The sequence below is a fragment of the Patella vulgata genome, chromosome 5, assembly GCF_932274485.2.
Source record: "Patella vulgata chromosome 5, xgPatVulg1.2, whole genome shotgun sequence".
In the NCBI taxonomy this organism is placed as follows: domain Eukaryota; kingdom Metazoa; phylum Mollusca; class Gastropoda; family Patellidae; genus Patella; species Patella vulgata.
In genome coordinates this window covers 190868-335046 of record NC_065883.2, presented here as the reverse complement: position 1 = coordinate 335046, position 144179 = coordinate 190868, and the positions used below count along the sequence as shown (strand labels likewise).

General features: G+C 35.6%; 6 protein-coding genes and 1 long non-coding RNA gene across 13 annotated transcripts; 3 read left to right on the top strand and 4 right to left on the bottom strand.

Annotated features, from left to right (window-relative positions):
* Window positions 1-5730: 5730 nt before the first annotated feature.
* Window positions 5731-9869, bottom strand: LOC126821665 (pentatricopeptide repeat-containing protein 1, mitochondrial). Its single transcript, XM_050550137.2, has one exon. The coding sequence runs from the start codon at window positions 9670-9672 to the stop codon at window positions 7294-7296; it is 2379 nt and encodes a 792-aa protein (XP_050406094.1). The 5' UTR covers window positions 9673-9869; the 3' UTR covers window positions 5731-7293.
* A 62-nt stretch (window positions 9870-9931) lies between these two features.
* Window positions 9932-17371, top strand: LOC126821668 (uncharacterized). Of its 3 annotated transcripts, none has more exons than XM_050550141.2 (5): window positions 9932-10086; window positions 11840-12290; window positions 13324-13900; window positions 14855-15079; window positions 15788-17371. In XM_050550141.2, the coding sequence occupies exons 2-5, from the start codon at window positions 11868-11870 to the stop codon at window positions 15997-15999; spliced, it is 1437 nt and encodes a 478-aa protein (XP_050406098.1). In that variant the 5' UTR covers window positions 9932-10086; window positions 11840-11867; the 3' UTR covers window positions 16000-17371. The 3 variants fall into 3 exon arrangements, with proteins under 3 accessions (XP_050406098.1, XP_050406099.1, XP_050406097.1); XM_050550140.2 differs by lacking the exon at window positions 9932-10086 and adding an exon at window positions 10138-10361; XM_050550142.2 differs by lacking the exon at window positions 11840-12290 and having other exon boundaries at window positions 9936-10086.
* Window positions 17372-23871: 6500 nt separating this feature from the next.
* Window positions 23872-52298, bottom strand: LOC126821663 (glycogen phosphorylase, muscle form). The gene is made up of 18 exons (XM_050550135.2): window positions 51914-52298; window positions 43100-43201; window positions 41961-42143; window positions 40972-41103; window positions 39705-39816; window positions 38474-38556; window positions 36850-36993; window positions 36323-36415; window positions 35647-35793; window positions 32913-33076; window positions 32177-32291; window positions 31312-31413; window positions 29882-30088; window positions 29022-29243; window positions 27856-27983; window positions 26784-26918; window positions 26233-26299; window positions 23872-25364 (listed from the first exon to the last, which is right to left on the bottom strand). Exons 1-18 carry the CDS (start codon window positions 52157-52159, stop codon window positions 25200-25202), a joined length of 2547 nt encoding a protein of 848 aa, XP_050406092.1. The 5' UTR covers window positions 52160-52298; the 3' UTR covers window positions 23872-25199.
* Window positions 52299-53459: 1161 nt separating this feature from the next.
* Window positions 53460-56232, top strand: LOC126821672 (uncharacterized). Its single transcript, XR_007680436.1, has 2 exons — window positions 53460-53690; window positions 55906-56232. It is a non-coding gene; the product is annotated as an uncharacterized LOC126821672 (long non-coding RNA).
* A 988-nt stretch (window positions 56233-57220) lies between these two features.
* Window positions 57221-125489, bottom strand: LOC126821662 (uncharacterized). Of its 5 annotated transcripts, XM_050550129.2 has the most exons (29): window positions 125051-125489; window positions 117221-117306; window positions 107899-108139; window positions 106293-106421; window positions 105640-105746; window positions 104785-104871; window positions 103691-103741; window positions 102775-102902; window positions 102046-102143; window positions 101027-101142; window positions 99939-100045; window positions 96605-96688; window positions 96418-96507; window positions 95742-95877; window positions 94682-94767; window positions 88993-89034; window positions 85487-85538; window positions 84383-84445; window positions 79828-79967; window positions 77273-77359; window positions 75927-76010; window positions 75017-75094; window positions 73849-74102; window positions 73368-73414; window positions 71474-71494; window positions 66264-66372; window positions 65009-65105; window positions 64027-64138; window positions 57221-63044 (listed from the first exon to the last, which is right to left on the bottom strand). In XM_050550129.2, the coding sequence occupies exons 1-29, from the start codon at window positions 125371-125373 to the stop codon at window positions 62899-62901; spliced, it is 3201 nt and encodes a 1066-aa protein (XP_050406086.1). In that variant the 5' UTR covers window positions 125374-125489; the 3' UTR covers window positions 57221-62898. The 5 variants fall into 5 exon arrangements, with proteins under 5 accessions (XP_050406086.1, XP_055957357.1, XP_055957359.1 ...); XM_056101382.1 differs by lacking the exon at window positions 71474-71494; XM_056101384.1 differs by lacking the exon at window positions 75017-75094.
* A 357-nt stretch (window positions 125490-125846) lies between these two features.
* Window positions 125847-138798, top strand: LOC126821677 (nucleolar and spindle-associated protein 1). The gene is made up of 10 exons (XM_050550148.2): window positions 125847-126013; window positions 127209-127325; window positions 127819-127929; window positions 131301-131744; window positions 132483-132693; window positions 133591-133701; window positions 133965-134137; window positions 135057-135615; window positions 135923-136136; window positions 136764-138798. Exons 1-10 carry the CDS (start codon window positions 125930-125932, stop codon window positions 136846-136848), a joined length of 2109 nt encoding a protein of 702 aa, XP_050406105.1. The 5' UTR covers window positions 125847-125929; the 3' UTR covers window positions 136849-138798.
* On the bottom strand, window positions 136706-143444 carry LOC126821676 (exocyst complex component 4). The gene has a single exon (XM_050550146.2). The coding sequence runs from the start codon at window positions 143437-143439 to the stop codon at window positions 140659-140661; it is 2781 nt and encodes a 926-aa protein (XP_050406103.1). The 5' UTR covers window positions 143440-143444; the 3' UTR covers window positions 136706-140658.
* Window positions 143445-144179: the final 735 nt, after the last annotated feature.

The following is a 144179-nucleotide window of genomic DNA, read 5'->3' as shown; positions in this document are numbered from 1 at the left end:
AATGAAATGGGTTTAACGTCCTACTTTTCTGCTCTTACTGGGCTAATAAAGACGGGCATATGCCATACAGTATGCTATGAGAGAAATTTTGCCCGGACAGCGGCTCTACGGCCTACTCTTATATCGAATTCCAACTGTCAAGGGTTCTTTTACATGCATTCCAATGTATACACGGGACCTTGGTTTCTCGTCGCCTGACGAAGGACTGGACAGCTGTCCTTGTCAGGCCCCCTATCCTGCACCACTGACAAGGGGAAGCCACATCTAAAAATCTCGAACTTTCTCGGCCAATGCAGGAATCGAACACTCAACCTCCAGGCGAACAGGCCAGCGTCTTACCCACTTAGCCACTGTGGCTCCCTCCACTCGATACAAACTTGGTCATTTCGGGACTAACATACGGTTCGATTTTATTTCAATAATTTGCTTGCGTGTACGGGTCTTTAGCAGTGGGAGGAAACCGTAGAAAACACATGAGGTTGGGCAGACGAAATATTGAAATAAAAGTAGGCAGCTCTTCCATCTTTAAACAAGTATCCATGTTTTCTATATTTCAGGATGCCGTATCCAATACCAAATATGTCTCATCCTTCGTTTTCAAATATTCCTTCAAGTTCTGGTATCCAGGCAACAACATCACAACAATCCTCAACACAACAATCGTCAACAACAGATGATGATGATTACGATACGTGATACGATTAAATAACCAAATTAGGAATATTTTTAATTTTCAATTCAAGTCTTTTGTTTTAAATTTGATAACGATAGAATCAAGGGAAACGACAGTTCACTTAGTTATTATAGACAAAGAGTATGGCTTTACCTCAACTTGACATAAACTAGGAAACCAGGGAAAACCCATGAGGTTTGACATGCGATCCTACTCCTTGTCATGTACAAGCAGGGAATTGAAACCACGCCACTCGACTCAATGACAGACCTTATGATACAACGCACACGCTAACCATTCGGCTATTCAACCCCCACTTGGTTAGTATGGCTTTACGTCAACTTGACATAGGGAAAACCCATGAGTTTTGATATGCGAGGTTGAATCGAAACCATGCGCCTCTTGACAGACCTTATAATCCAAAGACAGAGATTCATTCTCATAGTTGTGTGTGCAGAATGTGTTGGAATAGGTGGCTCACAATGTCTGTCACAGTTAATTAAAAACACAACACAGTTTATATGGAAATACAATCACTGGTTTATACACATATGGTACGACGTTTCGACAAGTATTCTCTTATCGTTATCAAGCACAACGATAAGAGAATACTTGTCGAAACGTCGTGCTATGCCTTTACATCCCACTTCTACCTCGTTGCCAGTGGCAACCTTTGATAAAACTGTCCTGTCTATTTCCAATACAGGCATAAAAGTATCCGTGTATCAGAAATGAACAGTACGCTTTCCAGAAAGAGCACTGTTCATTTCCGACAAACAAACACTTTTATACAAGCATTGAAAATAAGCAGGATGAAAACAAACGCCTAGAAAGTCATAAATTTTATTACAAATAAATTTCAACGGACGAACCATCCACCGATGCACACTACACCAGGATTTACCCAAGTTGTGCAGTGTCCTTTACATTGCGTTTAATATAATTGCAATCCTCTACGCCAGGGACAAGTTGTTTTGACGATGTGGTTGGCTCTATGTTCACTGACTTCGCCAAAACAACTTCGTCTTTCAATACGGAGTGCAGTCTAAAGAAAAAGATGTGACTGTTTTATGCTCAGGGTAACGCAGCAAGACGCACGTGTAAATACTACTCAGGTCATTTCTCCACTGCAAAATCAGTCTACCACGAAACATAACGTGAGGCACAGAAAGGGATAAATGAAAGAGCAGAAAGTATTTGTCACATTTCGCTTGACACGACTCGATAATAAATACTATTTTTCACATTTCGCTTCACAATACTCGATAGAAATGTGATGTAAGTGACTTATTAGCAGAAAGTATTTGTCACATTTCGCTTGACACGACTCGATAATAAATACTATTTTTCACATTTCGCTTCACAATACTCGATAGAAATGTGATGTAAGTGACTTATTAGCACCTTTCCTCGGTTGGGCCCCTCGACCAAAACTTTTCTGATCTTCACCAATACACCGAGGAAAGTGTGCTAATAACTACTACATAAACCAGTGATTGTATTTCCATATAAACTGTGTCTGTGTTGTGTTTTTAATGTGTTCAACCGCTAAATGCCACTCAAGGATTACAGTTAATTAACGTTGAGGACTGTCGTTTCTAGGGTTAGGATAAGGGTTAGCCCTGGCTCACAATATCTGTGACTGTTAATTAACGTTGAGGACTGTCGTTTCTAGGGTTAGGATTAACCCTGACTGACTTTGTCTGTCACAGTTAATTAACGTTGAGGACTGTCGTTTCTCTCAATTTTTTATCGTTATTACTGTTTTACTTGTTTTAAGAAAGAAGAATTTTGTTATTATGAATGCAATTTATATAACCAAATACATTTCATATTTGAGGCTGCTCAAATTCAAGGAAGGATAGAAATGTTGTTTTTAATCGCATCAGTGGTCTAGATACCAGAATCAGTCTACTGTTCACAATGGCGATTGTTAGTCCGGAATGTCCAGAATCAGTGTACCATTCACAGTGGCGATGATTGATTGTCAGTCCGGAACGTCCAGACCGTTCACAATGGCGACGATTGGATCGTCAGTCCGGAACGTCCAGAATGGATAGAATTGTAATCGAGTGGGGTGTCACAGATCTTGACAACGGAGGTGGTGTGAGTAGAATAGCCATGTAATTAAACACAACGAATATGTTTCAGCTGTCCTGGTTGGTCGAGATCCCACTCTTAACTCGATTTAGGGGATTTAGCGAAATCAATTCCATAATGTTAATTGTATATCCCCATTAACTGTATTGCATGTGCAGTGAACAAGAGTTAGGCCACAGCAATTGGATTTTCTTCTTCTTCAGGAATCCCTGTTAAAATTTTACTTCTTATTTCCTTGGGAAAACCGAAAGTACAAAAGCTTTTAAACAAAATACATGTATCACATGATTTAATTGGCTGTTTATTTATCAAAACCACGAAGAACGGAGAATTAACTTGAGTTGGTCCTGGGGTTCAGATTTAGTTCATTTGTTAGAATAATTTGATTACAGATTCTGAAATAACCCCCCCCCCCTTCTTTAAAGAGGAGCTCAGTTGATCCATCCATACATAGATGATAATTTGGATGTTTTACAAAGCTCTACCAGTTTTCCCCACTTGATTGACCTTTGACATTGTGACATGTAAACTTGACCTTTGACATTGTGACATGTAAACTTGACCTTTGACATTGTGACATACAAACTTGACCTTTGACATTATGACATACAAACTTGACCTTTGACATTGTGACATACAAACATGTATAACGTTAACTGGCAACCTACATCGATACTGATTCACTTTTTTTCGTAGAATTTTTCACCCTAAGTGTATGTATCTTTTATATTTGTTATTGTATTTGATATTTTGTTAGATATGAAAAGAATTTAAGGAAGTTGTTTTTAGTTTTGAAATGTTATCATTTTAATTCATGTTTGTTTATTTTTTACTTTCTACGTTTTGCTGATAAATCAATACTTAAATTTAGTAAGAAATTTAATAACGGCTGTATTCTTTAATTTTTACTTTCTACATTTTGCTGATAAATTACTACTTAAATTCTATATCTCACATTCTTCGTTTATTTTTTACTTTCTACGTTTTGCTGATAAAACTACTTCCTAAATTGAGTTAGAAAAATACGGTCGCATTTTTCGTTTATTGGACAGCAATCAAATACTGACAGATGATGGCCGATCTGGAAATAAGGATATATAGTTTTACTTCTGATGAAATGTCATGATCCTGTTAAAGTGTATTTGACCACATAAACCGTGTGCTGAACATATATTAAAAATATCCATGAAATTTAACAACCCTGTTGAAGTATATTGAACCGTTTTAAAAATATTCATTAAAACACAGAAAAAATACAAATTTGTGCCAGACAAAATGGCAGACATCAGACGGTGTGTGTCACAATAATCTCTGTGACAGGTGTCTCATTTCCTGACTTTGGATTGTAAAAAAAAAAGAACCATAACTCTTGAGGCGTAACCAATCGAAATGTGCCACATTCTTTTAAGACAGATTGATTAATGACAATTTGTAAATGACATCGAGAACATGGGGTAGGTAAGAATGTGTGTACGTAAATAAAATACCTCTTTATTACCATGGTGATGTTACTCTATTATTATTATAGCATATTTATAGTGCGCCCTTTCATATAACATGTTCAGAGGCACTTTACAAAGTGACAATGTAAATCATACATAAACAATAAGATTATGGACATGTTAACAATTGTATACTGAGTCAGTTAAAAGCCTGATTAAATAAATGTGTTCTCTATGAATCATATAACTTACGTCCTGTTTTAAAAAAGTGTGAAACTTTTGAAAACCTGGGGCATCATTAATGAAACTTTTAACTATAATATTTTAGTCATTTTATTGGCAGGAAGTTAAAATCTTGTACAAGTATTAATCAATGAAAATATTGTAGTTTATTTTTTCATGAATTAAGGGTCCTGATAGTTGGGTTGTCGTCTGTTTCTGAGAGATGTTGGGTTGTCGTCTGTTTCTGAGAGATGTTGGGGTTTTAGGGTTCAAGTTAAACCTGTTTATTATTAATCATATGTTTAGTAGTCCTGAAACCTTATTTAAAAAAACATCAACTAAAATATTCTTAAGGATTCAGAATTTTCATTGGCCAAATGTTAAAACTTCAAATACAGTTCTTAGTAAATGAAAAAGGCTGCACCCTTAAAATGTTATAGTTTATGTTTTGTGAATGAGGCTCTTGTAGTTTAATAATAAAATGTCCAATCTAGTTATATTCTAATTAAACCAAAAAAGGATGCTTTCACTCACACAAAATGAATGCTTTAATTACTTGTATTACTTCTAATTAAAACATAAGCATTGCTAGCTCTATTTTAAAAACAAGTTAAAGTCAACTGGGTAATTGTGACTACCAGGGTAGATTATCCAGTCACTAATAACTGTGTGCAGATTTATAAACAGGCCCTAGGCCTAAGTCTCAACCCAAATAAAGATTTTATTATTAAGTCAATTCTTGACATAACACAGGCTAGGTCTAGGGCTGATGATATTCACTACCCTGCTTCCAATTCCTAGAAAGTCTTCTATACCCTGAAGCTATATCTGTTAATTAAATTGTTCATGTATCTCATTCTCTGTTTACCAAGGGACTGTAATCCACTGGTTACATGTAGGATTGAGACCACTATAAGTTAAGCTTGTTCATTCTCTGTTTACCAAGGGACTGTAATCCACTGGTTACTTGTAGGATTGAGACCACTATAAGTTAAGCTTGTTTATTTTTAGTTTACCAAGGGACTGTAATCCACTGGTTACATGTAGGATTGAGACCACTATAAGTTAAACTTGTTCATTCTTAGTTTACCAAGGGACTGTAATCCACTGGTTACATGTAGGATTGAGACCACTATAAGTTAAACTGTTTACCAAGGGACTGAAATCCACTGGTTACATGTAGGATTGAGACCACTATAAGTTAAGCTGTCAGAATGTATTTATAGAATACTGTATATATATAAAGATCCTACAAGTTGTTATAATTTGTTTGTATTTTAAATAAATACAGAATCAAAGTGTTCACTGTTTTATTTATCATTTAAATACAGGTCGAGAAATAATAATAAGTTTTACTCGATAAAATGTATGGCATGATTACTAGTAGTACGCTACCTGGACTTATTTTATAAATAAAATAAAACCAAGTACGAACAATCCAAACCATAAGACAGAATTCGAAGTCCTAAAAAACGTTATAGGCAAAATAGTGTATTCAAGCAAAATAGTGTAATCAGCAAATGGACTGCTCCTCGTGTATAAAATACATGACAAACAGGTGTCCGGAAGAGTAAGCTTACCCTGCCTGGCGCCACACCCGCAATAGCTGCATCCAAACTATTAGGCGAAATATCATTAGACACTGATAAAACGGTCAAATTTGTGTCTGACTGGCAATAAAATGATTGTTCCTGACACAGCTTAATCTGATTAAAATACACATCTATATTTCGTTTTGTTTTTTATACTTTCGATGGACTACACTACATGAAGATCTGACGAGTTATAGTGGGAGTTCATGTCAGGGGTCAAACGAGTGGCATTTGATCCTATGATGTCAGACATTAATCAATCAGCGTTGACATTTCTTGTTGTTTACCCACAGTTCCGTGCACCAAAAGCTCACCGTAACAGACCGTTTCATTGGCTAATCCCTCACATCAGCCAGAACAAGTCAATGATAACAACTTTTCCAGATCCTAGTGTAGTAAAGACAAGTACAACAAAATTTTGAACTATAAAAAACGAAACGAAATAGGATCTGTGTTTTAATCAGATTGGACACAGCTTCCATTTGTTCCTGACAATGTCTGCGACAGGTGCGCCATTTCCAGGCTTGATAATCATACATGTTGGCAGGAGTGTAGCCAGGTAGGCGGGCAATATGTCTCTACTTACATTTTAATCTTGAATAGACCCCATCCCCCCCTAATATAACAAACTTACAGGATAAATATGAAAAAGTATTTGTTATAAATATGACCAACAGATAAATACAATAATAGATAATTAAAAATGTTTTAATAAAGAGTCTTTTAACCTGAGATGTTATGAAGGATGAATAAACCCCCTCTCATTTCAACCCAAGTCTGTTTGTCTACTGTTGTTGTGCAGAGATCTTTAAATATCTATTAATGTCTGCTCTTTTCACTGGCGCCATCCTTTGATCGAGCAGCTACAGATCTACTGGCTTAACCAGCTAGGGGGTGGGATGGCTGAATGGATTGAACCCGCACGTCGTATCATAAGGTCTGTCATTGAGTCAACTGGCATGGTTTTGATTCCTTGGTTGTACGTGACCTCGTGGGTTTTCTCCGGGTACTCCATTATCAACCCACTGCTAAAGACCCCTACGCGCAAGCGAATTATTGAAATAAAATTAAATCATATGTTAAAAGTCCCGAAATGACCTATTTTGTGTCGAGTGGACGTTAAACCCCACCTTTTTATTTCTCTTAACCAAGCACTGCTACTCTTTAAGGGAGTGTTGCTGCCGTCACCCCCCCCCCCACCAACTTTGTTTCCTAAAGACAATAATGTTACAAGTCTCTTGGCAATATAAGCCCATATTTAGTTCTAGACTTCATCAAATCCCGAAACTTGACATCTTTTTAGCCATGAAGTATAATAAACAATAAACTTATTGATGCCCCCAGTTAAAAACGACAAACTCTGTTTCTCTCTTCGACCAGATTCCATTTCCACTATCAGATTTTTACCTCTTTTCACATCCCTTTCGATATGTTGTAATAAATGACTGTCCGGCTGTAGGTTTAAATTCTCCATCCTGTTAATAAGATCGAGTTTATAATAGAAATTAACTCCACTACATCGCATCAAAGATGTGAATATTTTTCGACTCGGCTGACCCCCGATATCTTCAATTGTTTTTAACAACTGCAACCCATCTGCCTGTTTCCGACACGTTATAGCTATAATTTCAAATGTTTCCATATTTGGTTGTAAATTGTGACTGGTCATTTTTCGTAACATGATCTTGGCTCCGTCAAAATCTTTCCTCAGACATCTTTTTCTCATTAAGGTGTTGTAAAATTCTTGATCAGGATGAACGCCATAATTTTCCATAATCATCAACAAGCGATCTTCTTCTTCCAGTGTCTGAAACGTGTTGTCTAACAACAACGCAAATGTTTTTATATCCGGTTTAGCGCCACTATTTACCATATGATCCAAGAAATTCTCTCTTCCTCCAATCAATGCCATGCGATTTGCCCTCTCACTGAAATCAACGTTGGATAATAGATTAAAATCAACACGATGAACCATAAAATTCGTCGGCAAAGTTCTCAATGAATTCTCCGACATATTTCTTACTGTTTCCTTATCTGATTCTTCTTTATTTTTCATGGATGTAGAATTCTCTGATGTGTTTTGGAAAGTTTGACTGTCTTCTACAGTACTCACTAGATTCCACGAGGTACCGGTTTCTGTGATGTGTGGATAATCTTTCATACTCCCTGCTTCTATTTGAGTAAAATCGTGTCCAACACCACAATCTCGGATAACTCGTAGTAAAAGATTATAAATTGGTAGATCAGGCTGGACTCCATGTTGAATCATCATCTGCCAAACCTCCGACGCCAACTTCACGCCATTTTCTTTCTCAGAGATGCAAGCCATTAACAAAGAACTGATACATCTCTGGTCTAAAGGATAACGTTCCGCTATTTCATCCATTACTGCAAAGGCTGCCGGCAAATCACCACAAAACCCATAGGCCTTTATCATCGCTCGCCCCGTTATTAAATTAGGGTGCCAATCACTCTCCTTCATCAGTTCATGTAAATTTTTAGCTCGTTGTAAGCCATCTTGTTTCGACGGTGAATTTGCACAAGCGTTGAATAAAGCTGTATAGGTGACGGCATCTGGTACCAGACCCATTTTCTTCATTTTATTAAAAACTTTAAAAGCTTTTTTCGTTTCTCCATTTCTTGCCAAAACTCCCATTAAAACAGAAAAGTTGTAGTTCGTAGGTTTGACACGATCTCGTTTCAACATCCAATCCTCCAGAACAGCAATCGCCTCATCGATTTTCCCCTGTTTTCCAAGCTTTTCAATTTGTCGACCGTACCAATAGGGAACGTTTCGTCTGTCGTCAGATGACAGACGCACATGTGGCTTATCATTTCTTAATTCTTCAAATTCATCCACACTGTTCAACTCAATCTCTTCATTTTCTTCATTGAGTGTCCCAAATTTATTTTTCAAATTTATGCTGTCCTTTTGATTGGTAAATTTGTTAAATTGTTCATGAATATTTGTTTCATTAAAACTGTCCAAGTTGATGTCTTGAATATTGTCACCATCTTCATTGATTCCTCGAAATCTATTGCCGAATCTCATGTTGTTTTGTGGCGTTGTAAAATTCCTAATTCCTTTATCATCTTTATTATGACGTTGATAATTAGAATCATAGTAATGTTCTCTTTTGTTCTTTTTTAATTGTCGATCATGGGTTTGGCGATGATTTCCAAATTCATCTCCATCATTATCCAATTCGATAGAATTTTTATGCTCATGTTCTAGGCCTATTTCTCTTTGAATTTGATTTCGAAATCGTCGATGTAATATTTTATTATCGAAAGTTTGTCTGTTGCCAGAGCCGAATTCATCGTCGTTAGAATATAATTTCACATTTCTAAATTCTCTATTATTTTCTTCTTCATCAGCTGTTAATGTACGATTGTGTAACTTGTGAAACAGTGGTCTGGTACCTGAAGGACTTTTGTCTTCAAAATCCGAGCTTTGACTTTGGGGTAAACCTGGGGTTTCTTCTGTGCTATGGTTTCTTGATGTTGATAAGGAATAAATTGGTTTATGATGGATATTACAACCTTTGGATAATGTCCACACACATCTTGTCTGTAACTGGTTCAGCAATTTTAACCCCTGGGTCAAGGCTTTCATACACATGTAAGAATGAATATTTGCCATCGGACTACTCCAGAGAAAACACGAGCCGCTGGTGGTTGTATTCTTTTGTAATTCTAGACTGCCAATGGGTGATCATCGAGTCTAATTTGCCTTTATGAATCTAAACGATTGCTAATTATAACTTGATAGAACATTTTAAAAGTAATATCTGAGAAGAAGATTAATTTTTATCTCTCTATTTACACATAGATATTGCAAGTTTCCCAAATTGAAACGTTTCAATAAGTCACGTGGCCAAGACGAAAATGGATAGTCAAGAATGCGCAAAAGAATACATCCAATTTGCGAAAACGAAAGTGCAAGTACATTTGATGAAAGAGGGAGACACGGAGAATCAGAAAATTAGTAATTTTATGGTGGATCTCTGGTGTAGAAATGTTAAATCATCACTGTTAAACAAAAAGGGTGGATGATGTAAGGAATATTATAAGGTCCATGGGAATGTCAGCAAAGATAGTTTAGCTACTTTCGATTTATTTTTCTACTTACGGTTTCGAATTTCGAGGAAGTATTAAAATAAATATAAAAATTTGATAACGTATTAGCCAGACAGATGACATTCGAAGCTAGCTGTGTACAGAGGACGTTAAAAATACCTCCCATACTTTTGGTGTAGACTTCCATGTTAATTATTTATTCATTATCAATAGGCCTAAGAATTATTTTTTAAAGGGTAGCCAACAGATCAGGTAAAATATTAATTCTCTGTTGTGTCAAGTCCTAAACAGGACTTTTTAAAAATTGCTTCTAAATTTTTACCGCAATATAATACACTGACATTGATATCGCTGAACATACTGTTACGGTAGGCCTACAGGTAGGTTCTAGCCTGTAGCTTAGGCCTACCAATTAAGAAGTGACTTTCACAGTGTTTTTTTTTTTCAAGAGAGAGAGAAATGGGGTTTAACATCCACTCAACACAAACTAGCTCATTTCGAGACGAACACATGGTTCATTTTTATTTCAATAATTCGCTTGCGCGTAGGGGTCTTTAGCAATGGGAGGAAATCCGAGGACCCGGAGAAAACCCACAAGGTTGGACAAGCAACCCTACTCCTTGTCATGTACAACTGGGGAATCGAAACCACGCCAGTTGACTCAATGATACAGGGCGCGTGAACCATTCGGCCATCCAACCCCACGTTTTTTTTCAAAGGATAATAAATATTGATAATATTGGTGAAATTTGTGGTACTATAGATTGGAATATTAGTCTTGAAGATTCGTGTTTCAATTTGGAACACAATGTTCAAAAGGTGTTCATTGGAATATAGATATTACGTCAACAGCATTAGTTCAACCAGATGCCCTGCCATCATCCAAATTAAATATTAAGTTAATCACACGAGTAGATGCCCTGTCACCATGACTCATGTAGATGCCCTGTCATTGATGGCCCATATTAAATATGAAGTTAATCAGCCTAGTTGCATCAGATGCCCTGTCACCATATAGAATGCTCACAAGTTGAAACAGATGTCTTTTTACCATAATCCAAGTTACCCACAGAGTTGAAGAACATGAAGGGATGGCCTATATTAAATATTAAGTTAATCAGACTAATTCAACCAGATGACCCGATCACCATGGCCCATATTAATTATTATGCTAACTACCTAGATTGAACCAGATGCCCCTATCACCAGATGCTCCTATCACTGTGGTCCATATTGATGATTAAGTCCCAGTCATCATGGTCTATGTTAAATTAACCATGCAAGACTTACCAGATACCCTTTTTGTCACTGTGGATGAAATTGAGGATATACAGGCAAGGGTGATATGATTCCATAATTTGGATTTGTATAAAATTCTTGCAGCTTTGTTCTAGAAGTTATAGAATTTTGAACTGTTCTAGAGAGAGGGAGAGATGGGGTTTAACTTCTACTCAACACAAACTAGGTCATTTTGGGCTTAATATATGTTTCAATTTTACTTCAATAATTTGCTTGCGCTTAGGGGTCTTTCGGCCATCCAACACCCACCCCCCCAACCCCGAACTATTCTATTTTTACCAGGTTATGAACCTCATTCTTAGCATTCAGATTAGTTCGTCAGCATTTCATTTTATTTTATTCCTGGTTAGTTTGTCAGTATTTTACAGACACGAAGAAGGAGAGAACTGGTATTGAATGTATTAATGATACAATTTCTCCTTGTATTTCAGTTAATTATATTCATCTATCTCCTTGTGAATGTCTTTTATAAGGAAAAAAGTAATGCCTCTCTTTACTAACTCGAAAGAGACTCCGGCAGATTCCAACACCAATTTACATCATAACATTGGAGCAATACAAAAATATGATCACGGAACAGGAAAAGGACGGGACTATAGAAAAATTGGAGAAGATGAATCAAAAAAGTTTGGAAATAATCCGAGGTATAGAGTTGCTCATTCTACACAGAATTCTGCACATGGATATAATCGTTCGGACAAAGATAGAACTGATTCCAAACATGGGAGTCATCTTGAAAGAGAGGATCGGAAACTGTGGAACACATATGGTAAGAAAGATGAACACAAACAATTAAATCAAACAGGTGGACTGAAAAATGAAAACAATGCACAAGGTTTATCTGATACAGAGTCAGTAGAAAGTCTTATACAATATTTACAGGTAAGTTGGAAAAAACAATTTAATTAAAGATACATTATGGGAGATTATATAAAGAACTGGCAGTTCTCACTATAATTGTTAAAAACTAGATAGTGTAAAGGGTATTTGCTGAAAATTTTATTCAAATTGATCCACTCTGAACCGAGAATTTAGCTATTGAATTTTCGGCCTAGCCTCGATGATTATTACTAAAGTCGGTAGGATTAAAAACATAGTCTTGATTATCCATTTCATGATTTAATCTTGAATGAAAGTTGAGCAGCAAATCGAATCCCAATCCAGTAAATATCGCAGGCTAGCAATGACATCGAGAGTTGATTATAGTGTGAATAAGTTAATTAATGTCTAATTAATAGTTTATATAACATTTCAGGCCTAAAGAAAGACAGATTTACCTCTTGCATAATGTATGTTTAAGCAAGCAAACTTTTTCTTGAACCACAAATTGAATGCATACACTTCGTAATCATGTTCTTCTTGAGGGTGATGCATTTTAAAAAATCCTGTGGTCTGCCAATTTGAGTACAATCGGCACAATTTCGAATCCCCGGTTGTACGTGACAATGGGAGGGGGGTCGCCTGTCCAACCTCATGGGTTTTCTCCGGGTCCTCCGGTTTCCTCCCACTGCTAAAGACCCCTATGCGCAAGCGAATTATTGAAATAAAATTAAAACCACATGTTAGTCCCGAAATGACCTAGTTTGTGTCGAGAGTGGACGTTAAACCCCATCTCTCTCTCTCTCTCTTTCTCTCTCTCTCTCTCTCTCTCTCTCTCTCTCTCTTTCTCTCTCTCTCTCTCTCACAATCGGCACAAAAGCATCAACTAAGATTTTTGATGTAGGTTTATAGTTACATGGCCATACCTGGTCTACAGATCTGTCAGGCTTTAACTTTTAGACTTCATCTTTTGTTTTAGAAAATCCATGTAGCCTAAATATTTATTTTAATGGAGTCTTCTTTAATTTCTATATGGACTGGAAAATACGTTTTTTCATTGATAAAGATTTTCCATTCATTTATTATTTTTTTGAAGGAATCAAGAATAGATTCAGCTCTCTCGGAAATTGGTCAAGTTTTAGAAAAACAGCAGCTGCTGATTAACAAATTAATGAATGAAAGGGAAATGATTGCTAAGAGAAGTGATGAAAATATCTCAAGAGAAAGTCAAACAGAGCGTTCGAAGAACAATGATGGCAGACATAAAGAGAGAAAACTATCGATGAATTACGATAAAGAAACCCAGACGGATGAAAGAAAGTCATGTGAATTACGTGATAGAGAAACTCAAACTATCAGACGGTTGGTCTATAGTCAACGAACGCAAACAGATGATGAAAATCAAACAAATGATGAAAGTGGCTCAAAAGAAAATAAGTGGGGTGTATGGACCTACTTATTTCCACCAACTGGACAAACGAAGAAAGATGAAGAAAGTCAAACAGAGTATTTGTGTCATTTAGATGAAATAGTAAGACCGTGTGATATTCGATGGCTTCAAGAGGAGTATTTACATGCTCAAGGTGAAATAGAGCGTTTAAAAGTAGAATTATTGAGAAGTGTGAACACATCAGAATTATCTCAACAGCCAGCTCCACCAATTATAAGAAAAGGTGATTATCTTTAGGTGACATTTAGCGATTGAAGAACAAATTAAATAGAACACAATCTGGATTGGAAATCAATAACTGTTTTTAATCTACTACCACAACGTTTTGACAAGTAACCTCTTATCGCAAAAATCAAGCGATAATGATATAAACATACACGTTGTATGGTCCTGCTAATAGAATAAACAACTTATTGATATCCCATAAAAATTGTGTTCTGTTTAAGAAAAGGTGAAGTTTTAGGATTTCATACATTGATTAGATATCTTAGCAGTTATATTTTAGTCTTAAAATAATTAGAATCATAGTAATGTTCTCTTTTGTTCTTTTTTAATTGTCGATCATGGGTTTGGCGATGATTTCCAAATTCATCTCCATCATTATCCAATTCGATAGAATTTTTATGCTCATGTTCTAGGCCTATTTCTCTTTGAATTTGATTTCGAAATCGTCGATGTAATATTTTATTATCGAAAGTTTGTCTGCTGCCAGAGCCGAATTCATCGTCGTTAGAATATAATTTCACATTTCTAAATTCTCTATTATTTTCTTCTTCATCAGCTGTTAATGTACGATTGTGTAACTTGTGAAACAGTGGTCTGGTACCTGAAGGACTTTTAGGATTTCATACATTGATTAGATATCTTAGCAGTTATATTTTAGTCTTAAAATAATGTTTGTATCATGGTGACATGAGCTCTAGAAATTCCTGCAAATTAACTCCTGGAAGAATTCAGAGATCAAATTCTGGAAATCAAATTCTTTGAAGAATCTGGAGATATAATTCCTTGAAGAATAGATTTGCAAGTCAAATTCCTTGAAGACAGCAGATTCTTCTAGAAGTTTAATGTGCAGATCAAGTTTTGGAAGAATCTGACTATTAAATTCCTGGAAGAATCAGCCGATTGTAGGTGTCCAATGTAAAATTACAACAGGAATAATTTGTTTATTTTACAGTTGGTGTTGAGATATATAATCCTGGTCAAGCAACAGATATTGTTCAATTGATGGAAGAATCTTTAAAAAGAGATTTACAGTCCAGATTATCTGCCCATAACGTGAAAATAGAATTTAACACAACGTCTGGAGGAGGTGGAAAACTGAGTGCACCGGCGATTGTCCTGTGTCCAAACTTTTCCAGGCTCGGTACAGACGTCAATTCGGCTTTTTCTGGTTTACAAGGTATAATTAGTTCTCAAATTTTGGGGTAAAAGGTATCTGGGATGGATCTAATGATTTACAAAGGTATCAAGGGATGGACCTGATGATTTACAAAGGTATCGGGGATGGACCTAATATCTAACTTGAACAGCTATAGATATCATTTGATTATCAGTTCATGTTTTGTTTATGTTAGTGCAAGGATGAACTTCAAGTCTAACAAGTTTTAAATATTGCTGTTTTTAGTGTCTTGTTTATGTTAGTGCAAGGATGAACTGCAAGTCTAACAGGTTTTCATCATTGCAATTTTTACTGTCTTGTAAATGCGTGTATTAACAATAAAAGAATAAAAATGTGACATTTATAAACTGCTCGGGTGAATTAGCTACTGTAGGCATTTGTTTTGTTACCTGGCAAGCTATGTTTCAGTTAACCTTCTGGAAGTAAGCAATTGAACCATTCAACGATTTCAGCTGGTGTGCTCAGTAGTTTCATTCTAGTACTATTTAATTTGGGATTAAATCAGAGGACATGAGATAGAGAAATGGGGTTTAACGTCCACTCGACACAAACTAGTTCATTTCGGGACTGATACATGGTTCAATTTTATTTCAATAATTGGCTTGCGCATAGGGGTCTTTAGCAGTGGGAGGAAACCGGAGGACCCGGAGAAAACCCACGAGGTTGGACAGCAGAGGACATGAGCTTGTTTTTTTATTGTTTTTTCAGATAGTGGCGATGGAACAGTCCTGTTGGTGGTTTATTATAAAGAAGAACATAATCTACCCAAAGTAAAAAGTGAGCAGATTTTATCGCAGTTCAATCGTTTAGGGGCCATATTAGATATGGGTTTTACTAAAGACAGGGGATTTTATCCTACCAATATAAATCATCAGTCTTTTGAATGTTTGGTTCATTTTGTACTGAAGTACGTCATATAAACATCATACCGGTATATATATATATATATATATATATAAACACCATTGCCCAGGGTCGTAAATAGCCAAATAACAAATGATAATATATGTTAAGAATGTTGGCTTTTAATTGGCTAAGAATGTTGGCTAAGATTTGAATCTGGGCTCTATTTTATGTAATACTGTAAATAAAGTGAATAGATTATTAATGCGATTGTTTGAAAAATTCTGTTAACTCAAAAACAATCAAACAAATGGTGACTGTTGACTTCAGAAATATCGTGCAATGTATTGATATACAGTAAGTATATGTGATATACCCCTGGTACAGTCCTAATAACTATGTGATTTACCCTGGTGTATTGTTACAGACCCAGTAACTATACGAGTATATGTGATATACCACGGTATATACCCTGGTGTATTGTTACAGGCCCAGTAACTATATGAGTATATGTGATATACCACAGTATATATCCCTGGTGTATTGTTACAGGCCCAGTAACTATGTGATATACCCTGGATATACTCAGTATACTGTAAATATGGGATATACCAGTATTTTTTAGGGACTGATAAATAATCGTTGATTTAGCTTTTTGTACATTGCAACAGATTCAATATGACAATCGGTGACTTTCAAGTGTTTTAACCATTGTCAAACTGATAAATAATCCAATTTTAATAGTATTGTAATTTATAACGGATTTAAAATCCTCCAAACGATGATCTGTGTCTTAAACGATACATTGATTGGTCATAACTTCTCTGAACATGTAGCCTAATTTATTTAGTTCTTCCAGAACAGGAATGTAACAACTGATGTTTTATTTAAAGTTACAATTTCATATTTTCTAAGAAAGTCAAAACATAATTATTTCTTTGTCTTTTGCTCAATAGGTTGTTAACTCACTATTATACGATCATAGGTGTCATTCTCACACTTAAAACTCATTTACACCAGAAATAATAACTCAATTACCTCCCTTGTTTTCTATTCTCCACTCAGTAGCTATCTTCAAACGTTTGAATTTGAAGAAGAAAATGATATTTTTGCCAATTTCTCAACTGGCAATAGTGAATTATAGGATTAATAGGATTGTTCTTTAACAAGGTAGGACTGTTTATGGATACCATTTATTTTAAGGCTTTATTTTAATAAATTTTAAAAATATGAAATTGCAACTTTAAGAGGTAAATCGGCCTACTGCATGTCTTCACATTTATCTTAAAATTGATAGAAATGGAAGTTGTTGTTGTTAGTTAGTTGTATTTTACGTCCGCTTCCACCGAGGTGATATCGCAGACAAAAGAAATAGAAGACAATAAATGTATATTTATCTATTGTGACCTTTATATCTGTCTAGAAGACAATAAATATATATTTTTCTGTTATTTTATCATTTGTTATGATTCACTGTTTAAATGTGAAATAAAATTACTGAGATGCAGTAGTGTTTTAATATCAGATAACAGTGTTCAATCAGGGAAATGACACCATGATAGTGACGCTACGATACCAGTGTTCAATCAGGGAAATCACACCTTGATAGTAATGCTACGATACCAGTGTTCAATCAGGGAAATCACACCTTGATAGTGACACTACGATACCAGTGTTCAATCAGAGAAATCACACCTTGATAGTGACGCTACGATACCAGTGTTCAATCAGAGAAATCACACCTTGATATTGACACTAGCACGCACTACAGCCTTCTCTTCTTTTAATGACTAGATCCTTTTTCTTGCCAGACCCTCTGTCTTCCCTAACGATGGTACCAAGGACCTTGTTGTTAGTGAGCCAATGTGTGAAATGAAATAAGTATATTTTTATACCCCCTATCAAGATTTATATAATCATGGTGTTTGGTCAGCTCAGACTAGGTCATTCTGAGACCAACATATTGGATATAGGAATTGGAAAGAGTCTAGCAAAAATTAATTCAAATATTTTGGTACATTATCGTTCCTCCCCCCACCTTTTCCGAAGAAAGCAGGTGTTTATTATATTGGGTCTGTCCATCTGTCTGTCACTTTTTGGAACACAATAACTCTCCTTCTAATTTAGGTAGAATGTTCAAACTTGGTGTTGGTGTCACTTTGACAGAGTTCCATCATGCGCATTTTCCACTAAGGCCAAACAATTTGATTGGTTGATGAACATGATAACTTTGATTCTAATATGGTGAGAGGGATGAAACTCTGAATATAGATTCATTATATCAATACCTTGACTAAGATCGATGGTGAAAATTTTCTGCTTAGGCTAAGGAACGATAAGCAATTTGATTGGTCAAAACTTTGAAACATAACAACTCTGCTTTTAATTTTAGACTAAGTATAGTTAAAATACAGATGTGACATCATCCTTTGATGTTGGTGTATCATTATTTCAAATAATTGTACGGGCAATGTGACAAGTGTAACTAGTTAAAATATTGAATCTGAGTGACGTATTTCATTGCAAAGCATGTGCAAATGTCTGTATTTTAAGTTGTTTAATGATGAATGTGCAATTCCTTTATATGTGTCATCTACATGTACATGTCTTTATTTTGGGAAAACGATGGGGGACTGTTAATTGGCTTGTATTCATAGGCGTACGCGCTTGATGACAGTTAGGGGGGCAGAACCCGAAATAATTTTGGGTTTACGGACAGCGGTGCCGGTCTTCCTCGAGAGGCGAAGAAGCAAAGCTTACCTTGTATGGACCCCCGCACTCCCACACCCACCCTCCAATGGAAATTTTGGAATATTTGACGGCTGCAAACATGTTTTCCTGCTACTTCAGCCCGTGAACAAAGCCACTTCAAATTTGGTCTAATATAGTAGCCTAACTTAGGTGTCTGACTCAAATTCCAATCAATCGTTTACAATCCACGAAAAGTTAACTGCCGCAAACGCATTTTCCTGCTATTCCAGCCTGTGAATACGGCAACTTCAATTTGGTCCAATATAGCCTACCTGGCTGACCCGAATTCCAAACAACCAATCAATCGCCGCGGGGTATGGGGGATACACCCTCCCGGAGAAATTTTTGAAAATTTAACCAGCGCAAATGCGTTTTCTGCTATTCTAGCCCATGTAAGCAACTCCAAAAGTATCCAATGGTTTTGTAACCGAAATACCATTCTGAATTCAAATCATCCAATCAGACTGTTGCAGCTGCATTCACAAATAATAATCGATGCCCGAAAAATGTCGCACAAAGTAGAGTGGCTCCAGACAAAATGTTTTAATCCATAGTCAACAAATTCGTGATATTCAATAACAACAAAGCAAAACTAGAAATGCCTGAAAAATTTCGGGTTTATAGACAGCGGCGCCGGTTTTCTTTGAGAGGTGAAGAAGCGGAGCTGACCTTGTATGGACCCCCCAAGAAAATTTTGGATTATTTGACGGCCGCAAAGCGTTTTACTGCTATTCCAGCCCGTAAAATTAGTGTATTATTAGATTTCGAGCACTTTATTTTGCCAAGTAGACGAAAGAAAATTTTTTTTTTCACTTTACCCGTCTGCCCGAAAAGTCAGCTTGCCCGAAAGTTAGGGGGGGGGGGGCAGCTGCCCCTCCCTGCCCCATGGCTCGTACGCCTATGCTTGTATTAATAATAGAGGTCTTTAGCAGCGGGAGGAAACATGGGAATCCCCGTAAGGTCACAAACAAGCTTGGGATCGAAGTCCAGCGCTGATCCCTTACAACATCTTAAAAATCTCTGAAGACATGTACTTGATTCAGTTTGATTTCCAATTAACCCTTTAGGACTTGCTACACGTAAATACTGACTACTCCAGTACAACCCTAGACACATCACAACAGCTGTTTCTTAGACCACCTGAATATCTTTTTGACCATTTACTAGTTTGTGTGAACGTGACACCTGGGCACGTGACGAGGGGGTTTGGGGCACTGTAAGGAGCCCTAGTTAGTGCTAAAGGATTAATGATGTTACAATTTGTCACAGAATCTTTGTTAATGGTTTAAGGACTTTGTGTGCATGTTACAATTTGTCACGGTGGCTAAGTGGGTAAGACGCTGGCTCTCTAGCCTGGAGGTCGAGTGTTCAATCCCTACATTGGCCGAAAAAGTTGGAATTCGATATAAGGGTAGGCGATAGTGCCACTGTCCGGGCAAAATTTCCCTCGTAGCACACTGTATGGCGTATGCCCGTCTTCATTAGCCCAGTTCGGAGCAAAACAGTAGGACGTTAAACCCCATTTCATTTCATTTCACAATTTGTCATCTTTAATGTTCATTTTGATCCAATATGGTATATCTATCTACCCATAGCAAGATGATCATCTTTCCTATTAATAGAACTCCAGCGTGGGAAACACTACTTTAGACTAGTAGGTCAACACTTACTTTAAACAAAGTGAGAGAGAGAAATGTGGTTTAACGTCCACTCGGCACAAACTAGGTCATTTCGGGACTAACATGTTGTTTAATTTTATTTCAATAATTCGCTTGCGCATTGGGGTCTTTAGCAGTGGGAGGAAACCGGAGAAAACCCACGAGGTTGGACAGGCGACCCTACTCCTTGTCACGTACAACCGGGGATTCGAAACCACGCCAGTCAACTCAATGACAGACTTTATGATACAGCGTGCACATGCTAACCATTCAGCCATCCAACCCCCTAGTTTAAACAAACGCTGGTTGATATTTTATAAGGTTTAATTGACGCTGGGTAAGTTTTACAAGTAGATAAAGTTATATTAACACCAATAAACATATTATATACCGATACGAACATTATATTAACATCCCAATAATAATACACACTACTGACTATATACCACTAGAATTACACATCACAACATGGCTCCTACTCTTTACTCTTAAACATATTTATATCTCATACATCACACTCTAATCTCTCTCTACTATTACATCCACACAGCTTAAAACATGTGGATATCAGCTTAAAACATGTGGATATCAGCTTAAAACATGTGGATATCAGCTTAAAACATGTGGATATCAGCTTAAAACATGTGAATATTCCAAATCAACTAAACTAATTATTGAATTCTTGAGAGGTATTTAGCAATTGACTTATAATACTTGCTTGACAACAACTCATAAAATCTTGTTGAAGTGTAATAACCATAAACATAACTATTTTTTTCTTGGATAATGGCCCGTCTTCATTAGCCCAGTTCGGAGCAGAACAGTAGGATGTTAAACCCCATTTTTTTTCATATCATTTCTTGGAAAATGGAATCAAATATCGTGGCAAACTGGGTTACCATAACCAATTATCCCAAATCATGAATTGATATTATCTCTGGATAGTTGACTTGAAATATCATTTTGAATGCGAGAGAGAAAGAAATGGGGTTTAACGTCCACTCACTCGACACAAACTAGGTCATTTTGGGACTAACACATGGTTCAATTTTATTTCAATAATTCGCTTGCACATAGGGGTCTTTAGCAGTTGGAGGAAACCGGAGGACCCGGAGAAAACCCACGAGGTTGGACAGGCAACCCTACTCCTTGTCACGTACAACTGGGGAATCGAAACCACGCCAGTTGACTCAATGACAGACCTCAAGATACAGCGCGCACATGCTCACCATTCGGCAATCCTGCCCCCCGTTTTGAATGCATGAAGTGATTATAAATATGAGTTATTATAAGGAAATATTGCCTAGTTTGTAGACTTCTAGAGTAGGAGCAAAATTGTGATTTGTAATCTACATGGTAATAACAGAAGATACGCCACAACTAAACTAATAATACTTTGGTTACAGTCAAGCTTATTCTAACATGATTCATTCAATGACATGTCAATTGAGACTATATTTATGTAGACTCTTTTAACAAGTCTCACATTTGTTATTAATTAAATATAATAAAAGTAGTATGCAATAACAATATTTTTTGTTCTATATAATAACAGTGAAAATGAAATGGATTGAAGAAAAGGATTGAAGAAAACGTTTTAATAATATTATCTCAAAATTGGCAGTTGTTCATTACAGATTAGTACAACTGTATAGCCTTCATTAATCAATATAAAGTAGTGGCAGGGGTCGAACACAGGGCAGGCTATGCTTAATTCTAGATAAAATGTACAATATCTATTTTAACGTTTTATTGAGCAAAACTGATAAACAACCAGGAAGAAATATTAAATATCAAACATATACCTAAAACAATATGTAGTTCTATTAACTCTTTGACTAACACAGTCCTGAACACGTTCCTGAACATGTTCCCCAGCCTATACACTCAGGTACTGGAACAAAGACGTCACTTCTGCTGTTTGAATATAAACAATTGAAGATTGCTACCATAGAATCAACTGCTTGTTGTCTTGGATGTCCATAGTCTCCTTGTTGAATAATGATGGTCGCTCATATTGCGAAAACTACAACAGTGCTGTCTTTTGTCTGTAATATTCCACCTCGTGGTACCAACAGTTGCTGTCTGGATGTGCTAGGCACCAACAGGTGTTGTCTGGCTGTGCTAGGCTACTGGTGTTCAATATTAAATCAAGAGCGTGTATACATGATTGTAATAAATATCATTGCTAAGTGTACAAGTATAACAAATGTCTATTTTTAGTTCTAATAAAAACATACAATCACAAAACACATGTATATTTATCAAAATGAAATTTACACAAACAATTTTATACCACATGAAGAAGATAAAAAAAAAACACCCTTAAAAAATTCTAGTATTTTTTTTGGTTTTTTTTGATGTGATGCTGTACAAAGTAAAGCTGAATATACTAACAATAAGAGCCGTATTCTTGAACATTAATTAGGGGTAGGTCAATTCTTGAACATTAATTAGGGGTAGGTCAATTCTTGATATTAATCGGGGTAATGGTTACTGATATCTTGGTTTAGTTCTAGTATCTGGATCAGATTAAAGCATGAGGTTTTAGAGGTCGACTACCGCTGCAGCACCGAATTCTCCGCCCGCTAGACAGCTCCAGAGATCAAGTGATTAAATATTTCATGTGTTAATCCTGAATCAAGATATAAATACCTTACTCTAACGAGTTCAATTCATATACCTTTGTCGTAAACATTCTACAGCAAACAGAAACACTGTACCGTATAGAACCTATAAAGGGAGGTCCATGGGTAATAATTTACCAGATTTGAACTGTTCGCCAGGGACCTACAAAATCTTAGCCTGACCCAGCTCCTAATTAACGTTCTTGAATACCAGGGGTTAATGTACAAATTTTTACATTTTGGCAAGAACTCAGCTCATATACTAGGTTCATTTGTCAGTAGTTTTATTAATTGTTGAAACGTTGACGTACAACTGCTAAATGATGAAACTTTGACGTACAACTGCTAAATGATGAAACTTTGGCGTACAACTGCTTGTGTAATTTTGTAATATATGTAGCACTTTCAATTCAAGAAAAAAATAACAATAACGATAACAAAAAGAAGTTGAACCAAGTCAGTACCAGGGCTTCCATTTCAAAAGTTTGCCAGTCAGTTAATTTTTGTTTATTATGGATTAGCAAGATATTTTTTTCCAAAGACTTTTTAGCATTCTACCAATAATTTGTATATTTTTAGCATTCTACCAATAATTTGTATTTTAGCATTATACCAATAATATGTATATTTTTAGCATTATACCAATAATATGTATATTTTTAAGTGTTTTTAGGCACTACAAATGTAAATTGAACTCTATTTATTGTTTTAAAGATTGAAATATCTAATTTAATGACATGTAAATAAATTGACTAACAGGTCAGTTTTCCAATCAGTTAATTTCAACATCAGTCAGTCAATACTGGTCAATACAACTGAAACAAGAGCCATGGTCACAAACTTGTTAAACATTTACAGGAATATTGTAGAAATAAAAACTAACCTCTCCCCCACCCCTATCTATAAAACTAACCTCTCCCCCACCCCACCCCTAACAATCATACACTGGATTTCGTTTTAATTTCATTCTATTAAAAAAATTGGGTAGAAAATTTTACAACAGAATGATAAAATAATACTGAATAGTTGAATTAATTTCACATCTGCCCGAGTCAAACAGAGAACTAATTCTTCAAAATGTTAGCTTAAATACACACCAATATTATGATTGCTTTTGAACCTGACTATAAAATTTGTGTTAATTTATCTAAACTTCTATGATGAATGATATACACTAACAATGATCAAGTCTGGAACAAAACAAGTCCACAAAACACAGATGGGGGTGACATGAAGCTTTTTATTATTATTATACTCAATTTCAAACTGTTGATCAGGATTTCAGAGATTTTGAGTCGTTTGTTATCCTACAATATTGTAAAAGTTGAATCTCTAAAAATGGTTCAATTTCGTATAACCAAAGATATGATGAACTGGAATTCTGTAGACAGTACTAACTTTTCAATCCAAATCAGTAGATTATTGATTGTCAATATTTTGTTTTGGGTTTCTTAATTACAAGCCAAAATCAATTCGCGTTCTGAATGAATTTTTAATTGTCTATCATACCATTTTATAAATATACGTGTAAAACTTGAAAGTTGAGTTTAACAAAAGTTTAATGGTTCCACCCCCGAAGTGTTTGGGAGATAATATCTGACTGGATGTGATAGAACGAATCAAAAAGGAAACAACCACACGATTAGACTAGCTCCACGGCACAACGCTTTAATCATATGAGGTAAATAAAATTATTTGCAAACTGAAAACCAATTTTTCTAACAAAGCATTCAATTTTTAAAAAATGTTTGAATCAGTGAACCTATAATTGTTTTTGTGAATGAGTAATGTTATGATGTATATCATTATAGTAATAGCACTAGGAACATGTAAATATTGAATATCTGACCAGTTCCTTGAAGATATTTACAGAACAGTGGTGGTTTGTAAGATTACGGTTCAATAAGTTTGAAAATGGCTAGAGTATAATATATTAGAGCTGCATGCAAACACTGGATGTTGGTGGCTATTATAATTTAATGATACTGCTATGAGGCTTTAATCAGTTGATTACTGCGTAGGCCTCTAGTCAGTATTTAGAAAAACTTGATTCTTATAACAAAATCTATCTCCCGAAATAATGGCGTTTAAACCTAAAAAAAAGCTCTAAGAAAATATGTAAGCTAACAATCAGAATTCATTGATTTTTTTTTTTCCCTATTTCTAAAAAGAAGGAATAAAGATCCCTCAGTAGTGTAAAGTTATGAAATAACTAAAGAATTTCGACTAATATCACAAGATCTAAATGGTATCGGGGTCTGCTTTTTCATGGGGAGCAGGTAGTTTAATATTTGTCGGTTCAACACCCCAGATGTCTCGGGCGTAATCTCCGATAGTACGATCACTAGAGAATTTACCAGATGCTGCGATGTTATATAAACATTTCTTAGCCCATGCCATCTGATCCTGAAATATAAAAATACCATGGTCTAGTTCACTAAAATCCTCAATTTTATTTTTTTAAAATGTCAAATGGTTTCTGAGGTTTTTTAAAATATGTGACCAATAAACATGCACACAAGTAAAATGAAATTTGTAAAACTGATTTTACACTCTCAATAAAACAACAAAAAACAACCAAATTTTACCCATTTTTTTCTGGCAATTATTCAATTTCTGGATTGATAATAAAATACAATTGAATCAACGCACCGAGAGAGTTTTAACATTAAACTAGGTTTTAATTTCTAACTTTATCACATGTAGATTGACTGACAGGTTTAACGTACACTCGACATAAACTAGGTCATTTCGGGACTAACATAGGTTTCAATTTTATATTAATTAGCTTGTGTGTAGGGGTCTTTAGCACTGGGAGCAAACCAGAGAACCCGGAGAAAACCGATGAGGTTGGACAGACGACCCTACTACACTTGACACAATAACAGACCTTGTGAAGCAACATGTACACGTTAACCATTCGGCCATCCAACCCCCTTATAATTCACTTTCTCATAGGGGTATTTAGCAGGGGCAAGTTAACCATCCACCCTCGATCTGGTAAATATGACTAAAACAAGTTGCCTAATTTCTAGTCCCAGACAAGTGTTTCATAGGGTTTTATTTCTTGTTCACCGAGAGTCATTTAAGGTTAAATTAGGTTTTAAATTCTGACTTTATGTCAAGTAAGTTCTCATGCCGGTCAATTTCTCAACCACTCAAGTCAAGCTACACAGACTACCTGGATTGCTAACTTCACAGACTACCTGGATTGCTAACTAGAGATATGAAGTTTGATGATAAAATTGTTAAAAGTATTAAAATATATGTTTACCTTGAATAGCTCACTAACTTTATCTTGACATTCAACATACGATTCAAAATCAGCCAATAATCGGAATCTAAACACAAGCAAATTAAAAACATATATTACAATTAACATTAGTTTTTACCAATTAAACAACGACACACTATTCCGGGATAAAACATTAGTTTTTACCACAACAACAACACTAATTAATAACACCATTACATTAACCATTAGTTCTTACCAATTAAATAACAACACACCATTCCGGGATAAAACATGGAAATACCATATTTTTATCTCAAGGTAAAATGCAATGAAATGGGGTTTAACGTCCTACTGTTGTGCACCAACTAGGCTAATGATCATGACGACGGGGTATACGCCATATTGACTGGACAGAGGAGTTCCCACCTGGGCTGATTTTATCGTTATAGATTCGATTGATAACTAAAATATTCCATTCAGTTGAAATGATCCCTTTGTTAAGTTTGGGATATTAGCTGATTTCATTGAAGTGATGAAACAAAATATTTCATAGGAGACAAAAACCCAAAACAAAGATGTCGACTACGTACCTGTCAGTATGCATGAGACTATTAAATATATCTTTAAAGAGATCTGGATTCTCAGGTGAGAAATAACCTGTATTAATTTGATCCATAACTTGACGTAATTCAGCATTCTTCTCATAATATACACGTGGTACATAACTACAAATATATAAATATACACCATTATAAAGATTATATAAACACTTCCTAAGATTGACTTTGGAGAAATAAAGGCTTCTTCTCCCCCCCCCCCCCATTAAATAAAGGGTTCTTCTCTCCCCCCCCCATTAAATAAAAGCTTCTTCTCTCCCCAACTGCCCCCCCTCCCATTAAATAAAGGCTTCTTCTCCCCCCCCCCCTTTAAATAAAGGCTGTTTCTTCTATCTACCCCCCACCCACCCAAATTAAATAAAGCATATAATTACATACTAGACTGATTAATATACAGGGGGGGGGGGGGGGCAAGCATATAATTACATACTACTGTTTACTAGACTGATTATTATACAGGCTTGGGGGGGGGGGGGAGCAAAGCTTTAGGTAGGTGTGTTTTGTACAACTGGGTTCCTTTCCTTAAATTGTTGACAGTATAATGTTGAATAAATAATATTTAGTTTCAATAATATTTAGTGACTGGTACCTCAAATAAGACGTTGATGCATGTGGTGTAAGGGGAGATAATATGAAGAGTTATCTCCCCATCCTACAGTGTAGGAATAGCATCTATGACCGAAAGACTTCAGTCTATAGTTAGGCACCACAAAACATAGTTCATGTTGGAATAGAAGATTTCTTTGAGGAACAGAGGGATACAAGAACTGAAGATTGAAAACAGGAAATCTAGTGCTTCATCTTTCTGACATTTGTAAGTTATGTACAAAAGTTTGAATTTCATTCTGCTTTTCACTTGAAGCCAATATAAATCCTTTAATAGTGATGTAATATGACATTTCTAGCCGCAGTATTTAGCTTAAGTTCCTTTACATTTATTGGTATCAATAAGAACAATGTAAATAGACAAAGTGACAGCCACCAAAGTGATTGTGTCTGACAGGTGCCTTAATACCAGACTTGATGTAATTTTATTAAAACCTACCCTCGTTTATCTAATTCTTCTACTTCCTCGACGGTCATACCAAATATAAATATATTATCAGCACCCATTTCTTCTCTCATCTCAACATTAGCTCCATCTAATGTACCAATAGTCAAAGCTCCATTCAACTAAAATAAAGTGAAATGAGGTTTAACGTCCTACTGTTCTGCACCGACTGGGATAATGAAGACGGGTATACACCATGCAGTGTGAATTGAGTCAAATTCTATCTGGACAGTGGCGCTTCAATATCTTCTTTATTCTTTGAATGGCATTTAGTAATTGGAACATAATCAAAAACACACTTTTTATGGATAACAATTACTATGGTTTATTTCACTGTGACGTTTCAACAAGGTTTCACAAGTCGTTATCAAGCATATATCGTAGTCTCGACATTATAATTGTCTTCTAAGCCTGTTACAATGTTGGGTTCAGTGTCCTGAACGACTAGCTCGCTATCTTATAGATAGATAGAAATGGGGTTTAACGTCCACTCGACACAGACTAGGTCATTTCGGGAATTTGCATGCGCGTAGGGGTCTTTAGCAGTGGGAGGAAACCGAAGCACCAAGAGAAAACCCATGAGGTTGGGTTGGACAGGCAACCCTTCTCCTTGTCACGTACAACCAGGGATTCGAAACCACGCCAGTTGACTCAATGACAGGCCTTATGATTCAGCGCGCACATGCTAACCATTCGGCCATTCACCCCCCCCCCCCCCCCCCCCGGCTATCTTATGCACATGCACACAGCTGCTAAGTTGTCTGTGCAGTCCATTAAGGTCATCACATTGTTTAATCTAAGAAAAAAGAGTAAAATCATTTTACAGTAGAATATATAGTGGGTGCTCGATTGTCAATCCGGAACCTCCCGAATTGACATATTGCATTCTAGTGATATGGAATTTAGTTGTGTCACAGTTCTTCCAGTCCCGACAGCTGAGGTGGTGTGAGTAGAATCGTGATGTATTTTAAGTAACAAATATGTTTCAGCTGCCATGATTGGTTGAGATATATTTTTATGCAGTCGGCACATGCATTGTACTCCTGAATTCTCCTTTTCACTGGATTGACACTATTAAGAGAATTTAATTCCGGAACGTTCAATCGAGTATCCCCTATACGTTTGTATGATAATCAAGGGCAATAAGTTGATTAACTGACCTGAAATTTCATGTTACCAGTACCAGAAGCTTCCGTTCCAGCCATAGAAATTTGTTCACTAAGATCGGCAGCAGGTATAATCTTCTCAGCCAATGAAACCCTGTAATTCTCTAAGTAGATAACTTTAAGGCGATCACCAATAATAGGATCGTTGTTTATAACGTTAGCTACGTTGTTGATTAGTTTTATAATCAGTTTAGCCATGTAGTAACCAGGGGCAGCCTGAAATAATAGTCAGCAGTCAATTACACAGTCAGAATGAGTCAAATACAGGGTCAGAATAACAGTCAAACATAGAATCAGAAAAAAAACAAGTTAATATAAAAATAACAGTTAAAAATAACAGCTCAAATACAGAGTCTGCATAATAAATCAAATACAGAGTCAGAGTTACAAAAACAGGGTCAGCATAATAAATCAAATACAGAGTCAGAAATACAGAGTCAGCATAGTAAATCAAATACAGAGTCAGAAATACAGAGTCAGCATAATAAATCAAATACAGAGTCAGAGATACAGAGAATAGCGAGGGGGAGAGAGAAATGGGGTTTAACGTCCACTCGACACAAACTAGGTCATTTCGGGACTAACACATGGTTCAATTTTATTTCCATAATTTGCTTGCGCGTAGGGGTCATTAGCAGTGGGAGGAAACTGGAGGACCCGGAGAAAACCCACGAGGTTGGACCGGCGACCCTACTCCTTGTCACGTACAACCGGGGATTCGAAACCATGCCAGTTGACTCAATGACAGACTTTATGATACAGCACGCACGTGCTAACCATTCAGCCATCCAACCCCCCACAGAGAATAGCAGTAACCTTTTAAACCATATTGAAATAATAAAATAGTATCTTACTTTGCCTCCAATCATGATAGTTCTAGGTACAAATTTCATGGCTGGATCTTTCTTTAATCTGTTATAGAGTGTAATAATATGGAAACAATTCATTAATTGACGTTTATATTCATGGATACGTTTAACTTGCATATCAAACATTGAAGCTGGATTAATAGTTACGTTATACTTCTGTTGTATATGGGCTGCTAGTTTCATTTTATTCTCCTGAAATTATAATTACATCAAATTATATATAAATAAATAAGGCTCTTACAATAGGGGCCACAATGGAACAATTGGTTGCTATGCAAGATACCACATATTTTACAAGTGATGAGAGAGAGAGAGAGAGAGGGTGGAAGTTACACATCAGATTAACGATGACACAGAGAAATGGGGTTTAACCTCCACTCAACACACATTAGGTCATTCCAGGACTAACATATGTTTCAATTTAATTATGCGCATAGGGGTCTTTAGCAGTGGGAGGAAACCAGAGGAACCGGAGAAAACCCACAAGGTTGGACAGGCGACCCTACTCCTTGTCACGTACAACCAGGGAATCGAAACCACGCCAGCTGACTCAATGACATACCTTATCATACCACGTAACACGTTAACCATTCGGCCATCCTACCCCTTCTTTCAAGAGATGACAGATGGACAGGAGCGACGACAATATATACGTTCACATGAGTACGGTGCATTATTTTTATAAACCCGAGTATTTACGGTGAGTTTATTCTGGATATCTGAACAAGATTGGTAAGAAACATTGCATGGCATCTGCTTGTCTTCATTAGCCCGGTTGGTGCAGAAAGGTAGGATGTTAAACCCCATTTTATTTTTTAATGAATATACCCATCTTCTCACAACTAGATACAGATGAGATTATCATATATGCTGATTGTTCTTAAAAGAAATGAAATGGGGTTTAACGTCCTACTGTTCTGCTCCAACTGGGCTAATGAAGATAAGCATATGCCATACAGTTTCCCACGAGGGGAATTTTACCCGGACAGCGGCACTATCGCCTACTCTTATATCGATTTCCAACTGTCAAGGGTTCCTATACATGCATGCCAATGTGTACGCAGGTCCTTCGTATTTCATCTCATCTGAACGACTACTTTTACCCCTGCCAGACCCTCAGACCTGCACCCAATTGGCCAAACGGGAACTACGCCAAAAAATCTCAATGAACTTTCTTGACCAACACCGGAATCAAACACAGGACCCTCAGGTTAGCCAGCCACTCAGCCAAAGTGGCCCCCCATCTTAATATATATTTTTGTGATTGTGGTTTGGCTGTTTGTGGCAGGGAGATTTTTTAGGGTACAAGGGTAGTACAAGCTGGGAGGTGCCACATGCCTAGTGGCAACATCTGGTTTAAGAGTTCTACTACTTTCAGTTTCATAGAGCTTCTATAAGGAGATCCAGTTTTTTACCTGTTTGACTTTCATGATTTGTCGAAGTAAATTTTCATCATCAGCAAATGGTTCTAGTTTTCGAAGTTCACTTAGTTGTGTTACCCAGGTTTCTCCTATTTTCTATAATAAATTGATATAAATTAGAAAGTTAAAACATATACATCAGGCCTATCATACTCCTCGCAGTGTTTCGTTTGATTAGAGCCAATCCCACTTAACACTGCTGTAAACGAAGCAAATTTCTGTACCAAAGTTTTAGGGAAGACTCCAGATTAAACGAAGGGCTGTCATGTTGCTGTACTTGGGATAGATTTGATTGAACGGGAAGAATATAGACATACTCCCTCAAAAGCTCAAGTATCAGAAGCCAATTCAGCAATGGCCAGAGAGGGATTTCTCAGGCCATTGCTTCAGGAATATATCAGACCCATTGCTTGGTAGATATGTCTCGTATTTTACGATTTAAGTTAAACAGCCTTGATATAACAATGAGGTGAAATCACGGTAAATCGAATAAATTTTGAGCGACCAGCAGTAACTAATAGGTCTGTATTTAACCTTTGACCCATCAATACAGACATCAACAGAGCCCATGCCTGATGATAAATCTGGAAATATGTAATTTAAATTTAATATTAACCATAGCAATAATATCGGATAGACCAGGGCCCTGTTTCTCGAAATTTTAACTAAAGATAAAATCCTTCAATTTTGATTGGCTAAGCACTAAAATCAATCTAATATTATCCAATCAAATTACTAAAATTTGGATTTTATCTTGGTTAAAAATTTCGTGAAACAGGCCCCAGGATTACATAGCAGAGCTAATAAAATGTCATGTAAATTCAATAATGACAATAGACCTATAAAATATGATATTTACCTCAGCAATAACATCTGATAGACCAGGATTACATAACAATAGCCATCTACGTGGAGTAATACCATTAGTTTTATTCTGGAAACGTTCAGGGAAAATTTCATAGAAGTCTTTGAATCTGAAAGTAATTTAAATATAATTTCATAGAAGTCTTTGAATCTGAAAGTAATTTAAATATAATTTAAATATAATTTAAATATTATTTCATAGAAGTCTTTGAATCTGAAAGTAATTTAAATATAATTTAAATATAATTTAAATAAAATTTCAAAGATGAAGATAACAAAATAGTTTCAATTGAGGAAATTGTGTTTGATCATCTCAAAAACAATTAGATTAAAGGAGTATTCTAACAAGATAAAAGGGATTTAAACCCCTCATTATGACATAAATCTATAAGTTAGTACTGGGGTGGGGAAAACCCTTAAACCTCCCCATTTATAAACTAAATCTATAATAAATGAAATAGGGTTTAAAGTCCTAATTTTCTGCTCTGACTGGGCTAATGTAGATGGGCATACACCATGTGATATGAGAGAAAATTTTCCCAGATAGCATCGCTACAGCCTACTCTTATATCACATTCAAACTGTCAAGGGATCTTTTACATACAACCCAATGTAAACACAGGAGTTTTGGTTTTTCATCCCATTCGAATGACTAGACAGCTGTCCTTGTGAAACCCTCCATCTTGCACCACTGACAAGGGGGAACCAATCTATAATAAGAAGGTACTAACGTGTGAGTTTTGATAATTTCTGAATGTATGGCAGCTACACCATTAATAGCATGAGATCCTATTATAGCTAAAAACGCCATGTTAATTCTTTTTTCTCCTTCCTCCTCAACTACTGACATTCTTCTCAACCTATCGTTATCACCAGGAAATTTCGTTCTTACAAGCTGAAATAAAATATGGTATATCTCAAAATAATATACAGTATTCTTCCAGGTACCTTGCTTAAACAGAGAGAGAGAGAGAGAGAGAGAGAGAGAGAGAAATGGGGCTTAACGGCCACTTGACACAAACTAGTTCATTTCGGGACTAACATATGGTTCAATTTTATTTCAATAATTTGCTTGGGCGTAGGGGTCTTTAGCAGTGGGAGGAAACTGGAGAAAAGCTACGAGGTTGGCTTATGATACAGCGCACACATGCTAACCATTCGGTCACCCAGCCCCCACCCCATTTGCATTATGCAAGAGGTAAATTTGCCTAATACAGGTCTTTATTTAAGCCTGAAATGTTATCTAAATTATTTATTAGGCATTAATTAACTTATCCAGACCATAATCAACTCTTGATGCCATCTTATGCCAGCAATGTTTAGTGGATTGGGATACAGTTTCAGCAGTGACCGCCTAGACATTCGCCAATGGCGACAATTATTTTTATTGGCAAATAAAGTGATGATACTGGCGAAAAATTTGGCGAATGAATTTTAGAGAGTGTTATTTCGTAAATCTGCTAATATTAAACTTGAAATCGTCTCGTTCAACGCTTCTTTCGATCGACTCGATGGAGTGTCTATTTTTAGTATATTAATTACTCTAGTCTCAATCTTACAAGTCGCAAATCAGTCAATGGTTACGCATTAAAACGACCGAAAGATCGAGTCTCGAGACTGTAAAACACAGTTACGTTACGCCCCTTTTGTGTGGCACTGCGTTGTATACATTCGCTTCACTACAAGTTTTCTTTACTTACGCAGCAAATAAATAAAACGCACAATAATGACAACTAATACTAGTAAACCAAAAATAAGGATAGATTCCTTTTTTACTTCCAACGACTACTGTTAGTCCAGAATCTACTTCCGTGAGTGAGAGTGTCATCTCGGACGCGAGTCCTTCGTAATCGTTGGCTTCATCAACATGTGGACAAAAACAAGACCTTAACCGAGACCGTCGAGCTAACCCTCAATGACCTCATGCTTATAAAAATGGATGGACCGGAAAGCATAAATTTTGAATTTGTCAAAGCATTTGATCAGTGGTGTGTTACAAAGAATCGTGGTGTCTTTTCTGTTCTAAGGATGAACTAAATCATGTGGCTGTGAAGTAATTTATCCTATAAACATTTTTTTGTTATCTGCATTCATTCTCTCCATAATGTGAACTTTTTGACAGTCAAGGAGATAAAATAACATTCTTGTGTACTATATAAGTACATATTAAACATTTATTTTCATTTTTAATTAACAAACATATGAATAAAATGATATAAAATATTTGGCTAAAACTTTCTGAATTGGCTAATAAAATTTTGATTTGGCTAAAAATTTGGCTAAAGGTTTTAAGAATCTAGGGCGGTCACTGAGTTTGTGATGAATAATTTAACGTAAAAATGGATAATCAAGACTTTGTTTATTATAGAACCAACGCTAGTCATGATGATTGAGACTAGCCTAAAATTCATTTGTTAATATCTTGGTTCATACTGAAGCAATTTGACTGAAATTTTCTGCATTTCCTGTTTTCATTATCTATTTTTTTAATGATTATAGCAAGAACTGTCAGCTCTTTATCTAATATTACCTATAATGTCCCCTTTAATATATAAACAAAAAAATATAGCGGGCATGGAAGATCGCAGAACGTTGAATATCGCTAGGGTTCGGCCTCTCACGACCATAATGCTTAACACAAAATATGAAAAAGTTCACAAGCCAATTATTGACAGACGGACGTTAAAATAAATATTCATCAACATTTGATATATATAAGGTTATTAATTTCAGGAAAATACCTAATTTTAATGATTTCATTTACAGTAAGTTGTATCGTTGAGTTATATATGTTAAATGATGTCAAACACAGTAAATCATATTGTTGTGTCATTATGTTGTAATAGTAAATTAAGTTAAATATATATTATATTACATATTATATACAGTAACTGACAACTCCATAACTTATTATAATGCTAAACATAAATACATATTAAATTGCATCACTTGCAACAGTTGGCAGTTAAAACATATGACCACATTTTGCTAGAGAGAGAGAGAGAAATGGGGTTTAACGTCCACTCGACACAAACTAGGCCATTTCGGGAATAACACATGGTTCAATTTTATTTAAAATAATTCAGTTGCGTATAGGGGTCTACAGCAGTTGGAGAAAACCAACGAGGTTGGACAGGCGACCCTACTCCTTGTCACGTACAACCAGGGAATCGAAACCATGCCAATTGAATTTTGTTAGAGATGGACAGAGAACAGGGGAAATGCATCACAATGCTTCATATAAAAGATGACAAAAATCTTTTAAAAGCTCTAGCCACTATTGCAATCACAAGGTCTTCGGGAAAGAGGGCACTCCAATAATATAAATAACTAGCCTCTATTGCATTCACAAAGTGTTCGGGAAAGAGGGCACTCCAATAATATAAATAACTACCCTCTGTTGTCTATTTCGTTCACAAGGTTTTCGTGAAAGAGGGCGCACCAATAATAAAATGGAGAACTTACATCCATGAATCGTTGATTAATCTCGTACATGATATCAAGATGACGTGGTAAAACTCTCTGTAATAAAGATACCGGCCATCTTTCTAAAGCTTCAGGTAATACTGTATGATTGGTATAAGCACATGTTGCCACCGTTATAGTCCACGCCTACAAATAAAACATATTATATACAGTACAACACACTTGTATTAGAGAGAGGGAGAGAGAGAGAGGGAGAGAGGGAGAGAGAGAGAGAGGGAGAGAGAGAGGGAGAGAGAGAGAGAGAGGGAGAGAGAGAGGGAGAGAGAGAGAGAGATTTAATGTCGACTCACACAAACTGGGTGATTTCAGGAAAAACAGAGAGAGAAAGAAATGGGGTTTAACGTCCACTCGACACAAACTAGGTCATTTCGGGACTAACATATGGTTTTAATTTTATTTCAATAATTCGCTTGCGCGTAGGGGTCTTTAGTAGTGGGAGGAAACCGGAGGACCCGGAGAAAACCCACGAGGTTGGACAGGCGACCCTACTCCTTGTCACGTACAACCGGGGATTCGAAACCACGCCAGTTGACTCAATGACAGGCTTTATGATACAGTACGCACGTGTTAACCATTCGGCCATCCAACCCCCCTTCAGGATAAACATGGTTCAATTTTATTTCAATATCTACAAGTATTCTCATGAATTCCTTACCTTCTCCCAGTCAATTCCTTCAATATCTACAAGAATTCTCATTAATTCTGGAATAGCTAATGATGGATGAGTGTCATTTAACTGGATAGCAACCTGAAATAAAGATAGTATCTTGTTATTACTATATGTTTATGGTAGTGAGGTGTGTGTACGATTACTCAACAAATGTATGCACATTGTTCAAAATTTCATCATTGTAACAAAAATGAAATCAAATTAGGTACATAAGACTGTTGGTTTGTTTGGAACATTTGTCATGGGTATTACAGACATTAAGTTCAGAGTGTTCACTTCAAAACTTTGTAGTAATATTTTAAAGTATTTTGTTTAACTTTTTCTTTCTATGAAAATGGCAACTTTTAACATTATTTTATTTTTAAGTGTTTTTCACATAAAAACTATAAATCTAACTGTATTTACTCTGTCCATATTTTAGTAATTTTTACCCACATCAAAAGCTGGTATTATAGCAGCCAGTTAATTGTCAAATGTTGAATTTTCCGGTGCAGGGATGAAGGGGATCTTACCTTATCAGCAAAAGTATCAAAAGATGTTCTGACAGAATCCCGACATCCGAATCTGGAAGATTTAAATCGTCTGATAATATCTTGAAGTGTAGCAGCTACCAAGAAATATTCTTGTTTCAAACGTAATTCTTTACCCTCGAATATCTAAAATAACAAGAATATTTTTATTAATGTCATAGAAACGACTTATATCACACACAATATCATAATTAATGTCACATCAGATCGGTTTTCAGGATAGACAGAACTGTGCCACTTTATTGCAGTTCCATCAATTCGCTATGTTTTGAACTGACGATGGAGCCCCCTCTAATGTATTTGGTATGTTTTGAACTGACGATGGAGCCCCTTCTAATGTATTTGGTATGTTTTGAACTGACGATGGAGCCACCTCTAATGTATTTGGTATGTTTTGAACTGACGATGGAGCCACCTCTAATGTATTTGGTATGTTTTGAACTGACGATGGAGCCACCTCTAATGTATTTGGTATGTTTTGAACTGACGATGGAGCCCCCTCTAATGTATTTGGTATGTTTTGAACTGACGATGGAGCCCCTTCTAATGTATTTGGTATGTTTTGAACTGACGATGGAGCCACCTCTAATGTATTTGGTATGTTTTGAACTGACGATGGAGCCACCTCTAATGTATTTGGTATGTTTTGAACTGACGATGGAGCCCCCTCTAATGTATTTGGTATGTTTTGGACTGACGATGGAGCCCCCTCTAATGTATTTGGTATGTTTTGAACTGACGATGGAGCCACCTCTAATGTATTTGGTATGTTTTGAACTGACGATGGAGCCACCTCTAATGTATTTGGTATGTTTTGAACTGACGATGGAGCCCCCTCTAATGTATTTGGTATGTTTTGAACTGACGATGGAGCCCCCTCTAATGTATTTGGTATGTTTTGAACTGACGATGGAGCCACCTCTAATGTATTTGGTATGTTTTGAACTGACGATGGAGCCACCTCTAATGTATTTGGTATGTTTTGAACTGACGATGGAGCCACCTCTAATGTATTTGGTATGTTTTGAACTGACGATGGAGTCCCCTCTAATGTATTTGAATGAAAATGCATCATTGTCTCACAAAACATCATCTATAAAAAAGTCACAACCATTGAAATCTCTGTTGCCTTGTAAGATATATCTGTTTTCAGTTTACTTTGAACCAAAAATATATTTACATCATAATTAAGTAGCCAAATTAGATATCATGCATCTCTTTAGACCAAAATGAATTTATTAACTATTTCAATTTGTCTGAGAAATGTGAGTTTTGAAGCTGAACACATTAGAGTCGGTGTGGTTTTCAGGTTGTGCGATGGATAATTGTTCAAACTGCCTTGATAAGAAAAGGTCTACGCTAGGCTTTTTGATAATTAGGCTAGAGAGAAAAATGGTGTTTAATGTCCACTCGACACAAACTAGGTCATTATGGGACTAACATAAGGTTCAATTTTATTTTAATATTTCACTGGCACGTAGGGGTCTTTAGCAGTGGGAGGAAACCAAAGGACCTGTAGAAAACCCACGAGGTTGGACAGGTGACTCTACTTCAGGAAAACCAGATCAGATAATTAAGTAAGACAATGTTTATTTTCAATACTCACATTATCATTAGGATATAAAACCCTGGATATATTCTCAGCTAAATTACGATCACAAACAGCCTGAATATATTCACCATTGTTGACTGAAATATACAAATTATTTTATAGTAAGGTTCAGTAATAGAAATATGATCAGGTTATTTTATAGTAAGGTTCAGTAATAGAAATATGATCAGGTTATTTTCAGACTATATTAGGAAGTGTAGGAAGATTGTAAATAAGGAACCTGTCACGAGATAATATCAGGAACAAATTCAGACTTTGTTAGACACAATCCTTCTAGTGCCTGTCACTTTATATTTTTATTCTATTTTTATATAGATTCTATAAATACATATCTGACAGACATTTGAAAATAGCAGGTAGGCACCAGGTCATTAGTTCCTCACAGAGGCGTCGCCGTGAAATATATATAGGGGGGGGGGCCCGCAACTCTAACCCCTAACCGTAACCCATTTTTTAAAACCCCTAAAAAATATAAACAAACACCATGTGGCCATGCTGTCTACCAAGACACCGCGTGCAAAAGCATTATGGTTACATTGCTGGCTGAGCGGGCGATAAATATTTAGTTTAGGCGGTTATGTTTTTGGGTACCTACATGCGATTCACTCTGATAAGTGGCAGAAAAAAATTAACAAAATATTACTGACAGGCTAACTGGACACAATTTTATGGAACACAGGTACTTTTCACTTCACACATGTTTCCAGGATGATTATGTGTGACGCCCATGGTTCCTCATATTTGAAAATAGCCGATAGGCACTAGGTCATTTGAAAATAGCAGGTTCTAGGTCATTAGGTCCTCAGATTTTGTTAGCTATTAAGATAGGTTGCCTACATCAGATTTTGTTAGCTACTATTAAGATAGGTTGCCTACATCAGTTAAATCAGCCTGTGTCTGTCCATTTATCTGGAACAGTCTTGTCTTTTTTCTGTTTTCTTTTTGCTATTGTTAATAAATGTGGGGTACAACTAAAACCGATATTTTCAGGCCTGTCTGTCTCAGTTTTAGTCTGGAATATATTGTGCTTTGGAGAATTTGCCTTGTATTCTTTACAAGTTCCAACTACTAATATGTGTACATATCCTTAGTTTTTGTCTGTACATATTTACAATCAACACAATTTTAGCCACATGCTTCAATACGTGAAATCAACGACACATTTGGTCTACGGATATATTCTGTTTTTTAAAGTTAAACTATTATTTAGAGACTTTATACTTACAGAATCTAAGATCAAAGTTATTTGGTGCTTTAGCTGACCAGAGTCGTAATGTATTAACTGTGTTATTACCGTAACCTGGTACTGGACTATCATACGGCATGGCAAATATAGTCTATAAATATATCATATATCACATTATAGTCTATAGATATATTACATATTACATTATACCCAACATGTAGCAAATATAGCCTATAATATTACATTTTACAGTAACTAGTCTATAAATATATATTACATTATACCCAACCCAAACATAGCCTATATTACATTTTAAAATACAGGTGTGATGTCATCCTTTGATGTTGGCGTACCATTATTTCCAATAATGTACGGGCAAACTTGCCAATCGTACATTATCTATACTAGATGAAATATTGGACTCGCGTGACGTATTTCATTGAAAAGCACGCGGGATAGTGTCTATATTTTAAGTTGTTTAATGGTCTCGAGCTAAAGACATTGCGTAATATATTGAAACAACACTCCGCTTACGCCTCGCGTAGTATTATATTACTTAATGTCTCGCTCTCGACCATTAAACAATACACACACTACACTAGTTGGGTGATCAATTCATTACGGAAAGAGTTTCATATAATTACTAAGCTGTTTGTGTGGAAAGATGACAGGTCCAGCTTGTCAATCAATTACGTAAAGCTCCGACCACGATTTGATTTCTACTGCTTTGATCCAGTCTAAGACAAAAAACCCCAAAAACCGACCAACAAACACCGATCAAATGAATGAAATGAAATTGGGGTTTAATGTCCTACTGTTCTGCACCGACTGGGATAATGAAGACGGGCTTACATGTTGCTATAAGGGAAATTTTGCCCAGACAGCGGCACTTACTCTTATTCTTTTATTTTCACACTAATGTGTACAAGTGACCTCAGTTTTCCGTCCCATCTGAACGAATATACGTTGTCTCTTGCCAGAAGCTCCGTGCTACACCACTGACATGGGGGAACCACACCAGAAAAATCACAATGAACTTTCTCGGCCAACATTGGAATCGAACACAGGACTGTCAGGTTAACGAGCCAACATACTACTCACTGAGCCACCCAATTAAACCCAATCAAATCATATTATTAATAAAATGGAGGTATTTTGACTATTTTACCTGAGCCACCACGGTTAAACCCAATCGAATGATATTATCAATAAAATGGAGGTATTTTTAGTATTTTACCTGAGCCACCACAGTTAAACCCAATCAAATCATATTATCAATAAAATGGAAGCTTTTTGACTATTTTACCTGAGTATCAACCCATTTAGCACTACCATCGTGATGTTCTACTCGTCCGAAAAAGTTGATAGGTAACATATACTCAGGTCGAGCTTTCTCCCATGGATTACCATATCGCAACCAATCATCGGGTTCTTCAAGCTAATAAAAAAAAGGTTTTACTTTTAAAAAGAAGAAGTCATGTACATTGCAATTATAAATCGTCAATCATTCAGTAAAAACGATCAAAAATTTAAAACCACCCCAGGGTTTCTAACGAGCTTTACTATGTTGAGGTCATGAACCACTAATTCCGGTCCTGAACAGCTGAAAAATAGGACTTGAATATTGATCTGCCCAAATCGGCTGTTTTCTGAGCTTATAATGCGCTTTGAATGTTTCAAAGAATGTCATTACCAAGTTTCATCCAGCTCGGTTGGCAAACAGATCATGTAAATGTAAATCATGCATTCATGTCCCTTCGACAATTGCAGATCGCTTGACAAGACTTCCATTTTTGATATAGCATCCAAGATAGAGAGAGAGAAATGGGGTTTAACGTACACTCGACACAAACTAGGTCATTTCAGGACTAACATATGGTTTAGTTTTTTATTTCAATAATTCGATTGCGCATAGGGGTCTTTAGCAGTGGGAGGAAACCGGAGGACCCGGAGAAAACCCACGAGGTTGGACAGGCGACCCTACTCCTTGTCACGTACAACCGGGGATTCGAAACCACGCCAGTTAACTCAATGACAGGCTTTATGATACAGCACGAACGTGCTAACCATTTGGCCATCCAACCCCCCGCATCCAAGATAGCTGTGATGATGTCAAACTCAGTTCAGGGTACACAGAAAGCTCATATTTGTTAGTATAAAACTGGAGACAGATTAAATAAAATTAGCTCTGACTTGTTTCAGAATCCAATATTTTCTTGACATTTATCTTATTATATATCTTATAGCTTATATATTTTCAAAAAACTGTTTATTTTATTTTTTTTAAATTATTACCTGCCAGCCATTTTCTAGTTTCTGGGTGAAGATACCATAATCATACCTAATACCGTAACCATAGGCAGCCAGACCTAATGTTGCCATGGAATCAAGGAAACATGCTGCTAGACGTCCTAAACCACCATTACCAAGACCTGCATCCAGTTCAATTTCTTCAAGTTCTTCAATATCAAGACCAAGCTGTTTGAATGAAAAAATAATTTTTTTATCAGCAACAAGTTTAATGTGGTTTTACATTCGGCCAAATGAATAGAATCTTTTCTTTGCCATGCCCTAGGAGAATCTAGACTGAAAAATCTATCTGAGTCAACATGGGATTGAAATGAAATGATATAGGATTTAACGTCCTACTGTTCTGCTCCAACTGGAAGATGGGCATACGCCATACAGTGTGCTATGAGTGAAAGTTTGCCCGGACAGAAGCACTACGGCCTACTCTTATATCGAATTCCAACTGTCAAGGGATCTTTTATGTGCACGCCAATGTGTATACATGGGACCTTGGTTAAAAGCTCCCTTAGAATAAGAATTGAATCTGCATGGGATTGCATTATGCCCACACAATCCCTCTCCTACAACATGAAGGTCTACCTTAGAATAATAAAAGGTAATATCGGGACTAACACACAATTTCATTTCAATAATCTACTTAGGTGTAAGGGTCTTTAACAGTCTGGGGAAACCAGAGAACCCAGGGAAACTCCACAAGTTTGGGCAGAGAGGGCTCTATTCTTTACCATGTACATACTTGGAATGAAAACCACACCAGTTGAATCAATGGCAGACCTGATGATCGTCCACCCAACCCCCTTTTAATTCACTTAGGTGTAGAGGTATTTAACGGGGGGGGGGGGGGAGGAGGCGGTTCTACTCTTTGTCATGTACAAACCGGAAATCTAAACTACGTCATCCAAGTCCATGATAGATCTAATAATCTAAAGTGTGTGATTAGACCACATGACCACCCCCTGAGAATATCAAGTGTGTATTACCTGATACACATTTCATCACAACAAGACAACTCTCAGAGTTTAGACAGGCGACTCTTACTCCTAGTCTAGTACAAGCCATTCCATGATCTAACTAACATACATGTATTAGACCAACTGACCACCCACTAGAGAATAATTACTTACCTGATACATAGCCTCATCACAAGCACTCTGCATACCTAGATTCACCATGGTATTAGATAATGTTCTTCCCATATAAAACTCCAGTGATAAATAATACACTCTCTGTAATAAAAACAAATAATTTATCAAAAATTATAAAAGTTAACTAATAGTCAAAATTCATTAAGGTCTTTAGGTATAGTCATGTTTCTGAAGCAACGACTGCGAGTTTTACAACATCTGGACGTTGCTAGATTACTTCACAATTCCCGAACTTATTACCTCTATGTTTTCTCACTTTAATACAGACATGTGAACAGTAGCGTCCAATCAAATGTTGTGACACTATCACACTCAAATCCTATATAGCGACCTCCATGGAAACCTTGGCATTGAACAAACCCTAAACTTTGCAACTCGATTATCGCAAATAGACATTTTAGCTGGAATCTCATAGGCTCATAAGCTGGGTGAATACCCAATTGAAATGATTGCTGAAATATACAGTGAATTACGTGAAGGCCTTGGTAAAAATGTTAAAGCGAAATCACGCCTTGATAAGATGTACAGACTTAAAGTGTTATCAAGCCTTCTTGAAGATGATGTATAGTGTACCAGGAGCTCACTATTTTCCAGAAGGCCTGATAACAATTCCCTCTAGGTTCATCTTCGGAGACCCCAGATGCAATAAAGAGATTTCATGTTTAACATCACTTCACTACAAACTAGGTGATTTTGGGACTAACATCAGATGGTACATGTATATCATGATTTTAATAATTTGTTTGCAAACAGTGGTGTTTAGTTAGCAGTAGAAGCAGAACCAATAGACCATCCATGAGGTGCTATGTATATGTATTGTTATGCTATTGTTTTGGGGAGACTGTTTTCCTAAGGGGTCTGCAGAGGAAGCTGCACAATCCATAGACCTTCGAAGAGCAGACGTTTTCCTGAATGGTTTTCCTTAACTTAGGGTCTGTGGAAAAAAAGAGAGCTAAGCCATATTAGGTATGAATTTCAAGATTAAAAGGTATGGTGACCATCTTGCCATGGGTTGATGTACAAACAAGGATCGAAAAACTTGGGCCTTGTCAGGTCAGTGAACAAGCGTCATTCTCAATGAGCTACTCCATTTTGTGTATAAATGTACTTTATTTTCTAATAATAAAATAGTGTGGTATTCACCACATTAAAATCATAGCTAATTTGTTGAAACTATCTACTTAATTTATCTAATAAAATATTTAAAATATCAACAGCAGCTGGAGTTGTGTATTAAATCAGACCATCTACATATCTCTATCTCTTGGTCATCAGACCATAATACATGCATACCTATATCTTTGGTCTTTAACATTCTAGACACAATATAATAAAATAAAATAGCTTTTCCTAGTGTACCCCTTCTTTTTCCTTGTCTTGTATCCCTGTCTCTTTTCCTTAGTGACCCCCCCCCCCCTTTTCCTTATGTCTGCCTAACATTTCCCCTTTATGTCCCCCTTCCCTTTCTTAGTGTCTCCTCACCCTTTCTGTTCCTGGTGTCCACCTATTTTCCTTTGTGTCCCCCTCTCTTTTCCTTAGTTTCACCACCGCACCCCTTTTCCTTAGAGTCTTTTTCTTATTCCCTCTCTCGCACTTACATTTTTGAAGTGACCCCCTGTCTTTTATCTTAAGTGTCCATCCCCTATTTTGATTAAGATGTTAATGGCATCATAAAAGCATTAGATTTTAGACGGCTAGAACTTATGTTTAGATCAAATGATTTTAATATATTTTAGACCAATATGCTTTTTCATAAGACTAACTTTCAATTGTATATGCACTGAAACTTTTAATCTATTTGGCCCTTCTTTCAGTCTAGAATATTGATATTGTAATTTTGTAGTGAGATATTTTGCTGACTAGAGAATAGTTAAACAGAGCAGGTTTATATGTAAAGATGTACAGTAGATAGAATACATTATATAATAGGTTTACTGTCATCATGCCAACAGATATTCTGTATATATACACTGTATACCATTGTAATAAGTAAAACTATATCAACTGCTATTGTCATTACTGTAAACATGGCACTCACTCATTTTTACCATTTCTTAAATCACCTTCAATTTTCTTCACATTTCAACTTCAAGGTCAAGGACTTACAGAAGTCAACTTAGACATTTTTATCTTTGTTTGTCAATGGGCAGAGGAATTATACCAGAGGAATACCTGACGGTCTCAAGCCCTGTCTTCTGAATATGTCAAGCTATTATTATTCTTGTGCCTGCATCTCTTTTCTTAGTGGCTCCTCTTCTTTAAGCTTTCCTTTGTTTTTAACCCTTGTGTCCCTCCTGATCCGTCTTTTCCTGGTGTTAACCCTCTTCTTATCTGGTGTTCCCTTCTCTTTTTCAAATGGCCCCTAACTTTTCCCTGTGTCTTCTCTCTCTTTTCCTAGTGACGCCCCCAACCCTCATTTGCTGTTGTCATACAGATTTTATCCTAGTGACCCCCCCTCCCCCTCTTTGCATTTGCTTAGTGTAACATTTTGCTAGTGCCCCACCCCATCCACCCTTTTTCCTAGTGCCCCAGCACACGCTTTGTATCTGCCTAAAGCATCCGTCCATCCCACATTTTGTCCTATTTCAAAATCTGGATGACAAAATCCCTGGTAAAATACTCGGTAAATATTTGGTTGTTTCTCTATCTGAGTCAAGTCATCATGATTCAGCAATATTTAGCATTTATTGCTTTGCAATAAAAATAAAAAATTAAAATCTTCATTTCAAGGTCTAAAAATATATATTCATTTATCGGGTGTCCTAGCTTGACAATGATCTGGGTTAACAGACCTACATAACAATATACTACTGAGTTCAGTTTTATACCAGTACAGTATACTGAGGTCAAGGTCTTACGTATTCTATACTGTTGATATATCACATGTATATACACATGTATATACCATAGTATTAGGGTCTAGTGTAGAACTAGGATATATCACATGTTATACCATCGTAGTAGGGTCTAGTAGGATATCCTGAATTACATTAAACTTGAAAACAACTGTTTGTTACTCACTATATCCTCGTCAACTAAATTTAATACAAATATTTATTCACTATACATAGATTTTATTTAAAGCAGCCATTTGATGTCTCTTAATGTAGTTTAAGGAAATGAAATGGAGTTTAACGTCCTACTGTTCTGCTCCTATGCTGGGCTAATGAAGACGGGCATATGCCATACAGTGTGCTATGAGGGAAATTTTGCCCAGGCAGCGGCACTATCGCCTACTCTTATATCGAATTCCAACTGCCAAGGGATCTTTTACGTGCATTCTTATGTATACACGGGACCTCGGTTGTAGTTTAAGGGATTGATGAATCTCTTGCTAACCACAATATTGTTGAAGTCCAAAAATAGTCCCATCTTCATTAGCCCAGTAGGAACAGAACAGTAGGATGTTAAACCCCATTTGGTGTTGTGCTTAAGGCCAGGGTATGCTTTTTCATTTGAGAAGACACAACACCACGCACTTGGCATTGGACTCAACCCGTAGACAGTAATTATTATTTGTGTTTGTATGAATATCTTTAATACATCTTGCATGAATATCTCCATTACGGAAGATATCAAAATTCTCTTCATCAACAGACCTCTAAAACTAGGGCACCTGTTCCATTGTTAAAGGTATTTGATTGAAAGGCCCAAGAAATTTTGCTGAGACGTAGATACTTTGAGTGACTTGACAATATATTTGTTACAATCAGGTGAACTGGGGCATAGAGCCAACCATAAACACAAAACAAAAATAATCTTAAACATCTGATCATCAGAATATTTCATATAGGCCTAGCTCCAATTATTTTATTAACTGACTTGACAAATCACAGAGAGCCATACAAAGACATTATCATGACTAATCAAATCTTTTTTTTCTTCCACAAAGGGGTGATACTATTTTGGTGACAAATACCGCACTATTTTTGATCATTAACAACCAGAAATTTTAACCATGAAAGCTGGCACCTATGATATTTGTCACAAATGCAATCGAAGTCATATTTCAATTTCAACACTGATTCAAATTGAGATCAAAATAGGATGACCAAGACAATTTGTTGACAAGACAACTAATAAATGTATACGATGACACACACTTCTATATTTCCATTTAAAATCACGATGTTGCCCCTTACCCAACCACTAAACTACATGTTTACGTTAACTATTTTTCTAGGAATGCATGTATCAATAATTGTCCTGAATTTGCCATGCTTTGAACTGATCCTTTCCGTCTGGATTTTACTAGGCATTTATCCCACAACCTATACTGTCTATTAAAGTGTCAATAAGCTATTGTCAGTCGGAATCGTTTGTCTATTAAAGTGTCTATAAGCTATTGCCAGCCGGAATCGTTTGTCTATTAAAGTGTCCATAAGCTATTGTCATTCGGAATTGTTTGTTACAATTAATCAGCCTTTTCTAATTGATAAATGCACTCAGGAATTTTAGCAGTCTGTACACGATAACTGGTATATAAAAAAGGTTGAGAACACCATGTGATTGTCTGAGATATCACCTCGGTGGAAGCGGACGTAAAATACAATTAACTAACAACAACAACACCATGTGATTGTCTGGGATATCACCTCGGTGGAAGCGGACGTAAAATACAATTAACTAACAACAACAACAATAGGGAGAGAGAGAGAGAAATGGGGTTTAACGTCCACTCGACACAAACTAGGTCATTTCAGGACTAACATATGGTTTAATTTTTATTTCAATAATTCACTTGCGCGTAGGGGTCTTTAGCAGTGGGAGGAAACCGGAGGACCCGGAGAAAACCCATGAGGTTGGACAGGTGACCCTACTCCTTGTCATGTACAACCGGGGAATCGAAACCCCGCCAGTTGACTCAATGACAGACCGTATGATAGAGCGCGCGCGTGCTAACCATTCGGCCATCCAACCCCCTCAACAACAACAACAACAACACCATGTGTTATTGTCTAATCATGAGTTATATAATGAATACTTGTTGATTTTACTATTTACTAGTGAGTAGGAAATATTGAAATATTTCGTAAATTTAATTTGCTACATTGTGTTTTATATGTGGTTTATATAATATGTAAATTATATATAAATTTATTATCTAATATTGCATACAGTCAAACCATATTAGCATCATGCATGACCATATATCTCGTTTTACATGTATATAATCTGCCAGGATGGAAAACATTTGTCACATGATAAATAATCACAAATTATTTGCATACAGGGAGAATAATTTGAAAGGGAATGACATAATTGATATAAAACAAATTCTGACGAAAACTAGTTAACCATAAGTACAAAAGACAACAAAACTAATTCTATTCACTAGTCAGATTATGGTCTATAAACAATACACAGCTCATACCTCATACATCATACCTACAACAACATTTACATTATTTCTGAGTATCTGAGTACTTGGAGAGAGAGTTTAACGTCCATTCGACACAGACTAGGTCATTTTGGGACTAACATATGGTTTAACTTTATTTCAATAATTCCATTGTGCATAGGGGTCTTTAGCAGTGGGAGGAAACCGGAGGACCCAGAGAAAACCCACGAGGTTGGACAGGCAACCCTACTCCTTGTCACATACAACCGGGGATTTGAAACCACGCCAGTTGACTCAATGACCTGAGTATTTGGAGCATGGACCCTAGTATGATACAATGTCCATGATTTTAGATACTTCTACTTGTTGAGTAAAACTCTTTCAACAAAAAATATATTATTTAATTTAATTAACAGATTCACTGAGGTAATTCCCACAAGCATTTAATGCAATAATTATGTGTTAATTTATGTTCTGGAAATGAATGTCACTTGACACTTGAAATTTAACAAGTACAAAGTTGTCTATTTCAACTAAAAACATTCACTGCAGGTAATGTACCAGTACCGCTAGATTTACCTCAGATTTTGCACAAACTTAGTATAAAAATAAAAATACACCATTTATAAACAGTCAAATCTAAAATTGAACATTTAGGCCCATATTTTCGAACAGTGTCTAAAATAATCTGTGATTAGGTCTAATCAGTAACTAGAGATTAGTAGTTGACTAAGTTTGGAATTCTCAAAAGTCAGATTAGCTAATTTTATACTAGAATTTCTCTTCGTCAACGATTAAAATTAAGTTTTAAAATTTGATTGTAAATCAAACATTTAAATCATTGATTAAAGAGTTTTTGTTTATCATTGACGAAATGGACCAGTTACAGGAAGTAGATCACAAAAACATGACATTGTGTTTGAGAACAGTGTTTCCGAACCTGGGGTTTAAAGGGATCAGTAGGGTGTAAGCAGGGAGAAAAAGCGGGTCCCTGTAAAAAGACATTGAAGTAAATTAGAGTAATGCATTTTTTGTATTGTAGAATATTTTAGAATTTCAGTAGTTGTTATCCGTCGCATTTCCCACAAGCCACCTAGTTGAGTTCACAATGGGGAGGTGCCAAGGTATAACTGTCTTCACTACAATAGAAAATTCTGAATCTATCATTATTTGTCAATTTTGTATAAACTTGCAATATTTCTATTTAGAGGGAACATTAAGGATTTTAACAGAGTCTCAGAAACAAAAGTGTAAGTATGAAATCTAAGCGCCAAATTATAGAGGAATGAATGGTGTATTTACCTTGTCTCCAAATTTGATTTCGATATATTTAGACGTTTTCCACGTCAAAACCGATTATCTGGATACGTAACCCAATTAAGGGTTCAATTCAATTTTTTGTTGGGTGACCTGATAATCTATTGCCGTTCCTTTAGAGACCTACATGTATACAGTGCATGACCCACGTGCTGTGCTTGATAACGAAAGGTACATTTCACCTACACGTTATTTATATAACCTAAAAGTCAGGTTTTATCTAGACACTGTATAATACTGCTTGGGACACCGGTCTCAGTTTCCAGATGAAAACTGACGGGTTTAAATTGTTTGAAAATGTATTAAGTATATTGAGTTAGTGGCGCGGCCCTAAGGTAGATGATTTTAAGGGTTTTTAACACAAAATTAAGCAGTTTTATTCTCCAAAATATAATCGAGATTGGCCCTTTAAATAAGACCCCAGACGTAGGCCAGTCACCTGGAAGATGAAAATGTAATTATTATTTTTATCCGTACACCATATCCAAGGTTGTAAATTCTTGGTCGTTGCTTCAGGAACATGCATCCTTTACAGTTCGAAAATTTCTTGTGTTTTGGTTGCGGGGGGGCGGGGAAGGGTGTAAATCGAAAATATACAATATTAGACAGAGTTAGTTGAGTATGCGAAGAGTGTGTGTGAATTATGGTGAAAGGGGAATGTGTGGTGTTAAAAATAAATAAAGGGAGCTTTAGTGGGTAAGATCCTGACTCGCTAACCAGGAGGTTCGTCTGGATTTTAGTTTTACTGCCTGGTTGGTTACCCTTTGTCAGTGGTGCACAGGGCTCTATAAAAGTTGAGTGTGCCTGCGCACACACTTGAAAATGTGCCTGCAGGGTCATACTGAAACACAGGGATGTAGCCAGGATTTGGTGAGTGGTGTAAAAATATATGTGGCGAGCGGAGGGAGGCAAAAAAATTTTGGGAGGGGGCATGGTCTTTTATGAAAATTAAACCCTTCTTGGTGTATTTTCAGAGCATCTGCTGCCTTTTGTATTTAGTTCAGTGCAAATCAAATTTCCATTTATATATTCAAATTCACTTAATTTTCATCAATGATACAGGGATCTAAAAACTTTTTGACACCACCCGACCGAGCATAAAATTGTTCCGCCCCACTCTGTTTCTCTGGATAGATAAGTTGAGGACCTTTCGGTATTTGTTGTTTTGTTGTTTGTTTTTTTCAAATATTACTTTATTACTTTGAGATTAAAAATTAAAACGATTCTTAAAACGGTGTTTGTGTTTTATTTGAGTACAACGAATTATGACAACAGGTAGATATTGACAATTAAAACACATATTATTTGACTTGTTTGTAAAGTTGTTGTACGTGTCTCACGAATATTATTATTATTACGGTGGAATGAGAATAAGGTCAGGCAGAAACAGAGAAAGCTCTCATCTTCCTCCTAGTCCTACACTCGGGCCGTAGCAAATCCACGGTCAACACAGGTAAGAAATAAAATAAGAAACATCGTGAAAATTTGCAGGCACGTGTTGGACAATTACGACATTCAAACCTTTAACATTGGAGTGCCGTAAATTGGTTCATAACTGCATAACTGAATGCATCATAATGGCATATCCATGCACTTAATCCTTTCTTCAAATATTTGGGGTGACTTAGTCAAAGATTAAGTATAACTACAAGTCAACGTTCCAGAATATCACAATTTATGGTTTCTCGAACAATGATTACCGAACTTAATGATTATGTTAATCAAAGTTTATAAAAATCCTAGTTTAAAATTTAGTTAGCTTTCCGGAATATGACAGATCAGAAAATCAGAGATTAAATCTATGATTAGCACTAATCTACTTTCGAAGATAGCTTTGTTTCTATATAATAACCAGTAGATTTACTAGGTCACTAACAAAAGTCACTATTTTTTTAAAATCCCTGTAAAATCCAAAACATTTTGTTTTTTATTGGATTCCTAAACTGTAATAAAATACCTTACCCTTGTTTGGACTTAATTTCCATCGATGACATTATGCTACTTATTTACATTTTTTGCATGTCGATCAATTTGACATTTCATTTACTAGCCTATAAAAACACAAAGTCAGCATGACATGGACACCACGGTCTCCTCCTGAAAACTAAAATTCTAAAAACAAGTATTTTTATTACCTTTGGGTCGATCTCATAGTAATATTGCTGTGTTCTAATCCATCTCCCAACCAGGTGATCTCTTACGGTGTGTGCCAAGGCAAAATAATAATCTCTCGGAGTGGAAACATTTCGGTCCTTCACCAAAGTGTAATGCAAGTGCCGGTTGAAACTTTTCTTGACGGTTCCAACATTTTCCACCGGCGCAATACCCCGAATACTAATTTGTTTTCGCTTATCATGATCGGACTGAGGTTTTGCAGCCATGTCAGCTGTGTCGGTTGAATGCCCAGCAGTGCAATAGACGATAAACTGTACTGTTTTTCAGATGCGTCTGCTACAGCTATGAGATAATACACCAAACTAGCCGCCCTTCCCTCAAGGACGAAGCCTCGCTGTCATTGACATTGATTCACCAGAGTATCCTCCCCTGTCCAAGGCAAATCAGTCTCCATGCAGCAAGATACATTCTATAAATAGGTTACATTTTAAAACACAATCGTATAGGACTAACTCGACCAATAATGTGTCTTGGAAACTGAATGAACTTCACTAAACAAATAAATGGCAATAAAATTATAACTAAAAGCTGTCATTAAACTTGATGACTTGTTTGACTAGCTTGTCAAAGAATGTGTATCTAATCTATTGTATATAATTTGTGGTCTTCACTGTAACCCAGGTATCATTTAATCTTGCGTATCTAGCACTAATTTCTTTCACATTCGTTTAATATCCAACCTTTGTTTAAAAATTCGTAAAAACTGTTTAAAATCACCATAAATCGTTTAATTTGTACTTCTGTCCAGTTTAAAGCTGACCATTCAATTTTGATAATGAGTGTCCAATTTACAAGTGTTTAATTTCTCAATCACTGTTAAAAAATAAACAACCCAATTGATTAATGATGTATAATGATTAATTTTTGAACAGTGGTCAGAAAAATTGGATACTCATTATCAAAATTAATCAGCCAGCCTTAAACTGGACACAAGTGGGGTTGAACCTACACTCAACACAAACTAGGTCATTTCGGGACTAACATAATCTGCTTATACAAGGCGTCTATAGCAACGGGAGGAAACCAGGGGAGGAGGGGAACATCACGAGTGGTTACATGGACAGAACCTACTCCTTAATTGTTACGTAAAAGCATGGGACCGAAGCCTTTCCACTTGATTCAAATGAAGTCCTTATGATCTAAAGCGCATGCGTTTTGAAAATAATTTGGAGCAAATTAAAAAAAAATAACAAATGTTTTGTTTACTATAATTACGGTAGCCTTATTTTTATTTAGAATTATGGCTATATTTTATATATTTATAGCCAATTTGACTATAAAAGATGCCAATAACAAAAAAATGGTCGGAAGATCCAGATAATGGACAATTTGTCTCTTATAGCTGGTCGGAATGACTATATCTTGTAAGCGAAGAAGCATGGGAGAATGGATTTTGAGCTGTTCGAAAATAAAATGAAAATATGATTTAGAAATATTAATTTATAAGAATTTAGCCAAAGTATTATTAAATTTTGTCGTTTATATACTTAATATCCCCTTATTTATTTCCGTCTTTATTTATATCGATGGTAAAGCATTTTGTCCGTGGCTATTTCACTCCAAATTATACTTCCGGTTTTAGTTTTCGAGAAAGAAACTTTTCGTCGGTTCGAGCTAATAAAGATGTCAGGTGTTTTGCGTAGCGCTATAACCAAGACAGCACCCGCTGTAAGATCTAACATCACACAAAAGGCAAATGTAATGTCTGGTCCACCTAAACACGAAATTTCAATTGCAGTAAGTTTTTCTTTCGTGAATCAAAGCGATGGCAAAAAACTGACCTCGCCGAATTACTTGTCAAGGTCGATGCAATAAAGGTATTTTTGAACGTTAACCAATGTATTATATAGAAGTTGGAATCCTGGACTGGTGATGTCACTAAGGGGAAGCGTTGTAGAAAAATGACTTTATGATCGTTGTCGGGCAAAATGATGCTAAAAATGTTGGTAAAATAAAAATTATAGCCTACGCCGGTAGGTTTTAGTTTATGAACTAAAGCATGGCTGTTTTTGCCACCCACAGACACATCCCACAGACACATCCCACATCATTTGGCCACGATTTTTCATACCTCCAAACATCCAAACAACCAAACAACCAGGCACGCTTCCTTGCTAGACTCTCAATCTTGCACCACTAACAGAGGTTACCATTCTAGTGTGCATAGCTGAAATCGGTCTCAAAAAGTTTGTGAACTTTTCTTTAAGTTTATATTAAAGGTTCATAAAACCGACGATGGCTTGTCTCCCCTGGCTGTCATATAGCTATCAAAAACGTTATTTTAAGGTCCGAGTGACTGGGTGAGTAGGCCTATAAGTTGGGTTTTCCAGTCCCGTTCCCTCTAGTCACTTGTGCAGGAAGAAAGGGCTTGGCAATGAAAAGGGTTTCAGTTGTTTAGATGATGCAAAATGTATACCATTGTCAGCACTTTAACCAAACAGAATAAGAGTAGTCCATAGCGGTGCTATCAGGACAAAATTACTCTCACAGATTAGAAGATAGATTATACAGGGATAGAACTTTATTTGAAAACACACAAGCAAAATTGCTTGTTGATTTCAAATGTACAAGCAAAAATAGGATTTTGAAGAAATTCAAGGGGCAATTTTTTTCTTTAATGAAAAAACATAAAAAAAAGTTTGTGTTCATTCCGCCGTACATATTTTTATAGCTACCCTTGAAAACTCGTTTTTTCTCATGTCGTAAATAACATCAAAAGGTAAACATTTTTTCAATATTTGTGTTAAATATCATCCAGAAAAATCAAAACCGCGATATATCCCCGTGGCAGTACGTGTTTTTTTTACTATTAATAAACTGTTTGTGTCCGTGAAAGCAACGTATATTTTTGACCGATGTCGGAATTTGTTTGGTGGAATATAACGACAATAATGAAACGACAGATAGTCGAACACTAAAAGAGGGAAAAAAGGCATGCGCAGATGTCACAAAACGCCGGATAAATACATCGCTTTATTTACATTTTGCAAGGAACTTAGGACGGAAAATAATGTATAGAATTTCTTTTTTTTGTCATAATTATCGTCTTGATTTTGCGTAAAAGAAGAAATCATGTTATTCAGTAACAATAAGCGAAAAAATGTTACACGCATTTTTTTTCGTTTGACATATTTTGTGACACGCAGTCTACAATATCAACACGCATTTTGCGTGTTTGCGTCCGTCAAATTCGATCCCTGGATTATATAAAGAGCTGACAGTTCTCACTATAATAGTTAAAAACTAGATTTTCATTAAAAAAACCCTAGAATTTCATTCAAATTGATCCAATATGAACCGAGAATTAAGTGATTGAAATTTCCGCCTCTAGCCTCGATCATCATTACTAAAGCCAATACGATAAACAGCATAGTCTCGACTATCCATTTACTCATTAATTCGTGAAGGAAAGTAATGCAGTAAATCGGCTAATAATCCACCAAAGATCGCAGGCTAGCGATGCCATTGAGAGTTGTTATGGTCTAGATAGGTTAATTAATGTCTAATTAATAACTTAAATAACATTTCAGGCCTAAAGAAAGACCTGCGATAGACAGATTTAGCTCTTGCGTAATGTATGTTTAATTGTAAGAAACAAGGGGGGTTGGATGGCCGAATGGGTAGCACGTGCGTGTGCTTTATCATAAGACCTGTCATTTAGTCAACTGGCGTGGTTTCGAATCCCCGGTTGTACGTGACAAGGAGTAGGGTCGCCTGTCCAACCTCGTGGGTTTTCTCCGGTTTCCTCCCACTGCTAAAGACCCCTATGTGCAAGCGAATTATTGAAATAAAATTAAACCATATGTTAGTCCCGAAATGACCTAGTTTGTGTCGAGTGGACATTAAAACCTCTCTCCCTCTCTCTCTCTGTGTAAGAAAGAAAGATTTTAATCCCCATTTTATTTCTATCTATTTATGTTTATTTAATCCAATCTTTCTTTTATTATTCCAGGAAAAGGTGGGAGTTGGAATGGTGATGTGTGCAGTTGTAGTAGCACCAGCATCCTGGATTCTCATGAACATCCCAAATTATAAAAAACGAGATGATTAGGCATAGTTTGATTTAATATTTATAGAGATGGATGTGAACTAGAGACAGACATAATAAAATCTAGAAGTGAACTTTAAATATTTGAAAAGAAGAACATGATAAACTGAACCGAACTTAGAAACAAACACAAAAAAATACCAAATTTGGAATGAAGGCAGTGAAGAATATTTGGATGTTACACTAATATACTATTCCTGCATTATTTTTATTAAAATGTAACAAAATGTTGTGTTTGTGATTTTGTTTAAATATTATCTATGAATTATCAGCTTCAATTTAATGCCTTTAGATAAAATAGGGGTGTAACGTCCTTTATTTCTGTATACACCATGCTGTGTGCTATGTTTGAAATTTTGTCCAGACAAAGTCACTGGGACCCTTCAATTTTAAACTGTCGGGGATATTGATTGTTTTTTTATCCCATTCAGACAACTAGATTCTGTTCCTTTCCAGACGTGCCTTTTAGCACCACTGACAAGTGGAAACCACCCTGTGAATCTTGAGGACCTTTTTCAACCAACACCGTCATCCCCTGGCTAGTGATCTACAGGGCCCAACCCCACATGCAAATTCTGTGGTGATTGAATATTTACAGCTTGTGACCATGACGAAATCTGCAGGTGACCTTAATATTTAGACCTGACCCAGTGCACACCTTGCACATTCTATCCAATATCAATATACATGTAAAAGGATAGGAATGGATTTTACTTGTGTTGTTTTGAAATTGACATGGCTATTATTTTCTATTTCCAAAATGCAGCTATCAATGTTTCTTTGATGTGCACCATAGTTTTTTGTCCGACTCAAAGGCCTGGGCAACATGGGAATCCGAACCCGGATCAATAAGTGCCCTTACCACTTGACTACCATGCCCCACACCAATAAAATAGAAAAATAAAACACAAAGATGCTGTAATTTAAAACTTATGGGATTATCTTCATACAAATTGCTCCCCAATCGTTCAAAATTCAAATATTAATGTATATAAATATTTTTCGTTCAAAGCTAGCCATATCCAAGCATTATGATCCAATTTTCCCCTTTCTGATGGATGCAGAGATTCAGTTATTTCTCTTGATTTCCTTATTCAGGATGGTTTTGCTTGTCAGTGCCGCATGTGGGACGTGATGAAGACAAGCACCCCTCATCCCTTTCTGGAAAATCCTGGGGTCACCAGTCACCACTGATATAGAAATTCAAACTCAGTAGAAATAAGTTGTTTTTATTTTATTCAGATTGTAAATTAAGGTCAATAAAATGAGAAATGAGATGTCAAGATAAAGAAAACCAAAATTACAAGAGAAAAAAGAAATCCGCAATCTTTAAATATATAAAATAACAATGAATAGACTACACAGAATACGAAATGCCATGTGGTTTAATGTCTGATATTGTAAATAACAACGAAGACACTACACAAAATATGATATGCCATGTGGTTAAATGTCTGGTATTGTAAATATAATTTATAAAATGTAAAAAGCATTATTTTAGGTGAATTAACATTCTAACAATATCTAATAATGTCTCTAATCGTAATTTGAGGGGTTGTCAAGTTGAATCTTTAAAAGGAGATATCAATCAAAAAATGGGTCTTAAAAGTGCACCTCTTCGTTAAAGTCTCTGAATGCCATTTGAGGGATTTTGAACCCTCTACTACAATATTGTAAAAGTTGAACCTCTAAACGGAATATCAGTCAAAAAATGGTTTAACAACTAAAATTTGCGCTATACTTTTAGTTCTCGGCCAATCAACCATGAGAATTTTAAAAGTATTTTAAGTTTCCATATTCTGTATTTTAATTCATGTTGTATTTTTCTAACTCTTAACAAAAATAAAATAACAGCACTTCATAACACTGACTACTTTCTAAATTTGAAAAAAAAAAAGTAAAATGTGGTTAGAATAATGCCCTGATCTATTTAATAATAAACTATAAAATGTGATGTAACAAGGCAAATACAGAATGGCTGAATAACTAACTAACTCTACAATTGGCAGGATTTCTTTTTAAAGAAACACGTCAAAGATTATCTATGGTTGCGGTGTGATTGGTGTGAAGCAGGGGTTTCACTTCAAACTTTTGTCAGTCGGTCAATTTTGGAGGTTTATTTTAGTTACTGGAGATAATTTTTTCAAAAAAGAATCTGACAGTTTCAGGTATTATTCCAATATTCATATATATTGTCAGTAGGTTCGCTAGTCAGTCAAGACTTGTAGAATACGACAGGGTTAGGGTTATTAGTCCAATGTTCATATATACATGTATTGTTAGTAGTTTCGCCAATCAGTCAAGACTTGTAGAATACGACTGTAACATGAGCCTTGTTTTCCAGGCCTCGAGTTCACAAACCATTCTCAGACTTAATAATTTACTCAACTTTCAATCACTGTCTATGAGAAATATCTTTGATTCAGAAACACATAACTTTGCTCATAACTTCTTATTGATGTATTTGATACATTAAAACAACAAAAGTTTTATAAAGGGATATATTTTAGTTAAAATACGGCGACCAAATTTTGTGAACTCGGGAGCCAGGTGTTCTCTAAACCCTGTAATTTCTTTGGTGAGAAGATTATCAAGCTAATAGACATGATGATATGTTATAACAACTGACTGTATATATAGTTTATTTTACAAAGCCGTATATGAATTAAGCTGCCTTTTATTGTATGATATTTGAAATTTATCATTAAGCAGCAAATTAATCAAAGTATTGTAAATTCAAATCATGTTATTAATAGTTTTCGACCAATACATAAAATCAAGAGACAACCTTAGAAAGTGATCAGGATACGATTAAACATTGAAACTCACATTTTACCTAACAAGGGAGTTAAATGGTCTAAAGTTATATATATATCATATGGTCGTCTATTAAGTCAAGCGGCATGAGTTCGACCCCACACCAGTACGCGACAAGGAGTAGGGTCGCCCGTCCAACCTCCAGTTTCCTTGCACTGCTAAAGACCGCTACATGCAATTGAATTATTGAAATAAACTTGAACTATATGATGACAAAGTTTCCATATAACTCCCTTCTATCTAACTTACATATATTAAACTAATCTAATTATCTACAATTAATCTACAGGTGTATATAATATATTATATAATTAAAAACAAAATATGTACAAAACTAACTATAAACAATTCATGCTGGTGGCAAGACAGACAAATAATAACGTGCTTGTTGATAGTTGTACAAACTTTCTTGGTGGTCAACATGTCGGTAGAATAAATAATAACGTACTTATTGACAGTTGTACTTACTTTCTTGGTGAATAAATAATAAAGTGCCTAATTTTCTAGGTGAATTCGTTTATAAAATAATTTATAATGAGTTTGAAAGTTGTGCATAATTTTTTGGTGAACTTGTTTGAAAATAAATAAAAACTTTTTTGAAAGTTGTCCATAGTTTATAAAACATTAATGTAGCTAAAGTCAATGAACTAAGTTTCACAAGTCACAGGAATCAGCTGTCCTTGTTTTACGACACAGGAATTTAGGTAGCGTCAAGTCAAGGGCTTTCAGTTCAAAATTTTACCAGTTGGACAACTTTTGATATATTTTGTTTACGATCAGAAAGAAATATTTTTCAATTTCAATTATCCCATTTTATTGGTATTTTTTTAAATGTTATCTAAATATCTATTTTTTTTTTTTCAAATTTACCCTGTGTTTATTGTGTTTTAATTTAAATTGTTTAAAATTGTAATTTGACTGATAGGTTAGTTCTTTAGCTGGTCAATTTCCCTGCCTGTCAGTCGAGACTGGTAAAATACAAGTGAAACAGGAGCCCTTGACAGTTTCTAAAACAGTTCAATGAAAACAGTCACAAGGTCTCTGTTGAATGATAAGAATAATGATTTAAATACACACGTTACAATCAACGTGACATCAACGATACAAGGACGTCAACTCTCAACACAACTTGCCAGTACACAATGTTTGTTGATGAAAATACGAAAAGACAATCAGCCACACAGCTTAGAATGAATTAAACTCAAATAGGTTCAAATATAAAATATAATGTGTAATTTACAGATAGTTGAAGGGATGTAAAAATACTGATATATTGCAATATATTTGGTATGTCAGTATTTTTCCATTATCAACATTTGAACATTTCTAGATCCTAACAAGCAAAATTTGTTTCTCCTGGATTGCCCAACCTTGATTATTTCATGTCCAGTTCAATCTAGATAACAAAATCATTTGTCAAACCAACCATCATGAATTTGAGCGGCAATAAAGCACACAAAAATCTATTTCATCATCTGTTCTAAAATATTTTTACATAAATAATATAAGCAGCAGCAACATAAATTTTCATTAAAATTTATATGAATTATACAGCAAACGTTAAACACACATATATATAAACAAACATTTATCAGTAAAGGCAGTATTACATTTCTAAATTATTCCAATCATTTTCCCCTTTAAAATTCATTTTATTATCACCTTAATTAACCCTTTAGAACTACTCTAGTCCCTGAAAAAATGAGAAAAAAGTGATCTTTTTGTTACACTGAGTTTCGTGGATCATTTTCATAACCACTCGAAACTACTGTTCCCTTGACAACAGTGAACTGACTCAGGTCCAGAATGTCTGCTTTCTCCTTGGGTGATATCGAAGACAAGGAGGCCCAGAACTAGTATAGAGTCCTTAAATAATTCACATGATTAAAGAGGTTTGAGGCGTCAGGCTGGCACTAAAGGGTTAATGAAATACAAAGGTAATATAAGGGGTAATTAGAGACTCATCACAAAGATCTGATCATAAGACATCAATTGATTTCAGACATATTACAAATATTAATTTCAGGACCACATGAAAGATCCCGTTTATATCAAGCAGATTGGAAAAAGGATCCATCTTTTACAAATCAGAAGGGTAATTCTTTTCAATGGAGAAAATACCAAATGTTGCTGAACATTTTTTTTTAATGTATTAGCAAGATATTTTTTTCCAAAGAATTTTTATCATTTTCCAATAATTTTTATCATTATCATAATTCTTTAATATATTTTCAAGTGTTTATACACAAAAAAACCTACACAATTTAACTGTTTTTATTCCGTTTAAATTCTTTCAAAGTTTGCAACTTTATGGCATGTAAAGTTCTTCAGTCAATTTTACAGTCAGTCAAAACAGGCAAATATGACTGAAACCAGAGCCCTGTGAAGCTCACTATTTGAGGCAGCTTCAGTCAATTGATTATCAACGATCTGTTTTGTTTGAGTCTCTAATTAACATAAATCTCTGTGTATCATAATGTACTTAGATCATTTATTCGACACATTTCAAAGTAAAGAAACTTATTCAAAATTTATTTTACTGAGATAAAAAAAATATCATTTTTTAAAATATAGATATTTGCCTAAAACTTGGAAGAAAAAAGTAGGGTTAGAGAAAAAAACTTTCTTCTTTGTCACATTTGGTCCCTGAATCAATTTTTAAAACTACTTTATGGTCTTGAACACAAATTATTTTAACTTTTTTGTTGTTAAAAAAATAATATTTTGAGGTAAATTTTGTGGTTTAAGCTATGTGCACACACAAGGAAACATTGGTCTTCACTACTACTTGGAGGTAATGGACATGTTTTTTTGTTTTTGTTAAAAAATAATAACGACACGACGTTGAGGTTGTCGATATAATTTTAACTATTACGTAGTCATTAACATAAATTTGAAATCACAACACACAAAAAAAACCTATTTATATGTGTACAGTGGATATATTTAATCAGAAAAACTAGAATTCACAATAAAATCAACAACCAAACAGATAATTCCATAATAAATAATTTATAGCACTAAACCTTATAAATAAATTGGAAAATCAGAAACCATGAATTAGAGTTCAAAAAGATAAGACTACAACAGAAAGCATTACAATTGAAAAACATAACAAAATCCATTACAATTGAAAAACATAATGGAATCCATTACAATTGAAAAACATAACGAAATCCATTACAATTGAAAAACATAACGAAATCCATTACAATTGAAAGGGATAACAGACAAATTACAATTGAAACATAACAGAATGCATTTCAATTGAAACAGATAATGAAAATCACTACAATTTAAAGGGATAATTACAATTTTACAAAAAATATAAAATAAATCCATTACAATTGAAAGTGATAATGAAAACCATTACAATTGAAAAAGATAATGAAAAGTATTACAACTGACAGTGACAGTGATAATGAAGATTTCTTAAAAAAGATACTTAAATACAAAAATATAAAACATCTTTTTTTAGTTGTTGTTAAGATGTATATCATGTTTAATAAAAGCAGCCTGTTTCGTATATACATGTATATTGCTGTATATACATGTATATTGCTGTATAATTATCTGTTTTGTATATACATGTATATTGCTGTATAATAAAAGCAGCCTGTTTCGTATATACATGTATATTGCTGTATAATTATCTTTATTAACATATATATAAGGCCCGAATACACTAGGTAAAACAAGAAATTAATGCCTTCTAGTGTGACCTCGCCATTATTAATAAGCCACTAACTTATCAATATAGTCAAATATAACACTGTTTAAAATAAATTATACACTATATTCTATGAGGTATATATACGTCAATATATAGTATCAGATGAAGTCATGACTTCCGCCTAAAAAAAAAATCGACTTATACGTTGTAAAAAATAATTGTAATAAATTAATCTGTTGATAATGGTATTTATGAAAGAACTAGACCTGACGAGTCACATCAATTTCAAGACACGTTTATTATCAGCCCTTTTTGGCACGTATTAATTTTAAAGGGCATTAATTTTAAAGGGCATTAATTTTAAAGGGCATTAATTTCATGTTTTACTATATTTAATACTGAAGCCACTAGAGATGTTTGTCTTTACGGAAAGATAAATTATTAATAAGTCGTTTACGATGTGGACTGGGTTTTCCATGTGATATAACTATATCTATTTCTATGTTATTCTGGAGAAGTAAAGTTGTTCTCACTGTTCCTTCATCATCAGCCTCTATAAATACAGAATACAAAACAAATAGTTTTAATTAACGACATGAAATGAATGCTGTTTATAACTGTAAATATACAATACAAAACAAATAGTTTTAATTAACAACATGAAATGAATGCTGCTTATAACTGTAAATATACAACAGAAAACAAATAGTTTTAACGAAACGAAACGACATGAATGCTGCATAGAACTTGACAACAAGATAAATTTATGGTACCACAATTTGTTATCTAGGTTAGTGTTCTTCAATTTTTGTTCTATATGTGTTGCTCTAAGATTAAAGAACCTTGATTTTTCATGCCATGTTATAATATGATCCTATAGGCTATCCTGAGTCCCACCAATCTAAATGTTCTGTAGTGTGACTGTGACTATGGCTGGTCTTCTTGTCACACCGACGATAACATTAACAAACTATGTTTATATAGTTGTTCTTAGTATTTAACGTCAGCTTCCACCAAAGATGATATCGCAGACAAGTTGCGTTTTTTTTTTTCATTTCCTGTAGGAGGAAACCGGAGTACCTGGAGTAAACCCACGAGGTTAAGAAGGCGCCCCTATCTCCAAGCCACATACGCTCACACCAGAGATTGAAAATCCACAACCGCAAGCCAGAGGTGACCGGCCAGGTAGAGGTAAAAATATGTCTAACAAATACAATAATATCATATTTTATTACAGCCATCCAAACACACCTATCTATAAAATACACAGGTGAAATACCTGCCCTGACGAGTGGTAATCTAGGGTTGACGGAAGCACAGTTGGACATGATTGACGACATAATACTCCTACACTGAAATGTGGGCGAATAGAAACGAAAGTAGAGAAATATTACCTGCTAGTAAATGTGGGCGTATAAAAATGAAAGTAGAGTGATATTACCTGCTAGTAAATGTGGCCGTATAAAAATGACAGTAAAGAAATACTAGCTGCTTGTAAATGTGGCCGTATAAAAATGAAAGTAGAGAAATACTACCTGCTAGTAAATGTCGTAAAGTGAATGCTCTAGTTGCTAGATGTTCTTTACTGGATCTCTTGATATCAAATATTATCGTGGCATCTGATGATATTCCATGACCTCTATCAATCTATATAATACAAAAACACATATACCATGACCTCGATCAATCTACATAATACGAAACACATTAAACATGGCATTAAACATATCGTTTTTTTCAGACTGTGGACGTTATTCAGTGGACGGCATCCCCCTTGAAGTCAAAACATGTACCATTGTACTATGGATGAGTATGATGTCATCAAAGCCATCTTGGAATTGTGATGTCATATAAAGAATCGTGGTCTGTCAATCAATCCACAATTGTCCAAGGAACAAATGAAATAAAATGAAATAAAATGAAATGGAGTTTAACGTCCTACTGTTCTGCTCCTATGCTGGGCTAATGAAGATGGGCATCATACAGTGTGCTATGAGGGAAATTTTGCCCGGACAGCGGCACTACGGTCTACTCTTATATCGAATTCCAACTGTCAAGGGGTCTTTTAAGTGCATGCCAATGTGTACATGGGACCTCGGTTTTTCATCCCATCTGAACGACTAGACAGCTGTCCTTGTCAGGCCCTCCGTCCTGCATCACTGACAAGGGGGAACCACGCCGGAAAATCCAAGGAACACGCATGCGAATATTTTTTGGGCCCAGCTCTTTTCTGACATACATAATATGTGTTTCTTTTCATCAATAATATTTTTGTATTTTTGATATAATTTTTGTTTTAGCAAACTCTAAACGTGAAAGAAAATATTAACATAAAAAAAAAGTTACAAACAAACACTTGACGTAAGCCAATCAAATACCAGTCTAATATCCTGTAACTGGGTCCAGTGACACCAGACTATAACAGAGATAAGGTTGGGCTGACTGGAAAATCTAGTCTAAACTTTTAACATCCAGTTTTTTAAACATAACAGGTACTTTATGTAGATTTGTACTTGCCTCAAACGGGAGATTAAATGTTGGGTATGATGATTTCACCATCGGAGATTTAGCTATTACACGAGTACTTGAAAATAATGAGATTCTATTTCCTGGCCTGAAATAAAACAATATTTATATTCCACACCTTAAATTATACCATATTAATTTCAAGAAAACAAATTCATAATATTTTAACTAATCTAGAATACTGAACTGAGAGAGAGAAATGGGGTTTAACGTCCACTCGACACAAACTAGGTCATTTCGGGACTAACATATGGTTTTTTAATTTTATTTCAATAATTCGCTTGCGCGTAGGGGTCTTTAGCAGTGGGAGGAAACTGGAGGACCCGGAGAAAACCCACGAGTTTGGACAGGCGACCCTACTCCTTGCCACGTACAACCGGGGATTCGAAACCAAATACTGAACTGACTTTAACTGGCTTCCTCTTCATCAACTTAAACATTGTGTGTACATTTTACTGTGTATATATAAAGTCAATTGTACGATAATTTTAGCGTCTATAATTGTTTGTGGATGCCGGCTGTCCTGGCAGGCGAGTGTAACAACACATGACAACTCATTATATCAGCAATTAATGAGTTAAAGGAGCTAAATCGCTAATATTTGGAACCGAGAAATTGACACAAATGGGTCGTAACATATATAATAATGTAATATGAATATATATTAACTGATTTACATTCAATCGTTTCTGTTTTTACTGTAATTTCTAATCAGTTATGTTCGGCGAAACACGCCAGAAGTCTCAATCGAATGGCAATCTCTAGCATCTGGTTATTCCAGCCTACACCTATAGTATTAATTGCGCATGCTTTCTAGATAAGAATATGACGTCACCGTTTGAATGACTTGTTGAATATGTCTAGCCTCGTTCTTCGAGTCCCTTGTTATAAATAGCGCTGAAACGCATTATGGTACACACTTTGTGTACCAATGGTAAAATGTTTATGTTGTCTTAAATATTGGATATGAGAAGCCCATCTTTTCGAGGTAAGATCACAACATCAATGTTGATTTAAATTTACAAATAATTTGTGTTTTCAATGTCGAAGACTTTGGATGATATTGAGTTAGCTACTTTAATTCTGATGACAATATATTTTCTAAATATTTTCACGTAATAATATCTTGATCTACGATATGACCTTGGTGGAAACAGGTGTTAAATACGTCCATTTTAAAATCGATTAGACAATCAGAATATCTTGATTGTAGCCAAATAAAAACAAACAAATGTCATAAACTTACTGATCCACTCTTACTTTACAATAAATTTCACTGGTCATTCTAACTAAACCTTTAGCCTGTAGAACTTGACCTTTGACACTGTATACTTTATCACCTGCTATAGAGCTACCTGTAATTAACAACAAAGTACAAAGATTTTATCACCAAAATAATAAATATCAAATTAAATAGAGGGAGAGAGAGAGAGATGGGGTTTAATGCCCACTCGACACAAACTAGGTCATTTCAGCACTGACATATGGTTCAATTTTATTTCAATAATTCAATTGCGCGTAGCCGTGTCTTTGGCAGTGGGAGGAAACTGGAGGACCCGGAGAAAACCCACGAGGTTGCACAAAATTAAAGAAACAATTAAACATACATTATGCAAGAGCTAAATCTGCCTATTGCAGATCTTTCTTTAGACCTGAAATGTTATATAAACTATTAATTAACGTATCCAGACCATAATCAACTCTCAATACAATCGCAAGCCTGATATATTTACTGGATTTGAATACTGTATATTTTTTGATGGTTGATTTAATGTCAAAATGGATATTCGAGACTATGTTTTTTATTGTACCGACTTTAGTAAAGATGATCAAGACTAGGCCTAAAATTCAATCGCTAATATCTCGGTTCAGAGTGGAGCAACTTGACTGAAATTTTCAGCATATTCTCTTTACGTGATCTATTTTTTAACTGTTATAGCGAGAACTGTCAGCTCTTTATCTAATCTCCCATAATGTATCTTTAACAAAGCACAGGTTTTATTCATTAGTACTTATACTAAATATTTCAAGAATCCATCATTTCCATTCATAGCGCAGAATTTAGCTCTCAGCCAATGAAACAGCTCTATTCTTAGTTTAAGATTTGATAAATAAAGCCCCAGTGAACGTAACCATTAACAACATGTAAATTAATTTTTTGAGTGTAAAGCTCTGTGCCTATCCATAATTTTACGCGTTATGTTTACTTAATACACTTGGGTCCCACAATAAAGTGTCGAACATTTTGATTGTTTGTTTAGTGATATGGCAGGCCGTTTGGCACGTTTTAATAAAACATAAAACTTTGTGCATTGTATTGACCTTGACCTTTATATATAACTAGTATAGATTGCAACCTGGCAAGCATATTACATTTAATGAACTTATCAATGACAGACATTTTAATCCAACACACACGCGTTAACCATTCAGCCACCCAACCCCCCAATAAAGACTAGAGAGAAGCCTTTAGTCAAAGTAATTGTATTCTACAGCCTGTATATATTCGATCAAGGTTAAAACCCTTGGTGGATGATATTTTAGATATTTAAGTAGGACTCATCCACAGGCACTTGAAGGGATTAAAATAAAACTTCTTACTACAGATATAATATATAGCAGTAGTAAGACGTTTTATTTTAATCCCTTTAAGTGCCTGTGGATCAGTCTGTCTGCTATATATCAAAGTAAACAAATATACAAGATGAAAAAATATTAAAATTGAGTCATGCATTGATTTATTTCTGAAATATTTCTTAATTAAAAAAGAAATAAAGAGTGAATTTTAAACAATAAAAATGAATTATATTAACCATTCTAGATTTGATGGTTGATATTACATGATTATATAAATATTGACCATATATATATATAAATATCTTTAACCCCGACAAGACAACTACTACAAGTCTGCACACACCATTGAAATAGAAATGAGAGAGAGGGATGGAGTTTAACGTCCATTCAACACAAACCAGGTCATTTGGGGACTAACACATGGTTCAATTTTTATTTCAATAATTCGCTTGTGCCTAGGGGTCTTTAGCAGTGGGAGGAAACTGGAGAAACCGGAGAAAACCCACGAGGTTGGACAGGCGACTCTACTCCTTGTCACGTACAATCGGGTAATCGAAACCACACCAGTTGATTGAAAGACAGACCTTATGATACAACTGGCACATGCTAACCATTCGGCCATCCAAGCCCCGAAATCGGAATAAAATTGGGTTTAACGTCCTACTATTCTGTATAAACACTGATGACAGGTATACACCATGCTGATACACTGTACCATGAGGGAGAGTTTACCTGGACAGGTATACACCATGCTGATATACTGTACTATGAGGGAGAGTTTACCTGGACAGGTATACACCATGCTGATACACTGTACTATGAGGGAGAGTTTGCCTGGACAGGTATACACCATGCTGATACACTGTACTATGAGGGAGAGTTTACCTGGACAGGTATACACCATGCTGATACACTGTACTATGAGGGAGAGTTTACCTGGACAGCGGTGCTACACTGAACCTCTTAATTCATACCAGCCAAATAACTATTTGCTGTTTCTTGCCAGGTCCATTGACGTGTGGAAGCCACGATTCTTGGTTAACAAGGGAATGTAAGCTGGACCTCCTGATTAGCGAGCCTGTGCCTTACTCATTGAGTCACATGGTATATTTTAATAATTTGTTTGTTCGCAGTCGGTCAAGGTTTCAGATTGGCTATACAGGATGAGCTATGAACCAGCAATCATAATTCACTAACATTCTCTTTTGCTGCACTAATACAGGCAAATGCTATGAGGGACATTTTGCCCAGACAGCAGCATTCTCGCATACTCTTCATCGAATTCCAACTGTCAAGGGATCTTTTACATGCACGCCAATGATCTGAGTACGTGGGTGAACCTTTTCCCATCCTGTACGTCAATGACAAGAGAAAATCAAGGTAGAAAATCCTGACAAACTTTATCTGCCAATACAAAGATCAAACCCGGGATTTCCATGTTCGGGATGCAGCCATTTCATTGGTTAAGGATCAAAATACTAGTACAAATTTGATGGTTTTAGCCAATGACAAGGCTAGTTTAAGCTCTCGTGAATGAGGCCTGTATTACCATACTCACTAATCCATTAACAAATAAATCTGTGATGTGTGCTGACCTTCAAACTAAACAAATAAATTCTAAAATGGTGTTTATATAATAAATTAACAAATGATGGAATTCTAAGATGGTATGGTATATATATAATAAATTAACAAATGACGGAATTCTAAGATGGTGTTGATGTAATATAAATAAATTAACAAATGATGGAATTCTAAGATGGTATGGTATATATATAATAAATTAACAAATCACGGAATTCTAAGCTACAACAAAAAAAAAAAAACATAACAGAAAGCAAAAGACAAAATAAAAACACTACATAAATGCACACTTAATAATAATGGCAATCAATTTAAAAATATTTATTTATTATGACAGGGTGATTTATTTAATGCATGATATTGTTCAGTTAATTCTCAAATAGATTATCGATACTTCTAGAAAATCTTTAAAGAATAAATGTTTTAACAAAGGCTTGTAATGCACACTTAGCAACATTCAACAGGTTTATTTGTAACATTGATGGGAAATCTTCCTTTGTTCTTTGTTCTTTTCCTTAACTCATGAAAGCCGTGCTATAAATATAACTTAATGCAACATATTGAGTATTTCATTCGTAAATGTATTATTTATAAAATATCTTTAGGGAATAAATGTGTTAGCAAAAGCTTGCAATGCACATGTGACATTTAAATTGATCAGATTTGATGTTGATGTGATTTTATGCCTGTAATTTCATTCTTCACTTTGATTCATGTTTTATTCTTGTGTTCGTCAATAAGTCAATTTGCTTACCCCCTCCCATACAACAGAACTGAATTGTATCTATTCTATTGTGTAGGTACTGTCTCTCAAGTTAAACATCTCTGTCACACCCAGATTTGCTACAATGTGAAAATTTCAGACAATAGTGGATATTTGTACTGAAATTTACAGTGCATGATTGATCGACATGCGCTTATACCATTCTACGAAAGTTTTATAACCTGTTTCCTCTCTGTCGTACTGCATTGTAGATCTGCTGTACTGGACTGTACTAATACAAATGGGCATTCACGGATATTCATACGCGAGAAAGCCAATTAGCACAGTTAATTTAATTGTGTGTCGTGGAGATTCGTACACAAAAATCAGAAAGGTGTCAAAGGGGCATACTGGACTGTTTGTTCTATATTATATTTCTGTCCATCCAGATTTAAGTCCGTTTGGATATTGTACAGCTGGATAGTACAAGCAAAGTGCAAGGTTAAAATTAATATAGCACTAAATTCTGTTATGTGATTAAATGACATCAGCCATTAAAATTGAATACTTTAATTCTAAAGATATAGGTACTTTGAAGGAAATTAAGCCATCTTTTTTTTTACTGATATTAACGATGTTATAGTTTGTAAAGAATTAACAATCCTTCAATTAACGATGTTATAGTTTGTAAAGAATTAACAATCCTTCAATTAACAATTAGCGACTTGAATTGCAAGATAAGTCAATCTGATTAAAACACAGATCTATTTTTCGTTTCATTTTTTCATACTTTTGATGGCCTACACTACATGAAGATCTGACCAATTGTAGTGGGAGGTCATGTCAGGGGCAATGAAAGTGGCTTTTGGCCCTATGACACTTGATTATCCAATCAGTGTTGATGTTTCAAGTGGGTATTTCACTTTGTCTTTGCTGAGAATGTTTACCAACAGTTTCATGCTCCGCATGCCAAGAACTGGCCACAACAGAGAATTTCATTACCTAATCCCTCAACCAGAACGCGGGTTACTTAACACCTTTTCCAGATCTGTGTTTTAATCAGATTGCAAGATAAGTTTAATGATGGATAAATTGGAATTACTGATATATTTTGAACTGAAATTGACAAACTATTGAAATTAAAATAAAATATTTATACACGTTATAAAATAAAACCAAATTGACTAGAAATAAAATATGACTGTAAGCAGGAATAAAATAAAAAAACAAACAAGGAGATGAGATGACGTGTAATATACACAAGCAGCATGATAAAATTGTCTAATTAAAACCATATTATATTGTTCTATTATATTTCTGATCGTACGAAATAAATCCATCTAAAAGCCTGTTCAAAGCGCAATTAAAGAATTTTTATATACACATTAAACAGAGAGTCTAATTCTCAGAGTATTCAACTGTGATTTAAATACAGGCAAAGCTTTAGTCTTGTGGAAAATCATCCAGTAATTCAGAAGCAACTAGACTGAAACTTCTGTGACCATTGAACTAAACATAATGAAAATGGTTTTAATTAGACAGATACGAACGTATTATTGTTATAGAGAAATATCACTTGTATGGTATCTTACCATCATTCAACTTTGATTTTTCTAAACAAAGCAAAAGTAAACAAAATCTACTGTAAGCAGGGTGCAAAAATATTTTAGAATGCTGCATGAATAAATAATTATTTTTAATTATAATTTTATGGAATATTTTTAATGGAGGGTAGGCAGGTTACAAATAATGAAGCACCTGTCCAGTCCAATATACAGTCCAGGTTTCCAGGTTATGGCGCCTGTCCAGTCAGAAATGGATTATTAAAGGAGTTAATTATTAATTGTCATCAATTCTCATTAATTATTACTCGAAGCAACCAATTGAACTACTAACCATTCCCCCTGTTTCCACTATGTAAGCTTATCAATAAAACCATTCCCCCTGTTTCCACTATGTAAGCTTATCAATAAAACCATTCCCCCTGATTCTAACAATGATCCATGACCATTTGTTAAATAAAATAGGTTACAGAAACAAGGATGACAGCGAATTAGATGTTTTGATCTTCATGAAGCCTCAAATCCAATAGAACTGTATAACAGGGGTGTGGGCTAAAAAAACTAAAACTTTGATGGTCAGTAAACAAAAATTTGTGAGATGTTTTTTGCCTAATACATCTAAAGCCGAGATGTTGGATTTCAGGTAATTGGACTATACCGTAACCTTGGAGATATTCAAATTAGACTGAGGTAATTGCACTATACCGGAACCTTGGAGATATTTAAATTAGACTGAGGTAATTGCACTATACCGTAACCTTGGAGATATTCAAATTAGACTGAGGTAATTGCGCTACTGAAACCTTAGAGATATTAAAATAACACTAGACTCGACAAACATCTTTATAAATTCTCTGAACATAAAGACAACACAGGGGAGTTGATGGGAAACAAATAGGAGGCATTACTAATGGTTATAAAATTCTTAAACCGATAAACCTAAAGGGGGATTCACCTAAAACCTCAAGCGGGATTCACTAATAGGAAATTATTACACGTATTCTTAAAAAAAAAAGAGGACAAAAACAAAATTTGGATATTAGGAAATAAACTAAATAAACTGTGCTGCACAAGCTAGCTTCAAGATAAACAGATTTTTCTTCATGTAGATTTTCAATTATTTTTTCAATCAAAAATATATTCCTAAAGTGGCTAAAGCCTAAATATCCAATCAAAAATAGACTCCTAAAGACTAAATCCATTTTTGGATAAGGCATATAAGTTATACTCTTCTATTCTATAATAGCAATTAGTCAATAAATTTGCGTTAAACATGCATTATGCAAGAGTAAAATCTGCTTATTACAAGTCTTTCTTAGGCCTGAAATGTTATCTAAATTATCAATTAGACATATAATAAACTCTCAATGTCAAGGCTAGCCTTCGATGTTGGCTGGATTAGATTCCTATATGCCGCTAACGGCAATTGATAATTAAATCAATAAAAGTGGATAATCGAGACTATGCTGTTTATATTAATGATTTTAGTAATGATGACCAAGACTATGCAAAAATTTCACCCGCTTCTTTCTCGGCTCATAGTGGATCAACTTGACTGAGTTTTTCAGCAAATTACCTTTACACTATCTAGTTTTTAACTATTATAGCGAGAACTGCCATCTCTTTATTTTATCTCCCATAATGTATCTTTAAATGATTTTTCGTCTATGACGAACAACATGAATTTATATGATCGGAAATGTTAGTAAAAAAACAACATGGATCTCCTATAAAATTTGTTTTAATAATATTTCTTTTCAGTTTGGAAATTCAATTATCAAGAACATTATGAGTCTCCCATTTCAATAATACATCTTTGGATATGGATAAATCTGTTATCAAGTTTTGTTTTTCATGTCCAGTAGAAATAAATAAATGAAGAGAAATATGATTTGATTTATGGGTGGACTGATTGATATCTTACCAACTGATAGATTATCTCCCCTTCCACCAAATGCAATAGAATTAACGCTGAAATACAACAATAAATAAATATCAACTTAGAGTAACAAAGCATGATTTGTATTTGTCGGAAAATTTAAAAATTCTCCCAACATAATCCATGCTAATATGTACAAACTAACTGATTATTTAACAGTTTAATTAAAAAAAGAAACAGATCCAAAATAACACTAGACATGAGCCTTTGATCACAAGCATGACTTGTTTAGAAATGAAAAGGGGTTTACGTCCTACTGTTCTGCTCCGAACTGGGCTAATGAAGACGGGCGTACGCCATACAGTGTGCTATGAGGAAAATTTTGCCCGACAGCTGTACCATGGCCTACTCTTATATTGAATTCTAATTGTCAAAGGATCTTTTACGTGCAAGGCAATGTGTACGGAGGACCTCAGTTTTTTGTCCCATACGAAGGACTACCATACAAAAGTGACAGTTATCTTACGAGCCAGCTGATCGCATTCCACCAGTGAATCCTCGTCTTCCCATACTCTGTGTATCATGTTCATTGAAACTCTGTGTTGGTCGTGATCGGGAAGTATTGTTATTCACGTTTATATCTGATCCAGATCGACGTAACTGTACATTCGGGCCGACGTCTAGTGTAGCAGACTGTTTACGATTTAACTGCGGGGCGTCCGAATCATTTTGGGCATTAATCATGTGGCCATTATCTGTTGACATGGTTGGTATCTGAGACTGAATAAAAAATATTCATTGTTTTACCGGCATTTATTAACTGAATAAAATAACACATGACCCAATTATATGGAATAAAAGTTACCTAGAAGTTTATTTCTGGTGACATTTTTACAAGGGCTTCTCTCCTCTCGCCTTGGCTCGATAAAGACAAGAGAACCCTTGTCGAAACGTCACCAGAAATAAACTTTTAAGTAACTTGTAATCCATATAATTGGGTCACGTGTTAAAAAAATATTCCTAATATTGAAGAGGTTGGTTAACTTGAAGAAAGTTCCTGTATAATTTATAAAATCATGCATATCCACCAGAAACTTGAAAAGTAATAGTTGTTTTAAATTTTTACGCTAAACAAATCATTGAAGATGTACGTTATACTCTCTAGAAGGAGCAGGAAATATTTGTCAGTTTTTAAATCTAAAGTGAAAACACGGTTATATTGTATATATCATCAACAACCCAAAATGGTAAAATTTTCTGGCGTCTATGTTATTTCTGAGTCAACTGAATAGTTAAGCAATGAATAAAATGGGGGTTTAATGTCTTACTGTTCTGCTCCTAACCTGGGCTAATGAAGACGGGCATACGCCATACAGTGTGCTAAGAGTTAAATTAAACCTAGACATCAGTTGAATTCCACCTATCAAGGGATCTTTTACGTGCATGCTAACATGTACACAGGACCTCAACTAGATACTATTCCCTGCCCAAGCCCTCTGTCCAGCTACATTGATGAGGGCATGCCGGAAAATCACGAGATTGAACCCTGGTTAGAGAGCTACGGACTCCCTTGCGTAATGAAATATTGTTAATATTATTTATTTATTATCATTTCACACCACTACGTCAAATGAATGAATGAAATGAGGTTTAACATGAAAGATAAAGTGTTTAAATGAACCATGATGACAAACCTGTTTTTGAGGAGTTTGTTCCATTGATGAATCAAATACCTCACTATTTGATGTAACATCAAATGATATGTCTTTATTCTAATGAAAAAAAATAATATACACATCTACATGAAATAAAAAAAACTAAAGTTAAAAATAAACACTACACTACAAGATCATATCAATGATACAGAAACAGAGCCTTCACTTCACGGCCAATTCTTAACAAATCTTCTTTACCACAGATGTCATGATATCTTTGCCAAAGAATAAGACAATTTCTAGCATAAACCCATTTTTGAAAAAATATTTTTAGGTATTTTTACACATAAAAGTTAAAATTTATCTATAGTTTTATGACAAGTCTTGTTGGTCAAGACTGGAAAATAATACTGAAGTGAGAACTCTGTACAGAAAGAAATAGATACACAATAAAAATAGTCAAAAACATTACTTAAAATAAATCTAGTGTGCTACCATGTCAAGTGATAAAATATAAAGACTGAAAAAAGAAAATGGATTAAAAAAAAAATGAGATTAATGCAAAACAAAATACTATTTCCAAAAACCTGTATGATTGGGTATTGTCTGAAGGGGATGAAAAAAGAGGTAAATCATGCACGTAATATTTCCATGCTTGACAGAATTTAAACCATAATAATATATCATACTAATCTAACTAGGATACTGTAACACATCAAATTAATGCTTTAAAAATTAATGCTTTGTTAATAATACATCATGAAATTATTACTTCATGAAATTATTACCAGTAATTGGTGACAGGTCTCACCTAAAGCAATAATTTCTAGCTCACATTAATTTGTTGTTTTACGGTATCATACTACCTACACACAAACTACAATAATCCAATCTATCAATACAAGTTCTACACACAAACTACAATAATCAAATCAATACAACCACTTACTACCATATCTTTAGATATCACCGAACATCGTAACTGTATTTTACCAGATTTAGCTCGATCCAATGAAAACCACTCTGATGTTCCCTGTAAAATATACAAGTAAAATGTTATGACCCTAGGTGGAAACAGATATAAATATCTATCATAGTAGTCTGTTATTATTAGAGTTTTACAAAAAAAAAGTATGGAACAGTATTGTCTTACTATTATTCTGTTTTTAAATTTTGCTTATATCTCATAGGAGCTAGTTTTTGGATAGCCCTGGGGCCGGTTGCTTAAAGCTCCGTTAACTGTTAATGACTTATTAACATACTGGCCCCTGATCACTTAGATTCATCATGATATTTGATTCAAATCAACAATAGATTGAATCCATACCATCATAAAGATATAAAATAATCAGTTTCTAACTTCATCCATTGTCAAGAATTAGCCAATTTTATCAGAGTTACGTTTGATGAGTGTTTAATAAGGCTAGATAAAATGTCCTTTCTGTCTAATATTAATTTAAATTTACGTCAAGAGGATTGTATTATTATCTGATTTAAATGTTTTATGGATGTCATCTTGACAGAGAAACAACCAAAGTTCATATCTAAATCATGAATTGTGAACTGCTCGATGTCTGGTGGATAAGCACCCTATAGTTATTAGAATCATATACACTAGTATCAGTCTATATACCGCACATTTTTTTACCAAATATTTTAATTTCTAAAAGGAGTGCACCAAGGATCTTAATCGACTGTTTTTTGTCGGATTAAGCTTATGATGTTCAATCAAGCTGATTGGTAAAACGATGAACCGGCCACTAGATATCATAAATCAATCTACTTTCGGCTAAATTACAATGGGTTAATTATTACTCGTTGATTAAGAAACCCATCAAAGAGTCAATCATTGCAATAATACCTTCGGCTTCAATCCTTATAGGCTTATTTTGTAAATAAACAATTTAGTTGAGGTAATCATTCCAAGTAAAAGAACGTATATAATCCAACGTCGGTTCAAAATTTCTATCTAACACAATGCTGAAGTACTTGAACACTCAGTGCACCCAATGCATGTTTAACAATGTTTTCTCGTGATGACAACGAAGTCTGAAGTTGAAGAAATAACTGCATTCGGCTACATAAGATACAATAACCAACAGCTTTATAATATCAAATTTAGTTATAGAGACTAATAAACTGGTAAGTATCGAGTTTTATCATCGTAAAATATCAAATTAGTAGCTAGGTATTAAACTCCATTTAAATTTTGATTTTGATATTTCCAAAAGACTATAAATAGACAGAAATATTTTGAATTTTATAAAGCGTGAAATAAAATTAAACATATTTTACCTTCAGTGAAAGTTCCTTCAACTTGTCGAGTTCTACAAATAATTTCCCCATAAAATCTTTACCCAGTATATCCTTGTCATATACATCCTGTAATTAAAACATTACAATACATTGAGAAGGGGAGACAACTCTAAACTATACACTTACCAACAACAAACAGATCTGAACCGTAAACAAGAAGACTCAGTGATCAACATTCTACGTCCTTGAAATTAATAAAACTACATCAAATTTATTTCCATGGAAATATAAAAAATATTAAATTCTCCTCCCTTGCAGTGCACTGTAACTATAGAATTAAAAATCTTTGTATATTTGTTTCAAAATAACCAAATTATGTAAAATTACTGTAGACCATTAAATCTCCATCTAGAACATGTCCATGGTTTTCAGCTAGCTTCGTCAAGTTACGGCCATGAACGGTTCAGTTCGGTCACAAATGATCTGTCCTTAAGATATGAAGAGAACGAGAAAATGGCAATTTGTCCATGTATGGTCCAAGCACCACAGGGTAAAAATACAGAGCAAATTAAAGATACATTATGGGAGATTAGATAACGAGTTGGCAGTTCTCACTATAATAGTTAACCAGCGGCTGCCAGGCAGGATACGCCCACATTTTCGAGAGATGGATAGAAAACAAGCTAAAACGAAAGTGATTTTTCCTACAATCAAGGGCCATAATTCAGGAAATTACAATTCAATATGCGCAAATATCGAAAGAAACCAAGATCTTTGAGTTATAAACTTACATTTCAAGTTTCAACTAAATCGGATAAAAATTGTGACCTCTATAGGGTCCACAACCTTGATATACCATATTTTTATGCAATTTGAGAACGAGGGGCGGCCATTTTGTCTGTCAGTTTTGGGCTGATTTTCACGAAATTCGAACTCAGTCGTCCTTAGGGTGTAACGCTGATATAATAATACGTTTTTTTAAATCGGATAAAAATTATGACCTCTATAGGGTCCACAAGCCAAAAAACGCGATTTTGCGTACAATCAGGGGCCATAATTCATGAAGTTACGGTCCGATATGCGTGAATATCGAAAGGAACCAAGATCTTTGGGTTATAAACTTACATTTCAAGTTTCAACAAAATCGAATAAAAATTGTAACCTCTGATATACCATATTTTTACGCTATTTGAGAACGAAGGGCGGCCATTTTATCTGTCAGTTTTTGGTCGATTTTCACGCAATTCGAACTCAGTCGTCCTTAGGGTGTATCGGTGATATAATAATATGATTTTTTAAAGCTAAAAATGTGATTTTTCGTACAATCAGGGGCCATAATTCAGGAAGTTACGGTCCGATATGCGCGAATATCGAAAGGAACTGAGATCTTTGGGTTATAAACTTACATGTCAAGTTTCAACAAAATCGAATAAAAATTGTGACCTCTATAGGGTCCACAACCTTGATATACCATATTTTTACGCTATTTGAGAACGAACGGTTTTTTAAATCGGATAAAAATTATGACCTCTATAGGGTCCACGTTTTTGGGTACAATCAGGGGCCTTAATTCATGAATTTACGGTCCGATATGCGCGAATATCGAAAGGAACCAAGATCTTTGTGTTATAAAATTACATTTCAAGTTTCAACAAAATCGGATAAAAATTGTGACCTCTATAGGGTCCACAACCTTGATATACCATATTTTTACGCTATTTGAGAACGAACGGTGGCCATTTTGTCTGTCAGTTTTGGGCCGATTTTCACGAAATTCGAACTCAACCGTCCTTAGGGTTTAACGGTGATATATTAATACGTTTTTTTAAATCGGATAAAAATTATGACCTCTATAGGGTCCACAAGCCAAAAATCGCATCTTTACATACAATCATGGGGCCATAATTCAGGAAGTTACGGTCTGATATGCGAGAATATCGACATGAACCAAGATCTTTGGGTTATAAACTTACATTTCAAGTTTCAACAAAATCGGATAAAAATTGTGACCTCTACAGTGTTCACAAGCCAAAAACATGATTTTTCGTACATGAAGTTACAGTCCGATAGATGCCAATATCGAAAGGAACTGAGATCTTAGGGTGATAAACCTATATTTCAAGTTTCATTGAAATCGGATAAAAATTGTGACCTGTAGACTGTTCACAAACAATTGTGGACGGACGGACAGGGGCGACGACAATATACGTCCACATGATGTAAAGGCAACTTGCTGAAAATTTCAGTCAAATTGATCCACTATGAACCAAGAACTAAGCGGATGAAAGTTCCGCTTAGCCTCGATCATCATTACTGAAGTCGATAAGACAAAACTAATAGTCTTGATTATCCATTTAATCGTTAATCACGAAGGAAAGTTTTGCAGCAAATGGGACTGTAATCCAACAAATATCGCAGGCAAGCCTTGACATCGAGAGCTGATTATGGTCTGGATAAGTTAATTAATGCCTAATTAATAGTTTTTATAACATTTCAGGCCTAAAGAAAGACCTACAATAGGCCGATTTTGCTCTTGCATAATGTATGTTTAAGAATCTGTCCGACTATTTCAAAATATAAAAACATGCACTTACAATTTCCATTTCCGAATTTTCTGTTGGATATTCTAAAGTGACTGTTTCATTCCATTTAGGAAATAATGTCTTCTTCTTGACACCAGTTGTAAAAACTTTCTTCTTGTCCAACAAAACAACACAAAATGGATCACTGAATCCTGAAAAATAATACAAATATTGTTAGGGTGAAATTATAAAAGAAAATAAATCTTGTTAGGTTCAAATAAAAAAAAAAAAATCTAGTTATTTCAAAATACAAGACCACATAGTTATATGGATAAACTTTACTAAAATATTTAGGCAACATTGCGAAGAATAAGAATAAATATATAAGTAGCTGTTTACCATAAGTTACTAAATATATACGGAAGTTATCATGATTAAAATATACTATCAGTTGAAATAAGTTTACTTTCACTTGATCACTATCACCACAGGGACTTATTTATGAAAATATTAAGAATACAGCTGTTTCATTGGCCAAGCCTTTAAATCACTGATTTTAACTACCAATAAAAAGGTTTAATTCTATAAAATATTAAATTCAGGTACTATCTGACAAATCAAGCCAGATAATCCGTCTGTGTTGGTCAAGGATACACAACCATATCAATTTATCTGACTACTCATTGCTTTATTGGATAAAGACGTGTTGCATCGGGGAGGCTGAATTGTTCAACACATGTGCTGTGGATCTCAAGGCCTGTTATTATTAGAAATCACTGGTTTGCTGCCTAGCCTGTACGTGGTTTGTATAGATGATCACTCACAAGGCTTGTTAACTGTTCAAATTACCAGTTTGATGCCTAGCCTGTACATGGCTTGTATAGATGATCATTCACAAGGCTTGTTATTATTACAAGATGCCTAGCCTGTACATGACTTGTATAGATGATCACAAGGCCTGGTTGGATGATCACAAGGCCTGGTTGGATACTAAGCTTGTAACGTTACCCTCGTCTAACCTTGTAGGGGTTTTCAGTCTAACCTTGTAGGGGTTTTCATTATAGTCTCGGATGTTTAGTACTAAAATGAAATTTAATAAATTTGAAACTCAAGTTGAAACAATCCATGCAAATAAGCATGCAGCTATTCTGGTTTGTTTAATATTATCTAATCACATCACAAATTTATAACCACGGCACTGAAACCACCTAAAATCTCTGATTACCTACAAGGAATATCAGTCTGGCATAATTCCATTCAATATTTACAAATACAAATGAAAATTTCACAACATTCGGTCTCAAATAAATGAAATGAAATGGAGTTGAACGTCCTACTGTTCTGCTTCGACTGGGCTAACGAAGACGGGCATACGCCATACAGTGTGCTGTGAGGGAAATTTTGCCCTGACAGCGACACTACGGCCTACTCTTATATCAAATTCCAACTGCCAAGATATCTTTTATGTGCAAACCAATGTGTACATGAAACCTTGTTTTTTTGTCCCATCCGAAAAACCATACATTGCCCCTTGCCAGGCCCTCTTCCTGCATAACTGTCCTGGTCTCAAATAATATAGACGATATACAGTGGCGGCGCCAGCCGTCGGTGATTGGAGGGGCAAAGCTGGGGCAAAGTCCAAGGTTAAGGGGGCAAAGGCTTGAGCTTCAACTAGGGGTAGGGGGCATCCCCCAGAAAATTTTGAAAAACAGGTTGTCGGAAATGCAGCCTGGCAGTATTTCAGGCACTGATCGATGAGGTAAAGTGTCAAACGAACGGACTTGCGAATCACGACGAAACCCACTCATGAGCGTCAAAGTAGGGAGTCCTCCCCCAGAAAATTTTGAAAAATAGACTGCCGGAAATGCTTTCTTACAGTATTATATCAGGCACCGATCGTCGAGATAAATAGATCTGCCAGGATACCTTTCGTCGCCTGATCACTAGTTTAACCAACTAGAGAACAAAATGTCAAATGAACGGACTTGCGAACCTCAACGAATTCCCCTTGTGAGCGCCAAAGTAGCGAGTCCATTGGGGACCTCGCCAAGAAAATTTTGAAAAATAGACTGTCGGAAATGCTCTACAACATGCAAGTTTATGACTGAGTGGGGATGTGGGATTTATTCACCGTAGAAGGTATTGATTACCGAAACGTTTCACAAATACTTTTTTTTTATTTTCTAAAATTATTGGGGGGGCAAACAGAGGGCAGACCAGATTAATGGGGGGGCAAATACCCCCCCTTGCCCCCCCCTGGCGCCGCCACTGACGATATATAGGATATAGTCAAAACAAGACAGTGCTACCACCTGTGATTTTCGTTTAAATATTTTGATGGGCCTCTTTTTAATCAGACTGAATCCAAACCATGAAAATACTTCCTTTAATTAAGGATGCATTATGCAAGAGCTAAAGCTGCCTATTGCAAATCTTTATTTTCGCCTCAAATATTATTTAAACTATTAATTAAACATTTATTCACATGACAAACCCATAATCAACTCTCTAGATCATTGGATGATTGTGATTTTCAACGGATTGAAACACGATCATCATTCAATGATTTAATTCAAAAATGGATAATCAAGACTTTGTTCATTATCGTAACCACAGAAGCAATTTAAATCATGACTATGCTATGCTTCGAACAGTTATAAATTCACTCAGAATTAGATAATTTTCAATAAATTCCCTTTTCATTTTCTATTTTTAAACTATTATAGCGAAAACTGTCAGATGTTTTTTCTAAATTTTACATAATGCCTCTTTAAAAGTTAAACAATCAATTTGTGTACATCTCAGTGCCAAAGTATAGAGAGAGAGAGAAATTCGGTTTAACGTCCACTCGACACAAACTAGGTCATTTTGGGACTAACACATGGTTCAATTTTATTTCAATAATTTGCTTGCGCGTAGGAGTCTTTAGCAGTGGGAGGAAACCGGAGGACCCGCAGAAAACCCACAAGGTTGGACAGGCGATACTCTGTGCTAAAGAAGATATTGTCTGACAAATGAAATGACGAGCAGTGGCTTTAAAGGCCCTATATTCCCAATAAATCACCGCAAAAAGGTCAGACCACACAATAAAAAACAAACAACGATCCCACCAAAAAGTAATTTCAGTCCATAAAATATAAATATTAATCAATCGTAATGTAAGTTATAATAATTTAAAATTCTCAACACATATCATGCTAATTACCTTCGCCGAGTACTATATAAACAAAAAAACAATTATATAATATTATTATCATATTGTTGTATTTCCCCTGATATTATTGTCATGGTAATCTATCATTTATATAATCCATTGTCAAGGTAATCTAAATTTATTGTACATTTGTATAAAACTGTATGACTGATGTATATTTATCTATTTACATAAATAAATAAAAAATATGTCCTGGTAAAAAAATTAACCATTTTACTTCATTATATCTGCCCTCTATAGACGTCATCAGATGTTAATAATGTATGTACTTATTTAAATATACATTAAAATATCTGAAGATGCTGGAGAAACAGTCAGTAGACATCCAGTTTATCATTTCCTGTATAGCAGAATGAACAAGTTAAAGTCGTTGATTTTTTTAACTGGAAGTAATTTTTACTTATTTATGTATAAATTCATCTTGCTGTCAACCTTTTGTGACAAGAGAAGTTAATCTTCTGTGATTTGATGTCAATATAAAATGTTGAATTGATATTAATTGAAGTATTATTCTATTATACATAGTGATGAGGCATAGTGTTGATTTATATATTAAACATGCATTATGCAAGAGCAAAATCTGCTTATTACAAGTCTTTCTTTAGGCCTGAAATGTTATCTAAATTATCAATTAGACATTAATTAACTTATCCAGACCATAATAAACTCTCGATGTCAAGGCTAGCCTTCGATGTTGGCTGGATTAGATTCCTATAGGCCGCTAATGGCCGTTGATAATTAATAATTAAATAAAAAAAAGTGGATAATCGAGACTATGCTGTTTATATTAATGATTTTAGTAATGATGACTGAGACTATGCAAAAATTTCACCCGCTTCTTTCTCGGCTCATAGTGGATCAATTTGACTGAAATTTTCAGCAAATTACCTTTACACTATCTAGTTTTTAACTATTATAGCGAGCACTGCCATCTCTTTATCTTATCTCCCACAATGTATCTTTATCTGTTGCATAATGTATATTTAAGTGTTTTATATGTGCTACAATCGCTTGTCTCTCTGTGTAAAATGTGGTATGTTTGTGTATTTTATTATTTTTCGATTTTACAAATTGTGTTTGTAAAGCACCACTGAGCAACACTTGTGTTGGATATACGGCGCTATATAAATGATAAATTATTATTATTAAAATTATTAATTATTATTCTTGCTACAAGGTAGGAGCTAAACCTATCTGATTTAGATAAAAATAAAGTATTGAATTCGATTGTTCTTGTGTGAAACCCTTTCCATTTTATTTATATTTCAATGATTACTGGTGTATGAATCTCTTCTTTGTTGAGTTCTCGTTGAGTTCTCGTTATTCTGGTATCTATTTAAAGAATTTAAAATAATACAAGTAAATAAACCTATAAAATAATATATGTAAATAATACAAGTAAATACGACCTACCATTTCTATCCATTGACACTAAATCTTTTCCTTGAAGAATAGTTAACTCTACAATTGTCTTTCCTGAAAAAATGAAAAATAGGAATTCTTCAGGAAAACAATTTGTTAACATACAGTGAAACTTGAAATATAAAACTTTTTTCTGTGAAATGTGTGGAAATCCACAGACGTTAAGTGGTCCATGCTTTCTATCCAACAATTAGACATCATTAAATCTAACGTAACTTTCAATTAAAGAGATTTATTTTACAGGTGAAAGAGATTTATTTTACAGGTGAAAGAGATAATCTATACTAATATCCTAACCCTAACCCTAGATTTATTTTACAGGTGAAAGAAATAATCTATACTAATATTTGTGACTGTCATTTGTTAGTCTGTCTGTTCAGGGTTCAGGGTTGTCCTGAGGCTGAAACTTGGTGTATAGGGGTAGCTTGGAACAGGGAGTAACATAAACCAGGTGGTGATGGCCTACCACTTTCAGTTTTGGAGTGATACAACTTTCGGTTCATGACTAGACCCGTGTTACACTGGGTCAACCGTTAGTTGTAATACTTCTTGTTTATGACTATACCTCTAGTAATTCTATAAAGTTATCAAACCACACAAAAATACTGCTAGTCATTCTATCCTTTATGTTACGCCGACAAAAATATTTGAACATAGTACTATATGGACTTGGAACAGAGTACGACATCGTTGCTGCCCACCATCTTGGAATTGTGATATCATATTAAAAATTGAGGTCTGCCAAATGATGTGCAGTTGTACAAGGAACAAGGATACTAGGTTTCGTGTTGATTGTACTTAAATTGGAGGAGCATTTGCATGTTCACACAGCATCACCCGCTAGAAGAACAAGATGAGTAATGCTTCGAGACCAGTTCCAGGTAAAAAAACCACTATATTAATTACTAGTAGGATACCCAGCTTCACCTGGGACCCAAATTTGCCTGGGGCACAAATTTGGTGATCTAAAAGATTCACAGGGTCATGCTCGTTAAATTGATATAAATATATGGTGGTGAATTGTAATGAAGCGTGAGGGGGGAACATCTTTGATTTTATTTAAATACATACAGATGTCTGTATGAGATACAATACCTTCAAGGTAGGTGTCCATATAACGGGCATGACTTGGTGCTTTCAATGGTCCCTAAATAAAATATAACAAACAATATATACATATTTAAATACAAACATTTATACAATGTTTACAAAACCACGAAATACCACCACACAACATGCAGGTACCACATGGGAAATAAAGGTATTCTCTGATGCAATGGTACGTATCAGGCATTTAAAACTATATTTGTTACTAGTTTAATAACTGTTCTTAGTTATCTGTCATCTAGCACAGCTAACAAATGTTATTTAATTTAATATTCAAATCATTTTTATGCATTTCATAGCCTTATATAGTATTATAAAGCTTTTTTTTTATTTTAAATCTCTTATAAATTATATATCACAGCATTGGTTTTGTTTTTTTTCCTTTTTAATTAAAATATTTTAAGAATAAATTATATTCAGTTTTCATAATTTTTTCATTTCAATTAAAATATTTTTATACATTATTTTTAAAAGAATTAGACTCAAGAATAAAGTTTTTAAAAGACACAAAATTCAAAATAAAATTAATGAGTGTATACATGACATACCTTCATTTAATTTATTTTTTTCATTTCAATTTAAATATTTTAAGAATAATTATTTTTAAAGAATCAGAATTTGAGTTAAATATTCATACAGATAGGATTGAAAAAAGAAACTACGAATGTTTGACTGTTCAATAGATTTATATAAATGGGAACTAGAGATAATGGAATTAAATCTTAGAAAAAGAGTACACACAGACGAAACTATTATTATTGAAATTATGTTAATTAATCTAATAGAAGTTCATATCCCAACTACTTGTGATAAAAGTGAAAAAATATTTTTTTTTCTGATCAGATTTTTTGTAATTAGAAAAATGTCCACAACAGCTAAGTTGTCCGAGTAATTTATATGCGTTGTTGTATTTTTATTCCATCTGATTAAAACACAGATCCTATTTCGTTTCGTTTTTTATAGTTCAAAAATTTGTTGGATTCTGTTTAATACACTAGGATCTAGAAGAGTTGTTATCACCGACATGTTCAGAATGATGTGAGGGATTAGCCAATGAAACGGTCTGTTACGGCGAGTTTTAGGCGTGTTTTGCACGGAACAGTGGGTAATCCACTAGTAACATCAATGCTGATCGGTTAATCAAATGTCTGATGTCATAGGGTCAGGTCTTCATGTAGTAGAGGCCATCGTAAGTATAAAAAAACGAAAGAAAATATAGATCTGTATTATAATCAGATTGTATCTTTATTCTTTTGTAGGTAATGGGAGCATTTTACAAGACCTCAAAATCTCATCAAGATTAGCAAGTCATGTCGTAGCGTTGACTTTTATCATACAAAATTAATACGTATTGGTAATCAGATGATAAATTTAATTTTGGGAAATCGTTAAAAAACAATGAGAGACAGATAAATGGGGTTTGACGTTCAATCAACGCAAACTGGGTTATTTTGGGACTAACATATGGTTCAATTTTATTTCAATAATTCGCTTGTGCATGCGATTCTTTAGCAGTGGGAGAAAACCGGAGGACCCAGAGAAAACCCACAAGGTTGGACAGGTGATCCAACTCCTTGTCACATTAAAGCAGGGAATCAAAACCACTCAGCCACCAAACACTCCTTGAAAATCAATACGCTTCATGAACATAAATATGGCGTCAATTTAGCTTCCATAAGCGCCCAAAAGAATTTTACAAAATTGATCAAGGGCCATACCTCTAAGAGTAATTATCAGAAAACACTGAAAATCAATAGTCGTCTTCGTCTCATGAACAAACATATTGTGTATAAATTTCTGGTAACAACTTTAGCCTCTAGAAGCTTCCACAAGAATTTTACAATTGATAAAGGGCCATAACTCTAACAGCAATTACTGGAAAATGCTGCAAATCAATAGGAGACTTCATCTCAAGAACATAAACACTTTGTATAAATTTCTGGTGATAAATTGAGCCTCAAGAGCGTCCACAATCAATTGTGGGCGACGGACTGACCAATGGACAGCATTATGAAATTGAACCTCTAGAGAGTCCACAACCAATTGTGGACGACGGACTGACCGATGGACAGAGGTGAAAATATATTACAATATAAAAATATTACATTTGAAATTCAACTACGTGTGATAATCGTGAAATAAGTTTCTATCCAATCAGCTGTAACGTAATTAATAAAATACCAAACCAATATTAGTTACTAACTTTCCTAACAATTTTTAAAAATAGGGTTTAAATAATATTTTTATTTTGAGCAAGACATATGAGTATATATTATACTAATTTGAAAACAAGCCAAAGCTTTTATAAATTCATCTAAAATATCTTTAATAACATGAAGCACATCTAAAAAAAACTAAAAACTAAAAACTAAACGCTCTCCCCAATAAAATTCAATCTAATTGTGAATTGACAAACTTTGCTAAACCAGTCACCAAATATCCACTAATAGTGTTATAAAGATCTAAAACAAGGCTAGTTGAAATATAAAAACACTGTTATTGTCATTTTTAAACGATGTCATTGTTTATTTAGAATTTCTTCATCTTAGATCTAAAACTAAAGATTTGAGATATAAAAAGATAGTGTAAATTTAAATAGTGAATAGGGACACAGATTGTTATGATTGCTCCATGCCAAATTTTCTCTGATTTAACTGCAATAAATATTAGTTTGGACAAAATAACATCCATTATTCAGAATACAACACAAGAAATGTTTGTAGCTGAAATGTATTGAAGGGAATGGAAGCTTATTGACTTAACCCCAAAAATTTCCAACACGTAAAATTTTAAAACAGAATCCCTGGGCCATTGGCTGTTCTTGTATACACAATGACTGAATGGAAAATATCTCAATCCACCAGTTAAAGCTGACAGTTGTCATTTGAGGGAATCTGAATGCGTTGCAAACTAAAATATTGTGAAAAGAAATGGGGTTTAACGACTTACTTTTCACACCAACTGGGATAATGAAGAGACGGAGATATACCATGTAGTGTGCAATGAGGGAAATATAGCCCGGACAGCGGCACTATGGCCTACTCTTATATCGAATTCTAAATGACATGGGTTCTTTTACATGCACGACAATGTGAAGGTTACTTTTCCATTTTTTTTCTCCCCAAAAACGGTAAAGTGAAATCTGTTTGACCTTGCATATACAATCGATGCTATTCTATTATCCAGACCAATATTTATTACAGTTAAAATAGAGAGCGAGTTTGTTCTGGAGTAATCAAGACTACAAAACACATGAAGGAGAAGAACTGTTTTATACTAGATTATATTTTGTTACCTTCATACAATATTTCACCTAATAGGGACACAAAACAACAACAATATTTACATCAGAATAAAAAAGATTTTTTTTTAAAAAAAAGATAGATTTTCCATTCCATTGCATTCCGCTATTCTACCATGCAAAAAGAAGCTACAACCATCAATAAAAGATAGGGTGAAACTAAACGAAAATAAAATCTCGATTTTACTGATACCTCACTCCCAGGGAATGACTGAGGTTTTCCATACACGGCACTCTATGATAACAAAATTATTGGATGAAATGACTTAACTAGAATATGATGCTATACAAAATAAACCTTTCATGCAAACCACCATTCATAACAATCATTAATACAAACAAATATTACATTACAAGTCCCAACTGTACTCGACTAATTTTGGCCACATGTGTTGCCATGAAAGCATTGTTCTACCGATATTCTGATATCATTAAAGGGACAATAACACTCTTGCTGGGTTGACAGCTCCAGAAAATAAAAAATAGCCTTATTTTAAGTACTAGATGTGTTAGTGTCCTACCTGTTGTGTAAATTATCCATTAAATCCTATTTTACTTATCCAAAGGGTTCAAAAATATTTTTAAATCCAAGTCACATTTGAAAAGCTTTACGTCAGGCTTTTCAAATCATTTAGTTGAATTTTTCCAATTTTTTAAATTAGGTGTGTTAAGATGAAATTTGTATAATCAATTAATTGGAATATTGTAAAATAGTACAATTTGTTGATCAGAATAAAGATTGGGACATATTATTCAGTTACAACAAGAGTGGTATTGAGCCTTTAATTTATAAAAATCTATCATTGATTCACAGACCATAGTCCCTGTGACTAGATCCCTTAAAATAATCTAATAAATTTAAAACATCTAATTGTAAAATTATATTCTACTGTTGGTGACCCTCCCTCGGTACCTGCTGTAAAAAAAGTAATAAAATTAGTGTGCTGGTATATTTCATCATGCTTCATGCTATAAATAAACTTGTACAATACATATAAAACTATATAGACATTGACTTGTACAATATACATAGACTTGTACAATACATATAAAACTATATAGACATTATATACTATAATCGTTACTACTTGTAATTACTGTGTTCACTGTCAGAAAGTTGGCACAATTTAAAAACTTACAGACCATTTATATGGAATACAACCACAAATTTTAACATCTGTGTTTGAAAATGATAAGAGAAAACTTATGAAAACATTGGGATACATTTATAGCCAGTTATTGGATTCCATATTAAAAACTTACTTTCCATTTATATGGAATACAATCACAAAGTTTTAACATCTGTGTTTCAAAATGATAAGAGAAAACTTATGAGAACATTGTGCTGTATTTATAGCCAGTTATTGCATTCCATATAAATGTTGTTTGTAAGGTGCTCAATTGCTCAATACCACACAAGGAGTATACAATTTGTTAGTGATCAACAGTCCTGGGGCCTATTTCACAAAATTTTAACTAAGATAAAATCCAAATTTTAGTAATTTGATTGGATAATATTAGGTTGATTTTAGTGCTTAGCCAATCAAAATTGAAGTATCTACTAAAATTTGGATTTTATCTTTAGTAAAGATTTCGAGAAACGGGGCCCTAGTGTTTACAGGTTCCACTCTGTGTTCACATTAACTTCACAACTTGTGAAGTGGTGTTCACCAATACAACAACCATTAACGATTACAGCAAAAGTGATCCATATTGTTCAGTGGTTAACATGATGGGGGGTGGGGGGGGGGGGGGTCATAATTGAACACAATAACACTATCATTTTCATGCAAAAGTTTGATATATTCCAGCAGTGTTCAGACAATCACTGAAATATTTCATGCTTATCATTTATTTATATTATATAAATTTATGCAAAATTTTTTGAGTTGTCCAGTAAGCCTATTTGATGTTGTAATATCTTTTCTGCACCACATCATATGTTCTAAATTATCGTTTGGGTAAATAATAAATATGATATGGAATTACCATGAAATAATATAGATATATACATATAATAACGACCATTATAAATTATTGAATTAAATATATAGCTATAACATCGTATGTATTGAATTATATGATATGAGGGTTACAGTATAATGGTAAATAGATAGCTTTTACAAGATGACATTTTTACAACACATAGAGTATCTACACTGAGGCTTGGGGTTGACTGAGAGTTGCCTATATATTATACTGGAAGGCTTCACTATAACACTGCTGTTGGGGTCAACTGAAAGTACCCTATATATCATACTAAAGGGCTTCACAATAACACTGTCAGGTCCACTCTTAGTTCTCAATATAATGAAGCACTCGGACTATTAGGCTGAATATTGGGGTTGACTGAGAGTTCCCAATATAATGAAGCGCTCGGACTACGAGGCTGAATATTGGGGTTGACTGAGAGTTCCCAATATAATGAAGCACTTGACTATTAGGCTGAATATTGGGGTTGACTGAGAGTTCCCAATATAATGAAGCGCTCGGACTACGAGGCTGAATATTGGGGTTGACTGAGAGTTCCCAATATAATGAAGCACTTGACTATTAGGCGGAATATTGGGGTTGACTGGGATTTCTCAATATAATGAAGCACTTGACTATTAGGCTGAATATTGGGGTTGACTGAGAGTTCCCAATATAATGAAGCACTTGACTATTAGGCTGAATATTGGGGTTGACTGAGAGTTCCCAATATAATGAAGCGCTCAGACTACGAGGCTGAATATTGGGGTTGACTGAGAGTTGCCAATATATTGTATTTAAGGGCTTGACTATAACTACTATAATATATATATACATTATATTGACACGCTTGACTATAACAGTAAGATCCACTGAAAAACCTGCGCTATAATATATATATATCATATTGAAGGGGTTCACTATAATGGCACTAACCTTGTATTAAAATATGTTTGATATATTGAAATGTTAATAGAGATGAGTGGTATTATAAGTTTTATTTAGAACTAACTGATAAATACATGCATAATATTGAATCTTTATAAAAAAATAAACCATGACATAAAAAGCAGGATTTAATAACATAAATTATACAGGTCTGTAGACACTTGTCCGAGGCCAGGGGAATGTTAGAGGGGAGGAAGGGAGATCAAAGGTCTGTAGACACTTGTCAGGGGCCTGGGGAACGTTACAGGAGAGGGAGGGAGATCAGGGATGCACATGTTCATTCCCACCCAATAGCATTCAAAATATAAAAAAATCAAGATACTCAAAATTGTCAGGGGTTTCGACAACTTAACCCTAACCCTACTCCCCTTGGCCCCCTACCTGGGCAATATTCTGAAATCTGTGCCCCCCCCCACCAATCTAATATAGGTGTCTACTGACCTGAATTATAAGAATTAGTAGCCTGCTGATTGGTCAGAATTATTAAGGATCCGTTAGCTATGGTTTTCATAAACTATCAAAGCATAATCTGAAGGACTGATAGCTCACCATAATATTCTAACAAGTGGGTTATAGCATTTAATTATTATCCCTCCCCACTACCAACAAACCTAAATTTAATTATCATCCCCACTACCAACAAACCTATATTTAATTATCATCTCTCCCTACTACCAACAAACCTATATTTCTCATTTTGCTTTAACATAGCAGAATGTTGTTTCAATTATATTTTTGATTTTTGTGCCTTGGGTAATTTTTACAGCAGACAATTGTTTCAAGTTGCTTTCAAAGGCCAGCGACTCTTGTCAACTCTGCTTGCTCATCATTGTAATCAACATATAAACTCATTTCTACTACTATGAGCTGGGGGTTGATGCCCGCTTTCACCTAAGGCAATGTCACAGACCAGTGTTTCTGAAGAAATTTGCCAAAAAAGGCCAAAGGTGACTGTGAGGCCAAATTCCTGTAAGAGGCGAAAAGGGAGGGAGCATAAGGGAGATCGCTAGGTACTCATTTACAAGCAGTTATTTTACTCGCTCATCAAGATTATAAACTGACTGTTTTGGATTTTATTTATAGAGGGACTTGTTAAATGTAGAGTTTTCAGCATGCGTAAATGAATATAAATTATCATTAAGGGTTTAAGAAGAAAATGTGAGGGTTGCTGTCAAAAATCTTAGGTTAACTGCCTATGACATGTATGCCCTGTTGTCTGTTATCATTTCTAGCAGATATTAATAAGCTAGTCATGTACATTAAATGTAGCTGTTTTTGGCATGCGTAAATTATTACTATCGTTATTATTAAGGGCTAAAAAAGACAATGTGGGGTCATACGCTCTGTTGTCTGTTACGACTTCTAGCGGACATTAGCCATTTGTATACAAGTTAGATAAGCAGAAGTGAGAAGCGAAGTAAATATATTTAAATCTGTGAATATGTTATTATTATAACTACTATGATATATCAAACTACCATGACAGATGAATGTAATATATACTAGTACCTGAAGCTAATAAAAATAATAATCAACATTTAAATGAAAATAAACTAAAGAATGATATAATGATATAACTTTCTTAGTGAGAAGATGAATTTGGAGATAGGAAATTAAACTTGTATGAATAGTGTGATCAAATGTTCTACGTACTGTTTAAACAAGAACGTGTATATTCTAATCATTTCCTCAACTAATAATTAACAGTAATTAAAGGCCGTGAACATCATCCCAAACAATAGAACATAGTCAATCAATATAAACCAGCTTCACCAATTATATTCAGTGAAATATTTAGTATGACTGTATCTAAGACAATTTTGTTTTCTTAATCATAAGTTAAGTAATCAATTGTATACATTTTTAGCATGGATTAAAAATACATTATGCAAGAACTAAAACTTTCCTATTGCAGTTCTTTCTTTAGGCCTGAAATATTATCTAAATTATTAATTAGACATTAATTAACTAATCCAGACCTTAATCAACTCTCTATGGCAACGCTAGCCTGCGATATTTACTGTATAAGGACTAGCGATATTTACTGGATAAGGACTAGCGATATTTACTGGATACCATTTCTCCAACATTAAATCTATTAGAACAGTTCAGCGGTGGTTGAAATTATTTCACACAAATTGTCAAACCTTCAAAGGCTAATATCTTCGCTCGCAATAGAGTAATTTGAATGAAAGTTTCAAATTATTCATTTTACATTATCTATTTTCGAACTATTGTAGCCAGAATGGCTAGCTCTTTATCTAAATCTTACATAATGTATCTTTAAACCATTAAAAAACAGATTGAAAGAAGCCATTTGAATAGCAGCCATTACATGAATCATCTTGTTTAACAGTATGTTAGACCATGGAAGTATTTTTATCCTTGTGTTTATAGCTGGGAGTGAAATCATGCTAAATATTTATTTCTCTGTGCACAATTTAAGTATTTTAATTAAAGTTAAATGTTTTATATTTCTGTATCAGCTGTACAGTGGGCTGCCCAAATTACAACTGTCAAGGGTATTTTATGTACACTGGAACTCAGTTTTTCATCCCATCCGAATAACCAGATGCTATTTCTGTATCAGCTGTACAGTGGGCTATGAGGAAAGTTTTACCCAAATTCCAACTGTCGGGGGTTATGTTATGTGCAAGAATAATTTACTCTGGACCTTAGTTTATCATCCCATCCAAATAACTAGATACTATTTCTTGTCATGCCCTATAACCTGCACCATTGACATGGGGGAAACATGCTGACCAACACCAGGGTTCTCCTGGTCAGCTGTGAGCCAACACCTTACCAACTAAGCCACCGTGGCTCCCCATTTCAATTCACGTCAATTATCTATGATTCAACGAATCCCAAGATGGGGTATAATTATAGATAATTTCATGAATTCAAGTACAGACATTAAAAACTTCAATAATGGAATAGATAAAGATGGGGAGATTACTTACTGACGTAGCAGGTGACATGAGATCTTCGCGATATAAATAATCGTTGTTATTACTACTAATACTGTCTAAGAAGGCTCGATATTTTTCTGAAAAAAAATTCAGTTAAAAGTTTAATAGATGCAGGAATTATGTGTTTAAACTAATCGAATTCCAACTGTGTGTACACTGGTGGATTTTACTTTCCCATGCCATGCCGGTGCTGCCCCCGACAAGTGGAAACAGGGCTTTAAAATACTGCTGGGTATTGCCACTGCTGTCAGGGATAATCAACAGTGACAGGCGACTTATTGAAGCGACAATAAAACATAAATACGCAAATCGTGAGACAGTGAATCGCGATTCATTAATGCAACGATGTATCGTGTCTGCTCTACGTTAAAAAATACCCAAATTCTTCCCCTTTAACAACGGGATTCAATCATGAAAATTCTAGTCAATAGTCCTGTGCTCTTACCACTCGACTACTGTTGTTCACAATATTTCAGTATGACGACATAATATAAAGAGGTACAATTGGTTCTATTACTTGACTGGGGTTTAACATCCACTTGACACATACTAGTTCACTTCAGGGGGGTTCATTAGTCCACTGATATCTATTATTAGGGTTAGGGTTAGGTTTATTGATACCCATATTTATAGCATTTCTTATAGCGACCGTCTAGTGCACCTGCGGACTAGGGAACTCCTCTCCTTCTGGGATAACATACGGATCACATAGGATTGGTAAGCGGTGGGAGAAAACCCACAAGGTTGGACAGGCAACACTACTCCTTGTCACACACAAGCTGGGAATCGAAACCATGCCAGTTGACTCAATCACAGACCGTATGCTACAACGCACACGCTAACCATTCGGCCATCCAACCCCCACTTAGTTATTATAGACAAAGTGTATGGCTTTACGTCAACTTGGCACAAACTAGGAAACCAGGGAAAACCCATGAGGTTTGACATGCGACCCTACTCCTTGTCATGTACAAGTGGGGGAATTGAAACCCTGCCAGTCGACTCACTGACAGACCTTATGATCTAAAGCGCACATGTTCCCCCGTCTTACCTGATCTACCAACAGAAGGAACTGGTCTAAATATAACAGATATAGTTATCTCCCCACATGATCTATCCTGTACGTAACCCTTCTTCGGATCATTATATCCTAATGTTAGATTCTTCTTTATAACCCAACTCTCATCCTATAATAAAACAATTATAATTAATAACACAATACTCATACTGCAACATATTATATAATCCTAATAAAACAATTATAATTAATAACACACTCTCATTCTATAACAAAACAACCATTATAATTTATAACACAACTTTCATACTGCAACATATTATATAATCGTAATAAAGTGTGATCATTTGGAGTTAAATGAAATGGGGTTTAACGTCCTACTGTTCTGCTCCTATACTGGGCTAATGAAGACGGGCATACGCCTTACAGTGTGCTATGAGGGAAATTTTGCCCGGGCAGCGGCACTACGGCCTACTCTTAAATCGAATTCCAACTGCCAAGGGATCTTTTACGTGCATGCTAATGTGTACATGGGACATCTGTTTTTTGTCCCATCCGAATGACTAGAAAGAGGTCCTTGTCAGGTTCTCTGTGCTGCTGCACCACTGACAAGGGGAAACCACACTGGAAAATCTGGATGAATCCCAACACCGGGATCGAGTTTACATTAAGCTACATTGATTATAAAATATGTTGAATATTAAATTACCTCTGATAACGAGAAGTGAGCTGATCCAAGGAAATCATCATCAATAGTATTCGTACCGTCCCAATCAAATACAAAGAACGATAAATTGGTCTGAAAATAAAACCAAAACATTATTTTTTTTATTTAAAAGGCACATGCAATAATTGACCAATCAACTACCAAGAATAGAATGATATGATCTGATTACCTTGGCAACATTACTAACAAAGAATTCAACACCTGTTTCCCATCGTGGATTTCTTGTCTCAGGTATGTAAGGTGTTGTAAATATCTGAAATATAGAAATACAAATCTAAATATAAATTTCCGTTCTCTTATGTAAAACACAGCCTGATTCAATTACTTGCTTCAATACTAAAGCTGACTGACAACATCAACTAACAAAATTATAAGCAGAACAAATTGATGAACAGAATTACCATTTGTTTAAAATACAAACAATATTTCATTCCATCACAAGAAGAAATGTTATTATACTTCATAAAAATACAAACAATATTTTATTCCATTATAATGAGCAATATACTTTATCAACATTATAAATAAAACAAAATATATCTGCGGAGACACAAGCTTGTTTTACATCAATAGTAAACAATATAATATATACCAAACACACGACAATAAACATTATCACATTATTCATCTTCTATAGCGCTTCATTATATCCAGTCATATTTCTAAGCGCTTAACAAATGTCACATCACAGTTTGTAATAAACTATAACACATACTTATGGAAAATCAGCTACTTATTTATTTGGGCGACATTTTGAAGAGTATTCTCTCAACGTTAACGCTTCAAAATGTCGCCCAAATAAATTAGTAGCTGTTTTGCCAGAAGTATGTGTTATATTTTATTGCTCTATCCAGTTATCAAATACCTATAAAAGATTACAGTTTGTAATAATATTTAAACAAGTGTGTTTTTAAATCCGATTTAAATTTTTAACAAAAGCTGAACTTTCTCTAATTGTTTTTGGTAGTTTATTCCACATATGGGCACCATTTATAGGGAAAGATAATTTTGACATATCAAATGGATGAATTCCAACACACAATAAGGATTATTAAACTCCTACCTTATAAAAATATAAATATATGACTTTATTTTATGAACTAAGTTGAAATGATTTATTTTAAAACAGCTGTTTTATTAAGACAATCAAATATTATTAGGTCAAACTGGTTTAACCTTTAGTTCTTTCCAGTCTTGATAACTAAACGGCCACTTGTTTTGTTTTAAATCTTAACTAAACAAGTTCGTAGCGAATTGCTTTAGAGAGGAGCAAATAAGTTTATAAATACGAAGCAGGATTTTTTTATATGAAATGAAATGAAGTGGGGTTTAACATCCTACTGTTTTGCTCCGAACTGGGCTAATGAAGACGGGCATACGCCATACAGTGTGCTATTAGGGAAATTTTGCCCGGACAGCGGCACTACGGCCTACTCTTATATCGAATTCCAACTGTCAAGGGATCTTTTACGTGCATGGCAATGTGTACACAGGACCTGTTTTTCGTCCCATCCGAATGACTAGACAGCTGATTTTGTCAGGTCCTCTGTTCTGCCTGCATCACTGACAAGGGAGAACCACGCCGGAAAATCTGGATGTACTTTCTCGGCCAATGCAGGGATTGAGAGAGAGAGAGAGAAATGGGGTTTAACGTCCACTCGATACAAACTAGGTCATTTCGGGACTAACATATGGTTTAATTTTATTTCAATAATTCGCTTGCGTGTAGGGGTCTTTAGCAGTGGGAGGAAACCGGAGGACCCGGAGAAAACTCACGAGGTTGGACAGGCGACCCTACTCCTTGTCACGTACAACCGGGGATTCGAAACCACACCAGTTGACTCAATGACAGGCTTTATGATACAGTACGCACGTGCTAACCATTCAGCCATCCAACCCCCCATGCAGGGATTGAACACCCGACCTCCTGGCTTAGTGAGCCAGCGTCTTACCCACTTAGCCATCATGACCCCCCTTTTTTTTTCTATAGGTGTTTCTGAAAGACAACAATTCCAATTGGTTTGGAATACCTAGCATGAAACTGTATCAATTTACGACATAAAGAATAATGGTGATGTAGACAAACGAAATGATGTGAGATGAAAATAAAAGTCTTTTTGTGAAAAACAATGAAAATTGAAATCTTTCACACTAAGTATCAAAGGACAGTTGAATAGCCATATTTGAAATGTGAAGCAGAATTCTTGGCAGGTAGCAACATACATGCATGAAATTTTAATAACAAAAGCAAAAACTCCATCTTATAATGTAACATTAATAGCAATCTTGTATAGCAATCTTGTTGACAGAGTCAAAGTACTGACATTTGTGAAAATAGGTAAAGATATGAAAGTCGTAATTAAAGTAGCTAAGTCTTTAACTCAATATCATCCAAAGTCTTCCACATTGAAAACACAAATTAATTGTTAATTGAAATCAACATTGATGTTGTGATCTTACCGGTAAAAGATTGGCTTCTGATATCCAATATTTAAGACAAAATAAATATTTTACCATTGGTACACGAATCGTGTACCATAATGCGTTTCAGCGCCATTTGTAACAACGGACTTGAAGAACGAGGCTAGACATATCCCATAAGTCATGTCAAACGGTAATGCCATATTCTTATATGGAGAGCATGCGCAATAAATACTATAGGTGTAGGCTGGAATAACCAGATGCCAGAGATTGCCATTAAGTTAAGACTTTTCGTGTATTTTGCCCAACATAACTGATTTGAAATTGGTGTAAAAACGGAAAACAATTGAATGTAAATCAGTTTAAATATATTCACATCACATTATTATATGCGTTGCAACCCATTTGTTTCAATTTCTAGATCCCAAATATTAGCGATTTAGCTCCTTTAAAATAATTATAAAATGGCCGAACACATTGATCGTTGTCTGGTAAAAAATTATTTCGCTGAATTTTGATTAGGATTGGCCTTCTTCGTATAAACTAGCTAAATAATTAAAAAATTGCCCTTGTAATAATAACAAAATGGGCCAAACACAGTGCTGTCTGCAGTTAAACATACATTATGCAAGATTAAAGAGTGAAAGATTGTGGAGTCTGTGTGTGGTAGTACAGCTTTCTTACCCTGTCTGAATACTTCTATTATCAGCATAATAAATATCAAAATTATAAAATAACAACTGGTCTGAACACAGAGAGAGAGAGATGTGAACCCAGCACCATTACATGCAGCATTCTCTACTCACTCAACACATCAAACGATGACGCCTTAGTTTTCAAATTCACGTAAAGTCCATAAATGTATTTTGAAGTGGTTTTACAAGAAAATGTTTTACTAAATTTCTTTCTTTCTAGTTTTAAATTTCTAAAAATACTAAATTATGACAAACACATATATACTCCAGGTGGACAATTGACTGACAGGTATATATACACCAGGTGGACATTTGACAGACAGGTATATATACTCCAGGTGGTCAATTGAATGACAGGTAAATTTACAACCAGTATATCTATCTTACCCTGCGTCTATCTGAGAAGAGCACACAATAAGGATCTGAGGCCCCTGTTCTATCAGCAGCGATGACATTAGCAGCACCATGTATTTTAACATACATCACACCAGAACCTGCAACAAAATAAATAAAATAAACACAGCAATCATACCATGGTTATATTCCAGACATGTACATAAAACAGTATAAACAAATAAAAAATAACACCCATTTTATTCCAGACAGACATCACACAGTATAAACAAATAAAATATCTATTACACAGCCATATCATGGTTATATTCCAGTCAGAAAATTCAATATTTAAACCTGAAAGTTACAAAATCTTTATAATTCAGTTGAAAATTTATTACTTAAACCTAAAAGTTACAAGATCTTTATAATCCAGTCAGAAATTTTATTATTTAAACCTAAAAGTTACAAGATCTTTATAATCAGGGGCCGTCAGATAAGCCGCCCGTATGAACTGTTTATGTTTATGTGTAGGCATTTGGCCTGTTATTAACATACACAAGATCTATAATGTGGGACGGAGTTTATCAGATTTAATCTACAATCTGTATAAAACTCAGATCCGATCCTGAGCATGTCATTATATCTCATACTGGTCTATTTACCAAGCTGACGTGCCACAATGAAACAATTATTAAAGATAAATCTATGTGTAAGAACAATCACATGTAAATGGTGCAGGACTTCTTTAATGGAGGCAAGTCTATAACTCAATATCATACACAGTCTTCAACATTGCAAGAACGAATTATTGGTCGATTTAAATCGACATTGATGTTGATATCTTACCATGAAAAGATGGGCATCTGATATCCAAGATTTAAGACAAAATTAAAATTTTAAAATTGGCACACAAATAGTGTGCCAGAATGCTTTGAGCGCCATTTGTAATGAAGTGACTCAATGCACGAGGCTAAACATATCCCACATGAGAATGCTACCGGTGTAGACTGGAATAATCAAACGCCAAAGACTGCCACTCAATTTGGACTCTTTGCATATTTCACCAAACATAACTGATTTGAAATTGAAATTAGAGTAAAAACAACAACGATTGAATGTAAAAGTTTACGCCATCTTACTGTTTGTAATTTGTTGATTTGCTGGTTCTGTTTCCAGATCAATCTTAGGTAAAGCTGTATATTCTAAATCTAGTTTCAACTTGGAACCATCACTATTTGTAAATGTATCTTCAGCTCTAAAATACACAAAAAAAAACATATTCACACCTCTGTAATCTATCCTCTATGAAAGAAATTTGTCCAGGCTGTGGCACTACAGATTATTTTTAGTTCGATTTTTAACTATCAAGGTGGATCTTAGGTATAGATGGGACCTCAGAGGATTTTTTTTGTAAAGTCTCAACAAATAAACCCCCTTAAAGCGAGAATTTCAAATTTTCTAAGAAAGTCAAAACATAATTATTTCTATGTCTTTTGCTCAATAGGTTATCAAATCACTATTATACGATCATGGACATTATTTCCCACCCTTAAAAATCTATGACACAGGAAATAACAACACAATTACCCCCCGATTTTGCTATTGACAACATGGGGCAGCCATTTTCAAACGTTGGAATTTGAAGTTAAAAATGATATTTTTGCCAACTTCTCAGCTGGCAATAGCGAATTATAGGATTAATAGGATTATTCTTTAACATGGTAGGACTGTTTATGGATACCATCTATTTTAAGGCTTTATTTTAATACGTTTTAAAAATATAACTTGAAAATTTGCAATTGAAACTTTAAACAATAACAAAGGATGATAATTTTGACTAATGAATGAAAACATGAAGATGTGCATACATAATACAGTGTGCGAGGAGGGAATTATGCCCAGGCAGCGGCACTATGGCTTACTCATCGAATTCCAACTATCAAGAGGGCACCAATCTGTACACAGGCCATCAATCTTTTATTCCAGTCGACCAACTATACGTTGTCCCTTTACCTGGTCCTCTAACCTGTATCAATGACAAGGGGGAACCATGGCAACAACAGGATTGATCACAGGATCTCCGTTAGCGAGTCCTACTACTATATGTTAACAGGTGGCCATTCTATTCTATGTTAATTAATGCTAGTTAAATACTTACTTGCTCTGTACTCGAAATGGATGTGCTGATAATTTAATCGTATGAGATTCAACCACAGTACTCGTTAATAATCTTTTACATTTCTGTTTTATTTCTAGCTGAAATACGTAACATTTACACAATTTATTTATTATGTGATAATTATCCGAATCGTTTCATATAAATAGAGATATAGAAAACATATATATATAAATATCTTATTATTCTTTCAATCCCTTTTTCACTAATCACATTGTAAAATACTGCACCATGTATACATAACATGTTATTGTCTGGGGGATCACCTCGGTGGAAGTGGACATAAAATACAACTCAAACACACACATTCCTGTAGCATCAATAAGACATCAGGGAGGATCAGTAAGACTCTGATGAACGAATCAAACCAATTAGACATCAGTGCGGGTAAGTAACACTTCCATCAATGAGTCAAACCAATTAGATCTGGATAACATTTAAAGACTTGATGCGTCATCCCTTGCTAACTACCATATTGTTATAGACAATTCTCTAACAACATTTATCAAGTCCAAACTTTACAATTGTCATAAATGCCGAAACCATGACATAATTGCCGTAACCATGACACAATAGCCATAACCATGACACATTTGCTGCAACCATGACATAATTCAGATAGAGTGTTAAACAGTGAACTAAACTCGTCATCGTCATAAAAACAATACATAGTACCAAAAAGATGGCAGCAACGTAACCATGACAACTTACTTTCTCATCTGCTACATCATAGATAAAGAATGAGCAGACGTCCTCCCATTCGTTGATGGCAGGAACATCTCTTGTTTCACGTTTTCTATCACCAATACGTAAAACACAATATCGTATATCTTCAGCAACTATAAAATATAAACATGTTATTATATAATACAGGAAAACTTTTAATCTGATTAAAACACAGATCCTATTTCGTCTCGTTTTTTATAGTTCAAAATTTTGTTTTACTTGTCTTTACTACACTTGGATCTGGAAGAGATGTTATATAATCCACGTTCTGGTCTGTTACAGCATGTTTTTGGCACGGAACTGTGGGTCTTCCACTAAAAACATCAACGCTGATTGGTTAATTAAATGTCTGATGTCATAGGTCAAAAGCCGCTTGTATGACCCCTGACGTGACCTCCAACTACAACTGGTCAGATCTGCATGCAGTAGAGGTCATCGAAAGTATAAAAAAACGAAGCAAAAAATATAGATCTGTATTTTAATCTGATTGGTTGTCAGTATATTCCAGAAGCAATGGTTGTGAGTATTACCTTAACCATTGCTACACTTTCTATGATAAAGAAGTGTTTCTGAAGAGCTGAAGTGTTTAAACGATAGCTGCCTCTCGACCAGATAATTCGGCTGCCTAGAAGAACCCTTGAGATTTTTCAAACTTGGTTCTTACTTGTTAAGGGTCAGACCTATATTTCTAACTCGGTAAATGTGTCTTGTCGTTTGGATGATCAAAAATCAAAGGGTTCCTCCCCATCCTTGAAAATATGGACTTTACATATGGCAGAAGATTTAATTCCTTAAAAATAGGCGGTTATCACTGGCAGAAGGTTTATAAAAAAAAGGGGCGGTTATCACGAGCAAGGTTTCGTATAAAAAACAATGAAAATAGAAATTAAAATATACTAACTAGCTTCATCATGAGGTGTTCCCTTTATTTTTATTGTTAATACTCCATGGGCTGAAATAAAATTAGATTAAATAAATAAATGAATTAATATTTAGAATTTTCTTCCAACTTGAGTAGGACTAAGTTTTATTGTTCTAGTATCAGACATTGATCAATAATTATCATTATAACATTCAACCATAATCCTCTGTTGATGAGAGGGGATCACGTGGCTAGGTGGGTAAGACGCTGGCTCGCTAGCCTGGAGGTCGGACGTTCGATTCCTGCAACGGCCGAGAAAGTTCATTCAGATTTTCCAGCGTGGTTTCCCCTTGTCAGTGATGCAGGACGGAGGGCCTGACAAGGACAGCTGTCTAGTTGTTCGGAGGGGACAAAAAACCAAGGTCCTGTGTACACATTTGGGTGCACGTAAAAGATCCCTTGGCAGTTGAAATTCGATATAACTGTAGGCCGTAGCGCCGCTGCCCGGGCAAAATTTCCCTTATAGCACACTGTATGGCATATACCCGTCTTCATTAGCCCAGTTTAGGAGCAGAACAGTAGGATGTTAAACCCCATTTCATTTTTGTTGATGAGATATACACCAACTGTTGATGACTATTTATATTTACGAGAAATACATCAACTGTCTAGAATTTAGAGGAGTCCATTTGATAATACTTAAATCATCAGAGGTCGAGATCTAATAGTATCCATGAAATAAACTTTGGTCAATCTCTGTGTATTGCATGTGATTATCTTATGCGTGTTTCTTTCTCTGTGCGGTACAGATCATCTTGCAGGGAGGTTGGGTAGCCAAATCATTATCATGTGTATGTTTGGTTATATGGTCTGTCATTGTGTCAAGTGTCATGGTTTCGATTCCCTGCTTGTACGTGACAAGGAGTAGGGTTTCCTGTCCAACCTTGTTGGTTTTCTTCACGTCCTCCAGTTTCCTCCCACTTCTTAAAGACCCCTGCACGGTTACAAATTATTGAAATAATATTGAACCTAAATTAGTTCCCAAATGACCTAGTTTATGTTGAGTAGATGTTAAACCACAGATTGTCCAGCACTTGTTTTTATAATCCAGATTATTTTTACCATTCACCTACCTTTTTTCTCCTTAATAGATGATCTATTAACTTGGATTGGTCCGGCTTTAGCGAAATGAAGGTCTACAGAGGCGGGGTCCACCATAGCTGAAATTTTAAACGATATAAAATTATGAACATGTATTTTATTGTTTATTACATGCAATCCCTGTCCCATCAGATCAGACTATATACAGCAGTCAGTGGTGAAATTATTGAAATGATTTCTTTCAGCATTCTAAATCATTTTTAATTATTTGAACTCTAAATGCCACAAAATTTGATTATAATAAGGGATGTTGAATTATACATGATCAAGATTCTCCCTAAAACAATTGAAATTAGTCGTCTATTTGACGTCAAATAATCTTACAACCAGTAGTCCGAACAGCAATTTCTGTTGCATTTTAAAGGCTCAATACCACTCTTGTTGTAACTTAATAATATGTCCCAATCTTTATTCTGGTCAACAAATTGTACTATTTTACAATATTCCAATTAATTGATGATACAAATTTCATCTTAACACAACTAATTTAAAACATTGGAAAAATTCAACTAAATGATTTGAAAAGCCTGACGTAAAGCTTTTCAAATGTGACTTGGATTTAAAAATATTTTTGAACCTTTTGGACAAGTAAAATAGGATTTAATGGATAATTTACACAACAGGTAGGACACTTACACATCTAGTACTTAGAATAAGGCTATTTTTTATTTTCTGGAGCTGTCAACCCAGCAAGAGTGTTATTGTCCCTTTAAAGAATACAGTTGTGGCATTCAGGAAATATAGAGAACTCAATTTTGGTGAAGTGAACCAAGTGACTGATTTTGCTGGCCGTATTTAACTTGGATAATAAAATATAAACAACTTACCCTTTGTAAGTCCCTCCATAACGTTATTATAAATCCAGCTTTTTAATAATGGTACTTCCATCAACTGTATAGCTCTTAACATGTGTATATTGAAGGTCACGTCAGGTCTGTGAAAGGTAAAAGTGGAAATAAAATAGGGTTTAAAATCCTACTGTTCTGCTCCGATTGGACTAATGAAGATGGGCATACGCCATACAGTAAGCTATGAGGGTTAATTTTGCCTGGACAGCTGCACTACGTCAGCGCATGGAGTCGATGACAAACGTCAATGAACGAAAATAATGTAAATATTGGAAACAAGTGGCTATATTACCATTTTGTGGGGAGTATTTATGCAAATCAAAGGGCTAGATTGAAGAAAAAACATATCTGAGTGAATAGAAAGTGGTTTGATTGCCTGACATTACGAATTGTTGTAAAAAAAACGAGTCGAAGCGAGAGCAGGTAAAATCGAGGCTTCAACGGGCATTGCATTCCTGTTCTTATTTTATTATATATTGTTCGGTATGGTGTATGCATATATATACGGATAGAAGGTCAGACTCCTGTGATGTGATCTACATTTCCAGAAATCATGAAATAAAATATTAGAAATGTAACAACCAGCCTATTGAACACATAGCTTCTATAAAATATGAGAAAATAATACGTACTTCTCAACAAATGAAATTGTAGCCTTAGAGACGTGAGGAAATGGTATATCCATACTAAGATGAACGATAGCTTGCATCGTACCAGTAATATTCAAATCATCAATTGACATATCGAAACCTAAACTCACTCTGAAAAACAAACAAAATAAATAGCAAGTAAGCCAAATTTCATGTCAATTGTACCTAAATTGGTGAATTCTGCACCAGTCGGACTAATAAAGATGGACAGTGTGCCATGCAGTGTGCTTTGAAGGAAATATTGTCCCAATAGTGGCATTACAGCCTAATCCAGTGATTCTCAACCTTTTTTTTTGGCTAACGGCACACTTTGGAACATATGAAAAAATAGCGGCACACCTGGCTAAATATATATATAAAGTATTTGAATTTTGCAAAATAAAAACATGGTAAGTCAGACGCAATATAACCGTAGACAGAGACTAGTCATAGAAAATCACAGCTATGAACTTATCAGTAGATACCAGTGAATACTCAATTGGGATCACAGTGTGCCGTTCAAAATTTCACGGCACACTTAGGAAGATCTCGAGGCACACCTGTGTGCCATGGCACCCTGGTTGAGAATCACTGGCCTAATCTGTCTAACTGTCACAGGATTTTTAACACGCTTTCAATAACATACACGAGCATTGATTTTTTATCCCATTCAACAATTTTCCTTGCCAAGAGCATGGGATATTGATGAACGATGACTTCTGGGTTAGAAATGAAATGAAATGGGGTTTAATGTCCTACTCTTCAGCTCTGACTGGGCAAATGAAGATGGGCATACTCAAAGCAGTGTGCTATGAGGGAAATTTGTCAGGACCCTAACCCTAACCCTAACCCTAACCCTATGACCAACTCTTATATTGGATTCTGACAAGGATTCTTTTACGTGCACTTCAATGTGTATACAGGACCTAGGTTTTCACTCCAATGTGTATACAGGACCTAGGTTTTCTTACGTGCACTCCAATGTGTATACAGGACCTAGGTTTTCACTCCAATGTGTATACAGGACCTAGGTTTTCACTCCAATGTGTATACAGGACCTAGGTTTTCACTCCAATGTGTATACAGGACCTAGGTTTTCACTCCAATGTGTATACAGGACCTAGGTTTTCACTCCAATGTGTATACAGGACCTAGGTTTTCACTCCAATGTGTATACAGGACCTAGGTTTTCACTCCAATGTGTATACAGGACCTAGGTTTTCACTCCAATGTGTATACAGGACCTAGGTTTTCACTCCAATGTGTATACAGGACCTAGGTTTTCTGTGACCTTTCGAACGACCATACATTGTCCTGCACCATCTCCAATGTGTATACAGGACCTAGGTTTTCTGTGACCTTTCGAACGACCATACATTGTCCTGCACCATCGACAAGTAGGAACCATGTAGGAAAATACCGATGAAATTTCTCGGCCAACACTAGAATTGAACACTGGACCTACATGGCTCCCCTTCTAGGTTGGACCTTTAGACAAGGACCCCTACCAAGCAGATAGTAACGTTTAGGGATTTATTTTATCAAGTGAGTTAAAATACCTTTTAAAAATAAAAAAAAAATACATCAGTTTTTGAACATTCTTACTCACTTTTTATTTCCGACTTTAGCTCGGAAAACCATCTTAAAATCTTCACAGTGTAACGTCAAGTCTGTCTCCAGCACAATTTTATAGGAGGACATCTTGTCCATTCCAGCAGGCGGCTGGTTGACGTTGACCCATGTGACGTTACTATGACCTCCGGGGACCCCTTCACAAAATTCAAAAACGCGAACATGTTTAATATTTGGTGTCTGATCACCAACTGTAAATGTCTTTAATTCTAATTTTTCTGAAAAAAAGGACAAAAAATTGCAGATTAATTAAATTAGTACACTTATGACATACCAAAGAATGGTAAAACCTCAGAAACTCATCAGTAGCACTAGATACCATAGAGAAAAAGATAGGTTGCCAGGCAACAAATATACACCCATAATAAGTCACATTATTATTCTTTTGTAGGTAAGAGTTCAAAGTTGCCGCATGGCATACATAGAGTCTGAGTCGAGTTGACTTTATTACCGAGTGTAATGTTCAGGGTTTGCGAGTGTCTGATCAGTCCTCATAGACACAACACATGTGCTTCACTTCATAACTTTATTACTATGACTAAAAAACTCGGGAAAATATGCCTACGTATATGACCATGTATATGATCACGTGACCACAGTGAGGCTTAGCCTGTTGCTCTCTACATGGTCATATATTTAAACATAAACACCAAGTCAAGTTATAAATCTTCACAAATGTCTGAGTAATTCATGGCAAATAAGGTAAGTTAGAGTTATGCCAACTTACCGTGACTTGAGTCCTAAGTGAGTCGTCACTTCTGCCAAGTCTGAGTCAAGTCTCGAGTCACAATAAATATTTCAAGTCGAATCGCAAGTTAGGTCATTGAGGGGACTCAAGTTCCCATCTCTGGTAGGTGATGGGAACACAAACATGTACATGTACAAGGCACTAAACACATATCAAGGGCAACAACAAGTAATTATCAAAAATAGTTTAAATTTGATGAGATGATGACTTTAGATGTTTGAGATAACAGAAATCAAACAAGCTTTTTTCATTTCATGAACAGAAAGACTGCGTATAAATTTTAAGTCAATCATATCCGACCTTCAGCCTCTAGAGTGTGCAAATTAGAGTAATCAATGGCCTTAACCCTGAAAGTGATAATCTAAAATCAAGTAGTTTTAATCCAGGACGTTGTTCGGGTGCAAGCCTGTTAACAACAACGCACAAGCCTGTCATTATCAATCTTGTTAATTGAATGGTAAATATCTGTTTATATTAAAATTATTTGTCTACAATCCCAGTGATTATTAATGTAATAAAACGTACATGCGCACCAAATTCTATTGTCTATACTTGACAACAGGATAATTTGTTGTAACCAGTTGAAACATGCATGCACCCAAATCACACCCTCAATTAAAACTACAGTACTTTTCTTCTAATAGTAATACTGTCTTGTTCGTTCTGATACAGTCCCTCTAATCAAGTTAGTTGTGTGGTGAATATTTATGTTATTGAATCAAAATTCATTCTATATATGTTAGTCTTTATTTACAGATGGGGAGTTCATTACATATGTCCTTCTGGATGCTGCTCTTACACTTCTTATCAATTATAAACAAATATTTATCTTTAGCTATTTTAAGATCAGTAAAGATTACAACTGATATGAAACGTAAATATTACAGAGAATATTGAACATGCTGTGCATTTATAAAAAGTAACAATTCGTCACCAATGGCTACCATTAGAGTCTTCTACCAATGAGAAATGTCAGCTTTCTACCTGTGGCTGGTTCACGTAGCTGGCCAGTTTCATTTCATTCTGAACTTTTATCACTTTCTACCTGTGGTTGGTTCACGTAGCTTGCCAGTTTTATTTCATCCTGAACTTAGATTCATCTTTCATTTTATCACCTGCTTTGCTGTGCCTTATATTCTTTTATGTTATTGTCTTTCCTATTTTCGATTTTCTCAGTTATTTTGTGTTTTTGTTGAGTGTTTAGTGTCGCTCTGTTTAATAGCTGGGTACAATGGTGGCTGGATGGCCGAATGGTTAGCACGTGCACGTTGTATCATAAGATCTGTCATTGAGTCAAATGGCGTGGTTTCGAATCCCCGTTTGTACGTGACAAGGAGTAGGGTCGCCTGTCCAACCTCGTGGGTTTTCTCTGGGTCCTCCGATTTCCTCCCACTGCTAAAGACCCCTACGTGCAAGCGAATTATTGAAAAAAAATTGAACCATGTGTTAGTCCCGAAATGACCTAGTTTATGTGGAGTGGACGTTAAACCCAAATTCTCTCTTTCTCATTGCCCAATGGATCCTCAGTAAAATTACTAATATTTATATATTCTCAATGACATAAATCATGTAATAGTATAGACGGTTTAGTCACAATGACCTGCTCTATCAGTTTGATATATGATACCAGTGTTTGATTATAGCAGGTACCCCAGGATACCAGACCAGTGTTTGATTATTGTATACTACGTGCCCCAGGATATCAGATAATAATTATAATCTCATCTATATTATAACAATAATCTGTTGTATATCTACACACAGAGATGAGGTTTAACGTCATTCTGTTGCTAATGATGAAGAGTGGTAGAAGTAAAATAAATGAAATGAAATGGGGTTTAACGTCCTACTGTTCTACTCCGACTGAGATAAAGAAGATTGGCATACTCCTTACAGTGTGCTATGAGGGAAATTTGGCTAGGACAGCAGTGCTACCGCCTACTCTTATATCGAATTCAAATTACCAAGTGTTCTTTTATGTGCACGGCAAAGTTTACAAGGGACCTCGGTTTTCCGTCCCATCTGAACGACTATCAATTAAATGAAATGAAATAGCGTTTAAGGTCCACACAATCTAAAATAAATGAAATGGGATTTTCTGTTCAAACTGGGCTAATGAAGTGAATACCATTTATGATGCCATGCAGTGTGCTGTCGGGTAAATTTTGCACAGACAATGCCGAATGTGGTGAAATTCACCATTCCTTTGTAAATACTCAATGGAATTGAACCATTTGTGGACTGATTTTCCCTTTACAGATTCGACTTTCAAAATATAGTAGGTAGTCTGAGCGATTTCTCAATGATATTATAGCTCTTGCAAGGGCTTCCTCAATCCCTGAATAATATTATAGTACTAGCGCAAGGGCTTCCTCAATCCCTCAAACAACGTTCAGATAGAGACATTATCTAAATGTTAATGAATCAATTTAAGTATATAATAGGGTTGATTATTATACCAGGTTTAGACGACTTGAACTACTTATAATACTACTAGAGATAATATAACACAAAAAAACTAGTATTTTATAGAAACCACATGGTCATCATGATTACTTATACCCTACATATAAACAACATGGTACCAACTAAATTATTCTGTATAAAAAAATATTCTAAAATAGAGTCATTATTGTCTGGAGCCTCGAAACAAAACATGTTAAAAAGAGAGAGAGAGAGAGAGAGAGAGAGAGGGAGAGAGAGGGAGAGAGAGAGAGAGGGTTTAACTTCACTCAACACAAACTAGGTCATTTCAGGACTAACATATGGTTCAGTTTCATTTCAATAATTCGCTTGCCCATAGGAGTCTTTAGCAGTGGGAGGAAACCAGAGGCCCCAGATAAAACCATGAGGTTGAACAGGCGACCCTACTCCTACTAAGCATTCGGCCATCCCCCAAACATGTTAAAACCAAATCATAATTTTCCAAATATTCCAGAATGGAATCACCATTATACATGGATTTAAAGTGTCCATTACTTAGTCAACATGTATGTAAGTTGTTTGTCTCTCTTTAAATAAAGTTCTTCTAGTAGACCACTCATCAGTAAGATAAAATAATTTTGTAGATCGCCATAAATATTGTACATTTTAACTCCATGCAAATATTATTGGACATGGTAGATATCATTACTTACAATATTTCTACGTTGAGCTGGAAACACTGGTATTTATATTGTAATCAAAGTGGCACTGTCATTCAGAATTCAATTTTAAGTATTTTGTAAATGGTATCATTACCTCCAAAACAATAAATATATATAAATTGCTCCGACAACTTAATTTCTGTGGGTGTATGACTGGTAACCTATCTTTAAATGATGACGGAAATTCTCACAGTCTCAACTAGAAATAACAACACCACAATTCTCTTGACATTTTAAAAATAAACACATGCCACAGACCAACTTTTCATAGCTAAATCTTAACAGGAGGTTATTTTTATCACATTCCATGTTTAGATATCAACATATGTACAGTGCCTGATATACATGTATGTTTGACAGACTGAAGCCTCAAGATCTAGAAGGCCTCATCGGATCAAGTCAAAGGGGTTGGTGGAAAGTCGAATGAACATGTGCGCTTTGGATCATAAGGTCTGTCATTCCGTCAGGTTGCGTGGTTTCGATTTTCCCTGAATGTGACAAGGTTTGAATGGCTGAATGGTTAGCATGTGCGCGCTGTATCATAAGGTCTGTCATTGAGTCAACTGGTGTGGTTTCAGTGGAAATTTGGTATCTGTGGAACTAGAAAAATACTAGATAATCTGAAAAAAATGGTGTACAGATGCATTCCCACGGCAGTTATAGGGTGGTTATTTCCAATAAGAGTCCGGCAAATTTGTCCTGTCCAAGTTCGTGGGTTTCCTCCCACTGCTAAATACCCCTACACACAAGCAAATTATTGAAAAAAAATTGAACCATGTGTTAGTCCAGAAATGACCTAGTTAGTGTTGAGTGGATGTTAAACCCCATTTCTCTCTCTCTCTCTCTCTCTCTCTCTCGCTCTCTTCTCTCTCTTCCCTTCCTCTCTATTTTGATTAAGTCTCCTCCAGGTCCAGATACACAATCTACTCATTTCAAAGTTTGAAAATATTGAAAAAATATAAACTTCAATTACTCTGGTAAAAAAAAAGACATCCATATTCACTGGTTTTACAACTGTAGGCTAACCCTGAGGTCAACCGTGGGGTCAACCATGGGGTCAACAGAGAGGACAGATTTTAATATTTCCTGTATAAAGTATAAATGTCATCATCAACAAACAATAGATCAAGAGGAAGACATTTATAAATATTTCATAAAAACATTTATTACCATCATGTTGACATATTTTAACCATAAATAATACATGTGACCTAGTTTATCTCAAGGTCAGTGGTGCCTGGGAAGGTCAGACATCATATAGTGATTCTAGTTGTTCTTATGGCCAGGTTACATGTACATCTTGTCAATTGTTTTATTTCTATAGGCTGCTATACATTTAACCTGCACACAGAGAGAGAGAGAGAGAGAGAGAGAGGGATGGAGAGAGAGGGGGTTAACGTCCACTAGACACAAACTAGGTCATTTTGGGACTAATATATGGTTCAATTTTATTTCAATAATATGCTTGCACATAGGGGTTTTTAGCAGTGGGAGGGAACTCGGAGAAAACCCATGAGATTGGACAGGCGATCCTATCTATTCCTTGTCACGTACATCCGGGGTCGTACATCCGGGGTCGTGGAATCCAAACCACGCCAGTTGACAGACCTTATGATACAACACGAACGAACGCTCTAACCATTCAACTATCCAAACCCCTATTAAAGATAAAGCTCACTACATACTAACATACTGATAAATAAGACACCATCTTAATATAAAAGTCAATATATCATATAATAACCATCTTAATATAAAAGTCAATATATCATATAATAACCATCTTAATATAAAAGTCAATATATCATATAATAACCATCTTAATATAAAAGTCAATATATCATACAATATGGAGAGAAAAGTGGGGGTGTTTATTTATTTACTCCTATATAAATCATGGTTTATTCTTATATTCCCTGTATATGTGTGGTATATTTATTAGAAATCATGGTTTATTCTTATATTCACTGTATACAAGTACACCCGTAGTATGTTGACTGTATACAATATTTATTATAAATCTTGTATAAATATAGATAACTTATATCAACAATCAAACAACTTAATCTGTAATTAAATCACTTTAAGTTTTAACTTCATCAAAGACAGTATCCGTAATTAAAACACTTTCAATATAACTTGATCAAAGATAGTATCTACAAATAAAATACTTCAATATAACTTGATCAAAGAAATAAAATAACATCCTACTTTTCTGCACTGACTGGGCTATGGAGAGAGAGAGAGAGAGAGAGAGAGAGAGAGAGAGAGAGATGGGGTTTAACATCCACTCGACACAAACTAGGTCATTTCGGGACTAACACATGGTTCAGTTTCATTTCAATAATTCACTTGCGCATAGGGATCTTTAGCAGTGGCAGGAAACCGGAGGACCCGGAGAAAACCCACGAAAAGATATAATATTTTAATCTTACAAGAATATTTATGTATAATTAAAATACTTGTACTCCCAAACTTGCAAATGAGGCCTTGAAATTCGCAAACATCTCGAATTATTGAACATTCTGGTAAAAACATTTGACAAATTTTCAAAAATACAACAAAATTTTATTGCCATAAGAAAAGTAAAGGATCCAGTCAGACAATTTTGAATCAAAGAGTTCAGTTTGGTTGATGAGATTAGTGATGGGATCAAGCAGAAATCCGTTTGTTGATAATTTCACTTTCAATTTGGCTTGTGAACCAATGTCTAAGCAATTCATGATCATATTTTAAAAGATGATAGGCACTCAATTCTTAAAGCACATCAACTTTAATATTTACACAAATTAAAAGAAGTTTAGTCCATTCTTTCTACAGACGTGGATTCAATTCATCATCATAGAATCCTAGATTACTTTTTTGTGACGAATTGAGGAACGGGTAATCGAATGATAGGGCAGTGGAATGTTGATTAGAACATTCCGGATTTAAATCGCGACCCGCACCAAGAACAACCTTCAGTAGTTTTGAAACACGGCTCTGACTTATCAGGGGTGGTGTCTGCATGTGTCTAGTGATTCTTATGGGGATTGGATAGCCGAATAGTTAACGTGTGTGCGTTGGATCATAAGGTCTGTTATTGAGTCAAGCTCTATGTGACAAGGAGTAGGGATCGTCTGTCCAATCTATTGGGTTTTCTCAGAGTACCCTTGTTTCCTCCCACTACTAAAGATCCCTACACAAGCAAATTATTGAAATAAAATTGAACTATATGTTAGTCCCGAAATGACCTGATTTGTGTTGAGTGGATGTTAAACTCTCTCTCACACTGTCTTTCTCTTTCCCACCCCCACTCCCTTCATCGGAGGAAATACTCTAACCCTAACCCTACCCTAACCCTAACCCACCCCCACTCCCTTCATCGGAGGAAATACCCTAACCCTAACCCTACCCTAACCCTAACCCACCCCCACTCCCTTCATAGGAGGAAATACCCTAACCCTAACCCTACCCTAACCCTACCCCTAACCCACCCCCACTCCCTTCATCGGAGGAAATACCCAGTTTTTTAAAGAGACCAATAACAATTCAATAAAACCCATTAAATTCTGCTTTTCGTCTCTGGGCCAGAAGTTTAACAACTAATATTTGCATAATTTCAACAGTTTGTCCTGGGGGTGGTAAGCTTCAGTTAACAGTTTGTTAGTATCCGACTATTTTCGCTCAATTTTATTCTAATATTTTCTCCAGCTGAACAGTTTCGTTTTATTGCGTTTGTGTTGAGTTATTCAATTTAAATAATTCAGGTCGGGTCAGGCAGTCAAGCATTTTAAGTAGGTCTACTCGGTGTGCATCCATTCATCACTGTAACTATTTTGTATACAAATAATTTTCAAAGTGGAATGATATGTTTATACAAATAATGAAGAGAAATTCATGGCTTTATTTACGTTACAAAATAGAAACGAAATGAAATGATATAAAATGGGGATTAAGTCTAACTTTTCTGTACTAATGGAGGTAATGAAGATATACATGTATGTAAAAGTTCCAACATCGTTTCCCCTTGTCAGTAGAGCATAGAGAAGGGTCTGGCAGGAAATGGGGTTCAATGTCCTACTGTTCTGTACCAACCAAAGACAGGCATACATGGGTGGACCAGCAGGTGCTACCTACCTATGACAAGATCGCTGATAGTTATAAATACATAACTTTTGACACTGCCTCAGATAAAAATCTTACGTGTAGCGAACCATGTTTTAATGACATGTAGTCATAGAGACGACCTGTCATCAAAAACAGCTTGAACAACGAATATTCAAATATATATACCCCATCCTATGACCAAGCCAATTTAATTTCAAGCGCGGATCTAGTTTCGGGAAGGGGGGGCCCCCTGGCGCATGACCCCTCTATCTGGATTTTTGACTGTAAGTTTCATTATAATTCATTATTTAGAACCGGATTCTTGTCTCACATCACTGGAAATGTCATTTCCGGGCTTCTAGTTGTCGGAATTTTCCTGGAGTGGCCACACGGATCCCCTGTTGTGCGCTTCGACGCCCATGCACCCGCCCCCCTATCTATGGTCTCTGGATCAGCCAAGCCAACGGTGAGGCTGATGCCCCCCGCCGAAATCCCAAAATAAATCAATGACACATAGTAATATAATTAATTGGACATTTATCTTTTTCAATGACCTGCAATAGGCAAATTGAGCTGTTGAATAATGTATGTTTAATAAGACGTTCCTGAATCTGGGTGATCTAATCCCAGTCAGAAGCTTCTGTATTGTCATGTCTTCTAGTGAGTATGATCCACTGTGGATGAGTTCGACAGCGTGACTGAGTAACCAAACTCTGCTATTGATATGATAACTTGACAATATACACTGTTGATGAGTTAGACAGCGTGACTGAGTAATCAAACCCTGCCATTGATATGATAACTCGTCAATATGACTCGTATTGAACCAATCATCATATTGTTATATTACCTGTATAGGTTCGCTATTCACTCTATTCAACAGGTGTTAAAGCTACCTTCTAACAATAGAATAGAGTATACAGGTATAATGAACAGCAGGTATACTGAAATAAAACGACAACACTAGCAAGAGTTGATATGACAGTGAACAAAAAACACCTGTCTTCAAGTCACACAACTCTTCAATAAAATTCTATTTGTTTAGATCTGTTGATGTTACCAATTGTTCAATAGAACTATCACCATACTGGTGCTGTTATTGACAAGAATTATGGATTCAATACTCGGTAGCCAAAAAACAGGTTATTCTGTCTGTCAAACTTTGAATATTTCTCGGGGGAAGTCTCCTGAACCACCAATAACTGCAAGGGGGAAAGACCCAAACACTGGGTCCGGTACCTGTAATAAGCCTACCAGCTTATCTATTTATAATCCGCCTGTACAAAGATTATTTATAATCAGTGATTATAACTTACCTATAAAAGATGGTGTTATTCCTATTAATCTCTCATCTAGTCGTTTTTTAACTAAATCTTCTATAGAATATGTACTGAACACCCACCTGTTAAATATATAAACATATAAACTAAATCTTCTATAGAATATGTACTGAACAGTTAAACATCCATGTAATATTGTTCTATCTTTTCATACAGGGGAAATAACTCTATCAATAATCATCTAATAACGTGTTTCGTATTTACCCATCATTTTAGTACGGTACGGTATATAGACTACCGTACCACGTTCCTTTACCAACTGGGCGATAAGGTGGTCAACATGTTTCGTATTTACCCATCATTTTAGTATAGACTACCGTACTGCGTTTATAATAATAATAATAATAATACATTCTTATATAGCGCATTCTAAAACATAACAATTTACGCAGTAAAAAGCATGGCACATTTTCAACGCGCTATACAAAAAAAAAAAAATAATATTTAAAATAAGATTGTTACAGATGATAAGATAGGTTGCCAGACAAAAAAACATACGCCCACAGCAGCTAAATCGTCCGAGCGCTCGTTAAGGGTTGTCGCATATTTATTCCTTTGTAGGTAATTGGGGGCCTTTACAAGACAGTTCCATACAGATCAGATTATAAATTTTGTCGTTTGAGGGTTTACAAGGTTCTACAAACTGAAACAGGGGTCTCAACTCTGGAAGTAATCTACAGAAATTGTTGAAATTTGACAGGCTTTTTCGTTTTACTAATTTAAATAATTCATATAAATTTCATACAGATCACATGATCACTTTTATCATTCAAACGTTCACAATCGCCATAACTCTAGAAATTATTGACGGAAATTGATGAAATTCAATAGACCTGTTTCACAAATTTAAATGATGCATATAAATTTCATACATATCGGATGAGCATTAACAAGGTTTAATAAAGTGAAACAAGGGCAATAACTATAGAAGTAATTATTGTAAATTGCTGAAATTCAATAGGCTTTTTCGTTTCACTAATTTAAATCATTCATATAAATTTCACAAAGATCGGGTGATAACTTTTTGCGTTCACAAGGATCAATACAGTGAAACAAGGGCCATAACTCTAGAAGTAATAAACGGAAATTGCTGAAATTCAATAGGCTTCTTTGTTTCAGTAATCTTAATAATGCAAATAAATTTCAGAAAGATCGGATGATAACTTTTGGCGTTAGAGCGTTCACAAGTTTCAATAAAGTGAAACAAGGGCCATTACTCTAGACGTAATAAACGGAAATTGCTGAAATTCAATAGGCTTCTTCGTTTCACTAATCTAAATAATGCATCTATTGAATTTCATCAATTTCCGTCAATAATTTCTAGAGTTATGGCGATTGTGAACGTTTGAATGATAAAAGTCATCATGTGATCTGTATGAAATTTATATGCATTATTTAAATTAGTAAAACGAAAAAGCCTGTCAAATTTCAACAATTTCTGTAGATTACTTCCAGAGTTGAGACCCTTGTTTCAGTTTGTAGAACCTTGTAAACCCTCAAAACGACAAAATTTATAATCTGATCTGTATGGAACTGTCTTGTAAAGACCCCCAATTACCTACAAAGGAATAAATATTCGACAACCCTTGTCGACCGCTCGGACGATTTAGCTGCTGTGGGCGTATGTTTTGTTGCCTGGCAACCTATCTTTAATTATAAACCTAACCATAACCAGTTAACTCCCTTAGCACAAGTTACCACTAGAGTAGAATGTCCAGGGTCTGAATCACAGATTCTGGGGTTTTCAAGTTCTCCACTTGTCTGACAAGTTCAAATATAAATTTAATGAAGAGCAGCATTCACCTCCCTAACACTGTATATGTGTTGATAACTGTACATATAGACTAAAAATTCCATTCTCTTTCTATGCTACAGTTATTTTATTAAATGTATGGTTAAAGCTATATCTAATAGTTATCCCCCCGACCCCGACCCAATTCCTTTTCTAAACTAATGTCTTATTAAATGTCTGGTTTATCAAGGCTATATTTGAAGAGACATTAACCGCCGACACCCCCTTACACAACCTCCCATACATTCTCTTCCTAATCGTTACTAAATGTCTGGTTTGACTACCATTTTTATTTCAACAAACAAATATTTCAATGACAATTCCAGTCATCTGGCAAAGTAACAAATTCTCACTGTTATACATTTTTCTATTAAATTAACTTATCAGCTATATTTATTTCCAGAGTAACAGCTGTTTTTAAAATTTCATAGAAAATATTGAGTTATTTAAAATCGACCCAACTGAGACTGATCTAAGTTATGAATGGCTTCATGGTGTTAATTACCACCAGTATAGGGAAATGTCTAATTTTATTCTATTATATATTTCAAAGCAATGATCTGTACACATAGTTTAGTATGAACTTTAAAGAATGACTTCCACTCACCCCATAAATATTCAAATGAAATCAAATGAAATCAAATGAAATGAAATAGTTTAATGTCCTACTGTTCTGCTCCGACAGGGCTAATGCAGACAGACATACGCCATACAGTGTGCTATGACTATGAGGGAAATTTTGCCCAGACAGCGGCACTATGGCCTACTCTTATATCGAATTCCAACTGTCAAGGGATCTTTTACTTATACGCCAATGTGTAAACACGGGAACTCGGTTTTTCATGCCATCCGAACGACTAGACAACTGTTCTTGTCAGGCCCTCTATCCTGGCATAAATATTCAAGCAAGGTTTAATCAGTAATTGGCTTCAGTACAAAATATCAATAAATATTAATATTATTTACATTCAGAAATTCAAAAATAAATAAGTGGAAAATATATTTATTCTAGTGATTCACAATTTTGATAAATCTGTAAAAGCAACAAAACAAACTAGGTCATTTCGGGGCTCACATATGGTTCAAGTTTATTTCAATAATTCGCTTGCGCGTAGGGGGTCTTTAGCAGTGGGAGGAAACCGGAGGACCCGGAGAAAACCCATGAGGTTGGACAGGCGACCCTACTCCTTGTCACGTACAACTGGGAAATTGACTCAATGACAGACATAGTGATACAAAGTGCACGAGCTAATCATTTGGCCATCCAACCCCGTGTTGAGTCAGAGAATTTTGTTGTAAGAAAGTCACATTTTATTTAACGTAACATAGTAGGCCTAAATTTACTGATGTCCCTGGATAATATATCGACTTTATGGCTGAGTAATTTCATTGATTAAATGTAAATTGAAAGTAGTAGCTTCACCATTCATGCATAACATTCTGATACTTAACAAAAACACCTAACTTCTGACATGTACATTCATGTTCACTAACCCTTGCAGTTTATTTTATTAGTTATATCTAGGAAAAAGATAGATATACTTGTAGGGGGTCACAGTGGCTGGGTGGGTAAGACGTTGGCTCGCTAGTCTGGAGGGCGGTCGATGTTTGTTCCTTACATTGGTCGAGAAAGCTCATCCAGATTTTCTGGCGTGATTCCCCCTTGTCAGTGATGCAGGACGGAAGGCCTGACAAGGGCAGCTTTCTAGTCGTTTGGATGGGACATAAAAAAAATGAGGTCCTGTGTACACATTGGCATGCAAGTAAAAGATCCCTTGACAGTTGGAATTTGATATAAGAGTAGGCTGTAGTGCTGCTGTCCGGGCAAAAATTTCCCTCATACATGTAGCACACTGTATGGCGTATGTCAGTCTTCATTAGCACTGTTCGGAGCAGAACAGTAGGACGTTAAACCCCATTTCATTTCATTTCATTGTAAGCTGTAATATACTAGGGGGGGGGTGGATGGCTGAATGGCGTGCTATATCATACAGTCTGTCATTGAGTCAACTGGCGGGGTTTTGATTCCCCGGTTGTACGTGACAAGGAGTAGGGTCGCCTGTCCAACCTCGTGGGTTTTCTCCGGGTCCTCCGGTTTCCTCCCACTGCTAAATACCCCCAAACCACGCCAGTCGACTCAATGACAGACTTTATGATACAGCGCGCGCACGCTAACCATTCAGCCATCCAACCCCCCTATGTATAAACAAGCTAGCGCCACCTGTAAGTGTTTGGTAAAATATTGTTTAAAATATTTTGATGGGCCTCTGTTTTAATTCGATTGAATCAAATCAAGGAGATTATCTACCATGGATATTCTAGATTTTGTTTTTTAAATAATCAATTTGAATATAGTTTTGCTCGGATTAAGCTATGTCCAGGGGCGGATCCAGGAATTTTTGCAGGAGGGGGTTTGCCAGGTTCCCGAGAAAACGTATCCCCCACCCCCTCCCGCATGGTCTCTATCGTCATTTTGGCGTATATACATACACATTGAGCTTTTTAAACAGAGAAATTCAACCCCTCGTTTGACGTCAATTCTTATTATGAATTAATACAATGACATTGTGATTCAATTTCATGGATGCAAAGCATTAATTGTGATATCACATAAAGTCTATATCATTATCTCGTGCTTTGAGTGCCCATCCTGTCCCACATCTGACGATAAAGGATAAAGCACACGGCCGAGAAATTTTTCTCATAAAAAGTGTTGATTTATAAAAAAAAAATTAAGTAGCTGTGTAAACATATGGTCAAAAGATGGTTTTAAATAAAAAATTTGCCAGTGACAGTGATGATGTTAATCTGTAGATTATTGTTTTAAAGATTAGGACAAGGTTTATAATCCCCCTTACTCTTCTAACGATCAGAAAGTTCTAGATTTTCAGACTTTTAATAGACGTAAACAACTTTCAACATGCAACTGAATTAAAACATTTATTTTTGTTTCGCTATTATGGTTGTGATTTTCTACACTACATATGTAACATATACATGTAGTCAGAACAGATGCTGTTCGTACGAGACACGTGTTTATAACTAGATCAGGACCTCATGTCTCCACAACATTGGAATACCACTGTTTTTATTGACTGTTGTACATGTACATGTACGTAAAATGAGGTCCGGTAAAGTATGGCAATGGTGTACATGTATACAATGAAAAAACGAAATGTAAATCACTTGATTATAATCACATTCATCAACACGTAGCTACCTGTATCAGAGTCTGGGGAAAGGTCATATATCATAGTAATACGGTGCTTGCTCACAAACCAGGAGGGACCAGGTTCGATCACAGCAATAGCTGAGAAGAGTTCCTCAGGCATTTTCAGTCTGGTTCCTCCTTGTCAAAGATGCATGATGGAGGGTCTGACACAGAAAACTGTCTAGTCGTTTACATGACATGAAAATGAAAATTCAAGATGTAGGCTACCCTGGTTCCTCCTTGTCAGTGGTGCATGATGTAGGCTACCCTGGTTCCTCCCTTGTCAATGGTGCAAGATGTAGGCTACCCTGGTTCCTCCTTGTCAATGGTGCATGATTGAGGTTACCCTTGTTCCTCCTTGTTGGTGGTGCATGATGGAGGATCTGACAAGGAAAACTGTCTTGTTGTACAAGAACCCTTGACAGTTGAAGTTTAATGAAGAGCAGACAGAAATACAGAGCTGCTGTCCAGACAAAAGTTTCCTCCATTAGTGCATTGGTACAACAAAAACCCATTTCATTTCATTTCAAACAGGTACATGTATATATCAAAATTTCATAGTTAGTCATTTCAAAGGTATACAGACAACTCATCCCAAAGACAACTCATCCCAGGACAAGTCATCCCAATGTAAGACAACTCATCTCAACTTTATAAAACATGGGTCGAGATATAAAACAACTCATCCCAACAAATATAAGAGTTTGTTGTTTTTAAACAGGTATAGTGTATATCAAAAGTTCATAGTTAGTCATTTTAAATTCCTACTGGTACGTATATGAGTAATGATGATACACAGTGTATATGACATGTTTATATACAGGCCAGGGTTAAACCTAAATTTAACAATTACTCACATTAAGTACAAGCACATTTATCATAAATCTCGGACTAACTTCATCATATCAACCTCAACATAACAAATCATAGCCTACTCTATACTAATATTTGTGACTGCCGTTTGTCTGTCTGTCTGTCTGTCTGTTCGGGGTTGGCGGCTACACTAGGTCTGCCCCGAGTCTGAAATTTAGGGTATACGTGTAGGGATAGCTCGGACCGGGGAGTAACATAGGCCAGGTGGCGTTAGTCTACCACTTCCGGAGCGAAGCCAGGCATTCTGCTAATGTTAAAATATTGTTTAAATGAATGGCCATTAAAACAAAATGAATAAATTTCCATGGAACGGATAATTTAATTGCATATAAATTTAATTTTCTGATGGGGAAATCTTGCCTAGGTGTAATAGGGTACATGTTTAGTTATTTCCAAACTGTTTAAAACAGAGGAAATCTTGCATACATGTACATGTAGTTATTTCCAAATGAATTTTGTTTAAATGAATGATTATAAAAAAAACGGCAATACTATATACCAGAAAACACCGGAAAAAACTGGAAAACTACCGGAAAACACCATGTTATACTGAATACCGGAAAACACCGAAAAAACGAAATGAAATGAAATGATATGGGGTTTAACGTCCTACTGTTCTGCTCCTATGCTGGGCTAATGAAGACGGACATAAGCCATACAGTGTGCTGAGGTAAATTTTGCACGGGCAGCGGCACTATCACCTACTCTTATATCGAATTCCAACTGCCAAGGGATCTTTTACGTGCATTCCAATGTATACACGGGACCTCGGTTTTTCGTCTCATCCAAAGGACTAGACAGCTGTCCTTGTCAGGCCCTCCGTGCGGGATCATTGACAAGGGGGAACCACGCCGGAAAATCTGGATGAACTTTCTCGGCCAATGCAGGGCTTGAACACCCGACCTCCAGGCTAGCGAGCCAGCGTCTTACCCACTTACCCATGTGATCCCCCACCGGAAAAACACTAAATACCGGAAAACATATCGGTATATAGTATTACCCAAAAAAAGTGGAATAACTTTGAATACAGAAGAATAACTTAATTTGATAGAGCCATAACTAAGGGGTTCAGGTATTCTGGGCTCGAATACGATCCAGGTGATATACCTGTAATATATCATACAAATGAATGAGTTACCTATATGAGTGGGGACGAGTGTAGGTCAATAATGCTAAATAGAAGGTGGTCATTGTATATCAATCATAAGTCAAAATCCAATTATGTTATTACTAGCAGGATACCCGGCTTCACTCGGGGGTCATAACTCCAAAACCGGAAGTAGTAGACTAACGCCACCTGGCCTATGTTACTCCCCGGTCCGAGCTACCCCTATTCCCCAAATTTCAGACTCGGGGCAGACCTAGTGTAGCCGCCAACCCCGAACAGACCGGCTTCGCTCGGGGGTCATAACTCCGAAACCGGAAGTGGTAGACTAACGCCACCTGGCCTATGTTACTCCCCGGTCTGAGCTACCCCTATACCCCAAATTTCAGACTCGGGGCAGACCTAGTGTAGCCGCCAACCCCGAATAGACCGGCTTCGCTCGGGGGTCATAACTCCGAAACCGGAAGTGGTAGACTAACGCCACCTGGCCTATGTTACTCCCCGGTCCGAGCTACCCCTATACCCCAAATTTCAGACTCGGGGCAGACCTAGTGTAGCCGCCAACCCCGAACAGACAGACAAACAGACAGACCGACAGACAGACAAACGACAGTCACAAATATATATACATGTATAGATAGATATAGGCCTACTGACCCTACTGTGAATAGTACATCTATATTATATAGACTTACTGTGACTACATACATTTAAAGCCCTGCATATCATTCAATTATAAACACAATGTACTTTTTTTCTGAATATAGAAAATTCAATACTGAATCATAAACCTCATTATTATAATTGTCACTCTTCTGCACTTACCATCTATTCAATAAGAAATTTAACCACTCAACACTTTCGCTTTGTCGAAGTGCTCGCTTTCTATGCAAGTTATCCTCCTCATAGTCCAAGTGTCGCCTAATAATAGTTCCAATTTTAGTTTTCCATACAAGAAATAGACAAGCTGATAATAAAAACACCCATAAAAACGAAAATTCAAAGTATCCGAAAGCCCATGCACTAGCCACTGCTCCAACAACCAACAGATATAATCCCATCAAATTCGTTACTTCTTTCTTAGCCTGTGTTCTTGAAGTAGCATCTCTGCTGCTAATGTCACCGTTAGATATTGATTTAGTAGCCATGATTAATTCCGAAATGCAAAACTGAAAGATTAACCTGTTATTGCCTTACTTTATCATTTGACTTAGATGTTCAGTACACACATTCACACATTGCAAAATATGGACAGACTTGCTAAATGAAGTCTAATTTTAGTAACAGCCTTGACCTTTTGATGTTTTCATCATCACCAAAGTGGGGGTGGCTATGTAAAAATAGAGGTAAACGCCCATCCGCGTGGAAATCAGATTGAGCTATGGGTATGATTACAGTGTTTAAAATGCTTTTATTGCGTTCACTGCTATTTGAACCAGATTTATCCCGAGTTAGTGATGTTATTTGAAGGCTATCGACACCAGTCTGTTTATACATATTTATAACAGTAACCAGTGCGCCAAAGTGTGTCAATGAAGGGTACGTAACTCTAGGTTACAAAAATTAACCAATCAAAGATCTCTGCGCATATTTCGAAAAGTTTATGCACTTCCGTCAACAAAGGCGCTCATGATTAAATGTGTCTTTTTCGCGAATTGCACGTAAAATATTTGTTCAAAAGTTAACCATTTACAGTTATCCAAGATGAGTGACAAAAATTTAAAAGATATGAAGTACAGCGAGCTTCAAAAGCTTGCCAAATCTTGTGGAATCAAAGCTAACATGAAGGTGAAGCAGAATTTTTTTTTAAATTTTGCTTGATGATTCACAAACCACTTTTGACTTAGGCTAGGAGCTATGTTACGTATGTAAAAATGAAACAGGCCTGATCAGATCTGTAATATTGTCATACGATAGGAACTGGCTGTTCGTTTTTGGTTTTTTTTAGGTGTGGGGTGGGGGGCGATGACAGAGATACTCAGATTGGACTTAGGTGGCACTAGGCCTAATTTGATTTCTAGTCACTAGAAGAAATCAAATTAGTGCCACCTTGACCTTGACCTATTCACTATTGTCAGCATTGATGTCCCCCCCCACCCCATTAATTTTACATTCAACATTTATTTGATTTCGAGCAAAGTTGTACGTGTTGTTGAGGAAGACTGGAAAGGTCTGATCTGAGTAGATCAAATTCAAATATGCTACATTCCAAAAAAGCCCCACAGACTGCAATCATTTATATTAATTAGCCTAGTAGATCCCTGACGACGTCACTGACTGACTGAGTGTTGAGGGATAAGTTTACTGAAAATTAGAAATGGTTCCACTACTGATGTCTTCCGCCTTACTCCAGCCACAGTAGTGGCTCGCCCTACTACAGAGTTCCTTTGCGCAAGTTTTTTTAGTGAAATCACTACAAAAAGGTTACTGGCCTATAGCTCCCTTAATTTACACATAAACTGACCCAAAACAGTACTGCTCCTAGCTTAACATATAATAAATCAATTCCTATTGAAATAAAGGTGAAGCCTTACCGCATAATTATATGATTTGATGAAACCCAACTGCTACGCGAAATTTCAACTGGCTGGTGTCATGGCGGCCTTGCGTAATACGTCATTAGAAGAAACATCGCTATGCAATATGTAGAACGCATAACCACAAAGAAAAACTGTTCGGTAACTATAGTGGTCTAGTCTTCACTATTTGTCATAGAATTACTTATTTCAATATAAACTGTAATGATATGTGTTGATAATTGTGCGTTTGAACCTAATTGAACTTGCGTAAGGATTCTTTGACTGTATCAATTGTAACGTTACAACATTACATTGTAACATTACAAGTATAGTAACTAACTGAAAATCAAATCAAAATCTCTCTCTAGAGATGAAATAAAGTCTGAAACAAGGAGGCCAACACTCTTGGTAGGCCTACTGATTGTAGAAATGTTTTTTTTGTCATTTACTGTTTGTTTTTCCAGATTGAAAAGTTGATAAAGGCATTAGATGAATATTACAGTAAGGATAAAAACCATACAACATTATTTAATACCAGTAGTTCAAGTTGCTCAACCAATCCTACTTCATCAACAGAACAGGTGAGACTCTAGCACCAATTGGCAGGAATTATCAAAGATCTTTAAGCTCCCTTTCTCAACAAAAATAACTGAAATTCTGTCGTCTTGCTGTCCAGACTCATCTTATAATTGTTTTATTCAGCATCATCAGTCTGAAAACAGCCACTGAATTTTTCCAATTTTATTTCCCGATTAGCCAAATCCTGCACCCACCCCAGAGTACATGAAATAGATTATACTTAAATGTCAACCAATCTTTCACGATACGGTACCACTACCAGTACAAATTAATATACATTTTTCATTATTCTCCCAACAATTTGGTCGTAGCTTGATCCTGTCAATCTCGATCCTTTTGGGTTATCACCACTTTTAGCCTACTACTGTGACTGACTGAGCAATAAATGTGTCTAATCGTGTTTTTACCTGGCGCCTGGTTGTATAATTAGTTCCGTAATTACCTCTCCCTCTAACGAAGCTAGATATTACCCAGATGTTTGTTTTTGTTTCGTAGGAAGAATCAGAGAAAGAAAATTCTCCAGTTTCTAAAAGAAGACGAAAAACTAAACGTGGAAAAGGCAAGAAGGGTGAAACTGAAACAGATACAAGAGAAAATGAAAAAAAGGTTGGTAATAATATCTGAGTGCCTTATCCATCCCTAAATTCTCTTTTAGGAACAGGGTTGGTCTTTTTTAACTGAATAATGTGTAGCATTTTTATACGTCCACATTCATAATGTGAACGTATTATGCCGTCGCCCCTGTCTGTGTGTGTGTGTGTGTGTATGTGTGTATGTGTGTGTGTGTGTGTGTGTGTGTGTGTGTGTCTGTGGTTCGCCTACAGGGCGCAATTCTTCATGGATTTTCTTCAAACTTGGTATACTTATTCCTTATACCCCAAGGAAGATCCCTATTGTTTTTGGTGCATGCCCGACCCCCCGGGGCAGAGCCACGCCCATTTCTAGTATTTGTTTGTTTGTCGTCTACAGGCCACATTTCTTAACTAATAATCTTGAAACTTTGCATACACATTCTTTGTACCCTAAGGAACATCCCTATCGTTTGGGGTGCATGCCCAACCCCCAGGGGCAGAGCCACGCCCATTTTCTTTTCGTGTGTCTTTGTGTCGCCTACAGGGCGCAATTCTTACTGGATTTTCTTCAAACTTTACATACTTATTCCTTATACCCTAAGGATGATCCCTATTGTTTTTGGTGCATGCCCGACCCCCAGGGGCAGAGCCACGCCCATTTTTTGTATTTCTTTGTTTGTCGTCTACAGGCCCCATTTCTTAACGTATCATATTGAAACTTTGCATACTTATTCTTTGTACCCTAAGGAACATCCCTATCGTTTGGGGTGCATGCCCAACCCCCAGGGACAGAGCCACGCCCGTTTTCTTTTTGTGTGGCTGTGTGTCGCCTACAGGCCACAATTCTTAAGTCATCACCTTGAATTTACATACTTGTTCCTTATACCCTAAGGATGATCCCTATTGTTTTTTGTGCATTCCCGATCCCCAGGGGCAGAGCCACGCCCATTTCTTGTATTTGTTTGTTTGTCGTCTACAGGCCGCATTTCTTAACGCATCATATTGAAACTTTGCATACTTTTTCTTTGTACCCTAAGGAACACCCCTATCGTTTGGGGCGCATGCCGAACCCCCAGGGCCAGATCCACGCCCATTTTCTCTCTGTGTGTCTGTGTGTCGCCTACAGGCCACAATTCTTAATCGATCGTCTTGAAAAAATTTCATATGAATTCCTTATACCCTAAGGATGATCCCTATTGTTCTTGGTGCATGCCCGACCCCCAGTGGCAGAGCCACGCCCATTTCTTGTATTCATTGTTTGTTATCTACAGACCGCATTTCGTAACGTATCACCTTGAAACTTTGCATGCTTACTCCTTCTATCCTAAGGAACATCCCTATTGTTTGTGGTGAATGCCCAGCCCCCAGGGACAGAGCCACACCTATTTTCTTTTTGTGTGTCTGTATGTCACTTACAGCCTGCAATGCTTAATCGATCATCTTGAAAACTTTTTTATACTTATACGTTATACCCCAAGGCTGACCTCTATTTTTTTGGTGATTGCCCAACCCCCAGGGGCAGAGCCACACCCATTTTTTTCTTTGTGTCTCTGTGAGTTGCATACAGGCCACGATTCCTAATGGATTGTCTTTGAACTTGGGATATGTTTTCCTTATAGCCTAAGGACGACAACTGCATGTCACACCCCCAGGGGCAGAGTCACGCCCAATTTTTATGTTTATCGTTTACAGGCCCGAATTCTGGATGGATCAACTTGGTATTTGGCATATGTATTCCTTATAGCCTAAGGGCATCAACTATTGATTTTGGTGAATGCCCCAACGCCCAGGGGCAGAGCAACGTCCAGGGGCAGAGCAACGCCCAATTTTTGCCTTTAACGCCCAAAGGCCACAATTCTGAAAGGATTATTTTGGAACTTGGTGTACTTATTCCTTATACCCTAAGGACGGCAACTATTGATGTTGCCATTTCAATAACAGAATGGTACCTGTTTATATTGTTTCCATATCCAACCCCCATGGGCAGAGCCACGCCCAGTTTTTGTATTTATCGTCTACAGACTGCAATTCTGAATGGATCATCTTGGAACTTTGCATATTTATTCCTTATACCATAAAGACAGCAACAATTTATTTTGATACTTGCCCCGACCTCTTGGGGCAGTGTCACACCCACTTTATTGTTAGTATTTTGTCTGTAAATTTGGCAAAACAAACCCGACGCCTAGCCTTCTTTGCCTCTGATCATATTACAGCCATTTCATTTTCATTCTCTTCATTTTAAAAAGTACCATATCAATCAAAGCTGGAATGTGGACGTATATTGCAGCGTTAGCAATGCTCTTGTGGTTACTAGGATTTATCTAGCTTTCAAGATGAGATTTAGTAGATAGTGCTCCGACTGGGTTAATAAAGACGGGCATACATGTACGCTATGCAGTGTGCTATGAGGGAAATTTTGCCCTGACAGCCTCGCTACAACCGGCTCTTATTTTGTTCTTTTAATGGAGACCAATGTGTACACAGGACATCGTTTTTTTTGTCCTGTCAGAAGGACTATACATGTCCCTTGCCAGGCCCTCCGTCCTACACCACTGACAAGAGGGAACAAGTCCGGCTCCTGCACAGCATTTGTTACTTATAGCCAGTGAAATAACTCACACCCACAATGGGATGGGCCTTAGAATGTAATAGAGTGTAGCACTATCTGTTCGGGAAAGAGCACAGCATTTGTCACAACTTTGGTCTGCCCTAAAACAAATTGGAATCTGAGTCGCCAACTGATGACATGGTTTATCCATGTTATTGATACAGTGAAATAACAGAACAAATATATTGTGATATCTGTATCAGTGATAAATTTCTCTTATTTTAATTAAAGGGACATTATATTAGTGATTCAATTTTAGACTAGCCTTGATCATCATTACTAAAGTTGGCACAATAAAAAACAAAGTTTCGATTATCCATTTTGCCGTTAAATTATCCATCAAATCCAATAAATATCGCAGGTTAGCGATGGCATCGAGAGTTGATTAAGGTCTTCTCATTTTAATAAATATGTCTAATTAATAATTTAGATAACATTTCAGGCCTAAAGAAAGACCTGCAATAGGCAGATTTAGCTCTTACATAATGTATGTTTAAGAAAACGTTGAATTTTTTCATCAAAGTTTTACAGTTTCAATTAATGTACCTTACCTCTTTAATGACAAGCACAAAGTTGGTTATGTTTTAAACTATTTAGAGTTTGTTTAATTGATGAAACAATTAGATAGACTGTGGATTAAGATGATAAATAGTTGGGCATGACCGGTTAGAATTTGGATGGCTTCTCTTACTACTTATAACTGCATGTAGGATGACGCCAAAATTTTTGCTTCGTTCAGCACCTCTTAGTCTATCAAAATTTAAAATATAATATTTTAATATTTTTTTTCATAGTCCGATAACCCAGTATCCAAAGGAAGAAGAACTAGAAAAACAAGAAATACTGATCAAGTTGAACAAGTTAAAGGGAATCTCAAAGATCAAATCACCTCACCTGTGGGTTTGAAGAAAAAGCCTTTACCCTCCACACCAGGAATGAAATCGCCTTTTTTGTCATTGAAATCTCCCATACCTGCTAGAATACTACCAGGTACTCCAGGTATCAGGAAATCTACACCTTCATCATTGAAATCTCCCATACCTGCTAGAATACTACCAGGTACTCCAGGTACCAGGAAATCTACGCCTTCATCATTGAAATCTAGAAGAGCTTTACCATCTGTTCCAGCAAACAGAAAATCGTCCGTTTCAGGTAGAAAATCTGCCGATATAAAAGAACCTACCAAGGCGCAGAAACGTAAGCGATCCGGCTCGGAAACAAGAAAATCTTCAACTGAGGTAATTCTCTTAACAAACATTTTTCTAATGTTTCGTCATGTAATGTGTGCAACTGAGTTTGGTGCATTGTCAATATGGGAGGTCCTGGGTTCGATCCTAATGGTGGCTTAGAAACGTCTTTGGGATTGTCCAGCGTAGTCTGTTTTCCCCTTGTCAGTGGTGAAGGACGGAAGGCTAGGCGAGGAAATATGTCTTGTCATTCGGAAAGGATGACTTGTTGTCGAACATGTAGAAATGACAGTTGATATTCGATGCAGTGCAAGTGGAAATGTTGCTGGCATTAGCCCTGTTTGAAAATCTTGAGGAACCCTCTCTGTCAATGCTGGAAATCAATCCCAGGATCCCCTGGTTAGTGTGCCATGCTCACTGAGCTTCCCGGGATCCCAACAAGACAAGAATTAAATTATCATTGAATTTTACCAAATTTATGTCAGTTTTTCAACAGTAAAAATTATGATAGAGATATTGGGGTTTAACATCAACTTGACATTTTTGTGTTTCTATGGAAATTAATTTTGTTAAATGACTACACTATATATTTATTCTCACAGCCATACCATGTTATCACTTCTGTTACCATGACAACAGTCTACGACTGTGCACATGTAACTCATTAATATTCATATAAAGGTCATGAATATTCATATTAACATATTTTACATAATTTGATGACACAGTCGTTAGTCTTCTTGTTTGAAATGGGTATTTTTGTATTATACAGATTGTTTATTTTTACAGGATGATCGGTCGGAGGAACCAATTAGTAAATGTCGAAGAAGTAGTTCCACCTCATCAGCCAAGACCACACCACAACCTTCAACATCTGGTAAATCGACACCCAAACAAAATAGTCCTGGTGTAAAAAGTTTGATTAAAGCTATGGATGGTTTGAGTTCTGATGAGATGAAAGCTAGTTTATTAAAGGCCTTAGATAAAAAGGTTAAAGAAAGTAAGTTCACAATCTGATTAAAACAAAGATCCTATTAAGTTTTGTTTTTTATAGTTCAAAATTTAATTTTACTTGTCTTTACTACGCTAGGATCTCGAAAAGTTGTTATATTACCAGCGTTTTGGTTCAATTGAGGGATCAGCCAGTGAAACGATCTGTTACGGCGAGTTCTTGGTGTGCAGTGCACAGAACGGTGGGTATCCCACTAGAAACATCATAGGGTCAAAAGCCGCTCATATGACCCCTGACGCAATCTTCCACTACAACTGGTCAGATCTTCATCTAGTGTAGGCCATCGAAAGTATAAAATACGAAACAAAATATAGATCTGTATTTTAATCTGATTCAATAAAAGCCACTGATCGAATATTCAATTTTTCACATCTTCATACATGTCAAAATGAATACAGATCGATTATTTAACATTTAATTTAAAAAATTTATATTATGAATATACATTGTTCATGACTTAAAAACACTGGCAGTTGCTTGGGATTTTTGTATAGAAATGTACCAAATTCCTGAAAACATGGGCTGCCCCAATTTTGTAACACCTTGCCCAATTTTTATCTAGTGTTAAGTTAAAGAGAGATATTAAAATGGGCTCTGTTTGTTTCTTGGAATATAAACCATTCAACATATCTGTACACACATCAACCTAGTAAATATAGTTCCTTTGGCTTTTATCCATAAAAATTATCTGGGATTTACTTCATGCTATCGTCATTGTCACGACAAGCTATCGTCATGGTCACGACAAGCTATTATCTTGGTCACGACAAGCTATCATCATGGTCACAACAAACTATCGTCATGGTCACGACAAGCATCAGCTTGGTTTAATCATTGCATATTTAGATCAATAATTACCATTCAATGATGTACTAATTATTTTAGATCCTAAGAAAAGAGAATCAGCAGATAATACTTCAAGCTCAGGTATTCCTCGTTTTACAGCTTTTATGGCTAAAAAGAATGAAGAGAAGAAAAGTGGAGGTTCTACACCTGGTTAGTTAAATTTACCTTTCAATTGATATCTAAATTTGTAACAAATGTGAGAGAAGATATCTCTGTCTTGCATTTTAAAGTTTGATATAAATTTTCTATGGAGTGGACGATAAATCCCAAAATCAAAATCAAAAATTTGATGAGCCAGTTTAACTAGAACAGAGCTATATTTAAAACAGATACAAACTAAATTCCAAGGCCTGAAAATTATTGAATTTTGCAATGTAAATATCAGATTTTCAATGATTAACTATATTTTATAGATTGGAAGAAGATCCATAAAAAAGAATTTTCTCGGTGGGATTCTATTGATGTATATATGGAGAAGAAACGAAAGAGAGCCGAATGTTTAACTGGATCACTTTATAAAGCACAGAAACTTCTGGAAGAAACACAATCGGCCGTTAATAAACTCAAAAATACAAAAACACCACAGGTCTGTATTCTTTACAATTTTATTTAATTCGCCGCCAAATCAAGTGGAGGGGAGGGACATGGAATGAGCTCAGTACATCCTGGTTTGGTTTCCAGAGCAACAATCTCTTGTATTTAAAATGTTTCATATTGATAATTTTTAATAAGGTTATTTTGGAACAATCTGATTAAAACACAGATCCTATTTCGTTTCGTTTTTTTTATAGTTCAAAATCTCGTTTTACTTGTCTTTACTACACTAGGATCTGGAAGAGTTGTTATATAACAGGTCTGTTACAGTGATTTCTTGGCATGCGATGCACAGAACTGTGGATAAACCACTAGAAACGTCAATGCTAATTGATTAATCAATGTCTGACGTCATAGGATCAAAAGCCGTTCTTGTATGACCCCTTATGCGACCTCCCAGTACAACTGTTCAGATTTTCGTGTAAGAGAGGCCATCGAAAAGATAAAAAAAAAACGAAATATCTATATTTTATTCAGATTGATTTTGGAACAGCTCATAAACGATTCAAGATATTTTACAGCATGTTAGTCTTTGGTTGTTGATCACTAATAACACAGAGATTGTCTATGTTTCTACCGACCACATCATGTCCAAGGCCTTGAGATGTTGATGTCTTTGTAAATTTCATTACATATTTTAAATTGAATAAAATGGATTGTTTGAATTTACTAACATAGAGACTGACCAAATAGATAGGTTTTAGTAAAAATGAGTTTGATAATTGTCTTATTGTCAACCCTCTACCCTGTCTACCCCACAAACATTCTTCAAAGATCCTCTCTATTAAACCACCAACACAATCGAGATCCTAATCTCAGTCGCCTGCCTCAACTCTCTTCATCTTTTTAAATTGATTAACTTTCTTCAGATTGACTTACATGACTTGTGAAACTATTCTTTTTATTTCCAGATCACTAAACCCATCAAACCAGACGGTACTAGATCTTCCTTCCAATCACCAAAAGTATTTAGACCGTCTGCTATCTCAACACAGAATCTCAATCTCAAGTTTGGATCTAAAAAAACACCGCAAAAATCTACACCAAAACCTACAGCTTCCAAAACAATTACTCCAAACCCAACGGCTTCCAAAACAATTACTCCAACACCAACGGCTTCCAAAACAATTACACCAACAGCTTCCAAAACAATTACACCCAAGCCAAATACTGTGACCAGACCCACGAAAACAATTACTCCTAAAACAAGAGCTACTCCCATTTCTAACATGAAAGGCCAATCAAAAGTTTTGAATAGCAGAACAAGTTTGAAACCAACGACCACACCAACAGTTAACAAGAGACAATCGAAACCATTCAGTTCTACAAGGATCAAGTCCACAAGTATTCGTCGCCCAACGAGACCAGTTTCGCCCGGTAAAGTCACCAGTGAGGATCGTCTGAATATTAGCAGTATTCAATCTTCAGTACACAAACGAAAATCATTTGGCGAGGGTTTAGGAAAGGGAGGTAAGAAATAAGTGTTTATTTATCCATATTTTTGTTTCAAAAATTACTGGCAGGACAGTCATACACTTAAGTTTCGTAGCACCTTAATACCTCTTTCTGTTTTATTAGCTTCTTTTGCAAAACAAAAAATGCCCATAAGTTTCGAATCCAGTAACTCTTCATCCCTTAAATAGATAAAATCAATCTTACAATCATTAGCAGATGAAGACTTATTAGGGAACCCAGAAACATCAACCATTCTGCTACCTCTTGTACTACAAGTTGTAGTCAGTCAAGATCAAACTGACATAGTGTTTTTCTTTTTCAGCTACCCCTTACAACTTTTCTGGAGTTCTTAATACATCAGCCATTATGAACAGCTCCATGAAGAAACCATCTTTTGATCTCAGGGCCAGTCTATCAAAACCGTTGTCGTGGAAACCTCATAAAGGCAAATTGAAGCCTATGGATCTGAATACTAGTTCTTATAAACATATTGGAGTTGACAAGGCAAGTTACAAGACACCTCAGACAAAGACAATGTAAGTATTTATTTATCTTGCTCCTATTCTATAGACTATTTATAATTAACATATCACACCAATCACATATCTGCTCACATCACATCTGTTTTCATGAATGACAACTGTGACTCAGGCAGATTTATGAGGTTCTCAATTACAATTCCGGTAATTTGGTACTTTTCGTACTGACAGTGGAGATAATTGTATAACATCCATAAATGACCTATTGGGACTCGGTTGGGAGCCGTCCTGGCTCTGTGAGGAAGACGCTTGCTCCTGGTGGTTACCAAGAAAAATCCTCAGGTTTGCTCCCAGTGGTAGCTGAGAAAGATCCACAGGTACGCTCCCAGTGGTAGCTGATGTCAAGGAACAGTGTCCTATATAGAACCTAACCCTAAACACTAACCCAACCCTAACAGTGACCTATAAAGACATTGGTGTGCACGATAAAAAGAACCTTCTGAAATAATGTAAGGGTAGACTGTACTACCGCTGGAAAATTTCCCTCTTAGCCTGTCTTCATTAGCCCAGTCGGTGCAGAAAAGTAGGACATTACACCCCATTCCATAAAATAAATTAACAAGTAGTAAATTTATTCAGTTGTGTATTTTATAATTAAAGTGAGTATTTATATTTTATTTACAGTGAACACAGACGACAAGCTGCTGCTGATAGTCGAGCTGATAAGAAATTTAAAGCCCAGATGAACAAACGTGGAATAAAATCTTAAACATCTTTACCTCATTCTATCTCTCTCTCTCTCTGTAAACTCTTTTGTTATATTCTTATTGTTATCTTATTACAGTTATATCTTTGTAAATATTTATACCCCGAGTTCAACCAACTATCACTGGTCCAGTGGGTCCATGTAATCTTATATTAGGGACCTTTCGCATTGGTACGAAAACGAACACCAAAACGAACATATGTTCGCTTACGTGTTCGTTTTCGTATCCTCTAACGCACGGTTTCACAATCCGACGTACAATAATAGCTGGATGGCATTAATTTCCACTTCATGAACTTCTCGGTCAAGTCAATGTTTTCAATCAATTTTTGGGCAGATGTACAACAAATCAAGCAGAATATTGCTTTTGAGCACATTCTACGAACTCTACACAATCAACAATATACACAAAGCATCGACAAATGGTGCAAAATTCAATATATGAGACAAGAAACATATTCGTTTGCATACCTACGTAAAACCAGCTCTGTACGCGTAACGTTTTTTCACTGGCCAAACACTCATTACGGATTGACGTCACAAGTACACACGAATCGATGACGTTTTCATTTTCGTACCGATGTGAAAGGTCCCTAATCTTATTGTGTTAGCATTTTCTCATTCCTGTTAGCATTTTCTCGTGGAGTATTTATAGCCTATGTTTCATTCTGTAGATAAAAACAAATATTATATATTATACATCATATTGTCTACTTGACATATTTAAATGTTTTCTCATTGTTAAAGTATTAGATTATACTCATTCATTCTTTAAAAAACCTATTCATTGTCTGCTTCTAAGTGTTTCATGTTCAGCTGCCTTCATATTAACCTGATTGTATCTCATATTATGTTATGAATATCTTTTAAAACACATTGTTGATACCACGTAAATAATTTTAGTGTCTCTCCCCGTTTTAATCATCTTGGTTTAACCACAGGATCTATAACATATCGTTACTCTATTCACCTCAAAATACTTCGCCTGTCATTGTTTAGCCATAAATAGTGATAAATATGGTGCATGAGGCAAAATATGACTTCCTTTTCTGGAACATCTAATACCATTTCTCCGGTGAGCTATCTGTAGTGAGTGTCATGTAAGTATAATACAGGGTATGTTGTTCAGGTCTACAACACTGAATAACTTTACTCAATCAAGGTGTTTACAATCACCTGTCTGACACATGTCAATAAAAAGAGCAGTTTATAAAGAACCAAAGGTAGTAATGATACCCAGTGATCCTTGATTATTTCAAGATGTGTTTTGTATATTTTAATATGAGTCAATATGTAAATATTCATGTCTTATTCTAGTGCTATTTGTCCATGTTATATTGCTATATTTTATATCCACATAGTAACAGTTGTCATGCATGAGACAGGGTGTGCTTACTGTATGATACCCGCATAGTAACAGTTGTCATGCATGAGCCATGGTATGCTTGTATTTTATATCACTTTTAGCCGCCATATTCAACATCACCTGTACAGTAATATAAATACTCTCTCTCATATATACAGTTCCACTCAACAGGGCGAACAAGTAAAGTAACTAGTCATTTGGATGAGACAAAAACAGTCCAATGTATGTTAAAGATCCCTTAGCCGTTTTATTCGAAATGGTAGAATCATAAGTGCGTCATTTATTCATGGAGTTGTTGCTTTTGTCATCAAAACACTCATCAAAGCTCTGAAGACTTAGTTAAAAGTTTCATGTCAACCAATTTGAAGAGATTTAAATGTTGTATTTTGCTTGAGAATTACCTTTAGATCATATATAACTTAATAGAATTTATCTGGTAACCAGGTCTATCTTAAATATATAATATTGTTTTTATAAAAATATCTTCTTACATTGATATAAATTAGACCATTCATTCAGAACTTGTATCATTAACATACACTTATAATTTATTTCTAAACACATAGAATTAAAATTAATATTATGTATTCTCAATAGTTGGTTATATTCATATAAAACTACCTCTTTAATAACAATCTTGTTTCAAAGTGGTCATCTCTGTACAAGATGGCGGACCTCTAAGTTCATGAGTAGCATAGGTCTACGGCCGGGTGACATCACAGTCTCGATGATAGCATGTTTACTTCAGATGTAGTAACACAAACTGATCAGAGCTGAATTGGTGTCTTTAACTAACTTTACACCTTCGCGTACTATTTTATCTACCAATTTACACTAAGTATTCTTTATCCAGATATACTGCCAACACATTTATTTCTTTTTTTAAAAAATTTATATTGTTTTAGAATTTAATTTGTATAAGTTAATATAGAGATTTAATCAACTCGTCCCTATGTCATCCCTTTCAGTGATTTTAGCGGCCAAGCGAATATTTACTGCTGATAAGTTTTCTTCAAGGGCAGCAAGTAGGGAGTCATGTTGTGCACGAGTCTAAGGGCAGCAAGTAGGGAGCCATGTTGTGCAGGTGTCTAATATAGAGCAGGTTACACAGTCTGTAATAAGGCTCAAGAGGTACATGTAGGCCTTCATTAAAAAACAGATAGTGATTGGTCAATTTAACATCAATCTACCAATCTGTGACACAGGAAATTGGATGGTATTATTTAGCTGTCGTCATAGGACAAGAATGCATCTTTTCTAAACATGTCTTTGACTAAATGCTACTGGAGTGTCTAAACGAAAAACATGGAACAATAATAACTCAGTTTTAATAAAACTGAGGATGCCCTGTGTAAAGACCTGGACATGCAATACTACAAGATAAACCTTCTTTGACCTTTGTTGGCTGTAGATTGCTGAGTTGACAATTGTATAGTTACACACTGGAATGATATTGACAGTATTAAAGAGAAAGCCTTGTAGCAAGTTTGACGCATGAAAACATGTCTAATGATTTTAGTACTAAATGTTGTACATGTCTACATTCTAATTAAAACACATGATCAACTGGAGGAGAATGTGAATGTTAATTCTTTAACTAGTTTTATAAATAATCTGTTGGGGGGCCTGACAAGAACAGGTGTCTAATCGATCGGGATGAAAAACTGAGGCCTCGTGTACACGTTAGCACGCAAGTAAAAGAACCTGTGACTGAAGGAATTCAATATAAGAGTAGGCTGTAATGCTGCTGTCCGTCCAAAATTTCCCTCGTAGCAGATTGTAAGGAGTACGTATGATCTTCATTAGACTATTTGGTGCAGATACGCAGGACGATAAATCCTACTTCATTTAATTTCTAATTAACCAATAATATACAAGAACAAAGTCAACATTTATATACTGTACAATAGTCAATATGTTTTATATATTGTACAATAGTCAATATGTTGTATATATTGTACAATAGTCAATATGTTGTATATATTGTACAATAGTCAATATGTTGTATATTATATAGAAAGGGACAGTTGTTGATATATCACTTGGATTTATATTATATCAACAAGCCTGGAAATACAGCATCCAGTAACAGACACAATCTCTCTGATACCTGTCATATTGTATGGCACTGATTTCTCTTTTCGTCTGGATTTTTGTCGATATTTAATGGGCAACATAATACTTCGGATGTCAAAATCCTCCGTCTATGTGAAAGCACAATGTACAGACACGGTAACACACGTCATCTATGATTGTAGGATTTTTTGCTTTGACTCTTTGAAGACGGTGTATTATATATACATGTAAAATATTACAATTTATGTTTTAAATAAATATGTAATTGAATTAAATTATTATAAATATATGAATGCACTGTCCATTTTAACATAATTAGCACTAAATTTATAATATAATAAAAAATCCAATTAGTTCATTTTGATCCAATTTTAATCACGATTTTCATGTTGACCTTTTTCCCAGACCTCCGTTAATCTTTGTAAATGTTTATCTTGTGCTTGGTAAGATTTTTTATTCGGGTGACTGCGATGATAAAGCTGTATCAGTTGACTATATTCCGTGTGGGTAAAATTCGTGCCTTTCTCCGCTACGAGCGTTAGTATATCATCGGGTTGTAGATATAATTGTTCGTAAAAATGACGTGCCCGATCTAAATCTGCTTCTCGGGTTAATGTGATATTCGTTAAATTCTGCTGAATCGCTAAAATATTACGACACATTTTCTTGATGCCGTTTTCGTTAATCTTTTTAAGATATTGAATACTATTAATTAAAATGGACGCAACCAGGTAACCCAAACTCTCAAATATATATTTGAATTTTTTCGGTTGCAGACTTTGGGCGAGCACTTCTTCCATGCTGGTTAAATCTTTGTTTAATTTCAAGACATTAGAGTCCGGATCCAAGTCATCTATTGGTCCCGCGTAATTTGACTGTTTGGCTACCGGAAGCAAATAATAGAAACAATGAACACGAACTTCTAAATGCAACAGCAGAAGACAGATTTCGGCTAAATCTTGGAAATCCTGAACCAGTTTCGACAACGATTGCAATATCTTTTCGGATACTTTAGGAATATCAGAAGGAGTTTGATTTGATTTATTTGTTAATGTAGAAACAAACTGCCGTAAACCAAATGCAAACCATTCCAAACTTTCGTGTACATTAGCGACCGTCCTCATTTGTGTAATGTCTGTGATTATTTCTTGCTGTGGAATTAAATTATCATCAGACGACAGATTAGTAATAAGAATGATTGATTCTTTCGAGTTCAGTGCCCGCATCTCTTCCTCGGAACAAACAGTTCTGTCCAATTCCTGACCTTCACCTGGCTGTAATGTCCTCCAGCCCGGCAACGATCTTAAAAATCGACTTATATCTTCGTCTTTCGCCCACATGGCCGAAATAACGCGTTTTTCATCTGATCCGTGCTGCACGATATCCCGATAAGCTGCATGACATTTATCTTTGTATTCGCCCAAAACATTACAGATCATATTCAAAAATTGTTCCGAACAGTCTGGTAGATCCTGCATTAATTCCCTAAGTTCCTGGATGTTCCTCTCTACGGTTACCGTACTCTGTAATAAAGGCCGCGGAACCCCCAAATCTCGTCGACTCTTCTCGTCAATAACGTGGCGCAATGCATCAAAACCTCTTGTAGCCTCGTCAATCGATTTCGACACCCGTTGGTACACTTGCCCCAGGAATGCTTTCTGGAGAAATTCGTTAACAAATTCCTGCAGACCTGCTGGGCATTCCATTGCCGTCTCGATCTCCTTGATGAAGACCTTTAATGGTTTGTAAATTGCTGTAATATTATTGGCTGCTGGTTTACAGACGAACTGATGTTTGGCCATCCCTGCTATTAAACCCGGTTCACGCATGTACTCGGACGTATCAAAATGTCGGTTATCTTCAATATAACTATTCGTACTCAAAGCATGAAGCGACGCATCAAATCTAAACAACGACAACTTCTTAGGCCTAGTCGTCCTCTTTTTACTGAAATAATGTTTTATGTCCGCACTCGGTTCATCGAACGCTGACGTTGACTGTTGGTTTATTGAAATCGTATTCTGAACGTCGAGATATTCGCCCAGCAGAACTTGAAGCACGGCTTGTATTTTCGACCAAACGTCCTTCATATCGTACATAAGCACGGATCTAATCGGCATCCCTCTCGACGTTATTCTATTAATATGGGACAGAATACTCTGATGTAACTTTGCAACACAACGAAACTGTGCGAAAATTGTCTCAAGAAACTCCAAAAGACACGACGATTGATTCTGATAAGTAAATGGCTCCCCCTGCTGACAAGCGTGTTCAACAATTTGCTGCGAAACTTTTGAAACTAAATTCATTAATTCTGGTTCCATCTCAGCTTTGATTGTCTCTATGGCATCTGGTAATCGTCTGAGAATTGAGAGAGATTCTATCAGCACGCCTATTGGTATATTATCTGCTGGTTTACCGTCCACACTTATCTCTCGGTCTCGAACCTGAAGACTATCCGTTATTTCTTGACCTACAGGATTACTAATAGGATTGCCAGGAGACGTTCGACTAATATTGCGACGTCTAGAATTGATGTACAATTCGAACGATTTCTCGTAAACTTGGTGATTTAACTCTTTAATCAACACTTCATGTAATTTCTCCTTCCTCGATATAAGTTCCAGTTTCAAATCGCGAAGTGCATCAACACCCTCTAACGGGCCTTCGAGTGTGGCAACCGCGCCCACGATCAGATCTGTGGCCTTTAGATATTGTTTATTAGCTAATAGCGAATCCATCTTGTCAGGAATTTCCCTAACTTGTTCGACTTGATCTAACATGTGCAACACAGATTTATGTTCGACCCCATCTTTCCACAACTTTTTCAACTCATCTCTTTTAAAATGAAGCAGTGTTTTACAAGATTTTAGATCATCTTTAATCTTTCTCATCTTATTCCTCGAGTCCTGTATGCATTTTGTCATCGAACTAAAAGCTTGTAAAACTTTAATCACCTCTTGATGATTTCCCGTCACCAACTCGCCCAACCGTTTTTCACTCTCTCTGAAGGCTTTCTCGATTCTCGTTTTCTCCTTTTCCCTTTGTTCAAAATCAGCACTTGAGGAAAGTGTTCTGACTATCGACATGAGAAAACCAGAGGTCTCCCTGGTTTTGACAGCAGTGGGTGTTTTATTTTCCATGTTCGCCATCTTGAAAATTCATTGGTTGTATCTAAATTATGGATTGGAACAATGGGGGCGTGGCGTGCCCATCAATTTTTCGTATGATTAGCAGCCAAGCGGTGTTTTCGATGTCATAATGATATATTTTGTTGTATCAAAAGACCTTTCATAACAGATACGAAATAAAAGAAATAAAAAATAACAAGAACAAACAAAAACCCATGAGACAGAACATAATGACCATGTGAATCATCACTGCGTTTACTTTAACTTCAACTTTTCTTTTTTTTTCTTTCTTTTTTTTTTTTTTTTTTTGCATATTACGTCCATTAACGGACATCATACAAACATACACATACATGTACATCAATGTACATGCATAGAAAAATGACGGAAGATCACTAGGGTCAATCAAATGAAAAAAATAATTCTGATTATCTTGTAATTACAAGATAGCTACATAGCTATCTTGTTATTACAAATTAACTATCTTATAATTACAAGATATGGAGAAGTAATTTATTTCAAGGTTGCCATACACTGATTTATCGAATAACTAGACCAACGCCGTACTTAATGTTACAGAATAATGTCATACTCCCATTAATATCATACGTTATTTTCATGCCTCCATTAAAATCATAAAGTTCATACTCTCATTAACTTCATACCCCCACCAACTTCCATGATTCATCAATTTTAATGCTCTCCTCAAAGCCACAGAACGCTATTTATATTTTTCAGAAAACCTCTTTAAATTTTGATTT

Coding starts and splice junctions, on each gene's coding strand:
- LOC126821665 (XM_050550137.2), bottom strand. CDS start 9,672: ATGGCAAATATTCATTCTTACATGTGTATGAAAGCCTTGACCCAGGGG.
- LOC126821668 (XM_050550141.2), top strand. CDS start 11,868: ATGTCTTTTATAAGGAAAAAAGTAATGCCTCTCTTTACTAACTCGAAA. Junction 13,901..14,854: donor TCCACCAATTATAAGAAAAG/GTGATTATCTTT, acceptor TTTATTTTACAG/TTGGTGTTGAGATATATAAT. Junction 15,080..15,787: donor GGCTTTTTCTGGTTTACAAG/GTATAATTAGTT, acceptor TTGTTTTTTCAG/ATAGTGGCGATGGAACAGTC.
- LOC126821663 (XM_050550135.2), bottom strand. CDS start 52,159: ATGGCTGCAAAACCTCAGTCCGATCATGATAAGCGAAAACAAATTAGT. Junction 38,557..39,704: donor TAACTTTGATCTTAGATTCT/GTAAGTATAAAG, acceptor TGTATATTTCAG/TCAACAATGGTGAATATATT. Junction 36,994..38,473: donor TTTTATATCCTAATGATAAT/GTGAGTATTGAA, acceptor TTGTTATTTTAG/ATATTCGAGGGTAAAGAATT.
- LOC126821662 (XM_050550129.2), bottom strand. CDS start 125,373: ATGGCTACTAAATCAATATCTAACGGTGACATTAGCAGCAGAGATGCT. Junction 108,140..117,220: donor AATAACACCATCTTTTATAG/GTAAGTTATAAT, acceptor CCTTTTTTTCAG/AAAAATTAGAATTAAAGACA. Junction 95,878..96,417: donor CTCACTTCTCGTTATCAGAG/GTAATTTAATAT, acceptor GTTTTATTATAG/GATGAGAGTTGGGTTATAAA.
- LOC126821677 (XM_050550148.2), top strand. CDS start 125,930: ATGAGTGACAAAAATTTAAAAGATATGAAGTACAGCGAGCTTCAAAAG. Junction 132,694..133,590: donor AGATAAAAAGGTTAAAGAAA/GTAAGTTCACAA, acceptor TAATTATTTTAG/ATCCTAAGAAAAGAGAATCA. Junction 134,138..135,056: donor AAAATACAAAAACACCACAG/GTCTGTATTCTT, acceptor TTTTATTTCCAG/ATCACTAAACCCATCAAACC.
- LOC126821676 (XM_050550146.2), bottom strand. CDS start 143,439: ATGGCGAACATGGAAAATAAAACACCCACTGCTGTCAAAACCAGGGAG.